Here is a 144,179-nt window from a genome sequence, read left to right as displayed (position 1 = left end):
CGTCCAGAAGTGCTGTACGCACAGTCAACAGTCCCTCCTCTGTTATTGGGGTTCAGTAACGTCAGCTGTTCCCCTGCTGTGTGTGTGGCAATCCCTCCTACCTCCTCCAACCTCCTCCAACCTCCTCCTCCTCCACCTGTCCCTGGGCTCCAACACCGCCAGTTGCCGTCCAGAAGTGCTGTACGCACAGTCAACAGTCCCTCCTCTGTTATTGGGGTTCAGTAACGTCAGCTGTTCCCCTGCTGTGTGTGTGGCAATCCCTCCTACCTCCTCCAACCTCCTCCTCCTCCACCTGTCCCTGGGCTCCAACACCGCCAGTTGCCGTCCAGAAGTGCTGTACGCACAGTCAACAGTCCCTCCTCTGTTATTGGGGTTCAGTAACGTCAGCTGTTCCCCTGCTGTGTGTGTGGCAATCCCTCCTACCTCCTCCAACCTCCTCCAACCTCCTCCTCCTCCACCTGTCCCTGGGCTCCAACACCGCCAGTTGCCGTCCAGAAGTGCTGTACGCACAGTCAACAGTCCCTCCTCTGTTATTGGGGTTCAGTAACGTCAGCTGTTCCCCTGCTGTGTGTGTGGCAATCCCTCCTACCTCCTCCAACCTCCTCCAACCTCCTCCTCCTCCACCTGTCCCTGGGCTCCAACACCGCCAGTTGCCGTCCAGAAGTGCTGTACGCACAGTCAACAGTCCCTCCTCTGTTATTGGGGTTCAGTAACGTCAGCTGTTCCCCTGCTGTGTGTGTGGCAATCCCTCCTACCTCCTCCAACCTCCTCCTCCTCCACCTGTCCCTGGGCTCCAACACCGCCAGTTGCCGTCCAGAAGTGCTGTACGCACAGTCAACAGTCCCTCCTCTGTTATTGGGGTTCAGTAACGTCAGCTGTTCCCCTGCTGTGTGTGTGGCAATCCCTCCTACCTCCTCCAACCTCCTCCAACCTCCTCCTCCTCCACCTGTCCCTGGGCTCCAACACCGCCAGTTGCCGTCCAGAAGTGCTGTACGCACAGTCAACAGTCCCTCCTCTGTTATTGGGGTTCAGTAACGTCAGCTGTTCCCCTGCTGTGTGTGTGGCAATCCCTCCTACCTCCTCCAACCTCCTCCAACCTCCTCCTCCTCCACCTGTCCCTGGGCTCCAACACCGCCAGTTGCCGTCCAGAAGTGCTGTACGCACAGTCAACAGTCCCTCCTCTGTTATTGGGGTTCAGTAACGTCAGCTGTTCCCCTGCTGTGTGTGTGGCAATCCCTCCTACCTCCTCCAACCTCCTCCAACCTCCTCCTCCTCCACCTGTCCCTGGGCTCCAACACCGCCAGTTGCCGTCCAGAAGTGCTGTACGCACAGTCAACAGTCCCTCCTCTGTTATTGGGGTTCAGTAACGTCAGCTGTTCCCCTGCTGTGTGTGTGGCAATCCCTCCTACCTCCTCCAACCTCCTCCTCCTCCACCTGTCCCTGGGCTCCAACACCGCCAGTTGCCGTCCAGAAGTGCTGTACGCACAGTCAACAGTCCCTCCTCTGTTATTGGGGTTCAGTAACGTCAGCTGTTCCCCTGCTGTGTGTGTGGCAATCCCTCCTACCTCCTCCAACCTCCTCCAAACTCCTCCTCCTCCACCTGTCCCTGGGCTCCAACACCGCCAGTTGCCGTCCAGAAGTGCTGTATGCACAGTCAACAGTCCCTCCTCTGTTATTGGGGTTCAGTAATGTCAGCTGTTCCCCTGCTGTGTGTGTGGCAATCCCTCCTACCTCCTCCAACCTCCTCCAACCTCCTCCTCCTCCACCTGTCCCTGGGCTCCAACACCGCCAGTTGCCGTCCAGAAGTGCTGTACGCACAGTCAACAGTCCCTCCTCTGTTATTGGGGTTCAGTAACGTCAGCTGTTCCCCTGCTGTGTGTGTGGCAATCCCTCCTACCTCCTCCAACCTCCTCCAACCTCCTCCTCCTCCACCTGTCCCTGGGCTCCAACACCGCCAGTTGCCGTCCAGAAGTGCTGTACGCACAGTCAACAGTCCCTCCTCTGTTATTGGGGTTCAGTAACGTCAGCTGTTCCCCTGCTGTGTGTGTGGCAATCCCTCCTACCTCCTCCAACCTCCTCCTCCTCCACCTGTCCCTGGGCTCCAACACCGCCAGTTGCCGTCCAGAAGTGCTGTACGCACAGTCAACAGTCCCTCCTCTGTTATTGGGGTTCAGTAACGTCAGCTGTTCCCCTGCTGTGTGTGTGGCAATCCCTCCTACCTCCTCCAACCTCCTCCAACCTCCTCCTCCTCCACCTGTCCCTGGGCTCCAACACCGCCAGTTGCCGTCCAGAAGTGCTGTACGCACAGTCAACAGTCCCTCCTCTGTTATTGGGGTTCAGTAACGTCAGCTGTTCCCCTGCTGTGTGTGTGGCAATCCCTCCTACCTCCTCCAACCTCCTCCAACCTCCTCCTCCTCCACCTGTCCCTGGGCTCCAACACCGCCAGTTGCCGTCCAGAAGTGCTGTACGCACAGTCAACAGTCCCTCCTCTGTTATTGGGGTTCAGTAACGTCAGCTGTTCCCCTGCTGTGTGTGTGGCAATCCCTCCTACCTCCTCCAACCTCCTCCTCCTCCACCTGTCCCTGGGCTCCAACACCGCCAGTTGCCGTCCAGAAGTGCTGTACGCACAGTCAACAGTCCCTCCTCTGTTATTGGGGTTCAGTAACGTCAGCTGTTCCCCTGCTGTGTGTGTGGCAATCCCTCCTACCTCCTCCAACCTCCTCCAACCTCCTCCTCCTCCACCTGTCCCTGGGCTCCAACACCACCAGTTGCCGTCCAGAAGTGCTGTACGCACAGTCAACAGTCCCTCCTCTGTTATTGGGGTTCAGTAACGTCAGCTGTTCCCCTGCTGTGTGTGTGGCAATCCCTCCAACCTCCTCCAACCTCCTCCTCCTCCACCTGTCCCTGGGCTCCAACACCGCCAGTTGCCGTCCAGAAGTGCTGTACGCACAGTCAACAGTCCCTCCTCTGTTATTGGGGTTCAGTAACATCAGCTGTTCCCCTGCTGTGTGTGTGGCAATCCTTCCTACCTCCTCCAACCTCCTCCAACCTCCTCCTCCTCCACCTGTCCCTGGGCTCCAACACCGCCAGTTGCCATCCAGAAGTGCTGTACGCACAGTCAGCAGTCCCTCCTCTGTTATTGGGGTTCAGTAACGTCAGCTGTTCCCCTGCTGTGTGTGTGGCAATCCCTCCTACCTCCTCCAACCTCCTCCTCCTCCACCTGTCCCTGGGCTCCAACACCGCCAGTTGCCGTCCAGAAGTGCTGTACGCACAGTCAACAGTCCCTCCTCTGTTATTGGGGTTCAGAACGTCAGCTGTTCCCCTGCTGTGTGTGTGGCAATCCCTCCTACCTCCTCCAACCTCCTCCAACCTCCTCCTCCTCCACCTGTCCCTGGGCTCCAACACCGCCAGTTGCCGTCCAGAAGTGCTGTACGCACAGTCAACAGTCCCTCCTCTGTTATTGGGGTTCAGTAACGTCAGCTGTTCCCCTGCTGTGTGTGTGGCAATCCCTCCTACCTCCTCCAACCTCCTCCAACCTCCTCCTCCTCCACCTGTCCCTGGGCTCCAACACTGCCAGTTGCCTCCAGAAGTGCTGTACGCACAGTCAACAGTCCCTCCTCTGTTATTGGGGTTCAGTAACGTCAGCTGTTCCCCTGCTGTGTGTGTGGCAATCCCTCCTACCTCCTCCAACCTCCTCCTCCTCCACCTGTCCCTGGGCTCCAACACCGCCAGTTGCTGTCCAGAAGTGCTGTACGCACAGTCAACAGTCCCTCCTCTGTTATTGGGGTTCAGTAACGTCAGCTGTTCCCCTGCTGTGTGTGTGGCAATCCCTCCTACCTCCTCCAACCTCCTCCAACCTCCTCCTCCTCCACCTGTCCCTGGGCTCCAACACCGCCAGTTGCCGTCCAGAAGTGCTGTACGCACAGTCAACAGTCCTTCCTCTGTTATTGGGGTTCAGTAACGTCAGCTGTTCCCCTGCTGTGTGTGTGGCAATCCCTCCTACCTCCTCCAACCTCCTCCAACCTCCTCCTCCTCCACCTGTCCCTGGGCTCCAACACCGCCAGTTGCCGTCCAGAAGTGCTGTACGCACAGTCAACAGTCCCTCCTCTGTTATTGGGGTTCAGTAACGTCAGCTGTTCCCCTGCTGTGTGTGTGGCAATCCCTCCTACCTCCTCCAACCTCCTCCAACCTCCTCCTTCTCCACCTGTCCCTGGGCTCCAACACCGCCAGTTGCCATCCAGAAGTGCTGTACGCACAGTCAACAGTCCCTCCTCTGTTATTGGGGTTCAGTAACGTCAGCTGTTCCCCTGCTGTGTGTGTGGCAATCCCTCCTACCTCCTCCAACCTCCTCCTCCTCCACCTGTCCCTGGGCTCCAACACCGCCAGTTGCCGTCCAGAAGTGCTGTACGCACAGTCAACAGTCCCTCCTCTGTTATTGGGGTTCAGTAATGTCAGCTGTTCCCCTGCTGTGTGTGTGGCAATCCCTCCTACCTCCTCCAACCTCCTCCAACCTCCTCCTCCTCCACCTGTCCCTGGGCTCCAACACCGCCAGTTGCCGTCCAGAAGTGCTGTACGCACAGTCAACAGTCCCTCCTCTGTTATTGGGGTTCAGTAACGTCAGCTGTTCCCCTGCTGTGTGTGTGGCAATCCCTCCTACCTCCTCCAACCTCCTCCAACCTCCTCTTCCTCCACCTGTCCCTGGGCTCCAACACCGCCAGTTGCCGTCCAGAAGTGCTGTACGCACAGTCAACAGTCCCTCCTCTGTTATTGGGGTTCAGTAACGTCAGCTGTTCCCCTGCTGTGTGTGTGGCAATCCCTCCTACCTCCTCCAACCTCCTCCTCCTCCACCTGTCCCTGGGCTCCAACACCGCCAGTTGCCGTCCAGAAGTGCTGTACGCACAGTCAACAGTCCCTCCTTTGTTATTGGGGTTCAGTAACGTCAGCTGTTCCCCTGCTGTGTGTGTGGCAATCCCTCCTACCTCCTCCAACCTCCTCCTCCTCCACCTGTCCCTGGGCTCCAACACCGCCAGTTGCCGTCCAGAAGTGCTGTACGCACAGTCAACAGTCCCTCCTCTGTTATTGGGGTTCAGTAACGTCAGCTGTTCCCCTGCTGTGTGTGTGGCAATCCCTCCTACCTCCTCCAACCTCCTCCAACCTCCTCCTCCTCCACCTGTCCCTGGGCTCCAACACCGCCAGTTGCCGTCCAGAAGTGCTGTACGCACAGTCAACAGTCCCTCCTCTGTTATTGGGGTTCAGTAACGTCAGCTGTTCCCCTGCTGTGTGTGTGGCAATCCCTCCTACCTCCTCCAACCTCCTCCTCCTCCACCTGTCCCTGGGCTCCAACACCGCCAGTTGCCGTCCAGAAGTGCTGTACGCACAGTCAACAGTCCCTCCTCTGTTATTGGGGTTCAGTAACGTCAGCTGTTCCCCTGCTGTGTGTGTGGCAATCCCTCCTACCTCCTCCAACCTCCTCCTCCTCCACCTGTCCCTGGGCTCCAACACCGCCAGTTGCCGTCCAGAAGTGCTGTACGCACAGTCAACAGTCCCTCCTTTGTTATTGGGGTTCAGTAACGTCAGCTGTTCCCCTGCTGTGTGTGTGGCAATCCCTCCTACCTCCTCCAACCTCCTCCTCCTCCACCTGTCCCTGGGCTCCAACACCGCCAGTTGCCGTCCAGAAGTGCTGTACGCACAGTCAACAGTCCCTCCTCTGTTATTGGGGTTCAGTAACGTCAGCTGTTCCCCTGCTGTGTGTGTGGCAATCCCTCCTACCTCCTCCAACCTCCTCCAACCTCCTCCTCCTCCACCTGTCCCTGGGCTCCAACACCGCCAGTTGCCGTCCAGAAGTGCTGTACGCACAGTCAACAGTCCCTCCTCTGTTATTGGGGTTCAGTAACGTCAGCTGTTCCCCTGCTGTGTGTGTGGCAATCCCTCCTACCTCCTCCAACCTCCTCCAACCTCCTCTTCCTCCACCTGTCCCTGGGCTCCAACACCGCCAGTTGCCGTCCAGAAGTGCTGTACGCACAGTCAACAGTCCCTCCTCTGTTATTGGGGTTCAGTAACGTCAGCTGTTCCCCTGCTGTGTGTGGCAATCCCTCCTACCTCCTCCAACCTCCTCCAACCTCCTCCTCCTCCACCTGTCCCTGGGCTCCAACACCGCCAGTTGCCGTCCAGAAGTGCTGTACGCACAGTCAACAGTCCCTCCTCTGTTATTGGGGTTCAGTAACGTCAGCTGTTCCCCTGCTGTGTGTGTGGCAATCCCTCCTACCTCCTCCAACCTCCTCCTCCTCCACCTGTCCCTGGGCTCCAACACCGCCAGTTGCCGTCCAGAAGTGCTGTACGCACAGTCAACAGTCCCTCCTCTGTTATTGGGGTTCAGTAACGTCAGCTGTTCCCCTGCTGTGTGTGTGGCAATCCCTCCTACCTCCTCCAACCTCCTCCAACCTCCTCCTCCTCCACCTGTCCCTGGGCTCCAACACCGCCAGTTGCCGTCCAGAAGTGCTGTACGCACAGTCAACAGTCCCTCCTCTGTTATTGGGGTTCAGTAACGTCAGCTGTTCCCCTGCTGTGTGTGTGGCAATCCCTCCTACCTCCTCCAACCTCCTCCACCTGTCCCTGGGCTCCAACACCGCCAGTTGCCGTCCAGAAGTGCTGTACGCACAGTCAACAGTCCCTCCTCTGTTATTGGGGTTCAGTAACGTCAGCTGTTCCCCTGCTGTGTGTGTGGCAATCCCTCCTACCTCCTCCAACCTCCTCCAACCTCCTCCTCCTCCACCTGTCCCTGGGCTCCAACGCCGCCAGTTGCCGTCCAGAAGTGCTGTACGCACAGTCAACAGTCCCTCCTCTGTTATTGGGGTTCAGTAACGTCAGCTGTTCCCCTGCTGTGTGTGTGGCAATCCCTCCTACCTCCTCCAACCTCCTCCTCCTCCACCTGTCCCTGGGCTCCAACACCGCCAGTTGCCGTCCAGAAGTGCTGTACGCACAGTCAACAGTCCCTCCTCTGTTATTGGGGTTCAGTAACGTCAGCTGTTCCCCTGCTGTGTGTGTGGCAATCCCTCCTACCTCCTCCAACCTCCTCCTCCTCCACCTGTCCCTGGGCTCCAACACCGCCAGTTGCCGTCCAGAAGTGCTGTACGCACAGTCAACAGTCCCTCCTCTGTTATTGGGGTTCAGTAACGTCAGCTGTTCCCCTGCTGTGTGTGTGGCAATCCCTCCTACCTCCTCCAACCTCCTCCTCCTCCACCTGTCCCTGGGCTCCAACACCGCCAGTTGCCGTCCAGAAGTGCTGTACGCACAGTCAACAGTCCCTCCTCTGTTATTGGGGTTCAGTAACGTCAGCTGTTCCCCTGCTGTGTGTGAGGCAATCCCTCCTACCTCCTCCAACCTCCTCCTCCTCCACCTGTCCCTGGGCTCCAACACCGCCAGTTGCCGTCCAGAAGTGCTGTACGCACAGTCAACAGTCCCTCCTCTGTTATTGGGGTTCAGTAACGTCAGCTGTTCCCCTGCTGTGTGTGTGGCAATCCCTCCTACCTCCTCCAACCTCCTCCAACCTCCTCCTCCTCCACCTGTCCCTGGGCTCCAACACCGCCAGTTGCCGTCCAGAAGTGCTGTACGCACAGTCAACAGTCCCTCCTCTGTTATTGGGGTTCAGTAACGTCAGCTGTTCCCCTGCTGTGTGTGTGGCAATCCCTCCTACCTCCTCCAACCTCCTCCTCCTCCACCTGTCCCTGGGCTCCAACACCGCCAGTTGCCGTCCAGAAGTGCTGTACGCACAGTCAACAGTCCCTCCTCTGTTATTGGGGTTCAGTAACGTCAGCTGTTCCCCTGCTGTGTGTGTGGCAATCCCTCCTACCTCCTCCAACCTCCTCCAACCTCCTCCTCCTCCACCTGTCCCTGGGCTCCAACGCCGCCAGTTGCCGTCCAGAAGTGCTGTACGCACAGTCAACAGTCCCTCCTCTGTTATTGGGGTTCAGTAACGTCAGCTGTTCCCCTGCTGTGTGTGTGGCAATCCCTCCTACCTCCTCCAACCTCCTCCTCCTCCACCTGTCCGTGGGCTCCAACACCGCCAGTTGCCGTCCAGAAGTGCTGTACGCACAGTCAACAGTCCCTCCTCTGTTATTGGGGTTCAGTAACGTCAGCTGTTCCCCTGCTGTGTGTGTGGCAATCCCTCCTACCTCCTCCAACCTCCTCCTCCTCCACCTGTCCCTGGGCTCCAACACCGCCAGTTGCCGTCCAGAAGTGCTGTACGCACAGTCAACAGTCCCTCCTCTGTTATTGGGGTTCAGTAACGTCAGCTGTTCCCCTGCTGTGTGTGTGGCAATCCCTCCTACCTCCTCCAACCTCCTCCTCCTCCACCTGTCCCTGGGCTCCAACACCGCCAGTTGCCGTCCAGAAGTGCTGTACGCACAGTCAACAGTCCCTCCTCTGTTATTGGGGTTCAGTAACGTCAGCTGTTCCCCTGCTGTGTGTGTGGCAATCCCTCCTACCTCCTCCAACCTCCTCCTCCTCCACCTGTCCCTGGGCTCCAACACCGCCAGTTGCCGTCCTGAAGTGCTGTACGCACAGTCAACAGTCCCTCCTCTGTTATTGGGGTTCAGTAACGTCAGCTGTTCCCCTGCTGTGTGTGTGGCAATCCCTCCTACCTCCTCCAACCTCCTCCTCCTCCACCTGTCCCTGGGCTCCAACACCGCCAGTTGCCATCCAGAAGTGCTGTACGCACAGTCAACAGTCCCTCCTCTGTTATTGGGGTTCAGTAACGTCAGCTGTTCCCCTGCTGTGTGTGTGGCAATCCCTCCTACCTCCTCCAACCTCCTCCTCCTCCACCTGTCCCTGGGCTCCAACACCGCCAGTTGCCGTCCAGAAGTGCTGTACGCACAGTCAACAGTCCCTCCTCTGTTATTGGGGTTCAGTAACGTCAGCTGTTCCCCTGCTGTGTGTGTGGCAATCCCTCCTACCTCCTCCAACCTCCTCCTCCTCCACCTGTCCCTGGGCTCCAACACCGCCAGTTGCCGTCCAGAAGTGCTGTACGCACAGTCAACAGTCCCTCCTCTGTTATTGGGGTTCAGTAACGTCAGCTGTTCCCCTGCTGTGTGTGTGGCAATCCCTCCTACCTCCTCCAACCTCCTCCAACCTCCTCCTCCTCCACCTGTCCCTGGGCTCCAACACCGCCAGTTGCCGTCCAGAAGTGCTGTACGCACAGTCAACAGTCCCTCCTCTGTTATTGGGGTTCAGTAACGTCAGCTGTTCCCCTGCTGTGTGTGTGGCAATCCCTCCTACCTCCTCCAACCTCCTCCAACCTCCTCCTCCTCCACCTGTCCCTGGGCTCCAACACCGCCAGTTGCCGTCCAGAAGTGCTGTACGCACAGTCAACAGTCCCTCCTCTGTTATTGGGGTTCAGTAACGTCAGCTGTTCCCCTGCTGTGTGTGTGGCAATCCCTCCTACCTCCTCCAACCTCCTCCTCCTCCACCTGTCCCTGGGCTCCAACACCGCCAGTTGCCGTCCAGAAGTGCTGTACGCACAGTCAACAGTCCCTCCTCTGTTATTGGGGTTCAGTAACGTCAGCTATTCCCCTGCTGTGTGTGTGGCAATCCCTCCTACCTCCTCCAACCTCCTCCAACCTCCTCCTCCTCCACCTGTCCCTGGGCTCCAACACCGCCAGTTGCCGTCCAGAAGTGCTGTACGCACAGTCAACAGTCCCTCCTCTGTTATTGGGGTTCAGTAACGTCAGCTGTTCCCCTGCTGTGTGTGTGGCAATCCCTCCTACCTCCTCCAACCTCCTCCTCCTCCACCTGTCCCTGGGCTCCAACACCGCCAGTTGCCGTCCAGAAGTGCTGTACGCACAGTCAACAGTCCCTCCTCTGTTATTGGGGTTCAGTAACGTCAGCTGTTCCCCTGCTGTGTGTGTGGCAATCCCTCCTACCTCCTCCAACCTCCTCCTCCTCCACCTGTCCCTGGGCTCCAACACCGCCAGTTGCCGTCCAGAAGTGCTGTACGCACAGTCAACAGTCCCTCCTCTGTTATTGGGGTTCAGTAACGTCAGCTGTTCCCCTGCTGTGTGTGTGGCAATCCCTCCTACCTCCTCCAACCTCCTCCTCCTCCACCTGTCCCTGGGCTCCAACACCGCCAGTTGCCGTCCAGAAGTGCTGTACGCACAGTCAACAGTCTCTCCTCTGTTATTGGGGTTCAGTAACGTCAGCTGTTCCCCTGCTGTGTGTGTGGCAATCCCTCCTACCTCCTCCAACCTCCTCCTCCTCCACCTGTCCCTGGGCTCCAACACCGCCAGTTGCCGTCCAGAAGTGCTGTACGCACAGTCAACAGTCCCTCCTCTGTTATTGGGGTTCAGTAACGTCAGCTGTTCCCCTGCTGTGTGTGTGGCAATCCCTCCTACCTCCTCCAACCTCCTCCAACCTCCTCCTCCTCCACCTGTCCCTGGGCTCCAACACCGCCAGTTGCCGTCCAGAAGTGCTGTACGCACAGTCAACAGTCCCTCCTCTGTTATTGGGGTTCAGTAACGTCAGCTGTTCCCCTGCTGTGTGTGTGGCAATCCCTCCTACCTCCTCCAACCTCCTCCAACCTCCTCCTCCTCCACCTGTCCCTGGGCTCCAACACCGCCAGTTGCCGTCCAGAAGTGCTGTACGCACAGTCAACAGTCCCTCCTCTGTTATTGGGGTTCAGTAACGTCAGCTGTTCCCCTGCTGTGTGTGTGGCAATCCCTCCTACCTCCTCCAACCTCCTCCAACCTCCTCCTCCTCCACCTGTCCCTGGGCTCCAACACCGCCAGTTGCCGTCCAGAAGTGCTGTACGCACAGTCAACAGTCCCTCCTCTGTTATTGGGGTTCAGTAACGTCAGCTGTTCCCCTGCTGTGTGTGTGGCAATCCCTCCTACCTCCTCCAACCTCCTCCTCCTCCACCTGTCCCTGGGCTCCAACACCGCCAGTTGCCGTCCAGAAGTGCTGTACGCACAGTCAACAGTCCCTCCTCTGTTATTGGGGTTCAGTAACGTCAGCTGTTCCCCTGCTGTGTGTGTGGCAATCCCTCCTACCTCCTCCAACCTCCTCCTCCTCCACCTGTCCCTGGGCTCCAACACCGCCAGTTGCCGTCCAGAAGTGCTGTACGCACAGTCAACAGTCCCTCCTCTGTTATTGGGGTTCAGTAACGTCAGCTGTTCCCCTGCTGTGTGTGTGGCAATCCCTCCTACCTCCTCCAACCTCCTCCTCCTCCACCTGTCCCTGGGCTCCAACACCGCCAGTTGCCGTCCAGAAGTGCTGTACGCACAGTCAACAGTCTCTCCTCTGTTATTGGGGTTCAGTAACGTCAGCTGTTCCCCTGCTGTGTGTGTGGCAATCCCTCCTACCTCCTCCAACCTCCTCCTCCTCCACCTGTCCCTGGGCTCCAACACCGCCAGTTGCCGTCCAGAAGTGCTGTACACACAGTCAACAGTCCCTCCTCTGTTATTGGGGTTCAGTAACGTCAGCTGTTCCCCTGCTGTGTGTGTGGCAATCCCTCCTACCTCCTCCAACCTCCTCCAACCTCCTCCTCCTCCACCTGTCCCTGGGCTCCAACACCGCCAGTTGCCGTCCAGAAGTGCTGTACGCACAGTCAACAGTCCCTCCTCTGTTATTGGGGTTCAGTAACGTCAGCTGTTCCCCTGCTGTGTGTGTGGCAATCCCTCCTACCTCCTCCAACCTCCTCCAACCTCCTCCTCCTCCACCTGTCCCTGGGCTCCAACACCGCCAGTTGCCATCCAGAAGTGCTGTACGCACAGTCAACAGTCCCTCCTCTGTTATTGGGGTTCAGTAACGTCAGCTGTTCCCCTGCTGTGTGTGTGGCAATCCCTCCTACCTCCTCCAACCTCCTCCTCCTCCACCTGTCCCTGGGCTCCAACACCGCCAGTTGCCGTCCAGAAGTGCTGTACGCACAGTCAACAGTCCCTCCTCTGTTATTGGGGTTCAGTAACGTCAGCTGTTCCCCTGCTGTGTGTGTGGCAATCCCTCCTACCTCCTCCAACCTCCTCCAACCTCCTCCTCCTCCACCTGTCCCTGGGCTCCAACACCGCCAGTTGCCGTCCAGAAGTGCTGTACGCACAGTCAACAGTCCCTCCTCTGTTATTGGGGTTCAGTAACGTCAGCTGTTCCCCTGCTGTGTGTGTGGCAATCCCTCCTACCTCCTCCAACCTCCTCCAACCTCCTCCTCCTCCACCTGTCCCTGGGCTCCAACACCGCCAGTTGCCGTCCAGAAGTGCTGTACGCACAGTCAACAGTCCCTCCTCTGTTATTGGGGTTCAGTAACGTCAGCTGTTCCCCTGCTGTGTGTGTGGCAATCCCTCCTACCTCCTCCAACCTCCTCCTCCTCCACCTGTCCCTGGGCTCCAACACCGCCAGTTGCCGTCCAGAAGTGCTGTACGCACAGTCAACAGTCCCTCCTCTGTTATTGGGGTTCAGTAACGTCAGCTGTTCCCCTGCTGTGTGTGTGGCAATCCCTCCTACCTCCTCCAACCTCCTCCTCCTCCACCTGTCCCTGGGCTCCAACACCGCCAGTTGCCGTCCAGAAGTGCTGTACGCACAGTCAACAGTCCCTCCTCTGTTATTGGGGTTCAGTAACGTCAGCTGTTCCCCTGCTGTGTGTGTGGCAATCCCTCCTACCTCCTCCAACCTCCTCCTCCTCCACCTGTCCCTGGGCTCCAACACCGCCAGTTGCCGTCCAGAAGTGCTGTACGCACAGTCAACAGTCTCTCCTCTGTTATTGGGGTTCAGTAACGTCAGCTGTTCCCCTGCTGTGTGTGTGGCAATCCCTCCTACCTCCTCCAACCTCCTCCTCCTCCACCTGTCCCTGGGCTCCAACACCGCCAGTTGCCGTCCAGAAGTGCTGTACACACAGTCAACAGTCCCTCCTCTGTTATTGGGGTTCAGTAACGTCAGCTGTTCCCCTGCTGTGTGTGTGGCAATCCCTCCTACCTCCTCCAACCTCCTCCAACCTCCTCCTCCTCCACCTGTCCCTGGGCTCCAACACCGCCAGTTGCCGTCCAGAAGTGCTGTACGCACAGTCAACAGTCCCTCCTCTGTTATTGGGGTTCAGTAACGTCAGCTGTTCCCCTGCTGTGTGTGTGGCAATCCCTCCTACCTCCTCCAACCTCCTCCAACCTCCTCCTCCTCCACCTGTCCCTGGGCTCCAACACCGCCAGTTGCCATCCAGAAGTGCTGTACGCACAGTCAACAGTCCCTCCTCTGTTATTGGGGTTCAGTAACGTCAGCTGTTCCCCTGCTGTGTGTGTGGCAATCCCTCCTACCTCCTCCAACCTCCTCCTCCTCCACCTGTCCCTGGGCTCCAACACCGCCAGTTGCCGTCCAGAAGTGCTGTACGCACAGTCAACAGTCCCTCCTCTGTTATTGGGGTTCAGTAACGTCAGCTGTTCCCCTGCTGTGTGTGTGGCAATCCCTCCTACCTCCTCCAACCTCCTCCAACCTCCTCCTCCTCCACCTGTCCCTGGGCTCCAACACCGCCAGTTGCCGTCCAGAAGTGCTGTACGCACAGTCAACAGTCCCTCCTCTGTTATTGGGGTTCAGTAACGTCAGCTGTTCCCCTGCTGTGTGTGTGGCAATCCCTCCTACCTCCTCCAACCTCCTCCAACCTCCTCCTCCTCCACCTGTCCCTGGGCTCCAACACCGCCAGTTGCCGTCCAGAAGTGCTGTACGCACAGTCAACAGTCCCTCCTCTGTTATTGGGGTTCAGTAACGTCAGCTGTTCCCCTGCTGTGTGTGTGGCAATCCCTCCTACCTCCTCCAACCTCCTCCTCCTCCACCTGTCCCTGGGCTCCAACACCGCCAGTTGCCGTCCAGAAGTGCTGTACGCACAGTCAACAGTCCCTCCTCTGTTATTGGGGTTCAGTAACGTCAGCTGTTCCCCTGCTGTGTGTGTGGCAATCCCTCCTACCTCCTCCAACCTCCTCCTCCTCCACCTGTCCCTGGGCTCCAACACCGCCAGTTGCCGTCCAGAAGTGCTGTACGCACAGTCAACAGTCCCTCCTCTGTTATTGGGGTTCAGTAACGTCAGCTGTTCCCCTGCTGTGTGTGTGGCAATCCCTCCTACCTCCTCCAACCTCCTCCAACCTCCTCTTCCTCCACCTGTCCCTGGGCTCCAACACCGCCAGTTGCCGTCCAGAAGTGCTGTACGCACAGTCAACAGTCCCTCCTCTGTTATTGGGGTTCAGTAACGTCAGCTGTTCCCCTGCTGTGTGTGTGGCAATCCCTCCTACCTCCTCCAACCTCCTCCAACCTCCTCCTCCTCCACCTGTCCCTGGGCTCCAACACCGCCAGTTGCCGTCCAGAAGTGCTGTACGCACAGTCAACAGTCCCTCCTCTGTTATTGGGGTTCAGTAACGTCAGCTGTTCCCCTGCTGTGTGTGTGGCAATCCCTCCTACCTCCTCCAACCTCCTCCTCCTCCACCTGTCCCTGGGCTCCAACACCGCCAGTTGCCGTCCAGAAGTGCTGTACGCACAGTCAACAGTCCCTCCTCTGTTATTGGGGTTCAGTAACGTCAGCTGTTCCCCTGCTGTGTGTGTGGCAATCCCTCCTACCTCCTCCAACCTCCTCCAACCTCCTCCTCCTCCACCTGTCCCTGGGCTCCAACACCGCCAGTTGCCGTCCAGAAGTGCTGTACGCACAGTCAACAGTCCCTCCTCTGTTATTGGGGTTCAGTAACGTCAGCTGTTCCCCTGCTGTGTGTGTTGCAATCCCTCCTACCTCCTCCAACCTCCTCCTCCTCCACCTGTCCCTGGGCTCCAACACCGCCAGTTGCCGTCCAGAAGTGCTGTACGCACAGTCAACAGTCCCTCCTCTGTTATTGGGGTTCAGTAACGTCAGCTGTTCCCCTGCTGTGTGTGTGGCAATCCCTCCTACCTCCTCCAACCTCCTCCAACCTCCTCCTCCTCCACCTGTCCCTGGGCTCCAACGCCGCCAGTTGCCGTCCAGAAGTGCTGTACGCACAGTCAACAGTCCCTCCTCTGTTATTGGGGTTCAGTAACGTCAGCTGTTCCCCTGCTGTGTGTGTGGCAATCCCTCCTACCTCCTCCAACCTCCTCCTCCTCCACCTGTCCCTGGGCTCCAACACCGCCAGTTGCCGTCCAGAAGTGCTGTACGCACAGTCAACAGTCCCTCCTCTGTTATTGGGGTTCAGTAACGTCAGCTGTTCCCCTGCTGTGTGTGTGGCAATCCCTCCTACCTCCTCCAACCTCCTCCTCCTCCACCTGTCCCTGGGCTCCAACACCGCCAGTTGCCGTCCAGAAGTGCTGTACGCACAGTCAACAGTCCCTCCTCTGTTATTGGGGTTCAGTAACGTCAGCTGTTCCCCTGCTGTGTGTGTGGCAATCCCTCCTACCTCCTCCAACCTCCTCCAACCTCCTCCTCCTCCACCTGTCCCTGGGCTCCAACACCGCCAGTTGCCGTCCAGAAGTGCTGTACGCACAGTCAACAGTCCCTCCTCTGTTATTGGGGTTCAGTAACGTCAGCTGTTCCCCTGCTGTGTGTGTGGCAATCCCTCCTACCTCCTCCAACCTCCTCCTCCTCCACCTGTCCCTGGGCTCCAACACCGCCAGTTGCCGTCCAGAAGTGCTGTACGCACAGTCAACAGTCCCTCCTCTGTTATTGGGGTTCAGTAACGTCAGCTGTTCCCCTGCTGTGTGTGTGGCAATCCCTCCTACCTCCTCCAACCTCCTCCAACCTCCTCCTCCTCCACCTGTCCCTGGGCTCCAACGCCGCCAGTTGCCGTCCAGAAGTGCTGTACGCACAGTCAACAGTCCCTCCTCTGTTATTGGGGTTCAGTAACGTCAGCTGTTCCCCTGCTGTGTGTGTGGCAATCCCTCCTACCTCCTCCAACCTCCTCCTCCTCCACCTGTCCGTGGGCTCCAACACCGCCAGTTGCCGTCCAGAAGTGCTGTACGCACAGTCAACAGTCCCTCCTCTGTTATTGGGGTTCAGTAACGTCAGCTGTTCCCCTGCTGTGTGTGTGGCAATCCCTCCTACCTCCTCCAACCTCCTCCTCCTCCACCTGTCCCTGGGCTCCAACACCGCCAGTTGCCGTCCAGAAGTGCTGTACGCACAGTCAACAGTCCCTCCTCTGTTATTGGGGTTCAGTAACGTCAGCTGTTCCCCTGCTGTGTGTGTGGCAATCCCTCCTACCTCCTCCAACCTCCTCCTCCTCCACCTGTCCCTGGGCTCCAACACCGCCAGTTGCCGTCCAGAAGTGCTGTACGCACAGTCAACAGTCCCTCCTCTGTTATTGGGGTTCAGTAACGTCAGCTGTTCCCCTGCTGTGTGTGTGGCAATCCCTCCTACCTCCTCCAACCTCCTCCTCCTCCACCTGTCCCTGGGCTCCAACACCGCCAGTTGCCGTCCAGAAGTGCTGTACGCACAGTCAACAGTCCCTCCTCTGTTATTGGGGTTCAGTAACGTCAGCTGTTCCCCTGCTGTGTGTGTGGCAATCCCTCCTACCTCCTCCAACCTCCTCCTCCTCCACCTGTCCCTGGGCTCCAACACCGCCAGTTGCCGTCCAGAAGTGCTGTACGCACAGTCAACAGTCCCTCCTCTGTTATTGGGGTTCAGTAACGTCAGCTGTTCCCCTGCTGTGTGTGTGGCAATCCCTCCTACCTCCTCCAACCTCCTCCTCCTCCACCTGTCCCTGGGCTCCAACACCGCCAGTTGCCGTCCAGAAGTGCTGTACGCACAGTCAACAGTCCCTCCTCTGTTATTGGGGTTCAGTAACGTCAGCTGTTCCCCTGCTGTGTGTGTGGCAATCCCTCCTACCTCCTCCAACCTCCTCCTCCTCCACCTGTCCCTGGGCTCCAACACCGCCAGTTGCCGTCCAGAAGTGCTGTACGCACAGTCAACAGTCCCTCCTCTGTTATTGGGGTTCAGTAACGTCAGCTGTTCCCCTGCTGTGTGTGTGGCAATCCCTCCTACCTCCTCCAACCTCCTCCAACCTCCTCCTCCTCCACCTGTCCCTGGGCTCCAACACCGCCAGTTGCCATCCAGAAGTGCTGTACGCACAGTCAACAGTCCCTCCTCTGTTATTGGGGTTCAGTAACGTCAGCTGTTCCCCTGCTGTGTGTGTGGCAATCCCTCCTACCTCCTCCAACCTCCTCCAACCTCCTCCTCCTCCACCTGTCCCTGGGCTCCAACACCGCCAGTTGCCGTCCAGAAGTGCTGTACGCACAGTCAACAGTCCCTCCTCTGTTATTGGGGTTCAGTAACGTCAGCTGTTCCCCTGCTGTGTGTGTGGCAATCCCTCCTACCTCCTCCAACCTCCTCCTCCTCCACCTGTCCCTGGGCTCCAACACCGCCAGTTGCCGTCCAGAAGTGCTGTACGCACAGTCAACAGTCCCTCCTCTGTTATTGGGGTTCAGTAACGTCAGCTGTTCCCCTGCTGTGTGTGTGGCAATCCCTCCTACCTCCTCCAACCTCCTCCAACCTCCTCCTCCTCCACCTGTCCCTGGGCTCCAACACCGCCAGTTGCCGTCCAGAAGTGCTGTACGCACAGTCAACAGTCCCTCCTCTGTTATTGGGGTTCAGTAACGTCAGCTGTTCCCCTGCTGTGTGTGTGGAAATCCCTCCTACCTCCTCCAACCTCCTCCTCCTCCACCTGTCCCTGGGCTCCAACACCGCCAGTTGCCGTCCAGAAGTGCTGTACGCACAGTCAACAGTCCCTCCTCTGTTATTGGGGTTCAGTAACGTCAGCTGTTCCCCTGCTGTGTGTGTGGCAATCCCTCCTACCTCCTCCAACCTCCTCCTCCTCCACCGGTCCCTGGGCTCCAACACCGCCAGTTGCCGTCCAGAAGTGCTGTACGCACAGTCAACAGTCCCTCCTCTGTTATTGGGGTTCAGTAACGTCAGCTGTTCCCCTGCTGTGTGTGTGGCAATCCCTCCTACCTCCTCCAACCTCCTCCTCCTCCACCTGTCCCTGGGCTCCAACACCGCCAGTTGCCGTCCAGAAGTGCTGTACGCACAGTCAACAGTCTCTCCTCTGTTATTGGGGTTCAGTAACGTCAGCTGTTCCCCTGCTGTGTGTGTGGCAATCCCTCCTACCTCCTCCAACCTCCTCCTCCTCCACCTGTCCCTGGGCTCCAACACCGCCAGTTGCCGTCCAGAAGTGCTGTACGCACAGTCAACAGTCCCTCCTCTGTTATTGGGGTTCAGTAACGTCAGCTGTTCCCCTGCTGTGTGTGTGGCAATCCCTCCTACCTCCTCCAACCTCCTCCAACCTCCTCCTCCTCCACCTGTCCCTGGGCTCCAACACCGCCAGTTGCCGTCCAGAAGTGCTGTACGCACAGTCAACAGTCCCTCCTCTGTTATTGGGGTTCAGTAACGTCAGCTGTTCCCCTGCTGTGTGTGTGGCAATCCCTCCTACCTCCTCCAACCTCCTCCAACCTCCTCCTCCTCCACCTGTCCCTGGGCTCCAACACCGCCAGTTGCCGTCCAGAAGTGCTGTACGCACAGTCAACAGTCCCTCCTCTGTTATTGGGGTTCAGTAACGTCAGCTGTTCCCCTGCTGTGTGTGTGGCAATCCCTCCTACCTCCTCCAACCTCCTCCAACCTCCTCCTCCTCCACCTGTCCCTGGGCTCCAACACCGCCAGTTGCCGTCCAGAAGTGCTGTACACACAGTCAACAGTCCCTCCTCTGTTATTGGGGTTCAGTAACGTCAGCTGTTCCCCTGCTGTGTGTGTGGCAATCCCTCCTACCTCCTCCAACCTCCTCCTCCTCCACCTGTCCCTGGGCTCCAACACCGCCAGTTGCCGTCCAGAAGTGCTGTACGCACAGTCAACAGTCCCTCCTCTGTTATTGGGGTTCAGTAACGTCAGCTGTTCCCCTGCTGTGTGTGTGGCAATCCCTCCTACCTCCTCCAACCTCCTCCTCCTCCACCTGTCCCTGGGCTCCAACACCGCCAGTTGCCGTCCAGAAGTGCTGTACGCACAGTCAACAGTCCCTCCTCTGTTATTGGGGTTCAGTAACGTCAGCTGTTCCCCTGCTGTGTGTGTGGCAATCCCTCCTACCTCCTCCAACCTCCTCCTCCTCCACCTGTCCCTGGGCTCCAACACCGCCAGTTGCCGTCCAGAAGTGCTGTACGCACAGTCAACAGTCCCTCCTCTGTTATTGGGGTTCAGTAACGTCAGCTGTTCCCCTGCTGTGTGTGTGGCAATCCCTCCTACCTCCTCCAACCTCCTCCTCCTCCACCTGTCCCTGGGCTCCAACACCGCCAGTTGCCGTCCAGAAGTGCTGTACGCACAGTCAACAGTCCCTCCTCTGTTATTGGGGTTCAGTAACGTCAGCTGTTCCCCTGCTGTGTGTGTGGCAATCCCTCCTACCTCCTCCAACCTCCTCCAACCTCCTCCTCCTCCACCTGTCCCTGGGCTCCAACACCGCCAGTTGCCGTCCAGAAGTGCTGTACGCACAGTCAACAGTCCCTCCTCTGTTATTGGGGTTCAGTAACGTCAGCTGTTCCCCTGCTGTGTGTGTGGCAATCCCTCCTACCTCCTCCAACCTCCTCCAACCTCCTCCTCCTCCACCTGTCCCTGGGCTCCAACACCGCCAGTTGCCGTCCAGAAGTGCTGTACGCACAGTCAACAGTCCCTCCTCTGTTATTGGGGTTCAGTAACGTCAGCTGTTCCCCTGCTGTGTGTGTGGCAATCCCTCCTACCTCCTCCAACCTCCTCCAACCTCCTCCTCCTCCACCTGTCCCTGGGCTCCAACACCGCCAGTTGCCGTCCAGAAGTGCTGTACGCACAGTCAACAGTCCCTCCTCTGTTATTGGGGTTCAGTAACGTCAGCTGTTCCCCTGCTGTGTGTGTGGCAATCCCTCCTACCTCCTCCAACCTCCTCCAACCTCCTCCTCCTCCACCTGTCCCTGGGCTCCAACACCGCCAGTTGCCGTCCAGAAGTGCTGTACGCACAGTCAACAGTCCCTCCTCTGTTATTGGGGTTCAGTAACGTCAGCTGTTCCCCTGCTGTGTGTGTGGCAATCCCTCCTACCTCCTCCAACCTCCTCCAACCTCCTCCTCCTCCACCTGTCCCTGGGCTCCAACACCGCCAGTTGCCGTCCAGAAGTGCTGTACGCACAGTCAACAGTCCCTCCTCTGTTATTGGGGTTCAGTAACGTCAGCTGTTCCCCTGCTGTGTGTGTGGCAATCCCTCCTACCTCCTCCAACCTCCTCCTCCTCCACCTGTCCCTGGGCTCCAACACCGCCAGTTGCCGTCCAGAAGTGCTGTACGCACAGTCAACAGTCCCTCCTCTGTTATTGGGGTTCAGTAACGTCAGCTGTTCCCCTGCTGTGTGTGTGGCAATCCCTCCTACCTCCTCCAACCTCCTCCTCCTCCACCTGTCCCTGGGCTCCAACACCGCCAGTTGCCGTCCAGAAGTGCTGTACGCACAGTCAACAGTCCCTCCTCTGTTATTGGGGTTCAGTAACGTCAGCTGTTCCCCTGCTGTGTGTGTGGCAATCCCTCCTACCTCCTCCAACCTCCTCCTCCTCCACCTGTCCCTGGGCTCCAACACCGCCAGTTGCCGTCCAGAAGTGCTGTACGCACAGTCAACAGTCCCTCCTCTGTTATTGGGGTTCAGTAACGTCAGCTGTTCCCCTGCTGTGTGTGTGGCAATCCCTCCTACCTCCTCCAACCTCCTCCAACCTCCTCCTCCTCCACCTGTCCCTGGGCTCCAACACCGCCAGTTGCCGTCCAGAAGTGCTGTACGCACAGTCAACAGTCCCTCCTCTGTTATTGGGGTTCAGTAACGTCAGCTGTTCCCCTGCTGTGTGTGTGGCAATCCCTCCTACCTCCTCCAACCTCCTCCAACCTCCTCCTCCTCCACCTGTCCCTGGGCTCCAACACCGCCAGTTGCCGTCCAGAAGTGCTGTACGCACAGTCAACAGTCCCTCCTCTGTTATTGGGGTTCAGTAACGTCAGCTGTTCCCCTGCTGTGTGTGTGGCAATCCCTCCTACCTCCTCCAACCTCCTCCAACCTCCTCCTCCTCCACCTGTCCCTGGGCTCCAACACCGCCAGTTGCCGTCCAGAAGTGCTGTACGCACAGTCAACAGTCCCTCCTCTGTTATTGGGGTTCAGTAACGTCAGCTGTTCCCCTGCTGTGTGTGTGGCAATCCCTCCTACCTCCTCCAACCTCCTCCTCCTCCACCTGTCCCTGGGCTCCAACACCGCCAGTTGCCGTCCAGAAGTGCTGTACGCACAGTCAACAGTCCCTCCTCTGTTATTGGGGTTCAGTAACGTCAGCTGTTCCCCTGCTGTGTGTGTGGCAATCCCTCCTACCTCCTCCAACCTCCTCCTCCTCCACCTGTCCCTGGGCTCCAACACCGCCAGTTGCCATCCAGAAGTGCTGTACGCACAGTCAACAGTCCCTCCTCTGTTATTGGGGTTCAGTAACGTCAGCTGTTCCCCTGCTGTGTGTGTGGCAATCCCTCCTACCTCCTCCAACCTCCTCCTCCTCCACCTGTCCCTGGGCTCCAACACCGCCAGTTGCCGTCCAGAAGTGCTGTACGCACAGTCAACAGTCCCTCCTCTGTTATTGGGGTTCAGTAACGTCAGCTGTTCCCCTGCTGTGTGTGTGGCAATCCCTCCTACCTCCTCCAACCTCCTCCTCCTCCACCTGTCCCTGGGCTCCAACACCGCCAGTTGCCGTCCAGAAGTGCTGTACGCACAGTCAACAGTCCCTCCTCTGTTATTGGGGTTCAGTAACGTCAGCTGTTCCCCTGCTGTGTGTGTGGCAATCCCTCCTGCCTCCTCCAACCTCCTCCAACCTCCTCCTCCTCCACCTGTCCCTGGGCTCCAACACCGCCAGTTGCCGTCCAGAAGTGCTGTACGCACAGTCAACAGTCCCTCCTCTGTTATTGGGGTTCAGTAACGTCAGCTGTTCCCCTGCTGTGTGTGTGGCAATCCCTCCTACCTCCTCCAACCTCCTCCAACCTCCTCCTCCTCCACCTGTCCCTGGGCTCCAACACCGCCAGTTGCCGTCCAGAAGTGCTGTACGCACAGTCAACAGTCCCTCCTCTGTTATTGGGGTTCAGTAACGTCAGCTGTTCCCCTGCTGTGTGTGTGGCAATCCCTCCTACCTCCTCCAACCTCCTCCAACCTCCTCCTCCTCCACCTGTCCCTGGGCTCCAACACCGCCAGTTGCCGTCCAGAAGTGCTGTACGCACAGTCAACAGTCCCTCCTCTGTTATTGGGGTTCAGTAACGTCAGCTGTTCCCCTGCTGTGTGTGTGGCAATCCCTCCTACCTCCTCCAACCTCCTCCAACCTCCTCCTCCTCCACCTGTCCCTGGGCTCCAACACCGCCAGTTGCCGTCCAGAAGTGCTGTACGCACAGTCAACAGTCCCTCCTCTGTTATTGGGGTTCAGTAACGTCAGCTGTTCCCCTGCTGTGTGTGTGGCAATCCCTCCTACCTCCTCCAACCTCCTCCAACCTCCTCCTCCTCCACCTGTCCCTGGGCTCCAACACCGCCAGTTGCCGTCCAGAAGTGCTGTACGCACAGTCAACAGTCCCTCCTCTGTTATTGGGGTTCAGTAACGTCAGCTGTTCCCCTGCTGTGTGTGTGGCAATCCCTCCTACCTCCTCCAACCTCCTCCTCCTCCACCTGTCCCTGGGCTCCAACACCGCCAGTTGCCGTCCAGAAGTGCTGTACGCACAGTCAACAGTCCCTCCTCTGTTATTGGGGTTCAGTAACGTCAGCTGTTCCCCTGCTGTGTGTGTGGCAATCCCTCCTACCTCCTCCAACCTCCTCCTCCTCCACCTGTCCCTGGGCTCCAACACCGCCAGTTGCCGTCCAGAAGTGCTGTACGCACAGTCAACAGTTCTTCCTCTGTTATTGGGGTTCAGTAACGTCAGCTGTTCCCCTGCTGTGTGTGTGGCAATCCCTCCTACCTCCTCCAACCTCCTCCTCCTCCACCTGTCCCTGGGCTCCAACACCGCCAGTTGCCGTCCAGAAGTGCTGTACACACAGTCAACAGTCCCTCCTCTGTTATTGGGGTTCAGTAACGTCAGCTGTTCCCCTGCTGTGTGTGTGGCAATCCCTCCTACCTCCTCCAACCTCCTCCTCCTCCACCTGTCCCTGGGCTCCAACACCGCCAGTTGCCGTCCAGAAGTGCTGTACGCACAGTCAACAGTCCCTCCTCTGTTATTGGGGTTCAGTAACATCAGCTGTTCCCCTGCTGTGTGTGTGGCAATCCCTCCTACCTCCTCCAACCTCCTCCAACCTCCTCCTCCTCCACCTGTCCCTGGGCTCCAACACCGCCAGTTGCCGTCCAGAAGTGCTGTACGCACAGTCAACAGTCCCTCCTCTGTTATTGGGGTTCAGTAACGTCAGCTGTTCCCCTGCTGTGTGTGTGGCAATCCCTCCTACCTCCTCCAACCTCCTCCAACCTCCTCCTCCTCCACCTGTCCCTGGGCTCCAACACCGCCAGTTGCCGTCCAGAAGTGCTGTACGCACAGTCAACAGTCCCTCCTCTGTTATTGGGGTTCAGTAACGTCAGCTGTTCCCCTGCTGTGTGTGTGGCAATCCCTCCTACCTCCTCCAACCTCCTCCAACCTTCTCCTCCTCCACCTGTCCCTGGGCTCCAACACCGCCAGTTGCCGTCCAGAAGTGCTGTACGCACAGTCAACAGTCCCTCCTCTGTTATTGGGGTTCAGTAACGTCAGCTGTTCCCCTGCTGTGTGTGTGGCAATCCCTCCTACCTCCTCCAACCTCCTCCAACCTCCTCCTCCTCCACCTGTCCCTGGGCTCCAACACCGCCAGTTGCCGTCCAGAAGTGCTGTACGCACAGAGCCAAACACCTCGCAAATGTGTTAGTGGGGTTCAGCACCGCCAGCTGTTCCCCTGCTGTGTATACGGCAACGTGTACTGCGACCGCCACGCAGGCACAACAAGTTAAATTTAAGGGAACCTGTCCCCCCCCCCCCCAGGCGTTTGTTACTGAAGGAGCCACCTTGTGCAGCAGTAATGATGCAAAGGGAAAAAGTGCCTCTTTTCGTGGTGCTCCTTGCAGATGCTGAACCTAACACTAATGAAATGTGTCCCCTCACAGCGTTCAACCGTCCGGTAGGTGGAACTTTCCTTTGTCATGTGACGCAGCACAGCCGTCATTTTTACCCCCTTGGCGCCGTGCGCCGCCTCCTCAGCGTTGTTTGAATCTGTCCCGGAGCCTGCGCTGTTAGGTTACCCCTTGGCCATGCACACATTTCGCGCTGCCTGTCTTCTGACATCATTTGCTGTCAGGCTGGCTGCGCCTGTGTGTGTGCGCTGTCCGAGATTCAGCCTCGCAGTGTCGTGTAATGTAATCCCACCGCGGGCCTGGGATCCGTGGCCATGCGCAGTGCATATCCTCGCCTCTCACTCCCCTCCCTACGGCTTCTAAAGACTGTTCGGTGTCAGCTGATCCCTAATAGCATGCCACGGCCGTGACACCGCACAGTCTGAAGAAGCCGTAGGGAGGGGAGTGATAGGTGAGGATATGCACTGCGCATGGCCACTGATCCCAGGCCCGCGGTGGGATTACATTACACGACACCGCGAGGCTGAATCTCGGACAGCGCACCCACACAGGCGCAGCCAGCCTGACAGCAAATGATGTCAGAAGACGGGCAGCGCGAAATGTGTGCATGGCCAAGGGGTAACCTAACAGCGCAGGCTCCGGGACAGATTCAAACAACGCTGAGGAGGCGGCGCACGGCGCCAAGGGGGTAAAAATGACGGCTGTGCTGCGTCACATGACAAAGGAAAGTTCCACCTACCGGACGGTTGAACGCTGTGAGGGGACACATTTCATAAGTGTTAGGTTCAGCATCTGCAAGGACCATAATTAAAAGAGCTAAGTTTACCTTTTCCAGCATTAGTGGTGTACACGATGGCTCTTCCAGCTACAAACGCCTGGGGGGGGGGTTAAAGGTTTCCTTTCAACTTGCTCCAGTGCAGGCTTCGGCCTACACTCCGCTCCCCCTGCTCCTCCTGCTGACCCTGGGCTCTAACACCGCCAGTTGGGGCCCAGATGTGCTAGCTGCACAGAGAAAAACACCAGCCAATGTGTCAGTGGGGTTCAGCACCGCCAGCTGTTCCCCTGCTGTGCAGCCGGCAACGTGTCCTGCAACTGCCACGCAGGCACAACAGACCCAAAAGCTGCCGCCAGTGCAGGCTTCGGCCTACACTCTGCTCCATCTCCTCCTCCTGCTGACCCCGGGCTCCAACACCGCCAGTTGGGGCCCGGTACTGCTAGCTGCACAGAGAAAAACACCAGCCAATGTGTGGGGTTCAGCACCGCCAGCTGTTCCCCTGCTGTGCAGCCGGCATCGTGTCCTGCAAAAGCCACGCAGACACAAGAACTGAAATTGAAGGGAACCTGTCCCCCCTCCCCCAGGCGTTTGTACGTTTTAAAGGCCACCTTGTACAGCGGTAATGCTGCATGTGTGCAAGGTGGCTCATAAACGTATTCTCCTCGCACATGTGGAACTGAAAACACGTCTAAAATGTGTCCTCTGTGTGACCATTTAACCGTCCCGGTGGTGTGACTTTCCTTTGTAATGACACGCTGCAACCCCCTTGGTAGCGCTGCCCGTCTTCTGGCATCATTGTTTGGCTGCCTGCGCCTCTGCGGCCGCCCTGACCCACACAACGCCCCTCGTTGTCTTATTTATTGGGACTGCGAGGGTGTGATTGATGGGCATGATCAGTGCATCAGTTCGCCTGTCCCTCATCTCCTTCCGCCTTCTGCGGACTGTGCGGCTTCATGGCCGTGGCATGCGATAAGGGATCAGATGACGCCGCACAGTCTGAAGCGGGTGTAAGGACCCGAGTGTGAGAGGCGAACATATGTGCTGCGCCAGGCCCTGAATCCCAGCCCCGCAGTGTTTTAACAATGTTAAGACACTGCGGGGCTGGGATTCATGGTCATCGCGAACCGCACCGGCCGACATTAAATGATGCCAGAACATGGGCAGCGCTAACAGCGCTAGGCCAGGGGATCACACGACAGCACAGACTCCTGTACAGCAAATAACAACGCTCAGGAGGCTGCACCCAGCACCAAGGTGGGATTCTTGACATCTGTGCTGCGTCTCATTACAAAGGGAACTCGCGCCTCCAACACAGTTTGACTGTTTAAAGGGCTAAATGTTATACGTGTTTCATTCAGCGTGTGCAAGGAGCGAAATTAAAAGAGCAACCTTTGACTTGTGCAGCACTACTGCTGCATAAGCTGTGGCTCTTCTACTTTGTAACCCCTGAGGGGGGGTTAAAGGTTACCTTTGAAATTGGTTCAATTAGGCTTCGGCCTACACTCTGCTCCCCCTGCAGAGCACTGGGCTCCAACACCGCCAGTTGGGGCCCGGTACTGCTAGCTGCACAGAGAAAAACACCAGCCAATGTGTCAGTGGGGTTCAGCACCGCCAGCTGTTCCCCTGCTGTGCAGCCGGCAACGTGTCCTGCAACTGCCACGCAGGCACAACAGACCCAAAAGCTGCCGCCAGTGCAGGCTTCGGCCTACACTCTGCTCCATCTCCTCCTCCTGCTGACCCCGGGCTCCAACACCGCCAGTTGGGGCCCGGTACTGCTAGCTGCACAGAGAAAAACACCAGCCAATGTGTCAGTGGGGTTCAGCACCGCCAGCTGTTCCCCTGCTGTGCAGCCGGCATCGTGTCCTGCAAAAGCCACGCAGACACTTGCTCTTGTACCTTCTGCTCCCCATCCTGGTTCCAGTACCGTCAGCTGGTTCCGGGCAGAGCCTTTGGCTTAGGTGCCTCCCTCTGGGTATCCGAGTTCCACCAATGTCAGGTGGTCCTTGGTAGTGCTTTCAGGCACGGGTACCTCCTGCTTAGTAACCGGGTTCCAGTAACGTCAGCTGGTCCTCGGTAGTTCCATTGGCTCTTGGACCTTCGGCTACCCATCCGGGTTCCAGCACCGTCAGCTGGTTCTCGGCAGTGTCTTTTGCTCTTGTACCTTCTGCTCCCCATCCTGGTTCCAGTACCGTCAGCTGGTTCCGGGCAGAGCCTTTGGCTTAGGTGCCTCCCTCTGGGTATCCGAGTTCCACCAACGTCAGGTGGTCCTTGGTAGTGCTTTCAGGCACGGGTACCTCCTGCTTAGTAACCGGGTTCCAGTAACGTCAGCTGGTCCTCGGTAGTTCCATTGGCTCTTGGACCTTCGGGTAGCCATCCGAGTTCCAGTTCCATCAGCTGGTTCTTGGCATTTTCTCAGCCTTCTTGTACCTTCTGCTACATTTCCAAGTTCAAGAGACTAAACACGATGACCCGGAAGACCACCCCTAACATGACGACGACACCAGAGACGACAACCACCGTGATGACGACGACCCTGGAGACGATGACCCCGAAGACCACCCCGATGACGACGACCCCGGAGACGACGACCCTGAAGACCACCCCGATGACGACGACCCCGGAGACGACGACCCTGGAGACGACGACGACCTGGAAGACCGAGAAGCAGAAGAACAAGAGGCTGCAGAACAAAGAGCAGAAGAACATTAAGCATAACACTAAATATCAGAGCAAAAAATATTATCTAAATTATAAGCAGAAGAAGACTAAGCAGTGTATGGGGGTGAGTCCGTTCCTCCTTGTGGTGCCCCTGGATAAAGCCTGATGCTGCAGGCCAAACTGAACGCGGACAAATGTAACTGTTTTGTGACAGGCAGAACGGAAGGTGTAATCTTCAAACTTTTATAGATAACAACTACGGGAATGCCTGTCACAAATAAGAATATGATGAAGAAGTAGAATATGATGAAGATAATAGTAAAATAAAAAGAATATGAACAATGTAACCAAAAAAATAATAGGTAGAAGATGAAGAAGAAGATGAATAAGGTGAAGAAGTTGATGTCAAAGAAGCTGATGATGAGGATAATGAAGAAGAAAGTGTGGGAGAAGTAAAAAAGAAGGTGAAGGGCGTGGAAGTAGTGAAACATCAATATCTGACAAAATAAAAAAAAATTAACATAGTCTAAATCTTTCTACCGCCGAACGTCATAAAAAAAAACAAAAACCTGCTATTCTATTACATTGGGCTAAACCTCTGTGCCTTTAATGTCTCCGCCACGTCCCCCAATACATCCTACATTATTCTTAGTTGTTTTCCTTCATGTAGAATGAACCTACAAGTTTATAAAGGGTTTATTTTAATTCCGATATTTTCGTCCCATTGACTTGCATTGGGATCGGGTATCGGTATCGGATTGGATCCGATATTTTGACGGTATCGGCCGATACTTTCCGATACCGATACTTTCCGATATCGGAAAGTATCGCTCAACACTATTTATAAGCCTTATTGGAATTTTGTCGCATTGAGGCTTTTTGTTGTTTGACAGAAGTTTTATTGCAACAACAACTTTGTCTTTCAGGATGTTCGGCTCTGTGTCATTTCCAGTTTCAGTTTCAATCTCTTCCCGTATCACAAAGTCGTTCTTGTAGAGGTGATCTTAGAGACACAAATCGACGGTGACATGTTGAACACTGAACAAGGGATAGAATAGTGACATAATAAAGTTCAAACTTACCAATGCCCTGGTGATGGTGTCACTGCCCCTACGCGCGTTTCGGCGGCGTGCCTTCATCAGGGGGAGTGGCATCATGACCAAATCATGCTCCTTTTAAATCAAGGCTGACCAATAATGATATTGCCTCGCCCTTAACCTCGTACGACATCATCAGATGGAATGCCGGTACTTGTAGTTTTAATCCAGAGTACTATCAAGATCAGGGGTGTCAAACTGCATTCCTCAAGGGCCTCAAACCATGCGTGTTTTCAAGATTTCCTTCTCATTGCACAAGGTGCTGGAATCATTCTGTGCAGGTGATTAAATGATCACCTGTGCAATACAAGGAAATCCTGAAAACATGACCTGTTTGCAGCCCTTGAGGAATGCAGTTTGACACCCCTGATCAAGATAGTGATCAATAATCACATGTTAACCGGCTATGTGGTGTCGCATGCGGCACCGGCTATCCCGGACTAGATGAGGCTGGCAAGTGCATCTTGGCAGGCGGTGACGTGCCGAGATCGGGCCGCAAGCCGCGCAAAATTCCTCGAGAAGAGGCCAGACCCAGCACCCCGCCCACCGCCAGTGATAGACACCGTTACTGGCAACACCTCCAGGATGCCAGAGCGCATGCGCCTGCCGGAACTAGGATAGTATCATTACAAACAGATATCCATTGTCTGGATAGCGGGTTACCTGTCAGCCGATGTCGTAAGTATATACAGTATATACAAGTGAAACAAAGCCTTATCATTAAATATAGATTATTGATGACCTGAAGTTCTCAATCATTTGACCCAAATGTGTTTGACTATAGTGGACCAAGCGGTGATATTACAGCATGTAGACATCCTTAAAGTATCAACATCACCACAGTGAATATAGGAAGCTATACCATGTGATACATATATATATATATATATATATATATATATAAGGGCATCTCAATAGAGACAGGCAAACAACCCTAATGTGATACTCTAGAATAATCTAAAAGTCATATCAACAAATACATGTGTGTGTAAAATTGAACCATATATCCCACCTAAAAGTAAGGACCAGATAGCGTATAAATTAACATATTGCAAAAATCTATATAAAAGTGGTATCCTAACAAGATATCACATATTAATATAACTACCACAAAGGAAGAGTGTTTTCCATTAAATTGATGGGCCATAAGAGCAATGAGTAAGTCAATGTTCCAATAAACAATAGGTACAAATTCACTAAATTTCCAGTCGGTCGTCCACCATAAGATGTAAGTCCATACTTATAATATAATAGACCAACATTGGTTCAGTCTTGAACAGAGAACGTCCATATTAACATACCGAATGATGATAAGTATCAGATGGAGATCTTGTCCCATTTGGTTAGGGTAATCTCAACTGCCTCTTCTTATTATACGGTCATAAATAATATCTTTTTCAATTATTGGTCTTCTCTTCACCACAAATCATGTAAATAGACCATTTATTGCATTCAAGCCAAAGAAGGGAAAAAGAAGAAGAAGGAAAGGGGGAAGGAACGAGGTATGATCAATCCGTCAGCCTCCAAGGTCATACTAAAGAGCATAGAAAACAGCATATATTAGTACCAAATAAAACAACATAAAAACAACATTAACAAGATATATACAATGATGCCGAAAATATATTCTTGCACGGGGTCAGGATCTAAATGAAACAAGCAAAGCTCAATCAATGACTCGTTAAGTCCATCCGGTTTTAGGGTACGTAGTGTCCAAATCCATTTGGCCTCCCTTTGTGCCAAGCTACGACTAAAGTTGCCCCCACGGAGGTTGGATTGGATATGGTCAATACCCTTAGCTCTAAGGCCTGATGGGTTGCAAGAATGGTATTGCTTAAAATGCCTTGGGATTGATTTTAATTATTCTAGATCATCTTCCTTTGCAGCTGCCATAATATCATGCACATGCTACCGCACCCTGACCTTCAGGGCCCGCGTTGTGAGTCCTATATAAATCAGGGAGCAGGGGCACGTCGCATGGTAAACAACTGTCTGTGTTGAGCAATTAATGGCATGCGTAATAACTAATTTTTTCCCGCTAGATGACACAAATTCCTTAGATTTTTCTTTATTTGGACATGCGACGCATTTTTCGCATGGTGCACATCCCCAAATGTCGGTAGGTCTTTTGCTCTTACCTGTGAATGTTATGCTGTAAGAATCAGGATGCACTCAGATGTCACCCGAGTGCAGTCCTATTTAAGGAAGTGTGATGATTCAAAGAGGGAAAACGGAGAGTGGACCCTTTAGACCGCGACGACGAACCCCTCACGGACGAGCTGACCAGATAGACCACCCCCTATACAGAGAAAGTTAGGGGCAGGCCCGTGAGGGACTATGGCCACGGAAGCTGGAGGACCAGGACGGGAGAAGACCAAGAAGAGGAGGAAATAGTAGGACCACAGGATAGGTGAGTACTGCAGAGAAACAGGACTGATGGGTAAAACAGGACTGATGGGTAAAACAGGACTGATGGGTAAACTGCAGCAGTACAGGGACTGCCGGAGGAACTGAGGAAAAGTAGAGGCTAGCAGGATACAGGAAAGACAGGATAAACCCAAAGTCAGAGGGAAAATGAACTTCACAGAGACTAAGAGCGGCCAGGAACACCTGAAGGAACAAATGATAACCAGGCACAGAGGGACGGCAGGAAGCAGTTTAAATACCTAAAGGCTGGGTAGCACTTCCGGGTAACAGACCTCCAGAACCATAGAGAGGACACTAAGGAGGACCGACTTCCAGGTACTAGTCCTCCAGGACCATAGAGGAGACGAAGAGGAGCGCCAACAGAAGATCAGAAGTGCACACGCGCAGCACTGAACCTGGTATGCGCGCGCGCACGAGAAGCAGAGGCCGGGAGCGAGCAAGGAGGCGGCAGCAGCGGTATGATAGTACCCCCGTCTTTACATCCCTCCCTCCTCTTTAGGCCAGAAAGAAACTTAGCTAAAATTCAGGGAGCCTGAATATTCTCCTGAGGCTCCCAGGATCTCTCCTCAGGACCGAAACCCTTCCAGTCGACCAAAAACAAAGTTCTACCTCTAATTTTTTTCATGGCCAAAATGTCCTTAACCTCAAAAACATTGTCTGCGGAAACAGGCGAAGGTGAAGAAAGAGTCGAGGTATGAAACCGATTAAAAACTACAGGCTTAAGGAGAGATACATGAAAGGAATTAGGGATACGAAGAGAGGCAGGTAACTTAAGTTTGTAAGAAACGTTGTTAATACGTGCCAAAACCTCGAAAGGACCAATATAACGGGGACCCAGTTTATGTGAAGGGATTTTAAGGCGAATAAATCTAGAAGAAAGCCAGACCTTATCCCAAGGATGGAACACAGGAGAATCGAGACGCCTTTTATCTGCATGCCTCTTCATCCTATGCTGAGCTAGTTCGAGAGCAGACTTGGTCTCCTGCCAAACTCTGGAGAATTCTCTAGACAGAAGATCTGCCGCTGGCACAGTAGAGACAGGAAGAACTGGTAGAGGAAGACCAGGGTGTTGTCTGTAGATGACAAAAAAATGGAGATTTGGTAGAAGCTTCGCTGGTGTGGTTATTATAAGAAAACTCGGCCCATGGTAGTAAGTCAGACCAATCATTTTGATGAGTGTTGGAGAAATGCCGGAGATAAGTAACCAGGATCTGATTGGTACGCTCCAGTTGGCCGTTGTCCACAACCACGAGGATGACGGTACAACCACAGGAACGAGGCAGATCAGTTAAGAAATCCATTGCGATATGTTGCCACGGAGCAGTAGGCACTGGGAGAGGAAGAAGAAGCCCGGAAGGAAGCCGCCTGGGTACTTTGTTCTTGGCACAGGAAGGACAAGAGACCACAAAAGCTTGGACATCCTTCAAAAGAGTCGGCCACCAGTAGTAACGAGATATTAGATCAAGAGTTTTCTTGAAACCGACATGTCCTGCTAGCTTGGAAGCATGTCCCCAGAGTAACACACGTCTCCTGTTCCTCTCAGAAACGAAAGTCTTACCCGGAGGTAAAGAGCTCATAGATACTGGAGCAAGCGTGATGATTTTAGCGGGGTCAATGATGTGCGAGGTCTCCTCCTCATTGTCCACCGACAAGAAGGACCTAGATAGAGCGTCAGCTTTGAAGTTCTTTTCTCCAGGCAGGAAGCGAAGTTCAAAGTCAAATTGGGCAAAGAACAAGGCCCACCTGGCCTGTCGGGGATTTAGTCGGTGCGCTGAACGGATGTATGCCAAATTCTTATGATCCGTAAAGATGACAAAGGGATGTAAGGCTCCTTCCAACAGATATCTCCACTCCTCTAAAGCCAATTTAATGGCCAAAAGTTCTCTATCGCCAATGGAATAATTTCTTTCAGAAGAAGAGAAAGTCTTGGAGAAGAAACCACAGAGCACAAGACGACCAGTAGAAGACATCTGACAAAGCACAGCTCCGGCACCGACAGCAGAGGCGTCAACCTCTAGGAAGAAGGGTTTATTAGCTTCAGGGCGATGGAGTAAAGGAGCAGAGGCGAATGCTTCTTTGAGAGAATGAAAAGCCTTTTCAGCCTCTGCTGGCCAAAGATGAGGATTGGCACCCTTCTTTATCAAAGAAGAGATGGAAGCCGACAAGGAGAAGAAATGAGGAATAAATTGCAGATAGTAATTCGCGAATCCTAGAAAACGCTGAATCGCCTTAACCCCAAGCGAACGTGGCCAGTTGAGTACGGCAGAAACTTTAGCCGGATCCATACACAGACCAGAATCAGAGATGATGAAGCCCAGGAACGGTAGGGACGACTGTTTGAAGGCACACTTCTCAAGTTTAGCATACAGAGGATTCTCCCTCAGACGGAGAACTTGCCGCACATGTCTCCTATGAGAAAGCAGATCCGGTGAAAACACAAGGATGTGGTCCAAGTATACCACTACACAGGTGTAAAGTAGGTCCCGAAAAACATCATTCACCAACTCTTGAAAAACTGCAGGAGCATTACATAAGCCGAAAGGCATCACCCAATACTCATAATGACCGTCTCTGGTGTTAAACGCAGTCTTCTATTCATCTCCCGAACGAATTCAGATCAAGTTGTAGGCTCCTCTGAGATCCAGTTTAGTGAAGATTCGTGGTCCACGCAGACGATCAAAAAGTTCTGGGATGAGAGGAAGTGGATACTTGTTTTTAATGGTGATGTTATTGAGGCCACGGTAATCAATGCAGGGACCAAGGAAACCGTCCTTCTTCTTGACGAAGAAAAAAACAGCGGCTGCAGGAGAGGAGGACTTCCGAATAAAGCCTCTGGCCAGATTCTCTTGAACGTATTCAGACATGGCTTGAGTCTCGGAGGGTGACAGAGGATAAATACGACCTCTAGGAGGAGTAGAGCCAGATACAAGATCTATCGGACAGTCGTATGGGCGATGCGGAGGTAAGACCTCTGCTTCCTTTTTGTTGAAAACGTCCAAAAAAGAGTGATAAGCTGCGGGTAGATTCGGTAGTTCCAGAGCCGAGGGAGGGAGACTAGCAGGCTTGATGGGAAGCAGGCATCTGTTTTGACAAAACTGTCCCCAGGATAGGACGTCCCCAGTACGCCAATTCAGAGTAGGTTCATGGTTTCTTAGCCAGGGGAGTCCTAAAAGAAATGCATGGGATAAAGATGGTAAAACATAAAATGCCAACTTTTCTCAATGTAAAGCTCCAATTTGAATCTCAATCTCCTCTGTGACAGAAGAAATGACCTCCCGCAAAGGCTGACCGTCGACAGAAGCTATTTGCCTAGGAACCTCCAAGGATCTGACAGGAATCCCAAGCCTCTCGACCAGCTCAAGTTGAACAAAATTCCCAGCCGCACCAGAATCTACATAAGCCTCAAGAGAGAAGCGACTGGAACCCATGTGTAAAATGACAGGCAAAATCAAAGGTGGAGAGGAATCATGGCTACCTAGGGAGGCCTCTCTTACCAGACCTAGGCGGAGGCGTTTCCCGGCTTCTGGGGACAAGAACGCAGAAGATGAGAAGTGCTGCCACAATAAAAGCATAAGCCCTGTACGAGTCTCTCCTTTCGACGTTGTTCGGCAGGCTTGAGGCGATCAACCTGCATAGGCTCAGGGGAAGAAGAGGAAGAAGCTGCAGTGGTTTGGGAAAGAGAAGTACCACGTGTAATGGAGGATAAACAAGGAGGTCTCCTCTCTCTGACAACCTCACGAGAACGCTCCAGGAACCGCAAATCAATGCGAGTCGCCAAAGAGATAAGGTCATCTAAAGCAGAAGGAGTATCCCGCCCTGCCAGCTCATCCTTAATGCGGGAAGACAAACCTCGCCAAAATGCTCCCACCAAAGCCTCATTATTCCAACCTAAATCAGAGGACAGCGTCCGGAAACGGATGGCATATTGAGCTACAGAAAGAGTCCCCTGACTAAGGTTGAAAAGGGACTCAGTAGTCGATACCAGACGACCAGGTTCATCAAACACCGTGCGGAAGGTGTCTAAAAAAAAAAGCAAGTTGAGAAACCACTGGATCATCTCGCTCCCAAAGAGGGTTCACCCAAGCCAATGCCTCGCCCTCCAAATGGGACATCACAAAAGCCACCTTAGCTCGGTCAGTTGGGTACAGTAGCGGGGATAATTCAAAGTGTAGTTGACACTGGTTGAGAAACCCGCGACATAATTTAGGATCCCCACCATATCGAGGTGGCCTGACAAGACGGGGCGAGGGCTGTGGAGCAGACACCTGTACAGGAGCAGAAGCGGCAGTCTGAAGAGAGAGAAGTCGATTATCGACTGAGGCCAGAAAATTCAAAATATGGGACTGAGTGTCCCTTTGTTGACTTAACTCTTGCTGAAGAGACGCCAACTGAGTAGCGTTACCAGGGTCGGTAGACTGTAACGTCGCAAGACGAGACTCCATGTTCTTGAGAAAGGACAAGATTCTAGTCTGGTTCTCCCACAAAAAAAGTAACTCCTTTTGAGTGACAGAGACACCAGCGGGGTCCATGGCCTGGTTATACTGTTATGCTGTAAGAATCAGGCTGCACTCAGATGTCACCCGAATGCAGTCCTATTTAAGTGTGACGATTCAAAGAGGGAAAACGGAGAGTGGACCCTCTAGACCGCGACGACGAACCCCTCACGGACGAGCTGACCAGATAGACCGCCCCTATACAGGGAGAGTTAGGGGCAGGCCCGTGGGGGACTATCGCCACGGAAGCTGGAGGACCAGGATGGGAGAAGACCAAGAAGAGGCGGAGATAGTAGGACCACAGGATAGGTGAGTACTGCAGAGAAACAGGACTGATGGGTAAAACAGGACTGATGGGTAAAACAGGACTGATGGGTAAACTGCAGCAGTTCAGGGACTGGCGGAGGAACTGAGGAAATGCAGAGGCTAGCAGGATACAGGAAAGACAGGATAAACCCAAAGTCAGAGGGAAAACGAACTTCACAGAGACTAAGAGCGGCCTGGAACACCTGAAGGAACAAATGATAACCAGGCACAGAGGAACGGCAGGAAGCAGTCTAAAGACCTAAAGGCAGGGTAGCACTTCCGGGTAACAGACCTCCAGAACCATAGAGAGGACAATAAGGAGGACCGACTTCCAGGTACTAGTCCTCCAGGACCATAGAGGAGACGAAGAGGAGCGCCAACAGAAGTGCACACGCGCAGCACTGAACCTGGTATGTACGCGCACGAGAAGCAGAGGCCGGGAGCGAGTGAGGAGGCGGCAGCAGCGGTATGATAGTGAAAACATGCGACTGGTTTATTGGTGTATAGCAACTCCTCACTAAGTGATCTCACAGGTTCTCACATCGTCTGGCTGTTATTGCAGATTTAGATGGCAAGTATTGTTTTAATGTTTTATCTGCCAACAAAATTGGACAATGTCTCTACATTATCTCATGCATTTTCTGCCATTGGGAATGGTACTGTATCACCATCCTTAAAGAATCCATTTTCTGTTTCATTAGTTTAGAGTACATTGAATCATGACGGTTGGCATTCCTTGCTCTATTGTAGGCGTATTTAATAGGACGCCTACTGTAGCCGCGTTCGTAGAACCTTTTCTTCATTTCAGTCGCCTGCGTCTTAAAATCAAGGTTCGTTGAACAGATTTGTCGGATTCTCAGGAACTGACTAACAGGAATGGATTTAACGACATGCGTTGGGTGAGGTTGCGTGCAAGATGGCATTCACGGCCGCTTCTTTTCGGAATATGTCCTTCTGTAACAAACCGGAAATGTCTTTTTTTATCATGACATCCAAGAACTCAATCTGGCTGACATGATATTTGTATGTCAATCTAATATTACGGTCATTGTTATTCAGGCCATGAATAGCTGGTGGCGCATGCGCCACAACATGGCCGGTTATCAGGTGATTATTGATAGTACTCTGGATTAAAACTACAAGTACCGGCATTCCATCTGCTGATGTCGTACGAGGTTAAGGGCAGGGTAATATAACTATTGGCCAGCCTTGATTTAAAAGGAGCATGATTTGGTCATGAAGCCACTCTCCCTGACGAAGGCACGCCGCCGAAATGCACATAGGGGCAGTGGCACCATCACCAGGGCATTGGTAAGTGCCCTTTTGCCTCTTTTTGGAATTGTTATAGCGATAGGGGAACACTGTGAGGTATGAGTATTGTTACATTATTATATCCCTAATACTACCAGCTCTGTGGTGGTGCCACTATATATCTGTTTGGCTAATTTGCAAGCATCTTTTGGATACCTTTTTTACTTTATATGTATGTTTTTTAAATATCAATAAAGATTGTTATAATGATTGTTCAAAATACGCTGTTTCCTATATGATTTTTGGTAAATAACATTGGTATTTGTATAGTGTTTTCTTTCAGTAAATACAATGTTTTCAGCAAAGTCTAGTGTGTATTCTGTGGTCAGTCAGTAAACAGTCTAATGTAAATTATGCCTCCAGTCAGCCAGCAATATATTGCTAAATATGCTGCTGATCAGTACAGAGTATAAAGTAAATGATGCTGCCGGTCAGTCTACGCTAATGTGTAAATTATGCTGCTAGTTAGTCCCGAGTCTTGTTTAAATTATGCCTCCAGTGAGTCCACAATAAAAAGTAAATTATGCCTCCAGTCAGTCCACAGTAAAGAGTAAATTATGCCTCCAGTCAGTCAACAGTCAGGTGTAAATGAGGAGGGTGGCCAGAAAAAGACTAACTACTTTCAGTATTTTTTTTTGTTATATCTGACATGCACTTTAATTGTTGGGCATCAATGTCCTGAAACACCCAATGATTGCTCAAAAGTCCCCCAAACAATGAGCAGCTCAGTAGAAAGAAATGCACAGCTCCTGCCACAAAGAGCTGAGTATGAAATTAATATAAAATGTAGGTTCAGCAGCCAGCTGATCTGTGTTCTCATGTTTCCTGAGCTGTGCACTGTTCATGGATCTGTTGATCGATTAGTGGGGGCTCAGGACCCAGAAGCCCACAAATCTTCTGGCAGATGAATTCCCTGCCAAGTTTGAAAAAAAAAAGCCATAAAGTTTAGTTACTCTGTAAGTGTAAGTGCTGTGGTCAGACAGTCTACAATAAAGGCTGAGATTATTCAGTCCACAGTCTAGAGTAAATGCTGTGGTTGGTCAGTCTACAGTCTAGAATAAAGGCTGAGATTATTCAGTCCACAGTCTAGAGTAAATTCTGTGGTCGGTCAGTCTACAGTCTAGAATAAAGGCTGAGCTTATTCAGTCCACAGTCTAGAGTAAATTCTGTGGTTGGTCAGTCTATAGTCTAAAATAAAGGCTGAGATTATTCAGTGTACAGTCTACAGTAAATGATGTGGTCACTCAGTCTATAGTCTATTATAAAGGCTGAGGTTATTCAGTCCATAGTCTAGAGTAAATGCTGTGGTTGGTCAGTCTATAGTCTATTATAAAGGCTGAGGTAATTCAGTCCATAGTCTAGAGTAAATTCTGTGGTTGGTCAGTCTATAGTCTATTATAAAGGCTGAGGTAATTCAGTCCATAGTCTAGAGTAAATTCTGTGGTTGGTCAGTCTATTGCCTATTATAAAGGCTGAGGTTATTCAGTCCATAGTCTAGAGTAAATTCTGTGGTTGGTCAGTCTATAGCCTATTATAAAGGCTGAGGTTATTCAGTCCACACTCTAGAGTAAATTCTGTGGTCAGTCAGTCTATAGTCTAGTCCTAACGCTGCCTCTAGTTGCTTCACCAAATAATATAACATTTCTTTGCTTATTTTCATTTGACAACCAGAAAACATATGGCTCTCGAATTATAGAGGTGGAAGCCAAAGGTGTCCAAATGTTTGTCTTTTTCGAACTGAATAAGCAAATGAAAGATTCCTGCTGCAGACCAGACCGTGTTATACCAAGTGATTCTGGGAAAACAGTATTTTATACAATTACAGAGAAGAAACCTGAGTAACCATTAAACCTTATTGTATAAAGACGGGAGACGAGCAGGACCGCCATGACAAAGGATTACATTGTATTGTTGTGCTTCCTCTGCTTTGATCTGATTCTCCTTTTCTAGCTCTGCCTGAGGATTAAGGGGTAGCTCTTTATTTTTTCTCTTCTTCCATGTGCTCCACGTAATTGACTGTTTCTCTTTCCTGTTTTGCAGCATAAGTAGAAATAGACATTTAGAGTTTCCTGAGAAAGATGAATAATGAAAAATCAACCATCCATTTTTTAATTAAAGGAAAGTAAGCAACAGACCAGAGAGCATGTTTTTCTTATTGAAAGATCGAAAGTGATAGATAAAAATAGAAGACACTTGGATATTCTTACAGTTTTATGCTTCATTAAGTCATGAAGATTTATGCTTCATTAAGAGAAATGAAAAAGCAATAGGAAACTATATTTTGATGTACGAATTGTTTTTTTTTTCCAGTGGGTTGCATTGAAGGAAGGGGGTCTGATATCAAAGATCAAAAGGAGCTCTTCATGGCATGCTTTCCCCCTCTACAACCCAAGCTTTGGAGAAAATACACACCATCAACTACCCAACATATTAGTGCTGTGGCTATTGATTGGCTGTAGTCGGTAGGCACCGTCCCTGCAGGAACAGAAGGCAAGGATGGGTAGCTGGGAACAATGGAATGGATACGGCAGGTTATCCATGGGTACAGATATTATTTATTTTGTTGTAGGTATTGTAATCTTTGTATAATTATTATAAAAGCACCTTATATTTCAGAGGGTTCATGTGCAAAAAAAAATCAAACATTACACTAATACATAATGTACACAAGTGAAGTTAGGGCACTTTGTACAAGAGCTGACAGTCTACATGGGATTTGTACAAATGCATAAATAGTTTTTGTACAGTTACCCAGTGTTCTGCTAAACTAAATAAAACATCAATATATACATTGTCATGATGGCAGGTGGTGCACATTGTTCATGGACCCACTCTGCAAAGGACCTGACTGACCCTAGAGAGGTATAACTAAGCAGCTACCTCGATGTTCACTGGAGCCTCTAGTGATGAGGTCAGGCATGAGCGGCAGTTAGCTGCCAGGTGCCACTTTAGGGCAGCATGCGATAGTAGCAGCTGACCACACGGGTCTGAGATGTTAACTCAGATAGCGAGTCTAAGACAGGACAGGACATCCACTAGAACAGGTTCAGACTGTGCGGACAAAGCAGAAAAAAGCTTCCTCAATATTGTAAGAACTGTTGAACCCCTCCAACAACAACATACCACCAATAGAGAACAACCGAAGGATCAGTCAGCTAATATATTTAAAATATAACAACTTTTATTGAGACAATATACAAATAAATCACAAAAAAAATACAAAAAACAGGACTATGAGAGTATGTGTTACACCCACAGGGTGTGGGGAAATATAGTGGACTCACTAGACCACTGATGGTGCAGTGGTAGCTGTATACCCGGTACACAAGAGACAGGAGAATGTGCTTCCAAAAAGCAAAGGTATTTATTTAAATTAAGCTTAAACAAACAGAAAGAGGTGCCTGAGAGAAGAACCCTCTGGGCCACAACACTGAACCACATAGTGGAGCACCGGGCAAGGTGTACCCCTATACAGGAATTCCCCCCGTCACAACACCAGATGGCCTAAATGCCGCAGTACCCGGACCAGAGGGATGACCCGTACAGACCATATTACGGTGGAATTCAGGCTCTGGAAGCTCTGTGTAGTTACGGAAAGGCTGATCCAGCCGTCAGCAATATCTAGATGGTTCCGTGAGGAGCAGCTTAGTCAGCCTGGAGTGGAAACCGGAGTCCAGAAGGATCCAGACTAGGGTACTGCTAGCGGAGGATTCTGAGGAGACAGAGGGATTAGAAAACCAAAAGTAATAAACTACACTTGCAGAGCAGAGCACAGCAGAGTGTGGCCAGAGCAGAAGGCCACAAACAATAGAATGAACACATTGCCCAGGCACCTCCCATAATAGGAGGATGCCTTTTATGCACAGAGCATCATAGCACAGAGAGCCTTAATAGAGAACAGGTGCTCTGTTGTTTTAAGTATGTGCAGGAAGTGGGGTGCACCTCCTAAGAGCATTTCCAGGAGACCTGCCAAGAGGATGCAGGTTCTTAGCAGAGATAGGAGCCGCTGATCGTCTGGAGCCACGAACAGGGTGAGTAGTACCAGTGGAGCTGCGTGAAAGGTGCTGGTCTCCCTTCGCAGTGGAGACCGGACCTGCAGCTGAGGGCATGACAGTATGTTTGGAACCAGTCATCCAAGACCAATTACAGCAGCAATTCCATGCTATATAACAACAAAGATAACAACATGGGTAGCTTAGAATACAACCATGGAGTGACCCAATATGATGGACATTAAGGTATCAAAATATAACAATAGCTGTGATATATATAGGGCCTACAATACAGCAGTTTATAACATATTCAAAATAACAACCTTAAGCCCTCTATCACTAGTAAGATATGGTACTTTGCCAAAGGTAATCAGAGTAAGTCCACCATACATTACTTAGTTAAACAAGCAGGCATATATATTGCCATGATCATAGCCTACATGTAATTTCCATAATAATTACCTGTGTCCATGGTAAGAGGGTCAATTGCTCCTGTACCCGCACCTGGACGTGCGTTTGACCGCCGCTTGCAGTTTCGTCAGGAGGCCTTGTTTTTTGTGATTTATTTGTACATTGTCTCAACAAAAGTTGTTATATTTTAAATATATTAGTTGACTGATCCTTCGGTTGTTCTCTATTGGTGGTGTGCTGACAGGACGGCCACTGGGACAGTTTCAGATTGTGCAGCCAGGTTGGCCACTGGGACAGGTTCAGACTTTGCAGACAGGACAGCCACTGGGACAGGTTCAGACTGTGTAGATAGGACAGTCACTGGGACAGGATCAGATTGTGCAGACAGGACGGCCACTGGGACAGGATCAGATTGTGCAGACAGGATGGCCACTTGGGACCCAGATCTGGTACCACCGATGAGGCCATGGGGCACAGGTAACGTGGGCACAGTTTTCAGGAATAAGATACTGCCAGCACAGTCACATGAATGCGGGAAAACTATACTAGGCTAACAAGAATCCTGTGCTGTGGAAACCTATATGGAAAGTTTTAGGAGAAACTCAAAAGATTTCACAAGTTTGCCATATTTAATCAAAACAGAGAGTCGAACGATCGGAGACAAAATCAGACAACCAGTGTCTGTTAGCGTACGGGCTCCTCTGATTTCAGATGCCCAGTCACAACTTTTTATTACAACCATAAAAGATAAGGAGAAGTTGGAATGGCTTCTAAGGGTACCGTCTCACAGTGGCACTTTGGTCGCTATGACGGCATGATCCGTGACGTTCCAGCGATATACTTACGATCTCGCTGTGTCTGACACGCTACTGCGATCAGGGACCCCGCTGAGAATCGTACGTCGTAGCAGATCGTTTGAAACTTTATTTCGTCGTCAAGTGTCCCGCTGTGGCGGCATGATCGCATCGTGTAACAAAGGTGTGCACGATATGACATGCCCGTACGACTGTCCCGTACGACTTCTACATCGCAAATACGTCATGAAATTATCGCTCCAGCGCCGTGCATTGCGAAGGGTGACCGCAGTCTACGACGCTGGAGCGATAATGGAGCGACGCTGGAGCGTCACGGATCGTGCCTTCGTAGCGACCAAAGTGCCACTGTGAGATGGTACCTTTACATTGCATTACCTAAGACAGAAGATGTTTAAGTTGGGAATAACAAAATCATAAATTAAGGATTCTGTCAAATTCTTTCAAACTAGTTCTACCCAGCTCACTATACTTTCAGAAACAAAGGAATGTTTAAGGGTATGTGTCCACGTTCAGGATTGCATCAGGATTTAGTCAGGATTTTTCATCAGTATTTGTAAGCCAAAACCAGGAGTGGGTGATAAATACAGAAGTGGTGCATATGTTTCTATTATACTTTTCCTCTAATTGTTCCACTCCTGGTTTTGGCTTACAAATACTGATGAAAAATCCTGACCAAATCCTGATGCAATCCTGAACGTGGACACATACCCTAACACACAGACACATCTATATAAGATACAATACCCTGTGTTATTGCTTTTATGAATAACACTTATAAAGCTAATACTAAAATATAAAATTATCAAAGATATATAGGTAGATTTAGTTGTCTAAATAATAATCCAAGTAAAGTATAAATATTTATGATAACACCAGGATATGGGAATAACTTTAACAGACTAGGATCGAGGACCAGGCAACATACAGTTGCACACAACAACACACCTAATACTAAACTATAAGGGTTGCTCAGGCACCTCCCTATAGGGGAGGGTGCTTTTTATACAAGATACCTCCCAGCTATTGGCTGGGTGACACATTGCAGGTGATTACATTAACTAAATGCACACACTGCCCCTTTAAGAGTAGGGGAGCACATGCGCTCACGCACTAGGTGCGCCTCCTGAACAGAGTATGATGAGGAGTTGAGAATGCAGGGAGCATGCCTAAGACCGCACCGGGAAAGTGAATGCGCCAGCGTCCCTGCATGGAGGGAGAAGGGAGTACCATGCAGAGGCTCCGGACATAGTTTTACATATATGCAAAAAATATGAAGTGCATTAGCGTGTAAGGAGTGTGGGGGAATTTACTGAAGAAGGGATAAGGGTTTATAGGATATTTCTAAATACTGTAGTTATAACAAGACAGGAGTAATGTCTTGTACATAGGATATGACTGCACAAAAAAATTAATTTTAAGGCATGCTTAAAGCTATGGACATTGGGAAAATAATATTAATTACACAGATTTAAGGGTACAGATGATGGCAGTGATGGGTCAGCTCAGCACCAGTGTCTCACTAACTCTGGGAATAAGCTGCTGCAAGAGATTACTCTCCTAAGCTGAATACTCTGAGGAGGAGACCGGTGCTGACAAGTGATGAACGAATAGTGAAATATTTGGACTCGGGAAAATCAACACAAATAGCTTGTAATATCCGTGTATTCATACCGAATAACGAATCCAATGCAAGTCAATAGGAAAGCCGAATATTTCTCTGGTGGACCCAACAAACAGGTCTGTGGGCATGGGAAAAAAGCTGAAATGGATGGGAAAGAGCTAAAACTAAATGGGATCAGCATGGAGAAGATGTCTGCATGCCTTTCTGACTCAAATTTGGTTTCTGGGAATAATGTTGTTAGAGTTTTGCCTAAGTTTTACGGATTTATAAGAAGACCTACCAAACCATACCTAATTTTATTTTCTTTTAAAGGAAAAAATGCTAAGAAACATTTTTTTCCTTCATAATTACATGTATATAATGCAAAAAAAGACAAAAATGATACCTCCCCTTTAGCATATTGTTCACACTGAGCGTTTTGAATTTACTGTTTCCTTTAACATTTGTGAGGGCTCTCAATCCTACAATTGGGAGGTCCCTCCCTCATTCCAAATTGTTAGCTAGATAATGGAATACATATTCCCCATCCCTTTACAATGCCAGCTAAAACATGGACATTTGAATTTTGGGTATCGCCCGCCGCCACCATGTCAACTGCCATGTCTTTATGCAGCCCTCGCTTCACATTTTCAGAGGGCCACTAGGTAATGTGAAACCTGAGTTTGGGTAGGGTCCTCAGGTGGCCCTGTATCAAACAATTGGGAGAGCTCTCACTCCTATATTTGGGAGGTCATCCCTCATTCCCCTCCCTTCCCTGTTTGTTAGATTGTGGAACACATATTCCCCATCACTTCACAATACCAGCTAAAACATGCCTATTTGAATTTTGGGCTTCGCCCGCCACCACCACCATGTCCACCACCATGTCATTATGCAGCCCTCGCTTCACATTTTCAGAGGGCCAACAGGTGCTGTGAAACATGAGTTTTGTGAGCTCCACAGTTCATTTTGGCCACCGGATCCCAGTGGAGCCACTGTCATAGCGTGTGAAGCTGCTGTAAGGTGAATATAATACAGGAGTTGGGGAGCTGTATGCTCAATGTCAGTAAATTGGATTCTACCAGACACCAAAAGCATTAGAATTAAATTCTAAACACAGTATATGCAAACGAGGGATGGAATTGTGGTCAGTCTGTCAGGTTTGAAACCCATGTCAGGAACATGTACAAGCCTCATTTTACTTGGACGAAGCCTCCTCAAGGGAAAGAGACAGGTGTGCCATTGACCAATCTGTACAAGCCTGCTCACTTCTTCTGGAAACTACCCAACCAGGCAGAATGTATCTTTTGCATGGTTTTGAGCAACAATGGAGTAATTACAGGATATGTCCCAGAGATTGACGAAGTCTGTGGAGTGCATTACTCAGGTGACAGTCATTGCTACAGAGCTGACATAAAGGCCTTAGCATGGCAGTGACCATGTTCCAATATGTGTAAAGCTGCAGCCTGAATAGTTCTGTGGAGCGTAGTAACCCAGTCTCTTAGACGTGCTTAAAATGTACTGAAACTGAGCAATACCCCACAAACCACTTTTTTTAGGACACAAATTTTTGAAAATTTAAGGGAAGTGACAGTTTAATAAAGAGATACAAGTCTCATTTAGGAGCCTGGAGAAGCCAGGAATGGTCTTTGTCCAGCACCCGACAATGTAAAGTGGTAACAAATATGTATGTCCTATCTAACTAACAATTTGTGAACAGACATAAATGCTGGCAAGGGACAGCTGAACACTGCGCTGGGATAATGAACTGGCCGTGGTTGCTGACTGTTGTGTCGGTGCAACTACATGTTGTGGGCAGGAGGCATCAGCACCTGCTTCATGGACAGCAGATTGGGAAGACTGTAACACAGGGGAAGGGCCAGTGGTTTCACCCTCAGACACAGATTTTGTACCCAGGCATCCCACCCTCCTACTGGCGTGCTGCATATGTGAGCAGTATATGGCCTATGCTGACAGAGGTATTATGTTGAATTTCCCTTTATAAAGGGATGTGTGGGTAAGATTTTCAAACTAGCAGCATATATAGAGCAGGTTTCATTACTTATATTACTATTCTGTGTAAAGCTGAAACCTTAAGAATTGTGTGGAGCATATTAATGCATTGATGTTACAAAATGTCCAAGTGCAGACCCAAAAATCAATATCAGATACACGCTTAAAGAGACTGTGAGAAGAGCAACCCAATAAAAAAACTCTAATAGTAGAATATATAGAGATTGAGAGTAGAAATTTGACAATTGCACAATGTACAACTGTGATAGAAATATATATATCATGTAGATCTCACTTGCATGTATACTCCTCTATAATCAATTATATACTTATATGCTCACAGCTAATATATACATTATAATCAATGGTTTAAAATGGCTGACAAACTGATATAACCCAGACAGATCATATGGGGTTTTCCATCCCAAAAAAGCAGAAGAGTGTCAGATGTTTGGTGACTGCTGATCAGATGTCTCCACTTTGTCCTAGACACAGAACTCGAGTTTAGTTGCTTAATCAGCAGTCATATGAGCATTAATCACAATATTCCATATATGTTTAGATAACCAATGACAGAGGAGCTAGACAATATGGTAATTAACTAACCACCCCTGACAACCCCTAACCACTCCTTTCTATGTGAAAATATAAAACTATGTATGTACAATAAAGTTTCAGTATTGATGGAATGTTGTTCTGTCACAGTTGTGTACAGTCCATTCTTGATGAGCGCTCAAAATACTCAGTCTAATTGGGAGCGGCCGCAGCACACACAGGGATATATTTATCCAACCCTAATATTTCCATAACACAACGTTTTCCAAAAATTACCCCAAGGGTTCTGTATCATGCATGCTGAAAGAGACCTTGATGGGGACCTCACAATACATTTTGACATTTTGCAATTATTAGAATAGCTAAAGATAGGGAGTACAAGTGTCACCATTGCACAATGTGCAAAATACTAAAAAAAATTATCCAAGGGGTCTGTGTCATACATGCTGAAAGAGGCAATGATGGGGAATCTCACAATATATTTTACAGTTATTAAAATAGGTAGAGATAGGGAGTACAAGATTTACCACTGCATAATGTGCAAAGTTTTCAAAAAATTACTCAAGGGGTCTGTATCATACACACCGAAAGAGACCATAATGGGGACCTCACAATACTTTCTGCAGTTATTACAATATGCAGAGATAGGGAGTACAAATTTCACTATTGCACGATGTGGAAAATTTTCCAATAATTACCCAAGGGGTCTGTATCATACACGCGGAAAGAGACCGTGATGAGGACCTCACAATACATTTTGCAGTTATTACAGTACATAGAGATAGGTAGTACAAGTTTCACCATTGCATGATATGCAAAGTTTTCAAAAAGTAAAAAACATTACCCACATGGGGTATACATAGATGACAACTAAGTACTAGTGATGAGCGAGTATACTCGATGCTCTGGTTTTCCTGAGCACGCTCAGGTGGTCTCCAAGTATTTGTGAGTGCTCGGAGATTTAGCTTTTGTTTACACAGCTGCATGATTTACGGCTGCTGGACAGCCTGAATACATGTGGAGGTTGCCAGGTTGCTAGGGAATCCCCACATGTATTCAAGCTGTCTAGCAGCTGTAAATCATGCAGCTGCAGTGATGAAAACTAAATCTCCGAGCACTCACAAATACTCGGAGACCACCCAAGCATGCTCAGGAAAACCCGAGCAACGAGTATACTCGCTCATCACTACTAAGTACATGTTGCAGAAGCAGGAGGAGGAGGTCATTTCCTGAACAAAATGTGTTTGGATGGTAAGGCATAGATGTTAAGACAACTTCCACAAAAAGTTTGGGCTGCATTCAAGTTACACTGCTGTCATCCGTAGGGCTTACAAAGTCAAAAGAAATCCAGCTCTTGATCAATATTAATAGAGTCAGCTTGTGTGCATTTTCCATTGACAGATGTGTGCGCCTTTCCGTTATGATTGCACAGGCCAAACTAAAGACCCTCTCAGACAACACGCTTGCGGCAGGGTATGGCAGCACCTCCAAGGTGAACAAGGAGAGGTCGGGCCAATTGTGCAGCTTGGACAACCAATAGTTAAAGGGCACTAAAGAATCAGGAAGGACGCTGGTATAGTCACTTAAGTAGTCCTTCACCATCTTGGTCACCTTCTCCCTCCTCGTCATAGTTACATCGACAGATGGCCCTTGCTGATGTGACGGTTTCATGAAAATGGTTTAGTTGGTGGACATCCCCCCCTGAGATGCAACTAGTGCACGTGGCCCTCCCCTGTAATCCTTGTGAGTGAAAAGAGCTTGTACCTCTGCCAGCAGAGTTGTCTGAGGATAATCTTTTCAGCAAATCTACCACAATGGCCCTCTGGCATGCATACACTGAAAATGGCACGTCTGCCTCCAACATGAGACAAGGAAATATTTCTCCTTGTTCCATTGGTCAAGAAAGGTGCACAGCCAGTATTTCATGTTGGACAAAATGTGTTTCATGCTAGGGTCTTGGGAAAGGCATCTGGACATGAACAGTGCTATGTGCGGCAGACTACAAAGAGTCAAACATTTAGTGTCCTCACCAGGATGGACACTAACCATCATCTCTTCCTCATGATGCATCTCCTCCTCCTCCTCTTCAGGCCATCCATTCTAGACAGGCATAAAGCTGGGATTGGGAGTCCCCTCTGTAGCACTAGCCAAAATCTCTTGTTCCTCCTCATCCTCCTCCTCCTGTTCCTCATCATCACCCATTATGGCCTTAGAATACAGTGTGAAGCTGGGTTGTGTGGTATCAGCCACTGTAAAAATCTTGCTCCTTAGCTAACTGCTTGGAATTCAAAGCTTTCTCTTTGAGATTCTGCAGAAAACGTTTTAATAGACAGAGCAAGACAGAGCAGCGGGATATTTACTCTGATAACAGCATTATCAGTGCTCAACATCCTTGCGCAGTACTCAAAGTTTTGAAGATCCTCACATATGTCAGCAATCCACACCCACTGTGTTATTCTGATGAGCATTGAGAAGCTGGAATTCAAATACTGCCCTCTGCTGTTCACTAAGCCTTGCCAACATATGAAAGGTCAAATTCCAGCATGTGAGCAGGTCACAAATAAGTCGGTGACGTGACAAATTAAAGTGCTGCTGCAGTGAAGCAAGACCGGCGTAAGCCTGAGATGAAATGTGCGCTGACCTTGGCAAGTATGTTCGGCAAGTCAGGGTATGCTTTAAAAACCACTGTACAACCAAGTTTAGCACATGGGCCATGCACAGAACGTGTGCCGTCATACCAAGCTTTAAAGCCGCCACCAAGTCACGCCCATTATCGCACACAACCAGACCTGGTTGAAAGCTCAGTGGAGAGAGCCACTGATCGGTCTGTTTTCTTATCCCTTTCATCAGCTCTGCTGTATTGTGAGCTTTATCGCCTAAACAGATGAGTTTCAGCAAAGCTTGCTGCCACTTCACCAAGGAAGTACTGCAGACCTCCCAGCTGGGGAGAGAAGGGGAGGCTAGTTCAGCTGAGGATGATGATGATGAGGAGGAGAAACAGGAACTGGAATATGAGGAGACTGAAACCCTGACAGAAGTTGGACCTGCTATTCTTGATGTGGGAAAGATGTGTGATGTCCCAGCATCTGACTCTGTCCCAGACTCCACCAGGTTCACCCAGTGTGCCATCAGGGAAATATAGAGTCCCTGAACACAAGAGCTTGTCCATGTGTCTGTGGTTAGATGGACCTTGATGTTACTGCGTTGGCCAGAGCACGGCGAATATTGTGTAACACGTGCTTATGTAACGCAGGGACGGCACACCAGGAAAATTAGTGGCAGCTGAGAATCTAGTACCTTGGGGCTGCCACTGCCAGGGTTGTTGGGGAAAAACTCAGTTCCCACAAGCCAACATGGCAACATTTCTAAGTTTAGAAATCTGGCAATGTGGGAGTTTACCGTTTGGTCCTGTGTTTGGGTAGATATTTCTGCTGCCTGTGAAACGTCTGGGACAGAGACAACAGAACGCTGTGCTGGGACAATGAACTGGACGTGGTTGTTGACTGTTGAGTCTGTGCAACCGCAGGTTGTGGGCAAGAGGCATCAGAGCCTGCTTTCTGGACAGCATATTTTGAAGGCTGTAACACAAGGGAAGGGGTAGTGGTTTCACCTTTAGACACAAATTTTGAACCCAGGCGTTCCACTCATCTACTGGGGTGCATGGTTTCCATGTGCTTTTGCATGCTGGTGGTGCTCAGGTTGGCAGTGTTCTTGATTCTTTTTAGCTTATGTTGGGGTCATATGTCTCCTGGGACTCTTGATGGGGTGAGGTTGAGGATTCAGAGTCCCAGCCTCTTGTCTACTGAGACTGGACCGTGTGGAAGACTTCATGGTGCTGCTTGTCAACACACTGGAGCTTTTGTCTGCCATCCAACCCAAAACATTCTCGCATTGTCTGAGTTTCTGTAGCTCAGCAGGTTTTACGCCAGTCGCACAGATGCTAGATAAATATTAGCAATTTAAGCAATAGGCAAGGAATATTATTTAGTAATTAGCTTTTAAAAGGATGTTACTATATCCTGGTGCTCAGAAATATTATTTAGCAGTAAAAAAAAAATAAAATAATAAATTTATATGCTGGTATGCAGGAATATTATGTATCTCCAAAAAAATTGGTTTAGTATATGCTGGTACTAACATATTATTTGGCTCTAAAAAGAGCTGCTTTGTATTTTGCAGTGGATGAAACCCTGCCTATCTCTCCCTAATCCCACAGTCTGTTCCTAATCCTAAACTATACAACACAATGCAAAATAGCAGAGATATGCAGCATGTACTTGCAATGATGATGTGATGACACCCAGGTGCCTTCCCTTCACTCTCCCCCATATTAAAAATCTCCCCATGCTATCTGCACCCAACAAAGAACTAGTCTTCACCTTCATGAGCTCTTAAAAGAGATTTTTGGAATCGCAAACTCTCACTATACGCTGCTTTCACTCTCCCTACGCTTACGGGATTTCCAGCTGCAATGTGCGCAACACGGCGCCGGCAGAGATTAAATATCCCCTAGGATGCTGGAAGGCCAGCCAATCACAGTAATGACACACCAAAGATGGTGCTAGCATTACTGTGATTGGCAAGCCAGCCCAGCATGTTCATTGGCTACAAAAAAACGCTAAACATGCTGGGCGGGTCACTCAAACATACCGAGGCGAATAGAAAATTACTCGCCGAGTAACAAATTACCCAAATAGAGTACTATTCATGCAAGTAACGAATAGTGCCGAATGTATTCACTCATCTCTAGTGCTGGCCCATCACTGCCACCATCTGTACTCCAAATGAGTACGTTCCGATATCAATGCAGCTGATGGCAAATAGACTGGGGAAAAACTTAGATTTGGAAGCCACTTACTAGGATATTTTTTCTCTAGTAGAATGAAAACAAATCAATAAAGTGATTTGCAAAGTCTCACAACATTTCTTGCTGGACAAAAGTATTTTAAAAAAAATATGAAATGCAGTTACTTTTAGAGTTCATTGCCATATTTACAAGATGCAGGAGTGTGAGGTTATAATATTTTTGGCAGTTAGAATGAATTTGGCACTATAATAATTAAAAGGCAGCCACATTTGTGTGGGTATGAGACATTTAATGAAGATAGAGAATACTTCTTAAGGCTCTTCAACTTGGAAAGATTGATATGAAGACATAAGATGAATGTATCATCCACATTACTGCCAAGAAAGAGGAAGTGTTTAATTAGGCATATAAGAAATCTATAAGGGGAAATGTCTTCGCTTGCAAAATGTTAATTCACACATGTTGTCACCGCCTTATGTCCAATATGGGAGTGCGACACTACAAATACGACACATTATATGCATTTCAGTAGAACATTTGTTGGGAAACAAGGACATGATTTATTGGAGATAACTTCATCTGCCATGAGGAAACTGGGATGGAAGCGAAAATTATTTACAAGGGAAAATGTAGTGAAAACATTTTGCTTTCCTCGCCAGTCACTTTGAAAAGGTCAAAGCTATTCATCACTGTTTTTCAATATACTGAATAGATATTGAATTAATATTCTACTGCAGCACTTCATTCACTGACACATGTAAGAAGGGGAGAATATGAAATTAAATTAGCACAAGCTACCCCAGAAAGCAATACAACACTTTCTGCGAATAGCGCTATTATTATTCTATCTGAAATCAAGGTGCATAAATGATTTTGACCAGAGTCTTCTTGAAGAGCTTCTCGTGCACATTTTCTTTTCTCAAAAAGCAGGAACCTTGTAATGATTTACTTAATATACCCTGTACAATAATTTCCAGACTGCTGCTCAAGTCTAACTCTGTAAATTTAGACCCAGATACAGATAACCCATTTAAGACCGGTTATTTAATTTACTAAGGAGTGAGGGGGCTTTGCAGATGCCATATACAATTATTAGGTAATATAATAATGTAGTGACAGTTGGTTAGATAGTTAGTTGTTAGTGGTCATAACTAGTGATGAGCGAATGTGCTCGTTACTTGAGATTTACGAGCATGCTTAGGTGTTCTCCGAGTATTTTGGGCGTGCTCGGAGGTTATGTTTGAGTAGCCACAGCTGCATGATTTCTGGCTGCTAGAAAGCCTGAATATATGCAGGGATTGCCTGTTTGTTAGAAAATCCCCACATGTATTTAGTCTGTCTAGCCGCCCCAAATCATGCAGCTGTGGTGACTCAAACATAATCTCCGAGCACGCCCAAAATACTCGGAGAACACCCAAGCATGCTCAGAAATTTCAAGTAACGAGCACACTCGCTCATCACTAGTCATAACCATGGATAGCTAAGCTACTGCAATTCCCTGCACATGGGGTCGACATAGGAAATCAGGAGAACTATACTACATTACTAATTGGAGGTATTTGCTATTATTATTATTGTACCTACAACACATTGGGATAGGATCTTGGAGATAGGTACCCCTTTGACCACGGCAAACAAAATTGTTTATATTGACAACATTTTCAATATGCATACATATATATGCATACAATTAGTGGCCAACATATGAGTCAAAACAGGACCTTGGTCGGCAGCATCACCACACTTCTACCGCCGCCGGCTCCCTGAGGAAGGGACTCTGATCCACCACAGCTGCAAGCCCCAGTAAGCCTGCATCCGGACTATAAAATGCACCCCCAATTTTAATAGCTTGAAAAAATTTGCATGGTTAGCTAGTGCTTTTATTGATACCATTTTGGTTTAGACATATTGATCACTTATTATTGCATTTTTTGCAGTGTTGCACCAACCTAAAACCCACACTTTTGGTGTCTTGATATTTTTTCTCACTACAGCATTTATCAGTTAGGTTAATTAAATTTATATTTTGCTAGACCAGAAATCTACAGATGCTGTGATTCATTTTTTTTTTTTGCTTACATTTAATTATACTTAATTGGGTAAAGGTTTTTTTTGTTGCTTTTTTATTTATTTTTTTTAAAGTTTTTTTTTTACTTTTCACCTTTTTTTTTTCGGGCCCTTAGGGATATTTGAAATTGTAATCATTTGCTTGTATAATATATAACAATAGTATCTTCTGGCTGTCACAAAAGAAATCATATGCTCATCATGGGGCCTTTGGATCACAACCATCTGGATCTTGGATCACAACCCATTGGCACCCCTTGATCAAGTTGCAAGAGGGGCATGCGGCACCCAGTCTTCATACTCCAGTTGTGACCAGTTGGCTCCACATAGTGTTTCTGTTGTGTCTAGAAGTCATTTTCTCATTGTAAGTCTACAAGACTCAGAATTATTTTCTAATAGACTTATATTAAAAAGTAAGTAATGGTCCACTCCATAAGCCAGAAAGAAAGAGCTGATGCTAGAAGGAGCCCCTAAATCAGAGTTGGGTTTGTACCTTAAAGGTAAGCTGACAGCTGATACATGATACCCAAGCCATGATTTTTTTATTTCAGCCATGTATTTTTAACTGTGGAACATTGTAGTGTTTTAGAAAAAAATATAGTTTAAAACCCACCGGCGACCAAGCCACATGAGAGACTAGCAAACATACACTCACTGGCCACTTTATTAGGTACACCTGTCCAACTTCTTGTTAACACTTAATTTCTAATCAGCCAATCACATGGCGGCAACTCAGTGCATTAAGGCATGTAGACATGGTCAAGACAATCTCCTGCAGTTCAAACCGAGCATCAGTATGGGGAAGAAAGGTGATTTGAGTGCCTTTGAACGTGGCATGGTTGTTGGTGCCAGAAGGGCTGGTCTGAGTATTTCAGAAACTGCTGATCTACTGGGATTTTCACGCACAACCATCTCTAGGGTTTACAGAGAATGGCCCGAAAAAGAAAAAAAATCCAGTGAGCGGCAGTTCTGTGGGCGGAAATGCCTTGTTGATGCCAGAGGTCAGAGGAGAATGGGCAGACTGGTTCGAGCTGATAGAAAGGCAACAGTGACTCAAATCGCACCCGTTACAACCAAGGTAGGCCTAAGAGCATCTCTGAACGCACAGTGCGTCGAACTTTGAGGCAGATGGGCTACAGCAGCAGAAGACCACACCGGGTACCACTCCTTTCAGCTAAGAACAGGAAACTGAGGCTACAATTTGCACAAGCTCATCGAAATTGGACAGTAGAAGATTGGAAAAACGTTGCTTGGTCTGATGAGTCTCGATTTCTGCTGCGACATTCGGATGGTAGGGTCAGAATTTGGCGTAAACAACATGAAAGCATGGATCCATCCTGCCTTGTATGGAGCATCTTTGGGATGTGCAGCCGACAAATCTGCGGCAACTGTGTGATGCCATCATGTCAATATGGACCAAAATCTCTGAGGAATGCTTCCAGCACCTTGTTGAATCTATGCCACGAAGAATTGAGGCAGTTCTGAAGGCAAAAGGGGTCCAACCCGTTACTAGCATGGTGTACCTAATAAAGTGGCCGGTGAGTGTAGACAACAATGCAGAGAGTCAAACACCATCAAACATCTGTGCCCAACCAGGCAACTATATAAAATGTTCAGTGCAACAACATATGTAACCATATAAAGAGCAGATTTGCACAACAAAGAACAATATAATGATTTAAAATATGTATAGCTTTATTAACTCATAAATAAAACATTACTTTAACACATAAGAGGGGAACAATTCAATGATGAAAACTACCAGTGGTGGAACCACAGGTCTGGGTAATTAAACCCAAGGGTAATATATCATACATCCACCCCAAATCATGTAATTGCTATCAATAAATATGAGTGATAATATATAAGATAAGTAGGAAATAAGTGAAATGGATACAGGTGCACAATATGATAAGTGTTAACAATGCAAAGATTATGTGCACATTAATATGAGTAGGATTCATTAGAAATACATAAAAAAATTAAATATATTGTAGAATAATTCAAGTGAAAGTGACAACAATAAGAATACATAAATACACTACATTTATAGAAAAATATATTTGTCCATAAAAATACAACAATATATGAGACAAACATTATTAATAAGATTATAAATAACATGTATATAGGAAAATATTCTTTCATATCCAGGGAAATAGGCAGCATAGCGGAGATTCAAAAGCTGGCAACTAGAGGGGTGTAGAAAAAATTAAATAATTAAAAAAACATATAAACAATATAAAAACACAGACACAACGACAACCAGTTAAAAACTTAAAATTTTTTTTAGAAAAATGGCGGCAGGTCTATCTAAGGAAGGGAGCAAAGCTTGTTTCATTTAAACCCTGTGGTTGTAGGGTACGCAATTCCCAAATCCAACGAGATTCCTTTTTGGCCAATAAGTGACTAATGTCACCACCCCAAAGGTCCAAGCGAACACAATCTATACCCTTAACCCGAAGGGCAGTGGGATCACATGAGTGAAATTTCTTGAAATGCCTGGGTATACTTTTTAACAATTCAATATGGTCCTCCTCTTTGGCTGCTGTAATGTCTCTTACATGCTCTCTTATTCTCACTTTGAGAGCATGTGTCTTTAGGCCAATATAGATCTTGACACATGAACAGTAGGCATAATACACTATCGCTGATGTAGAGCACATAGTGCTGTGAGTGATTTTGAAGATCCTTCCATCAGATGAGGAAAAGCTGTCAGAACTATCCACGTTGGGGCATGCCACACATTTGCCACAGGGTTTACATCCCCAAACAGATCGTTGGTCACGTGGTTCAGTAGTAAAAAGTAGGGGAAGTGGCTTCGGTGTGTGTCATAGCTCCTAACCAAAATATCCCACAAATTCTGTGATCATCTAGCTGTAATTGATGGTGTGGATGATAATTATTGTTTGAGCACTGAATCAGCCAACAAAACAGGCCAATGTTTTCCTACGATCTCATATTTATCCCATTGTGAATTATAGGTAGTGACCAATCTCACCTGCTTGGATATCTATTTTTCATTATTTTTCGAGGAATACAACAAACTGTGGAGATCCGTGTTTTTTTCTCTATTATAGGCTCTTTTGATGGATCTTCTACTATAACCCCTTTCTAGAAAATGGGTCTTTATGTTCAATGCTCTTGCCTCAAAATCCGTCATACTTAAACAAATTCTCCTGAGATGAAGAAACTGGCCAGTAGGAACAGCATTCACCACATGGGAGGGGGGGTGAGAGGAACAGGCATGAAGAACTGAGTTTACCGTAGTGTCCTTACGGAAGGCATCGGAAAGCAAAAGACCGTCTGAACTTCTCTTGACCAAAACATCCAAAAATTCGATTTGATGATAACTAAAATTGTAAGATAGATGTATATTAAGATCATTCTTATTGAGATCCTGAAAAAAAGACTCAAGTTCATCACAGGTACCTTGCCAGATCAGGAAGATGTCATCAATGTAGTGGGTCCAAAACACCACCCGCTCCATGGACACTCCCCAATTTGACGAGAACAGGTCCCTCTCCCACAGCCCCAGGAACAGATTAGCATAGGAGGGTGCACAAGCCGCTCCCATCGCTGTCCTCTGGAGCTGTAGGTAGAAGGACCCATTAAACAAAAAGAAGTTGTGGATAAGTAAAAACCTCAACAAGGACAACAGAAACTCAGATTCAACAGTGGAGAAATTTGTCATGGTGAAGAAGTAAGAAGTAGCCCTCAAGCAGTCTTTACTGTTAATCAATTAATCAATCAATTGTATATAATAAGTATGTAGAGAAAGATGAAAGGGTAGAACAGAGATAACGATTGTAAAACTATTTACCTCGGACCTGCGGTGCTACAGCCCTTACGCGCGTTTCGGCTAACGTGCCTTCTTTCGGGGGAGTGGCATCGTCAGGTCCTAACAGTGCTAATATACCCAGGCCAGCCAATCAAATGCAAAGAGAAAAAAAGACTAGCGAGCGGGGAGAAGCAACCATGAACCCACCTACCCAATTAGTCTCCCTGATCCCAGGCAGATATCAAACTTTGTTTTTTTCTCAGAGATGCCACAGCATTTCAGATTTAAATATATGTGGCCGAAATCATGCAGCGAACGTCTGATATATGGGTTGCTAATTATAGCAGTATACTAAAAAAAAAGGAATCTTGTTGGATTCATACTTTGCAAACACTACCCCCTAGGGATTGACACACAGGGAATATGATTGACTATTGAATAAGATAAGTTATTAATTTAAATATTAGAACAGGTATGATTTGGCTTTATATGGATGGATAATGATATTTAGTATAAATTAAAGTATCTGTGATGTGTTACAGCCACTTCTATTATTTTCTTTCCACATAATTGTTGAGTTATTTAATATTGTCCAGTCAGTGGCAATCAGGTAGCATGTCCGAGAATCAGCTGTGTATTCAGTGTCCTACCACCTTTTGTCTCCCTAATATTTTTTTTCTCTTTTTTTATTTTTATTTTTCACCATATATATATTTTTTATTTCAGAGGAAGAAAATTAGAGCACCACAAAGAAAGAGTCCGGGTGCAGAGCCCCCCAGGCAAATACCAAACCTCAATTATAAAAATCCAGAAAAATTGGAGGCAGCACACCGTTTGTAGTGAAAAGGAGCTATTTAATCCCTGTTGCGACCGAAACGTCACCTTCTGGACTGATTAAATAGCTATTTTCTATTTCAGCTAGCTAGAGTTGATTTTTTTTCAACCCCTATTTATGTCACTCTTGTATCATAGTCAGTCTTGTATTCCTTTCTGTCACACATCTATTTACCAATTGCTAACTAACACTGATACTTCAATCATTATTTTGTTATGCTCCCCTATGATATGGTCCTGTGAGTGCACCCCTTCATTTTAACATTAAAATAAGCTTATGAGGAGTACAACATTCTAAAATCCCTTATGATGTGATCGCTTTTCCACCCAGCGTTATGTAAGCTTTCCCATCCCCTTTTTACATTTTTAATCCTCTGATGTGATCCTTTGTTCTGTCCATTGTGATGCAATTTCCCATACATTATCACATCCTGACCCACCACTATGCGCCACCCACTATGATGTGAGCATTCCAGCTATCTTTATAATTTAAACAGCCTTCGACACCTCACCTTGCAGGTCTCTTCACCAGAGTACATGGCTCCATTAAGTTGTAGCATCACTTCCATTCCTTTTGGGGTGCTGTCATGGGTGAAAGGAAACGACAAAAAGTAGTTACCGGTAATTGGATTATGGAGAACAGCACTCTTTCATTCCTACGTCACACTTTAAAACCAATGGGTCACAGAGCATTCTTTACTTGGGTTTTTTTTCACATGGTGTTGCAAAAAATAAAAAATCCTTAAGTTTATTTGCTTTATGACGATATGTAAGTGTGTCCTCTAATGCTTTATAAACAACTGATATGAAAAGAGTAGATCCTCCTTTTTATTCTGTAGGTGTCTTGTCCTTGAGGGGCAGATCTTCTATCTCTCTGGAGTGCTGTCATAGGTTCTGGGATATCCAATTATGGGTAAGTAATTATCCTATTTTCTAATCAACTCATATTGTGCTAATTGATTGACTCCACTTGCAACTAATGTGTTGCAAAGAAATTATCGTGTTGAACACAGTTATCGTAGATAGATACCACCTTGATGATACCCGTGTTATGTGCCATTGTAATTTAGTGTCATTTCAATGTACAATATCTAAGGAAAGACCTTTGTATGCTGAAAAAGTTGGAATTGAGAGTAAGTACCATGCAGTGATCCTTCAAGTTACATTTTTTAGAAAAATGTTGCCTCATAAATGGTGCAATTGCCTCATTAACATCCCTTAATAGTTTCATGAAGACAACTCCAGTTTATATGAAAAATTAGACCATATGGATAATGATGGGTGAACCCCTGGATGTTTAGGTCTGACGGGTTTGACCGAACATTTAAAAAAAGTTTTGTTTGGGTACCAGAATGGTACCTGAACCCAAATCTGAACCCGGACCCCATTCAGATGACCCCGACCATCCGTTGTTTGCCATGTTGTGATCTGGATGGCAGTGCAGCAAACACTGCCTCTGATTGGCAGTAAGATCATTACCACTGATCAGAGAGCTGCGGTTCTCAATCTGTCAGATGACAGAGTGAGACAGTAACTGTGACCGGTGGTAAAAAGTTTACCGCCAGTAACAGAGGCGTTGGTGAGTATTACTTTCATCAGCTTCCGCCTGCTGTTGCTCATAACTAAAGATGAGCGAATGTGTTCAGAAACCTTTTGTCAATTTCAAGTTTGGCATAAATGTAGCACATTCAGATTTGTGTTTGGTTTCACCAGCATTTTTACTCAAAGACGGCAAAATTCAGTCACAGTTTGGTAAATCATCACGTTTCCACTAATGCTTTTGTTATTACTTTGGCTAAGATAGTGGTGCTGTAGTAGAGGGGAGGACAGTTGACCTGTTTGAAGAGGGAAGGGCTTTGGAGAGATTAGAGGAGTGGTGCAATTTTTTTTCTCCTTAACTTCATGTGTGTTTGTTCCGACAGCCAATTAGGGCACAGAAACCATCCACAACGTCATGACAGAAGGTCTTCTGTGATTGGCTGCCAAAGTGACATGTCCCTGGCCATATAAAAAGCGGATATCTTGTTTTGCTAGCGCCGTTTTCTCAGCGTCACAGTGCAAAGAAACCACTCCTGATAGTGCTGCAAGTGAACTTGACAGTTAGCTAGATAGGCTCCTGTCCTGTGTAAAATCGATCCTTCAGCATCGAACTAGAGTAGATTGTGCAAAAATTGTGCGCCACTCTCCAAAGGCCCCATTTGCTAATCCAAATTGTTTGTGATAAAATGTGTTTCAGTGACAAATCAGAATGCCAAATTTCCACTTAAAAATCATCAGGCCTAATTTCATTTTTGTTTTTGTTTCACACATTTTTTAGACCCGTCCGTGCACCAGCAGAACAGAGTACAAGTCTGACACGTTGTGAACGACTGGAGAGGATGGTGCGGCATGAGCTCAATATTAATACCATCAGGGGGGTTTGAATCCTTTTGCATTTTGGTCTTCAAAAATAGAAGAGTGGCTGGTACTTATCTGTCATGCCTTAGAGGTTCTGTCATACCCAGCAGAAAGCTTTCTCTCCGAATGTGTCTTCAGCGCTGCTGATGGTTTTCTGACAGATAAGTGCATCCTGTTGTCCCCTTGAGAAAGGATACACTGCCGAAACGCGCGTCGGGGAGGACGCTCACGGATATATTCCTGGCTTTATTGGTAATAATAGCAGCTGTTGTAGCTGCCTCTTTATGTTTTATATCATGTGTGCCAGGTTACCAATGCGATGGGCCATATGGGTAATGTGCAATGGATGTGATTATTTGCCATAATTATACTGGACCCTTAAGCCTATGTTGCTAGTATAATCTTTGTTCTGTGAGAATCCTAATCTTGGCATGTGCTAGTGGGTGTAAACCCCCCCTTTTGCTTTGTTATCTATACCTGGTTATCCAATAAACTTAATGTTGATTATCTAAATTGGAAGATGTGTGTCGCTGTTTTTCTTCGTTGTCTATGGCTATTGCGACTTTGTTCCATTTACGTCCATAGTTATATAATATCGCAGTATACTAATATTAGATCTAATAATACTATTACTGTGATGTCTCTTTTGTTCATGAGGTGTTTTGTCCCCTGAAAGTGTAGACCACCTAACTTTAATCAAATTGAACAAGTCATGGATCTCCAATGACTTCAGTACCCCAGTTGAAGACTGGGCAGACTAGGTGATGGTGTCTTCTTAGTGTCATGCATTGATCTTACATAGTAACATAGTAACATAATATTTAAGGCTGAAAGAAGACTTTAAGTCCATCTAGTTCAACCCATAGCCTAACATGTTGATAAAGAGGAAGGCAAAAAAAAAACATGCGGCAAACACTAAGCTCCACATTGGGGACAAAAGTTCCTTCCCGACTCCACATACGGCAATCAGACTGGTTCCCTAGATCAGTGCCCTATCAAGGAATCTAGTGTATATATAACCTGTTACATTATTGTTTTCAAGAAAGGTATCCAGTCCCCTCTTAAATTTTAGTAGTGACCCACTCATTACAACATCATACGGCAGAGAGTTCCATAGTCTCACTGCTCTTACTGTAAAGAATCCGCATCTGTGATTACTATTAAACCTTCTTTCCTCCAGATGTAGAGGATGCCCCCTTGTCCCCTCCTCAGGTCTGAGAGTAAAAAGATAATTAGAAAGGCCTTTGTACTGTCCCCTCATGTATTTATACATTGTAATAAGATCACTCCTTAGCCTTTCTTTTTCCAAACTAAATAGCCCCAAGTGTAATAACCTATCTTGGTATTGCAGACCCCCCAGTCCTCTAATAACCCTGGTCGCTCTTGTCTGCACCTGCTCTAGTTCAGCTATGTCTTTCTTATACACCGGAGACCAGAACTGTGCACAGTATTCTAAGTGTGGTCGAACTAGTGACTTGTATAGAGGTAAAATTATGTTCTTCTCATGACTCTTTTAATGCATCCCATTATTTTATTTGCCTTTGTAACAGCTGCCTGACACTGGGCACTAAATGTGAGTTTGTCATCCACCCATACTCCCAGGTCTTTTCAGTGACAGTTTTGCCCAGTGTTTTACAATTAAGCACATAGTTATACATCTTATTTCTTCTGCCCAAGTGCATGACCTTACATTTATCCCCATTAAAGCTCATTTGCCAGTTATCAGCCCAAGCTTCTAGTTTACAAATATCCTCCTGTAATATAAAATTGTCCTCCTCTGTATTGATTACCCTGCAGAGTTTAGTGTCATCTACAAATAGTGAAATTCTACTCTGAATGCCCCCTACAAGATCATTAATAAATATGTTAAAAAGAAGAGGGCCCAATATTGACCCCTGTGGTACCCCACTGCAAACCGCAATCCAGTCTGAGTGTGCTCCATTAATTACCACCCTTTGTTTCCTATCCCTGAGCCAGCTCTCAACCTACTTACACATATTTTCCCCAGTACTCATTGTTCTCATTTTATGTATCAACCTTTTGTGTGGCACCGTATCAAAAGCTTTTGAAAAGTTATTGCAGTCCATGCCATCTTTGTTGTGTCTTCTGTGCCTACTGTTGCTACTGCTGCTGATGTTACAAACAATTTTTTGAAATGTGGAGACTCCAAGTTGAGTCTTCATCTAGTGGGTTGCCTGTGGTAGAAGGTGTGTCAGAGGCCTATTATAATGCATTAAAAATAATATGTTGGGTCCATTCTATTTTTGATAGCCAGCATGGCAAAACTGACAGCTGCGTGCTGGTATTTTTAGGCTACGATGGGCCTTACCAGCCCTCAGCTGTCAGCTTTGTCATGATTGTTTATCAAGAATAGAGGAGTCCCCACGTTGTTTTTTAAAAAATTATTTAAATAAATCATTTTAAAAAACTATCACGGTACTTGCAGTCATCTCATTGAGGTCACAACAGTTCATCATCCTGGCTCACAGTGAAATGTGGGAGCACAGCTTCAATGACCTGTGGTGAACTCTATGATGTCAAATGCTAATCACTGAAGCTGTGCTCGCAGCACCTCATTCTCGTATGGTTTTCAGCTTGTACAGTCTACAATCTGCATGTAGATGTTCTGAGAGAAGCTCCTCAGCTAAAAAAAATGTATTATTAAATGAAGCAATCAAAAAATGATATTTTATCAAAAGCCAATCTTACTACCTTGTGGATCCATAGGATTGATAATACGTCTCTTGGTCAGTCCCTTTAAACAGTTAAAAGCATGCAGGGTGCAAGCAAGTTATTCACAGAAGAAAAACAACAATGGATCTTATTTTGGCATGCTTAATCCAAGGGGACTTGGTGAAATACTGAATTATTACTGGTACATGGGGGATGAGTTATAATTATTGCTGACCACAGACCAGAATGGAGAAAATGTCAGGCATTTAATCTGCTTTGTTTGATAGTTATCACAGGCATGATGATCATTCATACTGTACATCATGTTATTCATGAAGTTTGTGATCGCTGGGGAGCCCTTTTAAATGTGATTAATTCATAATGAACATCTGCTGTTTACTTATTTCTATAAAGAGATATGAATAGATCATTGATCTGTCGTCCCCGGGGGTTTGTTTTCAATGTTGTAAAGTTTAATTGACTGCTTGAACGGTGTGATGTATTGTGGTTTGTATTTATACAGTGTGTTCATCTAGCTATGATGTGCAAAAATGCAGAGGAGTTTTACAGATTATTGTTAAACATTTCCTTCACAGTCACATGATTGTCTTTTATCACTAAGTTTCCTATTTGGTTGATGGAGCAAGATGACAAATGTAACTATGGTGAAATAAAATTCAGTGTTGAACCACCTTAATGTGCATTTTTTCTAGTAGTCATCATTAAAAATGTATATGATTCCTAAATAAATTTGAAAAACACAATTAGCTAAACTAATAACACAAAAATACTTATACTATTCATGTCAGTTATGAAACACATTGAATAAACAAGTAAGTAATGATGGGTGAACGTTAAAACTCTGGGTCTGTACCGCACATGGATCCCGAACACTGACTTCTACAGGAAGTCCATGTTACGTTTTGAGTTTGACAGCCCAAACATCGGGTGTTGCCCATGCTGTCATCTGTGTGACAGAGCGAGAAACACTGGCTCTGAACGGCAGCAAGTTTGTTACTGTTCATTTATTACTGTAAAATAAAAAATAATGAAACATCATATTCCTCACCTGTTTTACGAGAAGATAATCCATATCTTTCCCATGATGATCAAGATGCTTTGGAGAGCAGTCATATCAGTGATGCGACTGTTCCCCACGCCAGCCGGAACACACTGAGCAGAGAGTGAGAAGTCTGCCTGTGACCGGCGGTAACCTCAATGATGTCACCGCTGGTCACAGGCAGTCAGCGCTTCTCACGCTCTGCTCAGTGTGAGCCGGCTGGCAAGGAGAGCGGTCACATCACTGATGTAACTACTCTCCAATCCATCTGGATTGTCATGGGACATGGCCATTAATTGATTATCGTGAGACAGATGAGGAATATGTTTTTCATTATTTTTTATTTGACAGTAATAAATGGGTAAAAGAGGTTGTGGAGTTTTATTTCAAATAAAGGAGTCTGTGTGTTTATTTCAAATAAAGGACTTTATTCTTGCTTTGTCTTTATTACAATATGACTATGGGGTTAGTAAAGGAGGTGTCTTAGGCCGGTTTCACATTTGCGTTTGTTGGAGCTGTGGAGGGCTGCGGACTTCCTCCGTGAAGCCGCGCCCTCGGCCGCACCTCCGCCGCTAGCTCTGCCTACTTCTGCATGTGGCCTGCATGTGGCCTGCGTGCCTATCTTTAACATTAGGTACGCAGGTCGTGCCACTTTATGCGGATGCTTCTGCATGCGTCGTTTTGACGATGCGGCGACCAGTGTAGAACGCAGCTTGTAGCAATTTTTTTTCTGCATCGTCAAAACGACGCATGCGGAAACATCTGCATACAGCCGCACGACCTGCATACCTAATGTTAAAGATAGGTACGCAGGCCGCATGCAGGAGTAGGCGGAGCTAGCGGCAGAGTTGCGGCCGAGGGCAGGGCTTCACGGAGGAAGTCCGCAGCCCTCCGCAGCTCCTACAAATGCAAATGTGAAACTAGCCTTATAGACACCTCTCTATTACTAACCTGTAGGCTTGATGTTAGCTGACATTACAAAGTTGACATCAACCCCACAACTATTACCCCACTTGCCACCACACCAGTAAAGTGGGAAGAGGGAGGCTAATATTGGACATATCTAGGTTTTTTTTTTAGGAAACTCTGCAAGACCAAATTAAGAATATGTGCCAGACAAGGGAAGTGTGTCAACTAGTGTTGAGCGATACCGTCCGATACTTGAAAGTATCGGTATCGGAAAGTATCGGCCAATACCGGCAAAGTATCGGATCTAATCCGATACCGATACCCGATACCAATACAAGTCAATGGGACTCAAGTATCGGACGGTATCCTGATGGTTCCCAGGGTCTGAAGGAGAGGAAACTCTCCTTCAGGCCCTGGGATCCATATTAATGTGTAAAATAAAGAATTAAAATAAAAAAATATTGCTATACCCACCTCTCCGACGCAGCCTAGACCTCACTGAGGGAACCGGCAGCGTTGTTTGCTTAAAATGCGCGCTTTTACTTCCTTCCATGACGTCACGGCTTGTGATTGGTCGCGTGCCGCCCATGTGGCCGCGACGCGACCAATCACAGCAAGCCGTGACGTAATTTTCAGGTCCTCGATGCCTAATTCTAGGCATTCATGATTTTAAAATTACGTTCCGGCTTGTGATTGGTCGCGTCGCGGTCACATGGGCGACGCGACCAATCACAAGCCGTGACGTCACGGGAGGCAGGAGACGCGCGCATTTTTAAAATTACGTCATGGCTTGTGATTGGTTGCGTGCCGCCCATGTGACCGCGACGCGACCAATCACAGCAAGCCGTGACGTAATTTCAGGTCCTGAATGCAGAAATAGGCATCAGGACCTGAAATTACGTCACGGCTTGCTGTGATTGGTCGCGTCGCGGTCACATGGGCGGCATGCAACCAATCACAAGCCGTGACATAATTTTAAAAATGCGCGCGTCTCCTGCCTCCCGTGACGTCACGGCTTGTGATTGGTCGCATCGCCCATGTGACCGCGACGCGACCAATCACAAGCCGGAACGTAATTTTAAAATCATGAATGCCTAGAATTAGGCATTGAGGACCTGAAAATTACGTCACGGCTTGCTGTGATTGGTCGCGTCGCGGCCACATGGGCGGCACGTGACCAATCACAAGCCGTGATGTCACGGAAGGAAGTAAAAGCGCGCATTTTAAGCAAACAACGTTGCCGGTTCCCTCGGTGAGGTCCAGGCTGCGTCGGAGAGGTGAGTATAGCAATATTTTTTATTTTAATTCTTTATTTTACACATTAATGTTGTTTCGATACCGATACCCGATACCACAAAAGTATCGGATCTCGGTATCGGAATTCCGATACCCGCAAGTATCGGCCGATACCCGATACTTGCGGTATCGGAATGCTCAACACTAGTGTCAACCAAGCTAAGCCAAGAACTGCTACCAGATTTTGCCCATTATTGCACACTATTAGGCCCGGCTTGAGGTGCAGCAGCCCCAACCCGTGATCTGTCTGCTCTTTGATCCCAGTCCACAGCACCTGTGCAGAGTGAGGTCTGTTCCCAAACAGATCAGTTTCACAGAACTGCCTGCTGTCATTTCCACTTGGCTGAGCTCAAGTTGGTGGTGCAGGTATTACTGTGAGTGGTTGATGAGGTGGTGGTGGAAGCAGCAACCTGGCCAAAAGAACATCCAGCAATCCTCGCACATCTGCTAGAATGCCTTCTGCCACAGGGCCAACCACCACTACATTTATCCAGTGGGTAGCTAGGAAGATGTAATATCCTTGGCCATGCTTATTGGTCCAAATATCAGTCGTTATGTGGACCTTGCAACTGATGGTGTTGCACAGTGAATATCTGAATTTTTCTCCCACATTTGTGTGCAGGGAAAGGACAGCCCACTTGGAGAAGTAGTAGTAACTTGAAAAAACTTACTGTGGGTCAGCCACCACCATCAGATTTTGAAACTGCCTTTCTCCTTCCAAATATACCAGGATGGATGAGTCAAGCAGTATACCTGACACTGCAAGTGCATTGTGCACCAGGCTGGGCAGGCACAATACACAAGGCTGGATCTTCACTGTGTACTAGGCTGTACCAGCAATATTAATCAGGCTGTAAAGAGTAGATAGGGGCTGTTTGCACTAGGCTGTACTACACTCTTTTCACCTGTCTGACAATGCTTAAAATGGTGTGGCTACATGCGATCCTGCCTTTATACAAGCTGTCACACTTGCTGTATCCCAATCACAGCCATGCCAATACTAGACAGGGCTGTGATTGAGCAGGAAGCGCACACACTCATAAATCTTTGTGATTGGCTGCAATGTAGCCTGTAACCAAGCTTTATTAGGCACAGCCAATGCACAACTGGTTTAAAGTCAATGTTTGGTGTTCGGTACCGCACACAGCCCAGGGTGTCCAGTACAGACCTCTAACTTTAGCATTCTGGTTCGCCAATCTGTGCATTTATCGAATAAATAAAAAATAAATGAAAAAAATGCATGAGGTCCTCCATAATTTTCATAAATAGCAGAGTGAAAGCTGACTTCTGGGGGCTGATGTTAATATTCTGTGAATGGGCCAATAGCCGTAAAGGTTCCCAGGCTATTTGCTTAGCTTTAACTGCTCATTAGAGGGGAGATCCCCCAAAAAATGTTTTGGTGTCCCCTTTATATTCAATAACCAGCAAAGCCTAAACAGACAGCTGAGGGCTGATATTAATAGGCTAGGAAAGAGCCATGGATATTGACTAACTCCCAAACTAAAAACATCATCTCTCAGCCGCCCCAGAAATGGCACATCCATTAGATATGTCTATGTACAGGTGCTTTTCACAAAATTAGAATATCCTCAAAAAGTTAATTTAGTTCAGATCTTGAAAACAAAACATGAAACTCATATATTATATACAGTCATTGCAAACAGGGTGATCTATTTCAGGTGTTTATTTCTGTTAATGCTGATGATTATGGCTTACAGTCAATGAAAACCCAAAAATCATTATCTCAGTAAATTAGAATAATTAACAAAAAAACACCTGAAAAGGCTTCCTAAGTGTTTAAGAAGTTCCCTTAGTAGGCTGTCATGGTTCTCAATGGCAAGAGAACATAGTAAAGCATACAAAAAGGACTAGCTCTTGGAAGATGGGAACTCGAGCTGACTGTGAGCTAAACCTACCGCACAACTAACAGTGGCCGGGTAGCGTGCCTACGTTTTATCCCTAGACGCCCAGCGCCAGCCGGAGAACTGACTGACCCTAGCAGAGGAAAATACAGACCTGGCTTACCTCTAGAGAAATTTTCCCCAAAAGGCAGACAGTAGCCCCCACATATATTGTCGGTGATTTCAGAGGAAATTGACATACGAAGTATGAAGATAGGTTTAGCAAATTGAGGTCCGCTTACTAGATAGTAGGAAGACAGAAAAGGGAACTTCACAGTCAGCTCAAAACCCTTTCAAAACACCATCCTGAAATTACTTTAAGACTCTAATATCAACTCATGACACCAGAGTGGCAATTTCAGCTCACAAGAGCTTCCAGCCTCAGAAATAATCAATCACAGAGAACTGGAACAAAAATGCAAAACAAACTTAGGACTACAAGTCCAACTTAGCTGATAGTAGTCTAGGAGCAGGAACATGCAACAGAAAGGCTTCTGGTAACATTGTTGGCCGGCATAGAAATGACTGAGGAGCAAGGTTAAATAGAAAACTCCCACATCCTGATGGAAACAGGTGAACAGAGGAGATGAAGCACACAAGTGCAGTACCACCAGAAACCACCGGGGGAGCCCAGAAACCAAATTCACAACAGTACCCCCCCCTCAAGGAGGGGGCACCGAACCCTCACCAGAACCACCAGGGCGATCAGGATGAGCCCTATGAAAGGCACGGACCAAATCGGAGGCATGAACATCAGAGGCTGTCACCCAAGAGTTATCCTCCTGACCGTAGCCCTTCCACTTGACCAGATACTGAAGTCTCCATCTGGAAACACGGGAGTCCAAGATCTTCTCGACAACGTACTCCAACTCACCCTCAACCAACACCGGAGCAGGAGGCTCAACGGAAGGCACAACCGGTACCTCATACCTGCGCAACAATGACCGATGGAAGACATTATGAATAGAAAAAGATGCAGGGAGGTCCAAACGAAAGGACACAGGGTTAAGAATCTCCAATATCTTGTACGGGCCGATGAACCGAGGCTTAAACTTAGGAGAAGAAACCTTCATAGGGACAAAACGAGAAGATAACCACACTAAGTCCCCAACACAAAGACGAGGACCAACACGACGACGGCGGTTGGCAAAATGCTGAGTCTTCTCCTGGGACAACTTCAAATTGTCCACCACATGCCCCCAAATCTGATGCAACCTCTCCACCACAGCATCCACTCCAGGACAATCCGAAGACTCCACCTGACTGGAAGAGAAACGAGGATGAAACCCCGAATTACAGAAGAAAGGAGAAACCAAGGTGGCAGAACTAGCCCGATTATTGAGGGCAAACTCCGCCAAGGGCAAAAAGGCAACCCAATCATCCTGATCCGCAGACACAAAACACCTCAAATAAGTCTCCAAGGTCTGATTAGTTCGCTCGGTCAGGCCATTAGTCTGAGGGTGGAAAGCAGACGAAAAAGACAAATCAATGCCCATCCTAGCACAGAACGCTCGCCAAAATCTAGACACGAATTGGGTTCCCCTGTCAGAAACGATATTCTCCGGAATACCATGCAAGCGCACCACATTTTGAAAAAACAGAGGAACCAGCTCGGATGAAGAAGGCAATTTAGGCAAGGGAACCAAATGGACCATCTTAGAGAAACGGTCACACACCACCCAGATGACAGACATCTTCTGAGAAACAGGGAGATCAGAAATAAAATCCATGGAGATGTGAGTCCAAGGCCTCTTCGGAATAGGCAAGGATAACAACAATCCACTAGCCCGAGAACAACAAGGCTTGGCCCGAGCACAAACATCACAAGACTGCACAAAACCTCGCACATCTCGCGACAGGGAAGGCCACCAGAAGGACCTAGCCACCAAATCCCTGGTACCAAAGATTCCAGGATGACCTGCTAATGCAGAAGAATGGACCTCCGAGATGACTCTACTGGTCCAATCATCAGGAACAAACAATCTACCAGGCGGGCAACGATCAGGTCTATCCGCCTGAAACTCCTGCAAGACCCGTCGCAAATCTGGGGAAACAGCAGATAATATCACTCCATCCTTAAGGATACCTGTAGGTTCAGAATTACCAGGGGAATCAGGCTCAAAACTCCTAGAAAGGGCATCCGCCTTCACATTTTTAGAACCCGGTAGGTAAGAAACCACAAAATTAAACCGAGAGAAAAATAACGACCAGCGCGCCTGTCTAGGATTCAGGCGCCTGGCGGACTCAAGATAAATCAAATTCTTGTGGTCGGTCAATACCACCACCTGATGTCTAGCCCCCTCAAGCCAATGACGCCACTCCTCAAAAGCCCACTTCATAGCCAAGAGCTCCCGATTACCAATATCATAATTTCGCTCAGCGGGCGAAAACTTATGAGAAAAGAACGCACAAGGTCTCATCACGGAGCAGTCGGAACTTTTCTGCGACAAAACCGCCCCAGCTCCGATTTCTGAAGCGTCGACCTCAACCTGAAAAGGAAGAGTAACATCAGGCTGACGCAATACAGGGGCGGAAGAAAAGCGGCGCTTAAGCTCCCGAAAGGCCTCCACAGCAGCAGGGGACCACTCAGCAACATCAGCACCCTTCTTAGTCAAATCAGTCAACGGTTTAGCGACATCAGAAAAACCAGTTATAAATCGACGATAAAAATTAGCAAAGCCCAAAAACTTCTGAAGGCTCTTAAGAGAAGAGGGTTGCGTCCAATCACAAATAGCCTGAACCTTGACAGGGTCCATCTCAATGGAAGAGGGGGAAAAAATGTACCCCAAAAACGAAATCTTTTGAACCCCAAAAACGCACTTAGAACCCTTTACACACAAGGAATTAGAGCGCAAAACCTGAAAAACCCTCCTGACCTGTTGGACATGAGAGTCCCAGTCATCCGAAAAAATCAAAATATCATCCAGATACACAATCAAAAATTTATCCAAATATTCACGGAAAATGTCATGCATAAAGGACTGAAAGACTGAAGGGCATTTGAAAGACCAAAAGGCATTACTAAATACTCAAAATGGCCCTCAGGCGTATTAAATGCGGTTTTCCACTCATCCCCCTGCTTAATTCGCACTAAATTATACGCCCCACGAAGATCAATCTTAGAGAACCACTTGGCCCCCTTTATTCGAGCAAACAAATCAGTAAGCAGTGGCAAAGGATACTGATATTTAACCGTGATTTTATTCAAAAGCCGATAATCAATACACGGCCTCAAAGAGCCATCTTTTTTAGATACAAAGAAAAAACCGGCTCCTAAGGGAGATGACGAAGGACGAATATGTCCCTTTTCCAAGGACTCCTTAATATATTCCCGCATAGCAGCATGTTCAGGCACAGATAGATTAAATAAACGACCCTTTGGAAACTTACTGCCCGGAATCAGATCTATAGTACAATCGCACTCTCTGTGCGGAGGTAGTGAACCAATTTTAGGCTCCTCAAAAACGTCACGATAATCAGATAAAAATTCCGGAATCTCAGAGGGAATAGATGACGAAATGGAAACCAAAGGTACGTCCCCATGAGTCCCCTGACATCCCCAGCTTAACACAGACATTGCTTTCCAGTCGAGGACTGGGTTATGAGATTGCAGCCATGGCAATCCAAGCACCAACACATCATGTAGATTATACAACACAAGGAAGCGAATAATCTCCTGGTGATCCGGATTAATACGCATATTTACTTGTGTCCAGTATTGTGGTTTATTACTAGCCAATGGCGTGGAGTCAATACCCCTCAGAGGTATAGGAACTTCCAGAGGCTCTAAATCAAACCCACAGCGTTTGGCAAAGGACCAATCCATAAGACTCAAAGCGGCGCCAGAGTCGACATAGGCGTCCGCGGTAATAGACGATAAAGAGCAAATCAGGGTCACAGATAGAATAAACTTAGACTGTAAAGTGCCAATTGAAACAGACTTATCAACCTTCTTAGTACGTTTAGAGCATGCTGATATAACATGAGTTGAATCACCACAATAGAAGCATAACCCATTTTTTCACCTAAAATTCTGTCGTTCGCTTCTGGACAGAATTCTATCACATTGCATAATCTCTGGCGCCTTCTCAGTAGACACTGCCAAATGGTGCACAGGTTTGCGCTCCCGCAAACGCCGATCAATCTGAATAGCCATTGTCATGGACTCATTCAGACCTGTAGGCACAGGGAACCCCACCATAACATCCTTAATGGCATCAGAGAGACCCTCTCTGAAATTCGCCGCCAGGGCGCAGTCATTCCACTGAGTAAGCACAGACCACTTACGAAATTTTTGGCAGTATATTTCAGCCTCATCCTGCCCTTGAGACAGGGCCATTAAGGCTTTTTCAGCCTGAATCTCCAAATGAGGTTCCTCATAAAGCAACCCCAAAGCCAGGAAAAACGCATCCACATTGAGCAACGCAGGATCCCCTGGTGCCAAAGCAAATGCCCAGTCCTGAGGGTCGCCCCGGAGCAAGGAAATTACAATCCTGACCTGCTGTGCAGGATCTCCAGCGGAGCGAGATCTCAGAGACAAAAATAATTTACAATTATGTTTGAAATTCTGGAAGCGATATCTATCCCCGGAGAAAAATTCAGGTAAAGGAATTCTAGGTTCAGATATAGGAGCATGAATAACAAAATCCTGTAAACTTTGAACCTTCACAGCGAGATTATCCAAACCTGTAGCTAAACTCTGAGGATCCATATTAATCAGGTGAAATCAGAACCATTCAAGGATTAGAAGGAGAGAGAGACGAAGGCTGCAGTAAGCAGAGATGCAAGTGAATCAACTAATGAGCAAACTCAGGAAAAAAAAAAATTCTCTGCAGGGTTCTTTTCTCTCCTTTCTTCTGCCAATTATTTTAACCCTTGGCCGGCCAAACTGTCATGGTTCTCAATGGCAAGAGAACATAGTAAAGCATACAAAAAGGACTAGCTCTTGGAAGATGGGAACTCGAGCTGACTGTGAGCTAAACCTACCGCACAACTAACAGTGGCCGGGTAGCGTGCCTACGTTTTATCCCTAGACGCCCAGCACCAGCCGGAGAACTGACTGACCCTAGCAGAGGAAAATACAGACCTGGCTTACCTCTAGAGAAATTTTCCCCAAAAGGCAGACAGTAGCCCCCACATATATTGTCGGTGATTTCAGAGGAAATTGACATACGAAGTATGAAGATAGGTTTAGCAAATTGAGGTCCGCTTACTAGATAGTAGGAAGACAGAAAAGGGAACTTCACAGTCAGCTGAAAACCCTTTCAAAACACCATCCTGAAATTACTTTAAGACTCTAATATCAACTCATGACACCAGAGTGGCAATTTCAGCTCACAAGAGCTTCCAGCCTCAGAAATAATCAATCACAGAGAACTGGAACAAAAATGCAAAACAAACTTAGGACTACAAGTCCAACTTAGCTGATAGTAGTCTAGGAGCAGGAACATGCAACAGAAAGGCTTCTGGTAACATTGTTGGCCGGCATAGAAATGACTGAGGAGCAAGGTTAAATAGAAAACTCCCACATCCTGATGGAAACAGGTGAACAGAGGAGATGAAGCACACAAGTGCAGTACCACCAGAAACCACCGGGGGAGCCCAGAAACCAAATTCACAACAGTAGGCTCAGTAGGCTCCACAATTACTGGAAAGACTGCTGGCTTGACAGATGTACAGAAGGCAGTCATTGACACACTCCACAAGGAGGGTAAGCCACAAAAGGTGATTGCTAAAGAAGCTGGCTTTTCAAAGAGTGCTGTGTCCAAGCATATTAAAGGAAAGTTGAGTGGAAGGAAAAAGTGTGGTAGAAAAATGTGCACAAGCAACTGGGATAATCGCAGCCTTGAAAGGATTGTTAAGAAAAGGCCATTCAAAAATTTGGAGTAGATTCACAAGGAGTGGACTGCTGCTGGAGTCATTTCTTCAAGAGCCACCACACATAGACATATCCAGGATATGAGCTGCATGTGTTGCATTCCTTGTGTCAAGCCACTCATGACCAGAAGCGTCTTACCTTGGCCAAAGAGAAAAAACTGCACTGTTGTTCAGTGGTCCAAGGTGTTGTTTTCAGGTTAAAGTTAATTTTTCATTTCATTTCATTTGGAATTCAAGGTCCCAGAGTCTGGAGGAAGAGTGGAGAGGCCACAATCCAAGCTGCTTGAGGTCTAGTGTGAAGTTTCCACAATCAGTGATGGTTTGGGGAGCCATGTCATCTGCTGGTGTAGGTCCAATGTCTTTTATCAAGACCAAAGTCAGCACAGCCGTCTACCAGGAAATTTTAGAAGGCTTCATGTTTCCCTCTGCTGACAAGTTTTTTGTAGATGGAAATTTCATTCTCCAGCAGGACTTGGCACCTGTCCACACTGCCAAAAGTACCAATACCTGGTTTAAAACAACAATATCACTGTGCTTTATTGGCCAGCAAACTTGCCTGACCTTAACCTCTTAGAGAATCTATGGGGTATTGTCAAAAGGAAGATGAGAGACACCAGACCCAATAATGCAGACGAGCTAAAGGCTGCTATCAAAGCAACCTGGGCTTTCATAACACCTCAGCAGTGCCACAGGCTGATCACCTCCATGTCACGCCGCATTGATGCAAAAGGAGCCCCAACCAAGTATTGAGTGCATTTACTGAACACACATTTCAGTAGGCCAACATTTTCGATTTTAAAATAATTTTTCAAGCTGGTGTTATAAAGTATTCTAATTTAATGAGATAATGACTTTTGGGTTTTCATTGGCTGTAAGCCATAATCATCAACATTAACAGAAATAAACACTTGAAATAGATCACAATAGAGGGAAAATAGTGGGGGAAAACATCAGCTCACCATCTGTTGCAGCATCTTGAAGTATCATCGCCCGGAGCCATCTCAGTCTTGGACGTCGGTGAAATAGAAAACGGTAGTGGGAGAAACCTCCAACGATGAAATCAAGAAAAAAAGTTATCTTTAAAAAAAAAAATTGTGGAAACACTTTTATGCGGTACAGTAGTACATTAAAAAAATAAATGAATCCTGTTCACCACAACCTGGAATGAACAACCAACATGTTTTAGCTAAGAGCCTTAATCGTATTAATGATTAAGGCTCAGCTGAAACATGTTGGTGGTTCATCCCAGGTTGTGGTGACCAGGATTAATTTATTTTTTTAATGTACTACTGTACAAAATAAAAGTTTTTCCATAATTTTTTTTACTGAAAATATAACTTTCCTTCTTGATTTCATCGTTGGAGCTTTCATCCCCCACCTTTTTCTTGAAATAGATCACTCTGTTTGTAATGACTCTATATAATATATGTTTCTCTTTTTGTACTGAAGAGCAGAAATAAATAAACTTTTTGATGATATTATAATTTTGTGAGAAGCACCTGAATCTAATGTTTTCATATCTTGTCCAAGGCTATGCATTATTTAACGCATTTTGGCAGCAGAGAGATCCTTTTTATTTCCCATATTGCTTGAAACCTGTGGCCTGCTTAATAATGTGGAATGTCCTTCTTAAATAGTTTTCCTTTAATTGGGCTCAACTGGCAAATTATCTATGACAGGTGACTGAGGTTGATTTCAGTGATCCAAAGACACTGAGACACAAACTATTTTTTGTCTCTGAATTGATGTATACCAGAAAAATAAAATAATTTAATGCACAGTATACATGCGATCATGCTGCAGTGTAGGCGCCACCACCTGTTATGATCCTTAGTGGTTGAGGATCACAAATTACTCCAGCTAAGTAACAAACATAGGACAAGCTCTAGGGAGGGGGCAAACTGGACTGACCGCAAATCTGAACCTATCCAAACACACTAGAAGTAGCCGGTGAACGTGCCTAAAAATCCTAGATGTCTCGAGCCAGCCTGAGGAACTAACTACCCCTAGAGAGAAAGAAAGACCTCTCTTGCCTCCAGAGAAATAATCCCCAAAGATATAGAAGCCCCCAACAAATAATAACGGTGAGGTAAGAGGAAGGCACATACACAGGGGTGAAATCAGATTTAGCAAATGAGGCCCACTAATACTAGATAGCAGAAAATAGAAAAGGGAATCCATGCGGTCAGTAAAAAACCCTTACAAAATATCCACTCTGAGATTTCAAGAACCCTCACACCAACTAACGGTGTGGGGGGAGAACTCAGTCCCCTAGAACAACCAGCAAGCGAGGAAATCACATTTTAGCGAGCTGGACTAAAAACATAATGAACACTGATAATCAAAAAATGATCAAACAAAAACTTAGCTTGTCTTGGAGAGACTGGGAGCAAGGTAGACACAAGGAATCTGAAGAGCACTGAATATATTGATAGCAGGCAAGGAACTGAGTATCCAGGTGAGCTAAATCGGAAACCAACCAAGGATAACGAACCAGCTGATGCTGCCAACCTGCAGAAAGACAACACTACACAGTACCGCTTGTGACCACTAGAGGGAGCCCAAAAATAGAGTTCACAACAGTACCCCCCCCTTGAGGAGGGGTCACCGAACCCTCATCAAGACCCCCAGGGCGATCAGGATGAGCCGCGTGGAAGGCACGAACCAAATCGGCCGCATGAACATCAGAGGCGACAACCCAGGAATTATCCTCCTGACCATAGCCCTTCCACTTAACCAAATACTGAAGCCTCCGTCTAGAGATACGAGAATCCAAAATCTTCTCCACCACGTACTCCAATTCGCCCTCGACCAGCACCGGAGCAGGAGGCTCAACAGAAGGAACCACAGGTACCACATACCTCCGCAACAAAGACCTATGGAACACATTATGAATGGCAAACGATGCTGGGAGATCCAAACGAAAAGACACCGGGTTAAGGATTTCCAAGATCTTATAAGGACCGATGAAGCGAGGCTTGAATTTAGCAGAGGAGACCTTCATAGGAACATACCGAGAAGACAGCCACACCAAATCCCCAACACGAAGTCGGGGACCCACACCGCGGCGGCGGTTGGCAAAGCGCTGAGCCTTCTCCTGTGACAACCTCAAATTGTCCACCACATGGTTCCAAATCTGCTGCAACCTATCCACCACAGAATCCACCCCAGGACAGTCAGAAGACTCAACCTGACCCGAGGAAAAACGAGGATGGAAACCAGAATTGCAGAAAAAAGGCGAAACCAAAGTAGCAGAACTAGCCCGATTATTAAGGGCAAACTCGGCCAATGGCTAAAAAGTCACCCAATCATCCTGATCAGCAGAAACAAAACATCTCAATAAGTTTCCAACGTCTGATTAGTTCGCTCGGTTTGGCCATTAGTCTGAGGATGGAAGGCCGACGAAAAAGACAAATCAATGCCCATCTTAGCACAAAAAGTCCGCCAAAACCTGGACACAAACTGGGATCCTCTATCAGACACAATATTTTCAGGAATGCCGTGCAAGCGAACCACATTCTGAAAAAATAGAGGAACCAAATCGGAGGAAGAAGGCAACTTAGGCAAGGGCACCAAATGGACAATCTTGGAAAAACGATCACACACCACCCAGATGACAGACATTTTCTGAGATACTGGAAGATCCGAAATAAAATCCATGGAAATGTGCGTCCAAGGCCTTTTCGGAACAGGCAAAGGCAAAAGCAAACCGCTGGCACGAGAACAGCAAGGCTTAGCCCGAGCACAAATCCCACAAGACTGCACAAAGGAACGCACATCCCGTGACAAGGAAGGCCACCAGAAGGACCTAGCCACCAAATCTCTGGTACCAAAAATCCCAGGATGACCCGCCAACACCGAAGAATGAACCTCGGAAATGACTCTGCTGGTCCATCTATCCGGGACAAACAGTCTCTCTGGTGGACAACGGTCAGGTCTATCCGCCTGAAATTTCTGCAGCACTCGTCGCAAATCTGGGGAGATGGCAGACAAAATCACTCCCTCTCTGAGAATACCAGCCGGCTCAGAAACTCCCGGAGAGTCAGGCACAAAACTCCTAGAAAGTGCATCAGCTTTCACGTTCTTCGAACCAGGCAGGTATGAGACCACGAAGTTGAAACGGGAGAAAAACAACGACCAACGAGCCTGTCTAGGATTCAGGCGCTTGGCAGATTCAAGGTAAATCAGATTTTTGTGATCAGTCAAGACCACCACACGATGTTTAGCTCCTTCGAGCCAATGTCGCCACTCCTCAAATGCCCACTTCATAGCCAACAACTCCCGATTACCAACATCATAATTCCGCTCGGCAGGCGAAAACTTTCTTGAAAAGAAAGCACATGGCTTCATCACAGAGCCATCAGAGCTTCTCTGCGACAAAACAGCCCCTGCTCCAATCTCAGAAGCATCAACCTCGACCTGGAAGGGGAGAGAGACATCTGGCTGACATAAGACTGGAGCTGAAGAAAAACTTCAGCTCCCGAAAGGCCTCCACGGTCGCAGGAGACCAATTAGTCACATCAGAACCCTTCTTGCTCAAATCCGTCAAAGGTTTAACCACGCTAGAAAAATTAGCGATGAAACGACGGTAAAAATTAGCAAAACCCAAGAACTTCTGAAGACTCTTAACAGACGTGGGCTGAGTCCAGTCATGAATAGCCTGGACCTTGACTGGGTCCATCTCCACAGTAGAAGGAGAAAAAATAAAACCCAAAAAGGAGACCTTCTGTACTCCGAAGAGGCATTTTGAGCCCTTCACAAATAAAGCATTAGCACGCAGGACCTGAAACACCATCCTGACGTGCTTCACATGGGACTCCCAATCATCAGAAAAGACCAAAATGTCATCCAGATAAACAATCATAAATTTATCCAGATATTCTTGGAAGATGTCATGCATGAAGGACTGAAACACAGAAGGAGCATTAGAGAGTCCAAAAGGCATCACTAAGTACTCAAAATGGCCTTCGGGCGTATTAAATGCTGTTTTCCATTCATCTCCCTGCTTAATGCGCACAAGGTTATACGCACCACGGAGATCTATCTTGGTGAACCAACTGGCACCGTTAATCCGAGCAAACAAATCAGACAATAGTGGCAAAGGATACTGAAATTTGACTGTGATTTTATTCAGAAGACGATAATCTATACAAGGTCTCAAAGAACCGTCCTTCTTGGCCACAAAAAAAAATCCTGCACCAAGAGGGGAAGAGGATGGGCGAATATGTCCCTTCTCCAAAGACTCCTTTATGTAACTCCACATCGCGGCATGCTCTGGTATAGACAAATCAAAAAGTCGTCCCTTAGGGAATTTACTACCAGGAATTAAATTTATTGCACAGTCACAATCCCTATGAGGGGGCAGGGCACTGGACCTGGGCTCATCAAATACATCCTGGTAGTCAGACAAAAACTGAGGGACCTCAGAAGGAGTGGAAGAAGCAATAGACACCAACGGAGTATTGCCATGAATTCCCTGACAACCCCAACTTGACACAGACATAGCTTTCCAATCTAAAACTGGATTATGAGCTTGCAGCCATGGCAGACCCAAAACGACAACATCATGCAAATTATGCAGAACGAGAAAGCGGATCAACTCCTGATGTACGGGAGTCATGCACATGGTCATTTGCGTCCAATACTGAGGCTTATTCTCAGCCAATGGCGTAGCATCAATTCCCCTCAGAGGAATAGGAAATTCCAAAGGCTCCAGGACAAAACCACAGCGCCTGGCAAACGACAAATCCATCAGATTCAGGGCAGCACCCGAATCCACAAAAGCCATAACCGGGTAGGACGACAAAGAACGAATCAAAGTAACAGACAAAATAAATTTAGGCTGTATAGTACCAATGGTGACAGGTTTAGCGATTTTTTTTAAGCGTTTAGAGCATGCTGAGATAACATGAGTAGAATCACCACAGTAAAAGCACAACCCATTTTGACGTCTATGACTTTGTCGCTCAATTCTGGTCAGAGTTCGGTCACATTGCATAGACTCAGGTCTCTGTTCAGAAAATACTGCCAAAGGATGAGCAGATTTGCGCTCCCGCAAACGCCGATCAACCTGAATGGCTAAAGCCATAGAATCACTCAGACTTGTAGGGGTGGGAAACCCCACCATAACATTCTTAACGGCCTCAGAAAGACCTTCTCTAAAATTTGCAGCCAGGGCACACTCATTCCATTGAGTAAGCACCGACCATTTCCGAAATTTTTGACAATACACCTCTGCTTCATCCTGACCTTGAGAGATAGCCAGCAACGCTTTTTCTGCCTGATTCTCAAGATTAGGCTCCTCATAAAGCAGTCCAAGAGCCAGATAAAATGCATCTACATTAAGCAATGCAGGATCTCCTGGCGCCAGAGAGAAAGCCCAATCTTGAGGGTCGCCACGCAACAAGGAGATAACAATTTTAACTTGCTGAGCGGAATCACCAGAGGAATGAGGTCTCAGAGATAGAAATAACTTACAATTATTCTTAAAATTTAGAAACCTAGATCTATCTCCAGAAAACAACTCAGGAATGGGTATCTTTGGTTCTGACATAGGGCTATGAATAACAAAATCCTGAATACTTTGCACCCGTGCAGTAAGATGATCCACACTAGAAGTCAGAGTCTGAACATTCATGTCTGCAGCTGAGCTCAAAACCACCCAGAGTTCAAGGGGATGAAAGAAGCTAAACAGACTGCAGCAAAGGAAAAGCGGGAGGCACATACACAGGGGTGAAAGCAGATTCAGCAAATGAGGCCCACTAATACTAGATAGCAGAAAATAGAAAAGGGAATCTATGCGGTTAGTAAAAAACCCTTACAAAATATCCACTCTGAGATTTCAAGAACCCCCACACCAACTAACGGTGTGGGGGGAGAAACTCAGTCCCCTAGAACAACCAGCAAGCGAGGAAATCACATTTTAGCGAGCTGGACTAAAATCATAATGAACACTGATAATCAAAAAATGATCAAACAAAAACTTAGCTTGTCTTGGAGAGACTGGGAGCAAGGTAGACACAAGGAATCTGAAGAGCACTGAATACATTGATAGCAGGCAAGGAACTGAGTATCCAGGTGAGCTAAATAGGAAACCAACCAAGGATAACGAACCAGCTGATGCTGCCAACCTGCAGAAAGACAACACTACACAATACCGCTTGTGACCTCTAGAGGGAGCCCAAAAATAGAGTTTACAACAACCACCTGCCTGCTGAAGGTGATTTTTTTCCAATATATATAATATTCAGCATGTAAACTAGGTGGAAGGCACTGAGCGATCAGTGACCTTTCAGAAGCCATAAGTATGAATACTTAAGCAAAGCACCACATGAAGACCCCAAAACAGGCCACCCCAGAGCACGAGAGTCTCATTAATTGAAAACTGCAAATAAATATTAACAACCACAAGATGGATTTCATCAACCAAGGTATCATTTTAATGGTATCATTTTAATCAGTATGATGGCGCCAACCAGACACTGTCTGTAGTTTACTGAACACAATCCTGCTGACTGGCTCACATTAAGTAATCTTAGAGTTTTATAAAAAAAAAATCCCTAGTAGAGTGATTAGGGTAAAATTCAAATTTGCCTGTTTGCGTGGATTTTTCCTGAGAAATTTGATTTGGGGAGAAGTTATTACCCATGAATTTAATGTGTCTTATTATACTATGGGGTCTCTTCAGACAACACAGCCTTATAAACGTAAAAAAAACCTAAAAACCCTTATACTCACCTCACGGTACACCTTTGCAACCCTATGCTCTTAATCGAAACCCGGTCGATCCACATTGCATCTTCAGGTTACCACCATGAGCCCTGAATTCCTACTTCTGCACAAGCGTATGTAAGGTCACAATGATATGACATCATGGACATCATGACATGTGCCGTAGCATTGTGTGCCCATGAACTGAAGTTTCCCTGTCCTCATCAGAGCCAGAAGTCTTGACATAGCGTGAAGAGGCTCAATGCTCAGGGCAATTATAAGAAGATGTAACAAGGACTGGATGGGTGACGGTGTAGAGTGGAGGAGCCAAAGAGGTGAGCAGTAAGTATTTTTTAACCTTTTGCTGGTCCTTTATGGTTCATCAAAATGGTAGCTAACCACCACTATTTTATTGAATTCGCACGGAAGCAATTTATGAAAAAAAATGCATTTTGGTGAGCATGGATTTTTATAACATTCAGGTAAAATTAAATTCCAGTTACACAAATTTGCTCATCTATACTCCCCAGCCTTCCCCTTGACATTATAAAACTCCTTAAATATTGCCAAAAAGATGATGATGTACATGCCAGTATCTTACTGCATTCAAAAGAATAGAACAACTCACAAAGTAATAATCACCAATGAATATTCTGTGCGAGTGTGAAGGTCAAACCCAGTGGATAGCGGAGTTTGTATTCTGGCCCGGAGATAAAGGTTACACATAACATCTATATTAGCTCATAACAAGTCTTTGATAAGGGAACCTGGCGTGGAATATCTGAAATAGTTACACAAAACAGTGTACGCCATGGCATGTATTAGTTCTGATAAACTTTGCTCCCTCTCTATATTACAACGTTCCTTCAAGCTGATGACAATCTACCTACGTTTCTTAGGAAATAAATAAACCTTGCAGCTTATATTAGATAGGGCTTTGATATTCTTAATAATCTCATGCATAAATAGAAAGAAAATAGAATAATTGATAATTTGTGCATGTATCTATCTCACCTTGTTATCTGGAGGCTTGGTCAGTCAACCTTGAAATGAAATGTATGGTATTTCAATTTATTTAAATTCATGTAATGTCACTTTCCTCTTCATTGTTTTTTGCGAGTGGCTTCCATTTATTCGTAAATTATTATTTGTCACTAGGGTTGAGCGAAACGGGTCGATCATTTTCAAAAGTCGCCGACTTTTGGCTAAGTCGGCGTCTCATGAAACCCGATCCGACCCCTGTGCTTGTCGGCCATGCGGTACGCGACTTTCGCGCCAAAGTCGCGTTTCAATGACGCGAAAAGCGCCATTTCTCAGCCAATGAAGGTGAACGCAGAGTGTGGGCAGCGTGATGACATAGATCCTGGTCCCCACCATCTTAGAGAAGGGCATTGCAGTGATTGGCTTGCTGTCTGCGGCGTCACAGGGGCTATAAAGGGGCGTTCCCGCCGACCGCCATCTTACTGCTGCTGATCTGAGCTTAGGGAGAGGTTGCTGCCGCTTCGTCAGAAGCAGGGAGAGCGTTAGGCAGGGTCCACTAACCACCAAACCGCTTGTGCTGCAGCGATTTCCACTGTCCAACACCACCTTCGGTGTGCAGGGACTGTGGAAGCTATTTTTTTTTTTTTTTCCCCTCAGCGCTGTAGCTCATTGGGCTGCCCTAGAAGGCTCCGTGATAGCTGTATTGCTGTGTGTACGCCACTGTGGAAACCAACTGCTTTTTTCAAAGCACATATCCTCTTGTTCCTTCCTTTCTGCACAGCTATCTTTTTTGTTTGTCCACACTTTTTATTTAATTTGTGCATCAGTCCACTCCTATTGCTGCCTGCCATACCTGGCTTACATTACTGCAGGGAGATAGTAATTGTAGGACAGTTTTTTTTTTTTTTTTTTTTTTTTTTTGTGGGAGATTAAGATTGGCATTTCTGCTACAGTGCCATCCCTGTGTGTGCCATCTCTCACTGAGTGGGCCATAGAAAGCCTATTTATTTTTTCCGTGATTTGTGTTCTAAAATCTACCTCAACACAAAAACACTACATCAATCAGTGGGAGAAAAATATTGGCCTCAGTCAGGGCTTGTGTGCCACTGCTGTGTGTGCTATCTCTCATTCAGTGGGCTATAGCAAGCCTATTTTTTTTTTTTTTTTTTAATATTATTTGGTTTCTAAAGTCTCCCTGAAAAAAAAAAAAAACCTAAAAAAACAGTGGGAGAGTAATATTGCCCTTTCAGCTTGTGTGCCAGTCTTGACTCCTGGGTGTGCCACCTCTCTCCCTCTCATTCAGTGGGCCATAGAAAGCCTATTTATTTTTTTTTTTTAATATTATTTGGTTTCTAATTCTCCCTGAAAAAAAAAAAAAAACCTAAAAAAACAGTGGGAGAATAATATTGCCCTTTCAGCTTGTGTGCCAGTCTTGACTCCTGGGTGTGCCACCTCTCTCCCTCTCATTCAGTGGGCCATAGAAAGCCTATTTATTTTTTTTTTTAAATATTATTGGGTTTCTAAAGTCTCCCTGAAAAAACAAAAAATACATAAAAAAACAGTGGGAGAGTAATATTGCCCTTTCAGCTTGTGTGCCAGTCTTGACTCCTGGGTGTGCCACCTCTCTCCCTTTCATTCAGTGGGCCATAGAAAGCCTATTTATTTTTTTTTTTAAATATTATTGGGTTTCTAAAGTCTCCCTGAAAAAAAAAAAAAAACCTAAAAAAACAGTGGGAGAGTAATATTGCCCTTTCAGCTTGTGTGCCAGTCTTGACTCCTGGGTGTGCCACCTCTCTCCCTCTCATTCAGTGGGCCATAGAAAGCCTATTTATTTTTTTTTTAAAATATTATTGGGTTTCTAAAGTCTCCCTGAAAAAACAAAAAATACATAAAAAAACAGTGGGAGAGTAATATTGCCCTCTCAGCTTGTGTGCCAGTCTTGACTCCTGGGTGTGCCACCTCTCTCTCTCTAATTGTGGGCCATAGAAAGCCTTTTTTTTTTTTTTTTTTAATATTATTTGGTTTCTAAAGTCTCCCTGAGAAAAAAAAAAAATAAATTAGGTGGGAGATTAATATTGACATTAGTGCTTGAGTGACAGTCCTGCGTGTGTGTCATCTCTGTGATTTTGTGCCACAGAAAACAGAGTGTGTAACATTGTGCCTGATTTTCCTTGTGGTCTCACCAACCTGTTAAGGGATATTGAAATCATACTGAAGTTATAGCTCACCGTGTAAGTTGTTTGACAGCAACAAATAAAGTTACTTTGGTTAAGATTTTAAAACAATGAGGAAGTCTGGTGCAAGAGGTCGTCGTGGGCGTTCATTGTCAGCTGGTAATGATGGTAGTGGTAGAGGAGCATCAGGTGGTCGTGGGGATAAAAATATTCCACCTAAGTCTGGAGCTGTGGAGCCAGTTTCGTCGTCAGGCTACACAAGGCCTCGAACGCTCTCTTTTCTGGGAGTAGGAAAACCGCTTTTAAAGGCGGAGCAGCAACAGCAAGTTTTGGCTTACATTGCAGACTCAGCCTCTAGCTCTTTTGCCTCCTCTTCCGAAACTGGTAAATGTAAAAGCAGCGCGTCGCTTGTGGATGTTCACGGTCAGGGACAAGTCGCTTCCTTGTCCTCCTCAGCAAAAACTACAACAAGAGAGAAGGATGCAGCAGGCGACACAACGGGTCACTCCATGGAGCTCTTTACACATACCGTCCCTGGCTTAGAAAGTGAAACATTTAACAGGCCATGCCCATTACAAGTATATTCTGACATGGAGTGCACTGATGCACAGCCACAGCCAGAGTACTATGCTGCTCCTTTGACTCAGACCACCACATTGCCCTCTCAGGGTACAGATCCACAATCAGACCCTGATGAGACTATGTTGCCCCGCCACGAACGCTATACCACCGACCGACACAGTGACACAGACGAAGTTGCACACGAGCTCGAAGAGGAGGTAATAGATGACCCAGTTATTGACCCCGATTGGCAGCCATTGGGGGAACAGGGTGCAGGCGGCAGTAGTTCAGAAGCGGAGGTGGAGGAGGGGCCGCAGCAGGCATCAACATCGCAACAGGTTACATCTGCCGGGCCCGTATCTGGCCCAAAACGCGTGTCAAAGCCAAAACCTGTTGGAGCACAGCGTTGCCATCCGGTTAAAGCTCAGTCTGCAATCCCTGAAAAGGGATCCGAGTCTAGGAAGAGTGCAGTCTGGCATTTTTTTAAACAACATCCAACTGATCAGCGCAAAGTCATCTGTCAAAAATGTTCAACTAGCTTAAGCAGAGGTCAGAATCTGAAAAGTCTAAATACTAGTTGCATGCATAGACACTTAACCACCATGCATTTTCAAGCCTGGACTAACTACCAAACGTCCCTCAAGGTTGTAGCACCCTCGGCCAATGAAGCTAGTCAGCAACGCAACATCCCTTCCGTCACTGTAAGGCCACCATTTTCCGCACCACAGGCAGTATCTGTGCAGGTTTCTTTGCCAGCCAAAAGCAGTCAGGGTCAGGGAATCACCAGTTTTGTAGGAGGAAATATTGCATCTAGGGCACCGGCGGAAACAATACCGTCTCCAACCGTCTCTCAGTCTGCCATGTACACCGGCACACCCGAAAGTTCCACGATCTCCAGCTCTCCAGTCCAGCTCACCCTACATGAGACTCTGGTTAGAAAAAGGAAGTACTTATCCTCGCATCCGCGTACACAGGGTTTTAACGCCCACATAGCTAGACTAATCTCGTTAGAGATGATGCCCTACCGGTTAGTTGAAAGCGAAGCTTTCAAAGCCCTGATGGAGTACGCTGAACCACGATACGAGCTACCCAGTCGACACTTTTTTTCCAGAAAAGCCATCCCAGCCCTGCACCAGCATGTTAAACAGCGCATCGTCCATGCACTCAGGCAATCTGTGAGTACAAAGGTGCACCTGACTACAGATGCATGGACCAGTAGGCATGGCCAGGGACGTTATGTGTCCATCACGGCACACTGGGTGAATGTGGTGGATGCAGGGTCCACAGGCGACATCAATTTAGGGACAGTTGTGCCTAGCCCACGGTCTAGGAAACAGTTGGCTGTAGGCGTTCGCACCCCCTCCTCCTCCTCCTCCTCGTCCTCCTGCAGAAGCTACAGCTCTTCCACAGAACGCAGTCTGCCAACCACTCCATCGGCAGATGACACTGTTGCACACCAGTTGTCCCATTATGGGCCAGCTACTGCCAAGCGTCAGCAGGCTGTATTGGCTATGAAGTGCTTGGGCGACAATAGACACACCGCGGAAGTTCTGTCCGAGTTCTTGCAACAAGAAACGCAGTCGTGGCTGGGCACAGTAGATCTTGAGGCAGGCAAGGTAGTGAGTGATAACGGAAGGAATTTCATGGCTGCCATCTCCCTTTCCCAACTGAAACACATTCCTTGCCTGGCTCACACCTTAAACCTGGTGGTGCAGTGCTTATTGAAAACTTATCCTGGGTTCTCCGACCTGCTCCTCAAAGTGCGTGCACTTTGCTCACATATCCGACGTTCGCCTGTACACGCCAGCCGTATGCAGACCTATCAGCGGTCTTTGAACCTTCCCCAGCATCGCCTAATCATAGACGTTGCAACAAGGTGGAACTCAACACTGCACATGCTTCAGAGACTGTGCGAACAGAGGCGTGCTGTTATTTATTTGTGGGAGGATACACGGGCAGGCAGTAGGATGGCAGACATGGAGTTGTCAGGTGTGCAGTGGTCTAAGATACAAGACATGTGTCAAGTCCTTCAGTGCTTTGAGGAATGCACACGGCTGGTTAGTGCAGACAACGCCGTAATAAGCATGAGCATCCCCCTAATGCGTCTGCTGATGCAAAGTTTGACGCACATAAAGGAGCAGGCGTCTGCACCAGAGGAAGAGGAAAGCCTTGATGACAGTCAGCCATTGTCTGGTCAGGGCAGTGTACAGGACGAGGTAGCGGGCGAAGAGGAGGTGGAGGACGAGGAGGATGATGGGGATGAGTATATTTTTAATGCCGAACCTTTCCCGGGGGCACAGGAATTTGGTTGCGTGTCACGGCCGGGTTCTGGTTTTTTGAGGGACACAAGTGACGTAGATTTGCCTGCAACTGCCCCTCAACCAATCACAACCGGAGATTTGACAACTGGAACTTTGGCCCACATGGCGGATTATGCCTTACGTATCCTAAAAAGGGACACACGCATTACGAAAATGATGAACGATGACGATTACTGGTTGGCCTGCCTCCTTGATCCACGCTATAAAGGCAAATTGCAAAATATTATGCCACATGAGAACTTGGAACTAATATTAGCAACCAAACAATCAACTCTTGTTGACCGTTTGCTTCAGGCATTCCCAGCACACAGCGCACGTGATCGTTCTCACACGAGCTCCAGGGGGCAGCAGACTAGGAGTGTTAGGGGTGCACACATCAGAAGTGGCATTGGACAGAGGGGTTTTCTGACCAGGTTGTGGAGTGATTTTGCTATGACCGCAGACAGGACAGGTACTGCTGCATCAATTGAAAGTGACAGGAGACAACATTTGTCCAGTATGGTTACTAACTATTTTTCATCCCTTATCGATGTTCTCCCTCAACCGTCATTCCCATTTGATTACTGGGCCTCCAAATTAGACACCTGGCCAGAATTGGCAGAATATGCATTGCAGGAGCTTGCTTGCCCGGCAGCAAGTGTCCTATCAGAAAGAGTATTCAGTGCTGCAGGTTCAATATTAACCGAAAAAAGGACTCGTCTGGCTACCCAAAATGTTGACGATCTAACATTCATTAAAATGAACCACAACTGGATTTCGAAATCTTTTGCCCCACCTTGCCCGGCCGACACCTAGCTTTCCTATGAAAAGCTCTTGCCTGTGAATTACTTTTCTAATGTCTAATTTGCTGCAGCTGATTGTACAGCATACGACATGTTTACACCTCCCTAAATGGCAAAACTCCCCACACGGGGCCGTGGTATCGCGACTTGGCGCAAGCACCCGTGAGACTGCTGTTTGTCTGAAGAGGTGGGTGTGCTCGCTTTTGGTTGACGGCATTGCTACTGGGTCCCTCATAGTACAATGTAGTGTCTCTGGCGGTGGTGGTGCGCACCCAACGTCAGACACACCGTTGTAACATGAGGGGCCCTGGGGCGGTCCCGCCGGCCTCAAGAGAGTTCCCCCCTACCCCAGCTCAAAATGTGCTCTACCACGTGCAAAATTATGTCGCACAGCTCCACCAATCTTTAGTCTATTCGCTGACATCATTCAATGTCTGGCACTGACAATACAAATTTGTAGACATCTATGATGCAACTTAAAGTAGTCTGTGTCTGTGTCCTATATTGGCACCATTAAATAGTTACTGCCAAATTACTATGTCAGAAACTCAGTAGATGAGCCCACCCCTGTACCTAAGTATGCCACCTTTTTTTTTTGTTTTGGTTGTTTTGCGAGACATTAACATCTATTTATATTTTGGGAGTACTGGGACAGACACTCCTTGCACTACTCCTCCACTCACCACCAAGCTGCCTGTGTATCCATGTAACCGCTGTAAAACTGCCATGAGCCTATTGTTTGTTATTTTAGGCCTTTGATAGCCTGTCTGCGGCCCCTACTTGCAATACTCCTCCACTGACCACCAAGCTGCCTGCCCGTGTATCCATGTAACCGCTGTGAAACTGCCATGAGCCTATTGTTTGTTATGTTAGGCCTTTGATAGCCTGTCTGCGGTCCCTACTTTAAATACTCCTCCACTGACCAGACCACTGCTGCCCGTGTACCCCTGGAACCAATTATAAAGTGCCTACAGCCAGCCCATTTTCTTATGTTAGGCCTTTGAAGCCTGTCTGCGGTCCCTACTTTAAATACTCCTCCACTGACCACCAAGCTGCCTGCCCGTGTATCCATGTAACCGCTGTAAAACTGCCATGAGCCTATTGTTTGTTATTTTAGGCCTTTGATAGCCTGTCTGCGGCCCCTACTTGCAATACTCCTCCACTGACCACAATGCTGCCTGGAGTGCCTGCCTGTGTATCCATGTAACCGATGTAAAACTGCCATGACTGCCTACTGTTTGTTATTTTAGGCCTTTGATAGCCTGTCTGCAGCCCCTACTTGCAATACTCCTCCACTGACCACCAAGCTGCCTGCCCGTGTATCCATGTAACCGCTGTGAAACTGCCATGAGCCTATTGTTTGTTATGTTAGGCCTTTGATAGCCTGTCTGCGGTCCCTACTTTAAATACTCCTCCACTGACCAGACCACTGCTGCCCGTGTACCCCTGGAACCAATTATAAAGTGCCTACAGCCAGCCCATTTTCTTATGTTAGGCCTTTGAAGCCTGTCTGCGGTCCCTACTTTAAATACTCCTCCACTGACCACCAAGCTGCCTGCCCGTGTATCCATGTAACCGCTGTAAAACTGCCATGAGCCTATTGTTTGTTATTTTAGGCCTTTGATAGCCTGTCTGCGGCCCCTACTTGCAATACTCCTCCACTGACCACAATGCTGCCTGGAGTGCCTGCCTGTGTATCCATGTAACCGATGTAAAACTGCCATGACTGCCTACTGTTTGTTATTTTAGGCCTTTGATAGCCTGTCTGCAGCCCCTACTTGCAATACTCCTCCACTGACCACACCAATGCTGCCCGTGTACCCCTGGAACCTATTTAAAAGTTCATAGAGCCTAGTTATATATTTTATTTACTATTAATAAGGCCATGATGGACTACGCTGTACCACGCTACAAGCTAACCAGTCGACACTTCTTTTGCGAGAAAAGCCATCCCAACCCTCCACCAGCATGTAGAAGACCGCATTGTCCATGCACTCTGGCAATCTGTGAGTACAAAGGTGCACCTGACAACAGACGCATGGACCTGTAGGCATGGCCACGGAAGATTACGTGTCCATTACGGCGCAATGGGTTAATGTGGTGGATGCATGGTCCACAGGGGACAGCCTACTAAGTCTGTCTGCAGTCCCTAATTCAAATTGTCCTCCACTGTCTAAATCGGAACTTCCACCTTCTGGCTTTCGGCCTATAGTATCAGAAATTAAACTGCATTTGGCCTTCAACTTTGGTTAGGGCCTACTAACGGCTTCTGCCCCTCCCTGGTGTTGCCCTCAACTAAATAAAGCTGAGCTTCAACCTTCCGGCTCTCATTATGTGGTTTAAAAAAAAAAAATGGTGGTTAGGGCCTACTAACGGCTTCTGCCCCTCCCTGGTGTTGCCCTCAACTAAATAAAGCTGAGCTTCAACCTTCTGCTCCAAATTACCATTTTAAAAAATGCAATAGGCTTTTCAGGCCTACTAAAGGTGTCTGTCTGTGTGCCCCTCCCTGGTGTTGTCCTCAACTAAATAAAGCTGAGCTTCAACCTTCCGGCTCTCATTATGTGGTTTTAAAAAAAAAAATGGTGGTTAGGGCCTACTAACGGCTTCTGCCCCTCCCTGGTGTTGTCCTCAACTAAATAAAGCTGAGCTTCAACCTTCCGGCTCTCATTATGTGGTTTTAAAAAAAAAAATGGTGGTTAGGGCCTACTAACGGCTTCTGCCCCTCCCTGGTGTTGTCCTCAACTAAATAAAGCTGAGCTTCAACCTTCCGGCTCTCATTATGTGGTTTTAAAAAAAAAATGGTGGTTAGGGCCTACTAACGGCTTCTGCCCCTCCCTGGTGTTGCCCTCAACTAAATAAAGCTGAGCTTCAACCTTCTGCTCCAAATTACCATTTTGAAAAATGCAATAGGCTTTTCAGGCCTACAAAAGGTGTCTGTCTGTGTGCCCCTCCCTGGTGTTGTCCTCAACTAAATAAAGCTGAGCTTCAACCTTCCGGCTCTCATTATGTGGTTTTAAAAAAAAAAATGGTGGTTAGGGCCTACTAACGGCTTCTGCCCCTCCCTGGTGTTGCCCTCAAGTAAATAAAGCTGAGCTTCAACCTTCTGCTCCAAATTACCATTTTAAAAAATGCAATAGGCTTTTCAGGCCTACTAAAGGTGTCTGTCTGTGTGCCCCTCCCTGGTGTTGTCCTCAACTAAATAAAGCTGAGCTTCAACCTTCCGGCTCTCATTATGTGGTTTAAAAAAAAAAAATGGTGGTTAGGGCCTACTAACGGCTTCTGCCCCTCCCTGGTGTTGCCCTCAACTAAATAAAGCTGAGCTTCAACCTTCTGCTCCAAATTACCATTTTAAAAAATGCAATAGGCTTTTCCGGCCTACTAAAGGTGTCTGCCCCTCCCTGGTGTTGTCCTCAACTGAACAAAGCTGAGCTTCAACCTTCCGGCTCTCATTATGTGGTTTTAAAAAAAAAATGGTGGTTAGGGCCTACTAACGGCTTCTGCCCCTCCCTGGTGTTGCCCTCAACTAAATAAAGCTGAGCTTCAACCTTCTGCTCCAAATTACCATTTTAAAAAATGCAATAGGCTTTTCAGGCCTACTAAAGGTGTCTGTCTGTGTGCCCCTCCCTGGTGTTGTCCTCAACTAAATAAAGCTGAGCTTCAACCTTCCGGCTCTCATTATGTGGTTTAAAAAAAAAAAATGGTGGTTAGGGCCTACTAACGGCTTCTGCCCCTCCCTGGTGTTGCCCTCAACTAAATAAAGCTGAGCTTCAACCTTCTGCTCCAAATTACCATTTTAAAAAATGCAATAGGCTTTTCCGGCCTACTAAAGGTGTCTGCCCCTCCCTGGTGTTGTCCTCAACTGAACAAAGCTGAGCTTCAACCTTCCGGCTCTCATTATGTGGTTTTAAAAAAAAAATGGTGGTTAGGGCCTACTAACGGCTTCTGCCCCTCCCTGGTGTTGCCCTCAACTAAATAAAGCTGAGCTTCAACCTTCTGCTCCAAATTACCATTTTGAAAAATGCAATAGGCTTTTCAGGCCTACTAAAGGTGTCTGTCTGTGTGCCCCTCCCTGGTGTTGTCCTCAACTAAATAAAGCTGAGCTTCAACCTTCCGGCTCTCATTATGTGGTTTAAAAAAAAAAAATGGTGGTTAGGGCCTACTAACGGCTTCTGCCCCTCCCTGGTGTTGCCCTCAAGTAAATAAAGCTGAGCTTCAACCTTCTGCTCCAAATTACCATTTTAAAAAATGCAATAGGCTTTTCCGGCCTACTAAAGGTGTCTGCCCCTCCCTGGTGTTGTCCTCAACTGAACAAAGCTGAGCTTCCACATTCTGGCTTTCGCCCTATACTATCAGATATTAAACTGCATTTGGCCTACTAGTGTGGTTAGGCCCTTGAAACAGTGTCTGCTGCTCTTGGGTTTGCTACTCCACTGAACAAAGCAATGCCGCCTGTTTAGTCCTGTTACCAATTTTGAACTGCATGTAGCCTACTTTATTCTTTGGCCCTATATCTGTTTCCTCCTCATCCTGCCCATTGCCCAGCCACTGCTAAATGAGTCTGCTGGTACATTGACCTAGACCACTACATTCCCCTTGTACTCTACACAGCCAGAATCTGTCCCTGCTGAAAGTAAGGTTCCCCTTCCCGCATGTTATACCACCTTACACAGGGACAAAGAGGAAGGTGCAGATGAAAGTGCAGGTTCCTTCATCAGGTGGGGGGGCATACTCGTTGGCGACGTCACTGGCACAGGGCCCCTCAGAGTACGCAAAAGTGTCGCTGCTGGTGGGAGGCGCCCCCGCCATGCAAACACACCGCCGTACTTTGAGGGGCCCTGTGCCAGTGGCAATGCGAACGAGTGGGCCCCCCCCCTGCTTGCTCAGGATCACAGCACTTGCAACTTTTAAATACTTACCTTTCCCTGCAACACCGCCGTGACGTAGTCCGCATTTCCTGGGCCCACGAAAAACTTGAGCCAGCCCTACTCCCCCCACAACTTTCACCCAATTCCCTATGCCCAACTATTATTATACAGTTAATTAAGATTGGCAAGCTTCAGAAACAAGAATGGATGTTTTTGGCATTAAAATGGGCACTGTAGGTGTTTTCCTGGCCTCCACTCACTGCCGACTATGCTTCCCCATTGACTTGCATTGGGTTTCGTGTTTCGGTCGATCCCCGACTTTTAGCGATAATCGGCCGACTGCACTCGACTCGACTCTGGACAAAATCGGGTTTCCCAAAACCCTACTCGATCTTAAAAAAATGAAAGTCGCTCAACCCTATTTGTCACATTGATTCTTCAATGTTTCTGGTCTTAATTGCAACATCTATACAGTACTCCTGGTAAGATTAGGTAGGATTCTAGCATCACATAATTGTTAAAAGTTTATATAAAAAATGATATAAGCGAATAAAATGATATATACTAATAATAAAATATGTAGAATTACAGATGACCACGTTATTACCAAAATGACTGGTAATTATTGCACCTGTCATTCTAGTGATAGAAGTAAGGGAAGTTATGAAATATAGAAAAACAAGTAGGACTGGGCACTTATCATCAGAGGATCCACTATTGATACATATCAAAATTACACTAATTGTTGACATGGATGGGTTATGGTTGATTGCATCCGTGTCTCAAAATCTCAATATTGAAGTCAGGACATCATGTATATAGATTGGCAATTCGATTTGGAGAAGATTGAGTTTGAGTTGAATTTCATGAATGTCGTGATTTCAAGCAGATTCAAACACTTTGAAATGTGTGGTTCCCACACTACTGAAGCATCAGAGAGCAGGCTAATGTATATTTCTGTGGCCATGTGGGCCTCACCATAACACCCTGCAGCTATGATATCTAGCAGATTATCAAGCATTGTACAGTGGTGGTCAGTACCTGGACCATCACTGGTCACCAGTTCTCAGTGGAGCACAGTTTTTATGGCAGAGCAGTTTTCAATCCCAGAGTAGCAGAGTATGTGTAATCTCTTATGGTCAGGGCCGGTTTTAGACAAAGTGGGGCCCAAATGATAACATTGCACTGTGGCCCCCATATTTAGGGGACTTATATCGGCCAACAGGTCTGCCACTATTAGCTGTACGCAGGGGCATTGCTAGGGTCAGAAAAGATCGGGGGCCCAAGACAAAGAGTTTCCCCCAACCCCCTCTTAATTTTTTTTTTTTTTTAACTCTTCAGATAAAACAGTGCTAACTCTCTGAGAACAGATAATGTAGTAGATGTCACCTGCAGTCCTATGTAACACCACAGATAGACATAGCGTTTCAGACTAAGACTATATTCACATGCAGCATTTTTTTCAGTAGCCAAAACCTTTTCTATTAGCAGTAAAAATGTTGCGTTCAAAACCCCTGTTTTTCAGCTTGTTTTGTGGTGTTCACACTTTTTTCAGCTTTTTTTGGAGTGAGGATGTTTGTTTTGTCTACAGTATGTTTAAGGCCACGTTCACACGTTGAGTGTTTGGTCAGTATTTCAAATCAGCATATGTGAGCCAAAACCAGGAGGGTGAGAAATACAGAAGTAGTGACGTGTTTCTCAGGCTGTGTGCACACACTGCGGATTTTGCTGTGGATCTGCAGCAGTTTTCCATGAGTTGTACAGCACCATGTAAAAGTATGGAAACAAAATCCGCAGTACACATGCTGCGGAAAATACCGCGCGGAAGCGCTGCATTGTATTTTCTGCAGCATGTCAATTCTTTGTGCGGATTCCGCAACGTTTTACACCTGCTCAATAATAGGAATCCGAAAAGGTAAAAACGCTGTTGAAAACCGCACAAAAAACTGCGGTAATTCCACGATTAATCTGCGGTAAATCTGCAGGTAAAACTGAGGGGATTTAAAAAGCGCTACAGTTCTGATATCCAGTCAGAAAAAAAAACAAGCGCATGCAGGAGATTTCGGAAATCTCCTATGTTTTGCTGGCACTTTGAAAAGCAGCTTTTCGCCATGTTCATATGCAGAATTTTTGCAGCGTTTTTTTCTGCAAATAAGAAGTTTACAGCATTTTACAGCACAAGCAAAAACTGCGATTTTCAGAAATCTCCTGCACACCCTTTTATTTTCCCCTGACTGGATTTCACAACGGCAGCGTTTTTTTTAAATCTGCAGCATATCACTCCTTTCAGCAATTTTTTTCACCCGTAGAAAGCAATGAAAAAGTTTAAAAAATGCTGCAAATGTTGCAACATTGTTTTTCGCTGCGTTTTTTGTGAATAACACTAACTTTATTAAACATGTACTGTAGACAAAATGCATACTGTAAAAAACAAATGGCAAAAGCTCTAAGGGTGTGTGTCCACAATCAGTAAACGCTGGGGGTCGGCTGCTGTGTACTTGTACAGCGTCCAACCCGCAGCAGCCACATGTTGCAGTATAGTGGATGGGATTTCAAGAAATTCCATCTCTACTATGCGCGCACCGACACCCGTACCTCACCCGCAGAGACGGACATGCGGCGCATCTGTCCAAGCTGCAGCTTGTCAATTTATATGGCGTAGACACGAGTCTCCACCAGAGAAATCTCACCCCTGCAATGTATAGGACGCGGTGATTCCGCACAGATCAATGAACACACGCGGAATCACCTGTGTTCAAAAGATGGCAGCACTTTGGACGCAGCACATGTCCGCTGCATCCGAAGTGCTGCCAATTCCAGATCCTCCGCACTTACCCTAAAAAATGGGTGCTTTGAAAGCAGTGTTTTTACTGCCAAGAGCGGAGGCTGTGGCTCAGGGCCGGCTCCAGGTTTTTGAGGGCCTCGGGCGAAAGAGTCTCAGTGGGCCCCCCCCCTTTAACACATTCCACGATTCATGATGCCCAGATACAGCAGAGAAATATAGGTAGAGTACAATGCCAGATTTCACTTCTTACATGAGTGATAGCTATTGTAAATTCTGCAGTGTATATATACAGGACAGGAGGAGTGGTACTGTGTGGTGTATATATACAGGGGAGAGGTACTGTGCGGAATATATATAGAGGGGAGTGGTACTGTGCGGTGTATATATACAGGGGAGAGGTACTGTGCGGTGTATATATACAGGGGAGAGGTACTGTGCAGTGTATATATACAGGGGAAAGGTACTGTGCGGTGTATATATACAGGGGAGAGGTACTGTGCGGTGTATATATACAGGGGAGAGGTACTGTGCGGTGTATATATACAGGGGAGAGGTACTGTGCGGTGTATATATACAGGGGAGAGGTACTGTGCAGTGTATATATACAGGGGAGAGGTACTGTGCGGTGTATATATACAGGGGAGAGGTACTGTGCAGTGTATATATACAGGGGAGAGGTACTGTGTGGTGTATATATACAGGGGAGAGGTACTGTGCGGTGTATATACTTCAACAGCTGCCCAGCCCAGGCCCCCAGCACCTGTCCTGTATATATATTATATACACTGTATCTATACAGGCTGTGCTGGGGGCCTGGGCTGGGCGGCTGCTGTAGTATATATATATATATATATATATATATATATATATATATATATATATATATATGTCAGCTGCAGCCGCCCAGCCCATGGCCGCCCCCCCAGGTCACCCAGACTGTCAGAATATACAGCGATATAGCATGGCACTCACTCAGGTGCCGGTAGCAGCTCCTCCAGTCCGGAATCTGCCTGTGCCTGATTAGTTCAGCACTGCACAGTGCACACAGCCAGGAGAGCAGAGGAGGAGAACTCTCCGCCCACAATGTCACGCTGGCTGTGTCCTTAACCCCTATGTGCCTGACCCTGCACTGACTGAGAAGATGCTTGTGCCAGGCAGGGCAAATTGAAAGGGTAGAAAGGGTTAAAGTGGCCAGATGGATGTATGACTCCGTGAGTGGGCCCCCCTGTCTTGTCAGGGCCCCGGCACTTGCCCGGGTGCGCCGGGTGCTGACGCCGGCCCTGCTTTGGCTGCAAAAAAAAATGCAACAAAAACGCTGATTCCTATGCACACACCTGTACTATATATGTGTATGATGTACCCTTATTATTTCACGTGGGAATGTATTTATTTCTATATAATAAATGCCCTGATTCAGCAGACAATATTCCTGTCTTGTGTCATCCAGACAGTAGTGACAGCAGTTCACCCTGTAAGATTACAAGCAGTGACTGTGGTCAGAGCCTATGCTGATCCCTGCTGTATGTGACTGTGAAATCTGATCCTACAGCAAACAGCACAGAGCTCCAGGACCACATGGGTAAATCACAGCACTGAGGGGGTCTCAAGGGGGTTTGGGAGAGACACTCTGGGACTGCTGCTTCACTGCTGTACACCCTCTGGGCACTTCATACAGGGGCTGCAGAGGTAGGGGGCCCCCTTTCTAAGTGGGTGCCCCAGGCGTCTGCCTGGTCTGCCTGTGCCAAACGCTGGCCCTGCCTATGGTTAATGGTAGAGATGAGTGGATCGATTTGCAGGACTCCAGTCCACGATCCAGGCTTGTGGAACCTGGCAGCAGGATGGGAGACCCGCAAATTACTTACCTCTGAACGACGCTCCATAGGATGCATTAGAGATTCTTTGGACTTCATGGCAACATCAAGGATTAAGTCAGAACTGCTGGGATTATTTTTTAATAAAAAAATAGGTAAACCAGGGAATATGTAGGGGAGTCTTTATTTAAATAAACTCCTTTTTTCCTGTGCATGTTACTTTTTATTTTTAAATATGGGGTTAGTAATGGGGGTGTCTGATAGACGTCTCTCCATTACTAACCCCTGGGCTTGATGCCAGCTGATATTACACAGCTGACATCTACCCCCAAAACTAGTATCCCGATTTCCACTTCACCAGGGCAGTAGGGAAGAGCCAAGGCTAAGATCCAGAATGGGCGCTTTTAATGAATGCACCATTTCTGGGGCAGCAGAGGGCTGGTCTTATTCGGCTGGGAAGGAGACAATATCCATGGACCTTCCTAGCCTACTATTATCAGCCCCCAGCTGCCTGCTTTACATTAGCTGGTTATTAAAAATAGGGAGAACCCTCCATCGATATTTGGGAGTCAGCTCCATTTTTAATGGCCAGCAAAGGCAAATCAGGGGGCTGACATTAATAGGCTGAGAAAGTCCATGGATATTGGTCTCTTCTCAGCATAATAAGACCAGCTTACAGCTGTTTGCTTTCCCTTGGCTGGATACTATAAATATGGGGGGCCCCACATTTTTTTTTATTTATCTATTTTTTTCACACTGTCCCTATGCTAATCAGAGCATAATAGCTGTGCCACTTTTAATACGGCACTTATGCAGGCTGGGTAACTTGTTGCGCCAGCTAATGCAGCCATGCCAATACTTGGCATGGCTGTGATGGCTTTGGAAGTGCTCGCAGCCTACAAGCTTGTTGATTGATTGCAGAGCAGCCTTTTAACAAGCTTTGTTTGGCACCAAACCCAGACAGTAAACCCGACATCCTGTGAAAAGTCTGTGTTCGGGGTTTAGTACCGGACAACAAGTTCAAGTTCGCTCATCCCTATAGAAAAGATGATTGGAAAACCGGTGATATAAGAGTTTTAAGGAGAGCCAAGGTGTGGTGAGTATGGGTGTGGGGTTAAACCCTTCTTGGTAGATTCAAGTTCTACTGAACTTATTTGATGTGAATATATTTTTGTTGCTGAATTTGAGTGAATCTGACCATTTCAAATTTCAAAAACAAAATCCAAGAATAAAATAAAATGAGCATATACCCTATAGTAAGTAAATAAGTAAATGGACATAGTACATGTAAATAACATGGAGTACTTAGTTATTAATATTTTGAAAAAAACAAGAGTAAAAGCCATCCCACTGCAACAATTACCTAGTCAGGATGATCCACGATTATCCTGTTTCTAGTGTTCACACCTTACCATGTGTCAACTGACCTAAGGACAGAGCAGGACACTGGCCCAATTGTGCAAGGCACCTGTCTATGGGAATCTATATAGAAGAAATACATTGCTCACAAAAGGTGGGCCATGCTTCTGTTTGTATAAAGTACAAAAACCGAAATAAAAAACAAAGAAATAAGCCACAGTATAAGATATTGTTTCTGAGCTAGTCAAGCTCCTGTCCTGTTTTGCCTTATTCACATTGAAGTCGGTTGACATATGATGAGGTTTTAATATTAGAGCCAAGTCGGTTGACATATGATGAGGTTTTAATATTACAGAGAGGACTGTCCCGACTGAGTACACCATGATGCAATAGGATAGCTAACTATAAGTATTTGACCACCTACTAACCAGTAAGAATTCTGGCTCTCACAGACCTGCTAGTTTTTCTTTAAGTTTTTCACATTCAATCAATCGCAGTCCAACCTCTTCCCCATGGCCAAGACTAATGAGCTATCCAAGGACACCAGGAACAAAATTGTAGACATGCACAAGGCTAGAATGGGCTACACGACAATAGGTGAGCAGGTTGGTGAGAAAGCAACAACTGTTGCCACAAGTGTTAAAAAATGGAAGAAACACAAGAAGACTGTCAATCTTCCTGAATCTGGTAATCAATGCAAGATCTCACCTCGTGGGGTAACGATAATTCTTAGAAAAGTCAGGAATCAGCCCAGAACTACATGTGAGGACCAGGTAAAGTATAATGCAGCTCCCATAGTCATCCATAAAGTATAATGCACAGCCCATAGTCATCCATAAAGCATAATGCACCCCCATAGTCATCTATGAAGTACAATGCACAGTCCATAATCATCCATAAAGCATAATACACCCCATAGTCATCCATAAAGTATAATCCACCCCCATAGTCATTCACAAAATATAATGCACCTCATAGTCATCCATGTACTAGTATAGCCACTGATTTAAAAATAAATAAATAAATACTCACCTTCCCTTCGCTCCCTCGCTGTGTGGCATCCTTTTGAGAAACCGGCAGCTGACAGGAGCATATGACTTCACCACCATACATCCTGTCACATGCAGCCAACATCAGCAGCTGGTGTCTGGCCAGCAGCCTGTATTATAGCGCACGGACCACATGGGTTCGAGGATGCACATCCAGATGAAGTTTCTGCTGGTGTTGGCGGCCTCTCATCTGCCGGGCCCGTTGCAGCAGCGACAGTGGTCGTTACTCCCATGGAAAAAAGAGCTTAGTGATCTAGAGTCAGTCTGGTGGAGGTGTAAATTATGAGAAGTGAGTCATAAATCCAGGTGTTAAATTGAGTCCCATGCTCAAAGACTTGAACTTCCTTATCAGTTTGAATTCCCTTATCTTCCTCTTTCTGTCATCCTTAAAATGAAAATCATGGATTTCTTCTCATGTACATCTTCCAATGTGGTGTACATGATACAATGTACAAGGTGCCCTTGAGGGTGAAGCTACACAGGCACACAATTAACCCCTTAAAGACCGTCAATGCTCATTAAATCGGCTAAGGGGCCTTACTCCCTCATCGCAGTTCTAAAATGTAGATAATGTAGCTAAATCACTTTAGAACAAGATCAGGGCCATTTTTTCCAGTCCCCAATCACGTGATCACCGTTATTCAATAAATATCGGCTATCACATAAAAAATAGTGTGATCCACTATTGAAATCATTTATGTTTCTTTTGACATGATATAGCATGTCAAAGAAGAGAGAAATGGTACCTTTGCCCTGTGTCAAGAATCCCACCGCGCTGCCACCAATATGTCACAGTTCACGGGGAGGATACCTTTATCATCCCCACCACTCACACCAATTTGTCATGATCCGGGGTTGTTTGGTTGCCCCTGGTTCTTTCTGAAGGGGATTTATCTATATCCCACTTCCCAATTCCGGTTTGGAACTTGCAGCTCTCTGGCACTCCCCTTACCCTCAGGTCAGTCAGGGTACTGCACCTAGTGTAGTTAGTCGTCAGAAAGGCTGCCTGCTTTGTTCTGTCTATTGGGCACACTGCAGTGAGGGCGATATAACTACTCCCACTTAGGAGGGAGCAATAATTATCAATGCCACCGGTCGCTACAAAGCCTCCCAATCGCATAGGACAAATTCTGGTGCCACCAACTCCGATTTCTTAATTATCAACAGGTCCAGAGCCAACCCAGATTAGTAGCATAGTTCCCTTCAGAGGACATGACTGTACATTATAGAGCAAGGAGAGACAATCTAGTAATTTTATATTTTACTCCAAAAAAGGTAGGCAGTGTTTCCAGAGGTATAAAAATATATTATAAAGAAGACAAATATCGTATGTACAATACAATTACAAAATAAATGGGATTAACGTTGAAAAATCACGTACATTTCATTAAGTCATATCATCTGATGGCTGACCGTGTGCTGTGGAGATGGGATCACATCTAGATGCATAGCACACATCTGTATAGCAGCTAGACCCTGGACAAAGACACGTGAAGACAGCTGCTTCACTCACTTATTTCCTAGCCTAAAAACAAAGCCCTCCCCATGTGGTGACAACACTTAGAGGCTGGATTCTCCCCTGCCTTGGCATTATGAAAAATCATCATCCCACATATCTTGGTGTAGGAACCTCATAGAAAGATGACACCCATGTCATTATGCTCAGCATTCCATAGGGATTTGTTTAAGTATAGACATGTGGTGGCTGGGTGACCCAGTTCCGTAGTAATCCGTTTCTCAATGGTGCTGGTTCTGGAACCTAGGAAACTCACTGGCTGATAGTTCTACCAAAGCCGATGTCAAAAATGTATTTGTCCCACTTCTATCATTAATTGGTGCTATAAAATTTACATTAGCAAAGACAAAGAAACCTGTTTTTTTTCCCCATGTGCTTCTACTTGTACTTTCACTTTAAAGCCATATAAATTCTTGAGGGGGGGATGAGGGGTTTTGGATTTCCCACACAGACAGAAAAGAAGGGGAAGAGGGGGGTCAGAAAGGCCCACAGCGTGTATCTGAAAAGCCAATGTACTTTTAGGTAGATACTCAAACATGGGATATTCACATTATCGTGACACCTCCCCTTTTGGACCACGCTATGGAGGCAGAACCTCATGGTATTCCTCCTTGCACACCTTAGCAGGTTCGCCCTGGCAGGACAACCCATCTGCATTGCCATGCTCCATGCCCGTTTTGTGTTTGACTGTAAAGTCATACTGCTGGAGGGCAAGGCTCCAGTGTAGCAAACTTCCATGGGTTCCACACATGGCTTGTAGCCAGCGCAGAGGGTTGTGGTCCATGACCACAGTAAAGGAGCGACCGTACAGGTAGGGCTGCAAACATTGCAGGTCCCAGACTATGGCCAGGCATTCCTTCTCAATGGTGGAATAGGCCACTTCCCAGAAGCTTCCGGCTCAGGTACAACACAGGGTGCTCTCGGTTCCCTGAGTTGACCTGGCTGAGCATAGCACCGAGGCCAAACTCACTGGCATCGGTCTGCACCAGGAACGGTCGACTACTTGTAACATGGGAGAGTTGCATAGGGCTGTTTTCAATGCCTGGAAGGCCCCTTCACAGCCGTCAGTCCAGTCGACTATTTGGGGTAGCTTGTTCCGGGTGAGGTCCATCAAGGGATTTGTCAGGCTACTATAGTTCTGTACGAAGTGCCTATAGTACCCTGCAGTGCCCAGGAAGGACATCACCTGTTTCTTGGTCCTGGGGGTGGGACAGGATGCAATCGCTTCCACTTTCCCAGGCTCTGGCATTATGGACTTCCCACCTACCCGGTGCCCCAGGTAGTGGACCTTTCCCATGCCCATCTGGCACTTTCCCGGCTTGATGGTCAGACCGGCAGGGTGAATTCACCTGAGCACCTCCTCAAGATGCTGCAGGTGTTCGTCCCAGGAGGAACTGAAGATGGCAATGTCATCCAAGTACGCCACCGCATACTTCTCCAGTCCCCGAAGCAGGTGGTTGACCATCCACTGGAAAGTGGCAGGGGCATTCTTCATGCATACTTTTAGGTGGAAACTCAAACATGGCATATTGACATTATCGGGACACCCTGGCTGGCCTGCTCCATCCCCCGGCCCTCTTCCTCCTGTTCATGAAAAAAAATGGTGGATGCATGGGCAGTGCACCTGCCGAGATCTGATGGCCAGCACCCAGTAACAGTTGGAATTTTTCTTATTGGTTCCTGACTTTTCATCATTATGATAGACCCTATCACAGTGATCAAAAGCCCAATAATTAGTAAATCATCCCCCCTGTGTCAGATTAAATTTTTTACATTTCATAATTTTTATTTCTTTCATTCTTTTTCATTAGGGTTAGGCTTAGGGTTTAGGTTGAGCTCAGGGTTATTCTTAGGGTTAGGGTTAGGCTGAGGTTTAGGCTTAGGGATACTTTCACCTATTTGTTTTCCAAAATTCAAATATTGCTCCTTCCATTCCGAGCCTTGCCGTTTGTCCAAACAGAACTTTTTGACTACATATGGGGTATTGCTGGGCTCAAAAGAAAGTGGGTAACTATGGGGTCTACTTTTTGGTGGTACTGCTTGCAAAAGTGAAAAAATTGGGGCTGAAGCTAAATTTTAGAGGTACAATTTCATTTTATTTTTATTCAATCCACTTTGTATTAATTCCTGTGTAGGAAAGGAATGGTTAAAAAAATTCTAGATGACAGTTTTGAAGTATTTGAGGGGTGCCATTTTTAAGATGCTATCACTTTTGGGGAGTTTACAATATATAGGTTCCTCAAGGTCCTTTGAAATATAAATAGGTCTCTAAAGAAAAAGGTTTTGTAAATTTGTCGAAAAAAAAATTGCTGCTAAAAATGTAACCCCTCTAGCCTCTTAACAAAATAAAATCACATTTGAAAAATGATGTAGATGTAAAGTAGACATATGGGGAATGTTATTTATTAATCTGGTTTAAGGATATAAAGATTGAAAGCTTGAAAATCGTGATTTTTTTCAAAATTTTTGCCAAATTAAGATATTTTCATAAATAAAAGTACCGTATATACTCGAGTATAAGCCGACCCGAGTATAAGCCGACCCCCCTAATTTTGCCACAAAAAACTGGGAAAACTTATTGACTCGAGTATAAGCCTAGGGGGGAAAATGCAACAGCTACCGGTGAATGCCAAAAGTAATAATAGATACCAATAAAAGTAAAATTAATTGAGACATCAGTAGGTTAAGTGTCTTTGAATATCAATATTGAATCAGGAACCCCATATAATGCTCCATACTGTTCATTATGGCCCCATAAGATGTTCCATATTAAAATATGCCCCATATAATCCTGCACAAAGGTTAATAAAGGCCCCATAAGATGCTCCATAGACACATTTGCCCAATATAATGCTGCACAAATGCTGATTATGGCCCTATAAGATGCTCCATACAGACACTTGCCCCATATGCCGTAGTGCCCTACAAACGTTAATTATGGCCCCATACAGACACTTGCCCCATATAGTGCTGCACAAACATTATGCCCCTATATAGTGCTGCAGAAACGTTATGGCCCCATATAGTGCTGCAGAAACGTTATGGCCCCATATAGTGCTGCAGGAATGTTATGGCCCCATATAGTGCTGCAGGAATGTTATGGCCCCATATAGTGCTGCAGGAACATTATGGCCCCCATATAGTGCTGCAGGAATGTTATGGCCCCATATAGTGCTGCAGGAATGTTATGGCCCCATATAGTGCTGCAGGAATGTAATGGCCCCATAGAGTGCTGCAGGAATGTTATGGCCCCATATAGTGCTGCAGGAATGTTATGGCCCCATATAGTGCTGCAGGAATGTTATGGCCCCATAGAGTGCTGCAGGAATGTTATGGCCCCATAGAGTGCTGCAGGAATGTTATGGCCCCATATAGTGCTGCAGGAATGTTATGGCCCCATATAGTGCTGCAGGAATGTTATGGCCCCATATAGTGCTGCAGGAATGTTATGGCCCCCATATAGTGCTCCAGGAACGTTATGGCCCCTGTTATGGTCCCAATGGCAGGGGACCTCAGAGATTACCGCAAAGTCTGCAAAACATAAATACTCGCTCATAGGGAAGTGGTAACTAGGCTGACCATATACCTGATCCTAGCGCAAACACTAACAGCAGCCGGGGAACGTGCCTACATTGATCCTAGACGTCTCGCGCCAGCCGGAGAACTAACTAACCATATCAGGGAAAATAAGACCTCTCTTGCCTCCAGAGAAAAGACCCCAAAGTAATACAAGCCCCCAACAAATAATAACGGTGAGGTAAGAAGAAAAGACAAACGTAAGAATGAACTAGATTTAGCAAAGAGAGGCCCACTGACTAATAGCAGAATATAGTAAGAAGACTTATATGGTCAGCAAAAAACCCTGCAAAATATCCACGCTGAATATCCAAGAACCCCCAAACCGACTGACGGTGTGGGGGAGAATATCAGCCCCCTAGAGCTTCCAGCGATATCAGGAATCACATTTTGTACAAGCTGGACAAAAAAATAAGAATAATGCAAATGATCAAAAGTACGAAAGCAGGACTTAGCTTATCTTGCAAAGAACCAGGACCTGAAGACAGGAGCAAACAGAAGTGAACTGATTACAACGATGCCAGGCACTGGACTGAGAATCCAGGAAGTTTAAATAGCAACACCCATGGTCTAACGAAGCAGGTGAGTACCAAGCTGGTAAAAGACAATCCAAGTGCCAAATAACTAGTGACCACAGGAGGGAGCCAAAAGGTATAGTTCACAACAGTACCCCCCCTTTAAGGAGGGGTCACCGAACCCTCACCAAGACCACCAGGGCCACCAGGATGAGCAGCGTGGAGGGAAAGAACCAAATCGGCCGCATGAACATCAGAGGCGGCCACCCAGGAATTATCCTCCTGACCATAGCCCTTCCATTTGACCAAATACTGAAGCCTCCGTCTAGAGAGACAAGAATCCAAGATCTTCTCCACTACGTACTCCAACTCGCCCTCAACCAACACCGGAGCAGGAGGCTCAACAGCAGGAACCACAGGCACAATGTTCCGCCGCAACAAAGACCTATGGAACACGTTGTGAATGGCAAACGACACCGGAAGATCCAAATGAAAAGAAACCGGGTTAAGAACTTCCAAAATTTTATAAGGACCAATAAAGCGAGGCTTAAACTTAGGAGAGGAAACCTTCAGAGGGACATACCGAGAAGACAACCAAACCAAATCCCCAACACGAAGTCGGGGGCCCACACCGCGGCGGCGGTTGGCAAAACGCTGAGCCTTCTCCTGTGACAACTTCAAGTTGTCCACCACATGATTCCAAATCCGCTGCAACCTATCCACCACGGAATCCACCCCAGGACAGTCAGAAGACTCAACATGACCCGAGGAGAAACGAGGATGAAAACCAGAGTTGCAGAAGAATGGCGAAACCAAAGTAGCGGAACTAGCCCGATTATTAAGGGCAAACTCCATTAATGGCAAGAAGGTCACCCAATCATCCTGGTCCACAGAAACAAAACATCTAAAATAAGCCTCCAGTGTCTGATTAGTTCGCTCCGTTTGACCATTAGTCTGAGGATGGAAGGCAGATGAAAACGACAAATCAATGCCCATTTTAGCACAAAAAGATCGCCAGAATCTGGACACAAACTGGGATCCTCTGTCGGACACGATATTCTCCGGAATGCCGTGTAACCGAACCACATTCTGAAAAAACAAAGGAACCAGATCGGAAGAGGAAGGCAACTTAGGCAAGGTGTTATGGTTCTCAATGGCAAGAGAACATAGCCCAGCAAACATACGAACTAGCTCTTGGAAGGATGGAAACTAAACTGACCATGAACTAAACCTGCCGCACAACTAACAGTAGCCGGGTAGCGTAGCCTGCGTTTTATCCCTAGACGCCCAGCGCCGGCCGGAGGACTAACTAATCCTGGCAGAGGAAAATATAGTCCTGGCTCACCTCTAGAGAAATTTCCCCGAAAGGCAGACAGAGGCCCCCACAAATATTGGCGGTGATTTTAGATGAAATGACAAACGTAGTATGAAAATAGGTTTAGCAAAATTGAGGTCCGCTTACTAGATAGCAGGAAGACAGAAAGGGCACTTTCATGGTCAGCTGAAAACCCTATCAAAATACCATCCTGAAATTACTTTAAGACTCTAGTATTAACTCATAACATCAGAGTGGCAATTTCAGATCACAAGAGCTTTCCAGACACAGAAACGAAACTACAGCTGTGAACTGGAACAAAATGCAAAAACAAACAAGGACTAAGTCCAACTTAGCTGGGAGTTGTCTAGCAGCAGGAACATGCACAGAAAGGCTTCTGATTACAATGTTGACCGGCATGGAAGTGACAGAGGAGCAAGGCTAAATAGCGACTCCCACATCCTGATGGAAACAGGTGAACAGAGAGGATGATGCACACCAGTTCAATTCCACCAGTAGCCACCGGGGGAGCCCAAAATCCAATTTCACAACAGTACCCCCCCCTCAAGGAGGGGGCACCGAACCCTCACCAGAACCACCAGGGCGATCAGGATGAGCCCTATGAAAGGCACGGACCAAATCGGAGGCATGAACATCAGAGGCAGTCACCCAAGAATTATCCTCCTGACCGTATCCCTTCCATTTGACCAGATACTGGAGTCTCCGTCTGGAAACACGGGAGTCCAAGATTTTTTCCACAACGTACTCCAACTCGCCCTCAACCAACACCGGAGCAGGAGGCTCAATGGAAGGCACAACCGGTACCTCATACCTGCGCAATATTGACCGATGAAAAACATTATGAATAGAAAAAGATGCAGGGAGGTCCAAACGGAAGGACACAGGGTTAAGAATCTCCAATATCTTGTACGGGCCGATGAACCGAGGCTTAAACTTGGGAGAAGAAACCCTCATAGGGACAAAACGAGAAGACAACCACACCAAGTCCCCAACACAAAGCCAAGGACCAACCCGACGCCGGCGGTTGGCAAAAAGCTGAGTCTTCTCCTGGGACAACTTCAAATTGTCCACTACCTGCCCCCAAATCTGATGCAACCTCTCCACCACAGCATCCACTCCAGGACAATCCGAAGATCCCACCTGACCAGAAGAAAATCGAGGATGAAACCCCGAATTACAGAAAAAGGGAGACACCAAGGTGGCAGAACTGGCCCGATTATTGAGGGCAAACTCCGCTAAAGGCAAAAAAGCAACCCAATCATCCTGATCTGCAGACACAAAACACCTCAAATATGTCTCCAAGGTCTGATTCGTCCGCTCGGTCTGGCCATTAGTCTGAGGATGGAAAGCAGACGAGAAAGACAAATCTATGCCCATCCTAGCACAGAATGCTCGCCAAAATCTAGACACGAATTGGGTACCTCTGTCAGAAACGATATTCTCCGGAATACCATGCAAACGGACCACATTTTGAAAAAACAGAGGAACCAACTCGGAAGAAGAAGGCAACTTAGGCAGGGGAACCAAATGGACCATCTTAGAGAAACGATCACACACCACCCAGATGACAGACATCTTCTGAGAAACAGGAAGATCCGAAATAAAATCCATCGAGATGTGCGTCCAGGGCCTCTTCGGGATAGGCAAGGGCAACAACAATCCACTAGCCCGAGAACAACAAGGCTTGGCCCGAGCACAAACGTCACAAGACTGCACGAAGCCTCGCACATCTCGAGACAGGGAAGGCCACCAGAAGGACCTTGCCACCAAATCCCTGGTACCAAAGATTCCAGGATGACCTGCCAACGCAGAAGAATGAACCTCAGAAATGACTTTACTGGTCCAATCATCAGGAACAAACAGTCTACCAGGTGGGCAACGATCAGGTCTATCCGCCTGAAACTCCTGCAAGGCCCACCGCAGGTCTGGAGAAACGGCAGACAATATCACTCCATCCTTAAGGATACCTGTAGGTTCAGAATTACCAGGGGAGTCAGGCTCAAAACTCCTAGAAAGGGCATCCGCCTTAACATTCTTAGAACCCGGCAGGTAGGACACCACAAAATTAAACCGAGAGAAAAACAACGACCAGCGCGCCTGTCTAGGATTCAGGCGTCTGGCGGACTCAAGATAAATTAGATTTTTGTGGTCAGTCAATACCACCACCTGATGTCTAGCCCCCTCAAGCCAATGACGCCACTCCTCAAAAGCCCACTTCATGGCCAAAAGCTCCCGATTCCCAACATCATAATTCCGCTCGGCGGGCGAAAATTTACGCGAGAAAAAAGCACAAGGTCTCATCACGGAGCAATCGGAACTTCTCTGCGACAAAACCGCCCCAGCTCCGATTTCAGAAGCGTCGACCTCAACCTGAAAAGGAAGAGCAACATCAGGCTGACGCAACACAGGGGCGGAAGAAAAGCGGCGCTTAAGCTCCCGAAAGGCCTCCACAGCAGCAGTGGACCAATCAGCAACATCAGCACCCTTCTTAGTCAAATCAGTCAATGGTTTAACAACATCAGAAAAACCAGCAATAAATCGACGATAAAAGTTAGCAAAGCCCAAAAATTTCTGAAGACTCTTAAGAGAAGAGGGTTGCGTCCAATCACAAATAGCCTGAACCTTGACAGGATCCATCTCGATGGAAGAGGGGGAAAAAATATATCCCAAAAAGGAAATCTTTTGAACCCCAAAAACGCACTTAGAACCCTTCACACACAAGGAATTAGACCGCAAAACCTGAAAAACCCTCCTGACCTGCTGGACATGAGAGTCCCAGTCATCCGAAAAAATCAAAATATCATCCAGATACACAATCATAAATTTATCCAAATAATCACGGAAAATGTCATGCATAAAGGACTGAAAGACTGAAGGGGCATTTGAAAGACCAAAAGGCATCACCAAATACTCAAAGTGGCCCTTGGGCGTATTAAATGCGGTTTTCCACTCATCCCCCTGCTTAATTCGCACCAAATTATACGCCCCACGAAGATCTATCTTAGAGAACCACTTGGCCCCCTTTATGCGAGCAAACAAATCAGTCAGCAGTGGCAACGGATATTGATATTTAACCGTGATTTTATTCAAAAGCCGATAATCAATGCACGGCCTCAAAGAGCCATCTTTCTTAGCCACAAAGAAAAAACCGGCTCCTAAGGGAGATGACGAAGGACGAATATGTCCCTTTTCCAAGGACTCCTTTATATATTCTCGCATAGCAGCATGTTCAGGCACAGACAGATTAAATAAACGACCCTTAGGGTATTTACTACCCGGAATCAAATCTATGGCACAATCGCACTCCCGGTGCGGAGGTAATGAACCAAGCTTAGGTTCTTCAAAAACGTCACGATATTCAGTCAAGAATTCAGGAATCTCAGAGGGAATAGATGATGAAATGGAAACCACAGGTACGTCCCCATGCGTCCCCTTACATCCCCAGCTTAACACAGACATAGCTTTCCAGTCAAGGACTGGGTTATGAGATTGCAGCCATGGCAATCCAAGCACCAACACATCATGTAGGTTATACAGCACAAGAAAGCGAATAATCTCCTGGTGATCCGGATTAATCCGCATAGTTACTTGTGTCCAGTATTGTGGTTTATTGCTAGCCAATGGGGTGGAGTCAATCCCCTTCAGGGGTATAGGAGTTTCAAGAGGCTCCAAATCATACCCACAGCGTTTGGCAAAGGACCAATCCATAAGACTCAAAGCGGCGCCAGAGTCGACATAGGCATCCGTGGTAATAGATGATAAAGAACAAATCAGGGTCACAGATAGAATAAACTTAGACTGTAAAGTGCCAATTGAAACAGACTTATCAAGCTTCTTAGTACGCTTAGAGCATGCTGATATAACATGAGTTGAATCACCGCAATAGAAGCACAACCCATTTTTTCGTCTAAAATTCTGCCGTTCACTTCTGGACAGAATTCTATCACATTGCATATTCTCTGGCGTCTTCTCAGTAGACACCGCCAAATGGTGCACAGGTTTGCGCTCCCGCAGACGCCTATCGATCTGGATAGCCATTGTCATGGACTCATTCAGACCCGCAGGCACAGGGAACCCCACCATAACATCCTTAATGGCATCAGAGAGACCCTCTCTGAAATTCGCCGCCAGGGCGCACTCATTCCACTGAGTAAGCACAGCCCATTTACGGAATTTCTGGCAGTATATTTCAGCTTCGTCTTGCCCCTGAGATAGGGACATCAAGGCCTTTTCCGCCTGAAGTTCTAACTGAGGTTCCTCATAAAGCAACCCCAAGGCCAGAAAAAACGCATCCACATTGAGCAACGCAGGATCCCCTGGAGCCAATGCAAAAGCCCAATCCTGAGGGTCGCCCCGGAGCAAAGAAATCACAATCCTGACCTGCTGAGCAGGATCTCCAGCAGAGCGAGATTTCAGGGACAAAAACAACTTGCAATTATTTTTGAAATTTTGAAAGCAAGATCTATTCCCCGAGAAAAATTCAGGCAAAGGAATTCTAGGTTCAGATATAGGAACATGAACAACAAAATCTTGTAAGTTTTGAACTTTCGTGGTGAGATTATTCAAACCTGCAGCTAAACTCTGAATATCCATTTTAAACAGGTGAACACAGAGCCATTCCAGGATTAGAAGGAGAGAGAGAGAGAAAGGCTGCAATATAGGCAGACTTGCAAGAGATTCAATTACAAGCACACTCAGAACTGAGAAAAAAAAAAAAATCTTCAGCAGACTTCTCTTTTCTCTCCTTTCTCTGTCAATTAATTTAACCCTTTAGGGCCGGTCAAACTGTTATGGTTCTCAATGGCAAGAGAACATAGCCCAGCAAACATACGAACTAGCTCTTGGAAGGATGGAAACTAAACTGACCATGAACTAAACCTGCCGCACAACTAACAGTAGCCGGGTAGCGTAGCCTGCGTTTTATCCCTAGACGCCCAGCGCCGGCCGGAGGACTAACTAATCCTGGCAGAGGAAAATATAGTCCTGGCTCACCTCTAGAGAAATTTCCCCGAAAGGCAGACAGAGGCCCCCACAAATATTGGCGGTGATTTTAGATGAAATGACAAACGTAGTATGAAAATAGGTTTAGCAAAATTGAGGTCCGCTTACTAGATAGCAGGAAGACAGAAAGGGCACTTTCATGGTCAGCTGAAAACCCTATCAAAATACCATCCTGAAATTACTTTAAGACTCTAGTATTAACTCATAACATCAGAGTGGCAATTTCAGATCACAAGAGCTTTCCAGACACAGAAACGAAACTACAGCTGTGAACTGGAACAAAATGCAAAAACAAACAAGGACTAAGTCCAACTTAGCTGGGAGTTGTCTAGCAGCAGGAACATGCACAGAAAGGCTTCTGATTACAATGTTGACCGGCATGGAAGTGACAGAGGAGCAAGGCTAAATAGCGACTCCCACATCCTGATGGAAACAGGTGAACAGAGAGGATGATGCACACCAGTTCAATTCCACCAGTGGCCACCGGGGGAGCCCAAAATCCAATTTCACAACAGCAAGGGTACTAAATGGACCATCTTGGAAAAACGATCACACACCACCCAAATGACAGACATTCCTTGAGACACCGGAAGATCAGAAATGAAATCCATAGAAATGTGTGTCCAAGGCCTCTTCGGGACGGGCAAGGGCAGAAGCAACCCGCTAGCACGAGAACAACAAGGCTTAGCCTGAGCACAAGTCCCACAGGACTGCACAAATGACCGCACATCCCGTGACAAGGAAGGCCACCAAAAGGACCTAGCCACCAAATCTCGGGTACCAAAAATTCCCGGATGCCCTGCCAACACCGAGGAATGAACCTCGGAAATGACTTTGCTGGTCCATTTATCAGGAACAAACAGTCTGTCGGGTGGACAAGAGTCAGGTCTACCAGCCTGAAATCTCTGCAACACACGTCGCAAATCAGGAGATATGGCCGACAAGATTACTCCCTCTTTAATAATACCAGCCGGCTCCGAGACTCCAGGAGAGTCAGGCACAAAGCTCCTAGAAAGAGCATCAGCCTTAACATTCTTCGAACCAGGCAGGTACGAGACCACAAAGTCAAAACGAGAGAAAAACAATGACCAACGAGCCTGTCTAGGATTCAGGCGCTTAGCAGACTCGAGATACATCAGATTTTTGTGATCAGTCAAGACCACCACACGATGCTTAGCACCCTCGAGCCAATGACGCCACTCCTCAAATGCCCACTTCATGGCCAACAACTCCCGATTACCAACATCATAGTTCCGCTCAGCAGGCGAAACCTTCCTAGAGAAAAAAGCACATGGTCTCATCACAGAGCAACCAGAGCCTCTCTGCGACAAAACAGCCCCAGCACCAATCTGAGAAGCATCCACTTCAACCTGAAAGGGAAGTGAGACATCAGGCTGGCACAAAACAGGCGCCGAAGTAAACCGGCGCTTCAGCTCCTGGAAGGCCTCCATGGCTGCAGGAGCCCAATTAGCCACATCAGAACCTTTCTTGGTCATATCCGTCAAAGGTTTAACAACGCTAGAAAAATTAGCGATAATGCGACGGTAGAAATTAGCAAACCCCAAGAACTTCTGAAGACTCTTAACAGAAGTGGGCTGAGTCCAATCATGAATAGCTCGGACCTTGACTGGGTCCATCTCCACAGCAGAAGGGGAGAAAATAAAACCCAAAAAGGAAACCTTCTGCACTCCAAAGAGACACTTTGAGCACTTCACAAACAAAGCGTTATCACGCAAAACCTGAAACACCATCCTGACCTGCTTTACATGAGAATCCCAATCATCCGAGAAAACTAGAATATCATCCAGATACACAATCAAAAATTTATCCAGATACTTCCGGAATATATCATGCATAAAGGACTGAAACACTGAAGGGGCATTAGAGAGCCCAAAGGGCATCACCAAGTATTCAAAATGACCTTCGGGCGTATTGAATGCAGTTTTCCATTCATCTCCCTGCCTAATGCGCACAAGGTTGTATGCCCCACGAAGATCTATCTTGGTGAACCACTTGGCACCCTTAATCCGAGCAAACAAGTCTGACAATAGTGGCAAAGGATACTGAAACTTAACAGTGATTTTATTCAGAAGCCGATAGTCTATACAAGGTCTCAAAGACCCGTCTTTCTTGGCCACAAAAAAGAATCCCGCACCGAGAGGGGAAGAGGATGCACGAATATGCCCCTTCTCCAAAGATTCCTTGACATAAGAACGCATCGCGGCATGATCGGGTACAGACAAATTAAATAATCATCCCTTAGGAAATTTACTGCCAGGAATCAAATCTATAGCGCAGTCACAGTCCCTATGAGGAGGAAGAGCACTGGACCTGGACTCACTGAATACATCCTGATAGTCACACAAATACTCAGGAACTTCTGAAGGAATAGAAGTAGCAATAGACACCGGCGGAGAATCGCAATGAATTCCCTGACAACCCCAACTTGACACAGACATAGCCTTCCAATCCAAAACAGGATTATGGGTCTGTAACCATGGCAGACCTAAAACGACCAAATCATTCATTTTATGAAGAACAAGAAAACGAATCACCTCCCGATGTTCAGGAGTCATGCACATGGTCACTTGTGTCCAATACTGCGGTTTATTTTCCGCCAGTGGCGTAGCATCAATTCCTCTGAGAGGAATCGGAACTTTTAAAGGCTCCAGGACAAAACCGCAGCGTTTGGCAAACGACAAGTCCATAAGACTCAGGGCAGCACCTGAATCCACAAATGCCATAACAGGGTAGGAAGACAATGAACAAATTAAAGTCACAGACAAAATAAATTTAGGCTGCAAATTACCAATGGTGACAGGACTGACAACCTTGGTTAGGCGTTTAGAGCATGCTGATATAACATGTGTAGAATCACCACAGTAAAAACACAGCCCATTCTGACGTCTATGATTTTGTCGTTCGGTTCTAGTCAGGATTCTATCACATTGCATTGAGACAGGTGTCTGTTCAGACAACACCGCCAGAGGTTTAGCGGATTTGCGCTCCCGCAAACGCCGATCAATCTGAATAGCCAGCGCCATAGAATCATTCAGACTTGTAGGAATTGTAAAACCCACCATCACATTCTTAATGGCTTCAGAAAGGCCATTTCTGAAATTTGCGGCCAGAGCACATTCATTCCATCGAGTAAGCACGGACCATTTCCGAAATTTTTGGCAGTACACCTCAGCTTCATCCTGGCCCTGAGAGATGGCCAGTAGAGCTTTTTCTGCCTGAATTTCAAGATTAGGCTCCTCATAAAGCAATCCGAGCGCCAGAAAAAACGCATCAACATCCGCCAATGCCGGATCTCCTGGCGCTAATGAGAAAGCCCAATCCTGAGGGTCGCCACGCAAGAAGGAGATAACAATTTTTACTTGCTGAGCTGAATCTCCAGACGAACGAGGTTTCAAAGATAGAAACAATTTACAATTATTCCTAAAATTCCTAAATTTAAATCGATCTCCAGAGAACAGCTCAGGAATAGGTATCTTAGGCTCTGACATAGGACTGCTAACAACAAAATCCTGAATGCCCTGCACACATGCAGCAAGCTGATCCACACTAGTAATCAAGGTCTGAACATTCATGTCTGCAGCAAAGTTTCAAGCCACTGAGAGATAAAGGGGAGGAAGAAAAAAAAAAACTCAGAACTTCTTTTCTTTTAATCCCACTTCAGCAATGCATTAACTAATTATGGCCTGGCATACTGTTATGGTCCCAATGGCAGGGGACCTCAGAGATTACCGCAAAGTCTGCAAAACATAAATACTCGCTCATAGGGAAGTGGTAACTAGGCTGACCATATACCTGATCCTAGCGCAAACACTAACAGCAGCCGGGGAACGTGCCTACGTTGATCCTAGACGTCTCGCGCCAGCCGGAGAACTAACTAACCCTATCAGGGAAAATAAGACCTCTCTTGCCTCCAGAGAAAAGACCCCAAAGTAATACAAGCCCCCAACAAATAATAACGGTGAGGTAAGAAGAAAAGACAAACGTAAGAATGAACTAGATTTAGCAAAGAGAGGCCCACTGACTAATAGCAGAATATAGTAAGAAGACTTATATGGTCAGCAAAAAACCCTGCAAAATATCCACGCTGAATATCCAAGAACCCCCAAACCGACTGACGGTGTGGGGGGAGAATATCAGCCCCTTAGAGCTTCCAGCGATATCAGGAATCACATTTTGTACAAGCTGGACAAAAAAATAAGAATAATGCAAATGATCAAAAGTACGAAAGCAGGACTTAGCATATCTTGCAAAGAACCAGGACCTGAAGACAGGAGCAAACAGAAGTGAACTGATTACAACGATGCCAGGCACTGGACTGAGAATCCAGGAAGTTTAAATAGCAACACCCATGGTCTAACGAAGCAGGTGAGTACCAACCTGGTAAAAGACAATCCAAGTGCCAAATAACTAGTGACCACAAGAGGGAGCCAAAAGGTATAGTTCACAACAGGCCCCATATAGTGCTGCAGGAATGTTATGGCCCCATATAGTGCTGCAGGAACGTTATGGCCCCCATATAGTGCTGCAGGAACGTTATGGCCCCATAGATGCTCCATACAGACACTTGCCCCATTTGCTGCGATAAAAAAAATAAATCACATACTCACCTCTCCGTCGCTCAGGCCCCCGGCACTTTCAATAGTCACCTGCTCCTCGTTCCGGCGCCGATCTGTCTCCAGCACTGACGTTCAGCAGAGTGCGCGCACTGACCACGTCACCGCGCCCTCTGGCCTCAGCATCACTGCTGGAGACAGATCGGCGCCCGGAACGAGGAGCAGGTGACTATCGAGCAGCGCTGCGCTCCCCTCCCCGTATACTCACCTGGTCCTACCGCTGTGTAGATCCTGCTTCCCCGACGCCGCAGCGCTTCATCCTGTACTCAGCGGTCCCTATGGGAGGTGGAGCCGCATATTCATTTACTGTAATGAGCGGGACCATGTGACCACTGAGTACAGGAAGAAGCTGAAGCTGCTGCTGCCGGCGCCGGGGAAGCAGGGACCGCGCCTGGACTAGGTGAGTATTTTTAGACAGCCCCCGCTCCCCCTCCCCTGCCGACCCCCGGTATGACTCGAGTATAAGCCGAGAGGGGCAATTTCAGCCCAAAAAAGTGGGCTGAAAATCTCGTCTTATACTCGAGTATATACGGTAAGTCATGTCAAAGAAGTTTTACCACTATCAGGAAGTACAATATGTCATGAAAAAACAGTCTCAGAATCGGTGGGATACACTGAAGCATTCCAGAGTTATTGCCACATAAAATGACACTGGTCAGAATTATAAAGTTTGGTCTGGTCATCAAGTCACTAAGGGGTTAAGAATGAACTGGACAAGTCTGTTTGAAAACATTTTTCTGGACCTGAATACGGTATGGTGGATTTAAAAGTCTTAATACTGAAAGTTCATTTTAAAGAATACCGACAGAGGAAAGTCTCGGAATTCCGACACCGAGTTCCTATATTTTTGTGATATCGGAAATCGGAATCGGAAGTTCCTATAAGTTCCCAGGCATGTGCGGTGCGTATGGTTCCCAGGGTCTGGAGGAGAGGAGACTCTCCTTCAGGCCCTGGGATCCATATTCATGTAAAAAATAAAGAATAAAAATTAAAAATATGGATATACTCACCCCTCCGACGGACCCGGACCTCAGCCGTGCAACCAGCAGCCTCCGTTCCTAAGAATGCAGTGAGTGTAGGACCTGTGATAACGTCGCGGCTTGTGATTGGTCGCGTGAGCGGTCACATGAGCAGTCACGCGACCAATCACAAGCCGCGACGTCATCGAAGGTCCTTCACTCTGCATTCTTAGGAACGGAGGCAGACGCTTGCAGTGGTGACAGCCAGGGGCCGTCCGAGGGTGAGTATATTCATATTTTTTATTTGTATTCTTTATTTTTTACATGAATATGGATCCCTGGGCCTGAAGGAGAGTTTCATCCATCCAGGATCACTTCCGATATTTGTGTCCCATTGACTTGTATTGGTATCGGGTAGCGGTATCGGCGATATCCAATATTTTTTGGATATCGGCCTATCCAATCCGATACTGATACTTTCAAATATCGGAAGGTATCCCTCAACACTACTCGGAATTCAAACTGATAAGGATTTTCAACTCTTTGACAATGGGACTCCCTTTAGCACCACGATTTATGACTCACTACAAGGACACAGTTCACACCTCCAACAGATAGACTACAGATCACTAAGCTATCGCTATCACCACCTCTCCATTTGTAACAAACACCTTAATTCGATTTCCTTGGCTTATATTTAGGAAGCATCACCCCATCCACCCTATGCACAAATTTAATATTGTAATATCTCATAAATGTTGTGTTCTTGTCTCAGTAACTCATTTGTAAACCTGCCTGAAGAAGGAATCATAGAATGTTTGAGTTGGAAGGGACCTCCAGGGTCATCACATCTAACCCCCTGCTCAATGTAGAATTCACTAAACTATCTCAGACAGATGTCTGTTCAGCCTTGAAAACTTCCATTGAAGGAGAATTCACCACCTCGTGTGGCAGCCTGTTCCACTCATTGATCACCCTCACTGTCAAAAAGTTTTTTCTAATACTAATCTGTATCTTCTCCCTTTCAGTTTTACTCCATTGCTTCTCATGTTTCCATGTGCAAATGAGAGTAAAGATGATCCCTCTACACTGTGACATCCCTTCAGATATTTGAAGACAGCTATTAAGTCTCCTCTTAGCCTTCTTTTTTGCAAGCTAAACATTCCCAGATCCTTTAACCGCTCCTTGTAGGACATATTTTGCAGTCCGCTCACCATCTTGGTAGCTCTTCTCTGAACTTGCTCTAGTTTTTCAATGTCTTTTTTAAAATGTGGTGCCCAGAACCGGACACAGTATTTCAGATGAGGCTTGACCAAGGAGGAGTAGAATAGGATAATTAGTTCACGTGATCTAGACTGTATGCTTCTCTTAATATATCCTAGAACTGTGTTTGCCTTTTTGCTGCTGCATCACACTGTTGACTCATCCGCAGTCTGTTAGCTATTAGTATACCCAAGTCTTTTTCACACATGCTGTTGCTTAGTTCTATTCCTCCCATTTAAGGAGCAAGGAGCCTCTGTGCTCTGAAAGCTTGTGAGATGGCCACAGAGAGAACGTGCTCTTACACTAACTTTTGCTCAGGTTTACTCTCTGGTTTAACTTTAAATTTCAGTAGATTCTCTCCTCTCTAGTTGTATTATCTAATATAAAATGCAATATCTTATTTTGACACCCCCTCTATAGAGTGGAGATGAAGTGGTTTCAAGGATATTTGTCTATTTGAACAATAGATGTTAATTATGATAATAAAAAATATAATAAAAACCATTCAAATAAAAAAATACAATTTAAAAATACCAAATTACCTATAGTGCACGGAACATACTACAGAAGTCCTGGCTGTAGTCGTGTTGAATGCTATGATTCCCACTATCAGTTGGCCAACTAATAAATATTTGATGTGGGCAATTTCAGTCTACTGATTAGATTTATTAATAATGGATGTAATGTTATTGTGGATGATTAGAGTTGTTTCGTTTTAATGGAATTCTCAAATCATTTCTAACACCTCAGTATAAATTCTTTATGACATCCAGCTATGCACGCATATTCGTAAACCTTGCTGAGAGAGCAATGTAATTACAATGGCTTGAGCTCACCTATTGTGTATACTTGCCTCCTTATAGACTCACCTGCCGGTCAGTATCTCTGTATTAATAAATAAAGTGCAATACTTGATAGGTCCTGTCTGGCTCTAGATCGTAAATAAAATATCAACTTGACCATTGCGGATCAAGGGTCGGTGGGTTTAACTGTTTATGAATCATATATAAAAAACAATGTAATACACTTCGGGAATCAAACCCTTGTGATTTATTTTTTCCAAAGACTCAGACAGATGACACAGTGCGCTGTGCTACAGACACAGAGCAAAATATGCCCTTTGTACATCTACAATTTACAATATTATTTACACAGGTAACTACATTCTGGCAGGAAACTATTCATTCTCATTATCTGTTTGTGTTTATTAGTCGATAAATCTACTGATATTCTCTCATCCATGGGTCATTTGTCACTCATTTGTCACAAAGACGTTTTAGGCTTTATCATCGTTTTTTGCTATTTCTGCTCATTTACCCATTTAATTTATTTTGTTGTTAGGACCTTACAATGACATTTGCTAACATTATCTCTACATGTTTAACACTTTCTTTCCCCAGAACATAATAGTACATTCTATTTCGGCTTCCGTTAGATCAAGAGGGCGCAGGAGGTGAGGTTACTTTATTCATAGCAGGTGCCAGATGTGTTATACAGCCAGCACCTGACTCCAAGGCCGGAGTCACACTACCGCACAACACGGACGAGTGCTATACAATAAAACATCACATAGCACTCAGCCCAGGGTTACTCTTCTATGGGGCTGCTCAGACCTGAGATTATTTTCTCATGCCGCGATTGGCAGCAAGAGTCGGCGCACTCACACCCATATAAGTCTATGGGTACGAGGGACACAACGCACAGCACTAGGATATCATCTAAGTGCGGTGCGATATACGCCGACGCCGGCAGCAGAGGAGATGGAGAAAATGATTTCTCCACCTCCTTCACAGCTGTACTCCGATGCTTTCTGTGCGAGACGATCGGATCACAGTAGAATGACACTCGGCTCCCACTCGCAGCAGAGCAGGAACCGATGGTCATTAGCATATTGCATTCAATGCTCTCACATCGGATGCCATATTCTGGTGTGACTCCAGCCAAACAGCAGCAACCAGAGCTATCTCTGATTGCTGCTGTGCCGCCACTTACAGGGAACCTGTAATGTAAAATAACGGTATTATCCTTCAGATAGAAGGTTAATCTTCCAGTTAATAGCATTCTGACACTGTGGAGCACCCTCATTGAGAGACAGGCTGCTGGGAGGAAATTAAATTTATTCCCCTTGGTAGAGTTTGGTTTCCAGTCATAAGGGTGGCACCAGCACGGTTTTAGTAACCATTCTGTGTATAGACAGCGACGGCTGTAATTGTGCGATCACTCCGGCACTGAATGACAGGCGGCTCTAATGCTGAACCAGCTGACAGTCAGTGCCGGGGACGCAGTTACAGCCAACACTCTCTATATACAAAGAGTTAATTAACCGCACTGGTGCAACCTTCAAGAATGGAAACCAATCTGTACCAAGGGGAATAAAGTTCATTTTCCCCATCAGCGAGGTTCTCAGTGCTGGTGCCGCATGGTGTCAGAGCGCTATTAATCTATAGATTTACCTCATATCTACAGGTTAATAGCGTTATTTTTCATGAAAGCTTCCCTTTAAATGCCACTTTCTATGTCTGACAATGGCACTTATGTCACATGATACCAAGTGGGGCATGGGTCATCATTAGAATTTGTGTAAATCGATTCACAAGACCCCGTCCGTCGGACATGACAGTGATACCTGGCTGCTGGATGAGAGCCGCAAAAGCCTTCTATTAGCTGACAGCATTTCCAGCTCTTATTTTGATTGGCCGGCCTTTTGCGATGTCACTTTATTACATCACTACGATGATGTCATGTCAGGCTGGCTAATCAAAAGGAGTGCTGTAGATTTCATCATGTAAGAAGCACTTCTCCAGCTCAGGTCCTGTGGCCACAGATTGCTGCCATGGACATGTGAACCAATTAGCGCAAACCCTAGTAGCTATGCCTGCTTTATGTCCATGACAGCACCGTCTTGGTGCTCGTGTAAAAATCCTGCAAAAAAAAAATAATTATAAATCTCAAAAAATGGCAACATAAACCGATATTTATTGCAAAGTTCAGAATTTTTTTGAACCATTGACTTGTGTGTGCAGCATATTTCTGCAAGGCAGGCTGTCAATGAAAGTATCAGGGAGTGACCACAGTGCGCTCACTGTATAGTGACCGGTCACAGTAACTACTCCCAGAACCACCCCTGTGAATGAAAGTGAGCGGCTATAGAAAGGATATAAGTTAATTTTCTCTCTTTAGTTGCTGCCCCAATAAGGCAGTTAGAAAGGATTTTAACACTATTTGTATGCCGATTATCACTATGTCTGCAGGTAAACAGCATTTTCCGACACAACAGGTTTGCTTTAAGAAATGCAGACAACCTATTTTCATATTTGCAATAAAGGGAGTCTGTCATGATAAAGTGACTGTTCAAGCCTAAACCAAGTGTTCATTATCGGTGAGTGAATCTGATGAAACTCAACTTCAGCAGTTCACGTGAATATAGCCACAAAATTCTGAGTATAATAAAACTTATTTTTCTTATATTTCAGGTCGGATCAGGGGCTTATAAACAGCATTATAGAATGCTGTAGATAAGCCCTGAAAGGCGATGGCCGAATCTTATATCGGCCCAACCTGGTGACAGGTTCACTTTAAGTTCCATTACTTGTAACACGCTATTAAAGGGAAGGTACAGCATTTGTAGATCATTAATAAATCAATGTAATGTAGCATGACATGCTGTTATAACCAAGTTTTGAATGCATTTGAAAAATATTTCGTGTGTGTAATATGAGTTTAAAGAAGGCACTGGTGGCTGACATCTTGTTTTCACAGTAGCAGCCCGACACTTTCAGTGTCATAATTTTGCACCTCATGGTCATAGGAGATAACAGACGGACGCCGACCCTATCTATTGTAATGGAACTGTCACTGCTGTGAACTGGGCACGCCTCTGTGGACTGCACAATTCACAGTAGTGGGAGTGTTCTGCTGTCATATTCATGGAGCCCTCGGATCTGCTAACATAAGCAGTACTGCTTCCAGCAGAACAGATCCTAGATTGATGGCTGAGGGGAGTAAAATGCAGGAGAAAAGTATGGGCAGAATAGCAGAGACTTCAAAAAGGAACAGTGTACCATTAGCATTATTGTAGCAGGAGCTGCCAGCTACTCAGCAGGAGCTGCGACATCCCTCAGTAAAGATAAGGGTGGGTGGGTCTGCATTGAACTTGTGGAGGGGGTGAGAGAATCATGTAATCTGAGTGAGAGAGACTGATGGAAGAGAGAGAGAGACAGTAACTGCTGGTGATAGCAGATCACAGGGCAGTCACACACAAAATTGCGCTGCCCTGTGATGCTTCTCTTCATTCTGCCCCAGGGATACTAGAACGTCCAAAAGGGGAGGGAAATGATGATGTCAGCAGTTACTGACCCAATTTTCCAGATAACAGTAAAGCTGGTCTCACTATAGCTGCTTGAGGTCTAAAATGGAAAATGCTCCCCTAGCGGTAATTATACATATTTGTAAAAAATATATAATATTTTTCATATAGAAATGTTTGCAAACAGTTCAAACATTGCATTTTAATTACTGTTTTAAGCTTAATTTCACAAAAAAACAAACTACAAGAAAACTAGTGGCACCTTTCCTTTTAAAGACAGTTCATCTGCCTCATTTATTTCTGCTTTGTTTCCTTTCTTCTTTTGTGATGAGACAAGGTGATAGATAGATAGATAGATAGATAGATAGATAGATAGATAGATAGATAGATAGATAGATAGATAGATAGATAGAATTTGGCAGCACTACCAAAAAAATGGGTGCAATAAAACCTGAAACGTTGCTGCTAATGCATCAGTAAAGCCACAGTTTTTCACTTTGATTTTTGGAGTGCTGCCTGTTTTTTTCTGATTTTCTAGATATATAGATAGATATGGGATAGATAGATAGATAGATAGATAGATAGATAGATAGATAGACAGACAGACAGATAATAGGTGATAGATAGATAGATAGATAGATAGATAGATAGATAGATAGATAGATAGATAATAGATAGATAGATAGATAGATAGATAATAGTTAGATAGATAGATAGATAGATAGATAGATAATAGGTGATAAATAGATAGATAGCTAGATAGATAGATAGATAGATAGATAGATAGATAGATAAATAGGTAATAGATAGATAGATAGATAGATAGATAGATAGATAGATAGATAGATAGGTACAGTAGAAATGCTTACTGATGTACCTACACTGTCTTCCTTTTAGCACGCTGTATTTTTCATCTACTCTAATCTGAATCTACTCTTAATATATTCAAGGTCACACGTGTCATTAAATGTTCTTAACTTAAACAAATTATTTTGGTGAAGAGCGATCGGTGTGCGCACATCTTCCGTTTACATGTCTTTGTTTGCAATTTCTGCTGGAAAATCAGACTGTAACCTCTAAGTAAGTGTATGTATTTAAAGAGAGTTATCATGCTTCAGTGTCTATATGATTACTTGTACAGCACCTTTTCTGTGACATTCAAATCAGTGCGCCTTCGTAGTCACTAAAATTGATTTAGTGACATTTTCGCCATTTCTCATGCAAAAGATTGGAAGAAAATGAGACGAAGAAAAGATCTGGAATTATGGACCAGCATACAATGCTCACTTCTCTTATGTTCGAGAAATGGGACTTGTCTCAATGGAATTATTTAATTTAATACAATTTATGTCATTTAAAACGTAGAAGATTTGCCACAAACATAGACACAATTGGATGTCAGATTTTATGTATCCGTAGAAGCCTAAGGTCAGCAGTTTCTTTTGTTTTAGATAAACTGCCTGATACTAATGAATGCACTCACTTCATCCCGGCACCATCTTCCTCTACTGTCAACCACCGCTCCTCTATAAAGGGGCGATGCTGACAGAGGGGGTGAGGGAGAAGAATGAATTCTCCTTTCCCATGAATTCTTCTATGTTTCGAGATATTTCCCCTGCAGCTGAGCACAGTGGTGTATATTAGATCCTGCTGACCAGCCAATAGCTTGTGCCGGTCAACAGACCAATGATTGACTACAACGACCAGTAGAGGTGCACCGCAGCCTGTCTACATTTTTAAATGACACCTGTCCGCTGCCAGTAATTACATTGTTCATGCTTCTCCTAGCGCCATATATTCTGTTTGATCCTCTATATACTGAAATGGGCATGATTTGTTACTCAGCTGATTAACCCTTTCTATGCATTACTGGAGTTGACTCTGGACTGTTGATTTCCTCATTTTACCTTATGTCATTTCCTGAGCCTCTGACTTTTTCCCTCGTAATCTTCTGATCAAAGTTTTTCACTGTCTCCACTTCTTAATTCTGACCCAGATTACTGACGATCCAGTCCTAATCAGCCAACAATTTATCCATGGATCAGACCTGATGAGTGAGATGACAGGTTACCATAGAAGTTGAGGATTTAAGATCCTATCACTCATGAAAATGCTATTATCCTGCATATGTAGAGTTAATCTGCATATAGATAGTGGCACAATGCTGCCTTACTGAAAATGTGGCAACCCGGAGAAAATGACCTCCCAGGAAGCTGCCGGCTTTCAGCCATGGGATATGTACAGTGTGGCTACAGTCACCACTCACAATACTTTGCACGCCCCGGCAATTTCATTCACAGCTCGCTCTTTACAGCTGCGATGCAGAGCAGCCTGCTGGGGTGGGCTTATAGCCACCATTCACAGTATAATGAGCAGTGACTATAATCACTCAATGCACAACCCATTGACTGAAAACCGGCAGTTCCTAGATGGAAATAAGAAAATTTTATCCCAGTAGCCACACTTTTAGTAAGGCTAAGTTCACATTAGCATTCGGGGACTTTCCGGAGGGCTGCGTAAGTCCTTCGTTAAGCCCTGCCTACTTCCGCATACTTCTGCATGCGTCCTGCATACCTATCTTTAACTTTTGGTATGCAGGACATGTGGATGTATGCGGATGCATTGCTTTGACGCGCCTGCCGACCTCATGGGAATGCAACAAGTTGCGTTTTGTGCAGATGGCGGGCATGACACATCCGCATACATTCGCATGTCCTGCATTCCAAATGTTAAAGACTGGTGGGCAGGACGCATGCAGAAGTATGCGGAAGTAGGCGGAGCTTGACGAAGGACGTACGCAGCCCTCCGCAAAGTCCCCGAATGCTAATGTGAACCTAAACTAAGTCAGTTGCGCAGCATTGTACCACTATTTACCTGCAGATTAACCCTATATCTGCAAGTAAATAGAATTTTCCACGGTCACCGGACCACTTTAATTACAACCATACGCAAGTCATATGCAAATCACAACATACAGTTGCATTACATCTAAGAATTACATCTGATCAGTCCAGTTCCCATGAGTGTTCATGCAGTCTGGACTGTAATCTTGAACTTTGTAACATGATTGAAATCCGAAAAAAAGGGTAAGTCATCATGGAAATTCTCTTGAAGCGCATCGTGTGTGCTAGTAAATCTTGCTGCACACTGAAGTGAAGTGTACTTGTGACACCCCAGGGTCCTGGTTGTCACAGCGGCATTGCTTTCCTCACGAGGAGAGTGATGTCATGCTTGGAAGCGAAGGAAGATCTCTTTCATCAGGTAACCACAAAGCACACATGTTCACACTCCAGGCCAGAAGGGGGAGCTCTCATCCAGCTTGTGGGTGGCTCCCCTTTATAAATATTCTGGTCTGGAAGGAAAGAGAGTTGCAGTTAGTTAGTGCCTGACAGCAGACTGGAGCAGTCTGAGGCAGAGAGACGTGTGAGGGGCCGTGCAGCCTGAGGTGCTGCAGCTCCAAGATTGAGAGAATACAGAAGGAAGAACAGCATGTAGTCAGCATGCAGGATAGTGAAGCACATCCAGCTTGACTGCACATGTAAGGAAAACTGTACTTTGCTGCCGATGTGCATAATTTCAGGGGCATTTCAGTGTCATCAGACTTACTTTTAGACATCAATCATACCACAATAGCAATAATAATAGCCCAGACTACGTGACTAGTCACAAGAACGGGACTGCTCAGAAAACTAGTGTAGAGATAACTTCCATACATACCACCATCGTAAATGAATACAATCTATAAACACATCTACAATATCCAAGTATTGCCATACTTTACCTAGAAACGTTGCATATAACATCCAGATAAATAACAAGTACTTTTTAAATCAAGTTCCAAACACCAACGTAATATTGTTAGACACAGTGGTCCTATTGCAGTGCCATCTGGAACACAACATGAATCTTTTAGATTTTTCGTGTTTTACACTTTTAGTCTTCTAAATTCACTTAAAATAAATACTGAAATCCACTGTGTAGAGATGAGCCGATCTTTTGAAATCTGAGTTTGCCAACTTTGTCGAATTTTCCCCAAAAATTTGAATTGTGTTGAATAAATTCGCATGCATCTCAGTACTGTAAAGAGGTGTCAGGGGAGAGAGAAAAATAGACCACAAGAATAATAAAAAGAGCCTTATGGGGGAACTCCCTCAACTATGCAAAACGATTGCGTCTTTTCTGGGGTGAATGAGAGCTGATGTTTTTAGCCTGGGGGGCCAATATCAATAGCCCCTTCCTAGGCTATTAATATCAGCCGCAGCTGTCTGTTTAGCCTTTGCTGGTTATTAATTATAAGGGGATCCTACGTCATTTTTTTTAGGGTCCCCCATTTTAATAGCCAGTAAAGGTTAAGTATACAGTTGTGAGCTGATATTAATAGCCTGGGAAGCTTCATGGGTATTACCTCTTTCCCAGGCTATAAACATCTGCCCCCAGCCATCAGATTTCCCCCTGCTGGTTGCAAAAATTGCACGGGAGCCCACACCATTTGTTTACAAAAATTAATCTTTTATTAATTAAATATATACACAGTAAGCTGCACACACACCATGCTATTTGTATTTCTAACAGACATCTGTATATCTACCTATTCTATTTGTATTTAGTGTATGTAATACATCTCTTCTATCCTCTCGGCTCCTGAAGTGATTTTACAGTACATGGCAGATGAATTGCCAGCTTTTCTTCTATCTAGCTATGCAATATAAATACATATATATGTGTGTGTGTCACTGACATCTATATATTTATAGGCACCATATAAACAAGAGAAAAGAGAAGATGTGGCACTCACCAAATCGTGTTTTCAATAAAAGTCCTTTATTACACCATCATATGGATTAAGGACATAATTCCATAGGCTCTGGGTACGTGCGAGGGTGCATGGCGAACGAGGACGACGGCCGTTTCACGCCGACTGCGCTTCAATGGGTCCAGGGGTCCAGCGCAGTCGGCGCAAAATGGCCATCGTCCTTGTTCACCATGCACCCTCGCACGTACCCATGGTAGTGTGACGTCTGTCTAAGTGTTGTTACTTTACAAGAGTTAGTGAATGAAGGGAAGGGAATGAGAAAGGGTTGTCCACCCCTTTAAATGAAATAGAGAAAATATAGAAAAAACATCTGAAAGTGATGGAAGAAATGCTGGGATATTTTTTTTTATGCTCCGTGCATTTTCTGTGTACCGCATATTGTCCTTTTTAAGATATCAAGGTCTTTCTCTACTTCAACGTTTCCTTTAACAATCTGTCAAAGTCATCAGGAGAATGCTGCTCATGTTGACTATAGCACCACAGAATGGGGAACCGTCAATGTCCATTTTTGTATATTCAGAGGGATTCACGTCACGGTGGGCTTAGTTCGGACACATTCAGCCAGCCGTATCAAGAAGGTTTATAACCTATAATAGAAAGAATAAACCCGCTAAATAAACACAAACCAGTTTAAAGTGTGCAAATGAAGCATTATAGCTGAATACAGCACTGAATCAATGAATAACCTATAAATCAGTATTGACATAACTGTATATATATTATATATATGTTATATTAATAAATATATAAAATGACTGACTCCGATGTATAAAAAAACACATAACTTAGAAGACAAGAGATTTATTAAAATTAAAAAAAAATGGAAACAGAAGAGCACAAAATAAATAATCAGATCACGACAACATATAAATAATGATATTCAGGTACACCAAATAACAAAATTGTAATAACAGAACGTAAGAAATATGTCACATCATAAGTAGTGTACCATACAGCCTAAATAAATTTGACTGTAAAAATGAATAAACAATAGAGAAATATATTTGTTCCCTATGGTAACACTCAAAAGAAGTAACCAAAGTGTAGCCAACAATATAATAACATAATTACAATAAGTTATAAAACTTGAATCAACTCTTTCTGATAAGGAATTAGAGAAAGAACTGTAAGAAATCCACAGGAACATTTATAAAACCAAAGCTTTCCAATTCAGGGCTAGAAGCAAGATGTATGCACTCTATAGAGATATACTAGAACTTGTTCTGTTCAGTAATTAGTTAGGGCATATGGAGTGAATTCGGACAATGAAGCTTATTTACACAACTAATTTGGCCATATTAGTACCAACTTGCAAACATGTAAATAAAGCAAATCTAGAATATGAGTTCAACTTAAGAAAATTACAGCATAGCAAGTACAGCGCCCCAGAGTCCTGGTCGTTGCAGTACTGATGCTCCGCCGCTAAGGGGGGCTATGGTACGTCTGATGGCACTGAAGGAGTTCACCTGACCAGGTATCACAGACACCAATACACTTCACGGTCTGGCCTCCAGGGGGAGCTAAGGGTGCTATGTATTAGGCCACTCCTCACAATCTGGTAAAACTGGGGGTTAGATAGGAAGTTAGACAGAAGCTGACTGGGTTGGAACCAGGCAACATCCTGTGGCAGAGGGTGTTGCAGGGGAAGATTCAGGGGGGTCCCTGTCAGGGGTGGGATCCTTACAGAGGCCTAGCGAACAGAAAGAACGTTATGGGACCGCGCCTGCACTTCATCGTGGCGGTACCCCAAGAAAGGACAAGAAGCGAGGTTTATTGTGCTGAGTGAGAAACGAGATCAACGCAACAAGGAGAAATACCAGTAGGAGTCGTGCTGTAAGACGAGGCAACATCCTACTGAGGCGCGTAGCTGGTGGCCGGAAACGCCGAGGAAGTATTGAGCTCCAGGCCTTACTTCAAACCTACGGCAGGACAGTCAGTTATAGGCGGGCTGTCTCACTCAAATCACCTAAGAAGACATAGGGGGCAACATTTGGAGAGGGGCGACTCTAGGGTCCCGGAAGAGCTCCGAGCCTACCCATCATACGGGTGCATCCTAGCCATATCATCTGGGGGGACGAAGAAGAACATCAAAATTGAGTTGTGAGGGAACTTCAGAAACAGACACAACAGTTGTGGGGACTCTCCCGTAAGCACAGCAGGGAAGGACCACAATACACAAGCGCTAGAAGGTAGGCACAGATTTCCACCTGCAAAGGGAACTCTGGAGGTGCCATCGGACCGGCCGGACTCAGGTAGCCCGGTTAACCGTATTCCGGACTGAGGATCCTGAAGCCTTCAGTAAAGAGGTAAAAAGACTGCAACCTGGTGTCCTCGTTATTCACCGCGACCTGCACCACACCACAACATCATCACATCCTCAACTTTCACTGGATGCCCCTCAGCCCTGCGGCAGTGGGGGCGCTCCAACTTGGCATCACGAACAGGATCTACTTAAGCCTGAAGAATCAGGTCATGTGTGCCTTGGAATTGTGATTTGTTGTGCTTGAACTGTGACTTATTGCAAAGACTGTGCATTGCCGATTCCCGCCAAAACTGCCACCATTACAGCGCCACAAGGAGCGCAGGAGAAGAAGAAGGGCGTGGAAGTGGGCGTGAACAAGCTGAAGAGCGCAAAAGACAATGGCCGCCCAGTCTAAATATTTTGGCCCCTTGAGGACGTGTCCGTCAGCAGCCGAGATCCACCTCCTGATCCTCAATGGTGGGCAGAGACAAAGAAAACGAAACCGCCCATGAAGGAGAGAGCGGGAAAAGGACGAGGAGGAAGAAGTCAACCACTTGGAGGACGCCATGGCCAGCCGCCCGGAGCCAGAGCGTGGTGTCAGAGCCGAGGACTCCCCCAGCTACCCGGAGAGGCACTGCAGCCAGACCTCCACAGTTGACGCTGACCTCCTGCAGACCGGAGCGGACAAGCTGATCCACCAACTCCTGCAGACGCAGCTGAGCACTGAGGCCGGGTGGAAGAAGATCATCATCGGGAGCCTCGCCAGATGTCTGTCGGCAGCCTCGTCTGGTCCGGAGCAAGAAGGAAGTTCCAGCGCTCCAAAGCCAGAAAGCAAGGCCCTGCCGGAAAGCGGGATGCTGCAAGCAGGGATGACAACGTCGCAGCAAAAGGCCCCGCAACCAGCGTTCCAGACCCCAGCGGAGACGGAGCAGACCGGCACCGGAGGGACCGCATCTGAAGCAGGTATGAAGGACGACCCTGCCCTGACGACCGACACCACTCCAGCGACTGCTAGTGTTACAGCTGCTGACTCCGTTCCAGTGACTGATCTTGCAGCAGCCGCTACCTCTGCTGCAGCAAATGCCCACACTCAAGCTGCGCAGACCTCCATCATTGCGCATGATTTAACCGTACATGAAAGATGGATTAACAATGTTTGTCCAGCACTGGGTGTAACCCTGGACCCCACTTTTCCCAGCCCAAGAGGGATTAAGTGCCAGGTGCAGCCCTGGAAGCCGTCCAACTAAACCTCGGAAACCTGAACATGTAAATAGTTAACTGTTTCTTTGCCTGCTTTTTGCTGCTTTAAACCCGACTAGGGTTATTCTTAAAGGGATCCCTTAGTTTACCCGGGATCCCTATTTTTGCCTTTTTGCTTTTGTTTCTCGTTCATCATTGTTGAAAAGAACTGCTGGATGATGAACACTGCATGATTACAAACTTATTGTAAATAGTTTGCACCTTCTTAAAGGTGCCCTCTACTGGTTTTACAAAGAAAAGGACTCTTTGCGAAGAAACTGTTCTTGGAAACAGCACCGGAGTCCTTGCTGTATACGAACTTGCAGCTTGAGAAGTTGCACTACCTCCGAGAGACTTGGTCCCTTCTTAAAGGGGACATTCACCAATAGCACTTAAAGTCGGATAATGCTTACATGTCAAAGTTATATGTAGATAGCTAGTTAATTGTGAGAAATGTTTAATAATGTGTTAAGAGAATGGGGACAGGAAGTGAACCCGTACGGGGTTAGTCGGTGAGTCCTCCTAGGAGCCATACAGAGATGGCTCAGTGATCTTGAACTGAGAGAAGGTTCATAAGTTCTATACTGTGTATAGTAGCAGAAAGGCAGTAGGCCCAGGTGAGAAGGGGCGGTCCTGCAACAGAGCGAGAGGCAGTAGGCCTGGGGCAGATAGACAGGCGGTCCTGCAGATGTAAAGGTGGAAAATGAAGAAAAGTTGATTAGCCTTATAGTGTTTTATAAGAAGATCTTTAGTGGATTCAGCGTATACGTCCTTAAAGGCAATGTTAAATTATTGTTCAGAAATTGCACTAAGGAGAATACCCGGTAGGGTACGAGAAGTTATTTATAGTATGTTATTTAAAATATTTAACCATGTTTGTAACGTTCAAGTGTCCTCACCTCCCATAAAGGGAAGCTCTGTTCAAATTTACTTGTTATTGCATTTCAAAAATTGTATGTCTTTTTGCTGACATGTATTGTTGTTTTCTTCCCAGTCCAGGAGTACTGGATTTAACCGGGGGGGGAGTGCAGGGCCCCAGAGTCCTGGTCGTTGCAGTACTGATGCTCCGCCGCTAAGGGGGGCTATGGTACGTCTGATGGCACTGAAGGAGTTCACCTGACCAGGTATCACAGACACCAATACACTTCACGGTCTGGCCTCCAGGGGGAGCTAAGGGTGCTATGTATTAGGCCACTCCTCACAATCTGGTAAAACTGGGGGTTAGATAGGAAGTTAGACAGAAGCTGACTGGGTTGGAACCAGGCAACATCCTGTGGCAGAGGGTGTTGCAGGGGAAGATTCAGGGGGGTCCCTGTCAGGGGTGGGATCCTGACAGAGGCCTAGCGAACAGAAAGAATGTTACGGGACCGCGCCTGCACTTCATCGTGGCGGTACCCCAAGAAAGGACAAGAAGCGAGGTTTATTGTGCTGAGTGAGAAACGAGATTAACGCAACAAGGAGAAATACCAGTAGGAGTCGTGCTGTAAGACGAGGCAACATCCTACTGAGGCGCGTAACCGGTGGCCGGAAACGCCGAGGAAGTATTGAGCTCCAGGCCTTACTTCAAACCTATGGCAGGACAGTCAGTTATAGGCGGGCTGTCTCACTCAAATCACCTAAGAAGACATAGGGGGCAACATTTGGAGAGGGGTGACTCTAGGGTCCCGGAAGAGCTCCGAGCCTACCCATCATACGGGTGCGTCCTAGCCATATCATCTGGGGGGACGAAGAAGAACATCATATTCGAGTTGTGAGGGAACTTCAGAAACAGACACAACAGTTGTGGGGACTCTCCCGTAAGCACAGCAGGGAAGAACCACAACACACAAGCGCTAGAAGGTAGGCACAGATTTCCACCTGCAAAGGGAACTCTGGAGGTGCCATCAGACTGGCTGGACTCAGGTAGCCCGGTTAACCATATTCCGGACTGAGGATCCTGAAGCCTTCAGTAAAGAGGTAAAGAGACTGCAACCTGGTGTCCTCGTTATTCACCGCGACCTGCACCACACCACAACATCATCACATCCTCAACTTTCACTGGACGCCCCTCAGCAGGGTCACGGACTGGGCCTAGCCACCGTGACAACCCCAGAACCGAGACACAGAGGCCCGGTACTGGGTGCCCCTCGGCCCTGCGGCAGTGGGGGCGCTCCACAAGCACAATCGGTGACAAAAAAAATTGGATGGAAAAAGAGAAGCTCCCAAGCACACTAAATCTTAATCTGTTTTATGATTCAATAAAGAAATTTAAATTACACGAAGAAAAAAGCAGGAAGTTCACAGAGACAGATGGTGTTAGACTTTTACAGCTGCCCTATGAATATAAAAACAGAACAGCCATGTTATAAGATATAGTTGTTCAGAAATTCATCATTCTGGTTCATGGGAGGCCTAAATAAAGCATCCACTTCCTGGGATCAAGGAATTGGAATAACTTCTCTATTTTGGCTTTCAAAAGGTTCAGAAAGATAGTCACCACTGCTAATCTACTGTTCCACTCACAGGTAATAGCACACCTGAACTGAAACATTAAGGAAGACCTGGACCTTGGGTTTGGCTGCAGCCTAGAACTATAATCTCCAGTGGGTTCCAAAGGATCTTCACCTGTGGTTTCACAAGCATGATGATCGGCATCAAGTCTGCCACCCCTCTTCACAATCCATAGCCATGTTTTGCAGCTCTGAAGCAGGGGTCCACCTACAGTATATTTACACTTCTGCTGTAAACGTGCTGGACCAGCATGATGCTCAACAAGTCCTCCTTCATTTAATGGCTAGACAATATGGACGAGCTATCATTGCCCATTTCTTTATAACCACTGGTATGGGATAAAAGTTTTGGAGCTAGTCAGTCTGGTCTAGCCTACAACACATTGCAACTAGAGATAAACAGATCTTTTGAAATTTGAATTCGTCAACTTGGAAAGCTTGTAATTTCTGGAAAAACCCTGCTGTCCATAAGAACTTAAGCTTTTGAAATTAGAGAATGGGGACTCTGCTGGCCATAAGAGCTTACACTCTACAAAAGAGAGAGAGAATTATCTAGTGATTCTAGAGATGGAAAATGACTCTGCCATAAAAATTGTGCTCCACTGGGAACCGCTGACCTCTCTTGGCCTGACCACCACTGAACAAGGTATGATAATCCACTAGATGTCATGGCTGCAGGGTATAATGGGGAAGCCTGTGTTTTAGCACAAAATGATATTAGCCCACTTTCTGATCCTTCAGCAAAGTGGGAAATTGTGCCAGGCATTTTTTTGTGTGTGTTTTTGAGTACCTTGAATCAAATCTCAAAATGTTAAAATTTACGTGAAACCGCAAATTTCTCTCAAACTCGATTCACCGCAGATCAGTCCACTCATTTCTAATTGCAACCTGTAATCCCAGGTTTGGCAATGTTCTATATGGACAACCCGTCACTTGTCCCACCACCGGGGACAACAAGCAGAATTCCACAGAGTTCTTGGTTATCACTATCGTACTACTTTGGCTGTTAGGTTTTTTGGTGACGTTACTTTTATGTGCTGCACCATCGCGGAGAGATTGGGCATGACGAAAAACTGTTTATGGAGAATTTGAGAATTTACTAAAATGCTAAATCAGCGACGGGAACGATCTATAACGCAGCTCTAACTTGTTAAAATATTACAGCAGCTTATGAGCAAAAGGACAAAGAATTAGATTAGATGCCAACCTGCGTGGAAAGATTAAATTCACCCTCCATATAAAATGCCGTGTTCAGGTTGAAAGAAGAAAGCCAGTGATTATTTTGTGCCTGGCTGCATCCTGATGCAAATGCAATTAGAACAACAAGGTCTGCTTCTATTATTCCATGTGTCTCAGTCAAGACCCATTTGCCATGTCAATGTGTGACGTTTCAGATAGAGTGAATATTTAATCAAACATCTTGAGAGAAATGGCTTGTGAAGGCATGCAGGAGCAGAATAAGCCACATTAAGTCAATTTTATTTCAATCACCTTTAAGAAACATTTAGGAATGTATATTAGGAATCTTTAAAGCATATCTTCAGTTATAAATGCATTTTAATATGTGCAAGTACTTAATACTAAAAGGATTTTTGCAATGTGCTTTGATTTGGGACTAGCTCTTCCTTTTGTTAATAATTCTATGTTTGACTCCCCAGTGCAATTTGACCATAATTTGCACACAATTTCTACCCACTCTCTTCTAAGACCATAGAAGATAGACCCAACCACAAGGCTTTCTTTATTCACGATGAGTTGAATATTTGACACCATTACTTATGCCATAGAATATACTGGAAAATAGGAAAAAAATATTCCAAGTGCGGTAAAATGACAGAAAAGACCACAATTCCACCATTGCTTTTTAGGTTTTCGTTTTCTTTTTATGTTTATTATGGTGTGAAAAACATCTGACAGTATGATTCCCCAAGTTACAATGATTTTTTACTTGAATATTTCTTTTTTTATTATTTAAATGGCTTGTCAACTATTCGAGCAACTCCCATTTCGATGAGTTTTTTCCCCACCAAGTAAAACGATAACAGCCACACTCACCTCCGGTGTGGGCACCATTCCAGCGATGTCAGCACTGGCTCTCTCGTGGCTCGTGTGACATAGCTATGGCACATAAGCCCTGCAGTCTGTCAGTGGTCACTTCAATCTCCATTCCTTCAGACAAATCGGACATCTGGAGGAAGTGAGAGGGTAGCTGCATCTCTCACTTCCTGTGGTTGTCAGATTTGTCTGAAGGAGAGGGCAGTGATTGGCTGTAAGAGTCGTGTGTCATAACTATGTCATGCGAGCCCTAGGAAAGCCAGTGCTGACATCACTGAAACAGTTCTCGCATTGGTGGTGAGTATAGCTGCTAATATTTTACTTGGGGGAACATAGTGATTGATAAATTGTTCACCGAGTAGTGGATAATACCTTTAAGTACCATGAATAAAATAATTTCAACATGCAGATAGCCACGTAGGTTTAAACTTTGCATCTTTATTTTAGTGATAACAATTTGAGTACAGCAGTCAGCTTCTGCCAGATATTGGGTAGGCTCAACTATACACATTACAGATTCGGGGGCCATTTCACTAATAAAGGGGTAACTGAAGCTAGGTGCATAAGTTACATGGAGAGCCCACTAGGACCATAGGGGTTACTCGGTACCGGGTCCAGTTGTCATTAAAGGGGTGGTCATGGTGGCAGCGACCTGGTACGTGGCCCTGGGCGTCCAATAAAAGGGGTTGTAGTGACTGGGAAATAAAGTTTATAAAGTTTGCTCATGATGCCACCTGTGGTATTCAGCCACAGGTGACCAACGCTGCTTAAAGGGGTCCTCTGGGGAATGATGACACTGCAGCAAGGAGGGTATGGCTTCCCACAGGTGAAGTTGAGGTCCCCAGGGCTCCCAGTATAGTAGGGACAGATGGTAGATAATGTAGAAAAAACTAGAGGACACGAGGTTGCAGTCTCTTTACCTCTTTACTGGTGTAGGGCAACTACAGTCCAGGGTACCGGATCACAAGTACTGATATGGTCCGGCCAGCTTGGAAGCAATTTGGATATCCCCCTAGGCAGGTGGCTTAGGAAGCCATCCACTCAGCTCTGTGTTGTAGTTCCTTGCTGCCTTAGGCCTCACACAAGGTCCTCACTTTCTCTCTGTCCCCCTGGTTGGTAGGACACTACTCGCATGGCAGGTAACTCGAGTCTTTATACAGGTGTCTCTTAGATGACTCCAGGCTCTATGTGTTACTGTGCCTTCGGGTGTAAATGGTGGACAGGCGACCTGCAATCTCCAGTTCGCCGGTTTCTGCTGTGGGTCATGCAGTTACCCCCCACAACCTCGGTCTTCTGGCCACCGGAATTCTGCGCTTCAGCATGGAGGAAGCTCAGTTGCAGCTTCCCTCCAGCTCTTTACTTCTCCTGTGCTTCACTTCCCCTTTCAGTCTCCTACAGACTGCTCTGTTCTCTCTCCTTCCAGGAGCTGCAGATCCACAGGTCTGCATGGCCCCAGCTTTCCACTGTCAGACTCTCTCTGTCTGCTTCCTCTCTCCTCACTCTCCTCTCAGACTGAACTCCTTCCCTGTCTCTGACAGACTGCCTTAACTCCTCCCCCAGGTAAGAATATATATCTAGGGGAGTTCCCCTGAAACTGGGTTCAGAGCTCCCCCTTCTGGCCTGGAGTCAGAACAGTGTTGTATGTGCTGGTTACCTGTTAAAAGGGATCCTTCCTCGCTTCCAAGCATGGCTTCACTCTCCCCGTGAGGAAAGCAATGCCACTGTAACAACCGGTTACCTGGGGTGTTACATACACTAGCCCACAACCAGGAGATACAATGGATGGGAGCTTATTGTTAATCTATTTCGACTATTGAACTGGATGCTTACGTACCGTATGTTTGATGACCTTGCTGTCTTTAATATTGTGCCTACCCCACATTTTTTATCGGCTACCATAAACAATGGCCATCTGTGATATTGGTTAACTGTCTAGATTTGGCTACTTTTACTTTAACTCGAGCATAGGAAAATAAGTTGACTTTGGTGACAGTTTGATGGCCCCCTCCATAAGTCTTCATGAGTGCCGTTCAGGCTGGAGACTTTTGTTCCTCTGACTCTCACTAGATCCTGGGGTGGCACACCTTATTAGCAAGTGCTCACTCATCACCAATGCTAGTTAACTATGGTGCGGATATTATTTAAGTATAATGCCCTCCGGAGCTTGTCTTTGAAGGCAGACCTGTACTGCTAGGAAATCTCCTTGCTTTTATGCTATTTGAGATGTCACACGGGGCAAGAGAGTGCATGCTAACCTGATCCCATGATGACCCAACTTTTTCACATGTGATTCCATGCACAGCTAACATTTGGGACACACTTGGAAAACTGTAGAAGTAATATCAGCAGTATTTAAGGCTCTTGACCTGTTACCAACCAGCATCTTGCATCAAGCCTTTCCTGACACACAGGCTCCACAAAAGACTCCACAAAACTGAAGTTATTCTGCCAACACTCACAGCATGCCTCTGGCAAAAGAAAGTTGAAAAAAGTCTAACAGTGGGGATCTGGAATGACCAGGAAAAAATGCAGTGGTGCAAGGCTGGGATATTCTGATAGTGTCCTGAACAGAGATAGAAGGAGACACCCATAAATATTTTTTTGTATGTCCAACACCATAACCCAAGAATCTTGCAGAATCACTTGATACTTCACGAGACTATGCTGCAGTACTGAAGTGCTACTCTATTAGGAGCTCAAAGGTTGGGGTCTCGACCATCTAATTAATCATCCACTCCCCCCACCCGCTTTCAGGACAGATGCCAATACTATTATCTGTCCTGACATGGTTAATGCTAAAAGTGATATTTTTGTCAGTTGTTAGTTTTCTTCTGTACTTTGACCTCAGTATGACTGCTAAACTTTCTACGTCATAATGTTTCATAACCAGCAGAAGTCATACCCGACAAAAGTAGTAATCAACAAAAGTTGACAAAAGTATTTGTAATGTTGGGTTTCTGGGTTCAAATTCTACCAAGGACAAAATCTGCATGGATTTTGAATGTTCTCCATGCTTTTGGTTTTTCTCCAAAGGCAAATTTTTGCAGTGTCTTATATATGGACTTGGGGCAATCGGGAAAGTGATGTCTTTAAAATGGTGCAGGCAGAAAAACAGAGAAAAACACACCAGAAGACACAAACCAGGAATGTATAGCACGTGAACTGAAGATATATACATAGTCTGTGTTTACTAGCAGTGTTTGGATGTGAAGTAGTACAGAGATAAGTTCACAATGTTTCAGTGGGTGAAGGATAAATAAAAAATGTATAACCGCAGGCAACAGAAATGATGAGGAAAATGTATTTATGGAGAAGATATACTCTATTGCAATGCAATAGTAATGTGAACAGTCTCTAGAATGGAGCTCATGATGCTTACAGCAGATGATGGCTTAATCATGATGTCTAAACCTGGAAGGAAATGCTGATTACAGAAGCAAACATGAGTTTAAGGAAATGATTCCAGTGAAGCTCACTGGTGGGGCAAAATACAAGGCAGGAGATAACAGAAACAATACCCAGTCACACATGTATGTCAAACTCAGCCTTAAAATCCCTTAAGGTACCGTCACACTCAGCGACGCTGCGGCGATCTAGACAACGAGCCGACCTAAACTAGATCGCTGGAGCATCGCTGTTTAGGTCGCTGTAGAGACATCAAACACAGCAACTCCAGAACGATGCAGGAGCGATCCAGTGACGTAACGGCGACTCACTTATCGTTCTCGCTGGTTGATAGCTCCATGTCTGGCATTGCTGGCGTCGTTGCTTTTGATGTCAAACATGACGATACATGCCGTCCTAGTGACGAAATAAAGTTCTGGACTTCTAGCTCTGACCAGCGATGGCACAACGGGATCCTGATCACTGCTGCGTGTCAAACACAGCGAGATCGCTATCCAGGACGCTGCAACATCACGGATTGTTGTCGTTCTCGTTGCAAAGTTGCTGAGTGTGACGGTACCTTTAGGAACTGACAAAAACGTGTAAAATCAAACAGGGAAAACAGCAAGAGGTAGCAGCCATAGGGAGCAAGGCCCAGCCCACTAGAGCAGACAAGTGAGAAAAGCTAGGTTTTTATCTGTACAGACAGGACATATTGTTAAAAAGATCCAACAGGTTATGGATAAATCAACCTACAAAGAAAAAGCCTAGCTGCAAATAATTAGCCCCATGGTCAAATGCAAAATGAGGTGTTGTCAGCTGGAACCCATAATATAATATAAGTTTGGTCCTGCCTGGGGTGCTTTAGTGAACAACTCTAACCTTGCCTTTGAGACACAATTACTTCGTAGGGCTTTTATCACTGAGCTACTAGTGAAAGAACTGTGTCATAGCTGGACTTGTCATTGTTTTGCAAATTTTGTATACATGTAGCATCAGATTTGCAGGTAATGTTTACCAGACACACAAGCTCCAGTGTACAAATTACTCTATTTCCTTTTTGCATATGAATAAATGTTTAATAGCCAGAGTCAATATATCTGAGTCAGGAAAGAATTAGTCATAAGCTGCAAACAAACACTGATATAAAACATTTTCAGAAGTCAGCCATTCTTCACTGTAAAGTTTCCCTTGTTATAGTGAAATCTATGGTAAGGTCCATTTTCTTCATTTCAATAGAAGGCATTCAGGCTTGTTAGAATTCAGTAACGTAAGCTATTCCAACACTTCCTGCATTATTTTTCCTCTTGCTTCCCACTGCATGATATGTGGTAATATATGAATGGATTGGTGCATGGATTGATGGATGGATATGCCATATATGCAGGGGAAGACATATTTATGGTTAACAGCGGATTAAATGTGGAAGAACCTCGGTTGATATTTCTAATTTACAATAGGGCATGTGGTAAAGGATTGTCTTCATAGAATAGCCCATTCAACCTCTTACGAATAAAGATGGGGGGACACCTGGATGTTCAGGTCCAGCGGGTTCGGCCGAACAGTTAGAAAAAGTTTGGGTTTGGGTACAGCGTCGGACTGGGGTGTCTGGGGCCCACCAGAGGAATGGACTCTAGGGGCCCACCCTACAGCTGTATGCAAATATCTGTCATTATAGTGGAGCATCGGCTGTAAAACACCGGCGGCTGCTGAAAATCTACTGTGCGCCCCAATAACTGGGATGTATAATTACGGTAGTTTACATTAATGGGGTTCTTGGTTAAAACAAGTTATCACCGATCCATGGGCTCCACAGGATTGGTGATCGCTTAGATCCGACCATTAGAAACTGCACCGATCGGAAGAATGGGGAAGTTTTATCCCTGACAGGACACTTTTATCACTATTTTAAAATGCAGCGGCAGGTGGGATTTCTGACCGCAGCTCCATTCATTCTCTTTGGGGCTTCCAGAAAAAAACAAGTGCAGCCACTAAGGGAATTAATGGATCAGTGATCTAGTCGGACATGCCACTCCAGTCTAATGGGGATAAAAAGTTCCACATTTTGCGGAGTGGGTCCAAGCAGTCAGACCCCCACCAATCAATATGTTATCACTTATCCTGTGGAGAGGTGATTACTTTTTTCCACAGGAAACCCCTGTAAGTGCATCTCCGCCGCTGTGTACAAAGCATTACAACTCTAATGGAAATAAAGAATCTTCTCCTAATTAATATCAGAGAGAACAAATGACCGCCATACACAACACAATCCACTATACCAAGACCAATAATACCACATACAGGAAGAAATACCACCACACCATGGCCAGACCACATAGTGACCGAATAATACTACATACTAGGGACAAATACCACCGCACCATGTCAAGACCACATATTATCACCACTTGGTGACCAAATAGCACATACAAGGGACAAATACCACAACACCATTTCCAGACCACATATTACCACCACTTGGTGACCAAATAGCACATACAAGGGACAAATACCACAACACCATTTCCAGACCACATATTACCACCACATAGTGACTGAATACTACAATACTGATCAGAAATAAAAAAAAAAACAAAAAAACACAATACTATCATCATAAGGCTGCCGTCACACTAGCAGTATTTGGTCAGTATTTTACATCAGTATTTGTAAGCCAAAACCAGGAGTGGAACAATCAGAGGCAAAGTATAATAGAAACATATGCAGCACTTCTGTATTTATCACCCACTCCTGGTTTTGGCTTACAAATACTGATGTAAATTACAGAACAAATACTGAATGTGTGACGGCAGCCTAAGTGACATTATACACAGGAGATCTGTACTTAGTATGCAGTGTCTGTGTAGAGGTAATACAGAGATCACTGGTGGTATTATACACAGGAGCTCTGTATATAATGTACAGGTAATACAGTGATCACTGGTGACATTGTACACAGGACCTCTGTATATAGTATACAGTGTATAGTGTCAGTGTATAGGTAACACTGACTCACCAGTGACGTCTCTAGGTGAAGTCCTTCATCTTTCATCCAGCCAGGACTCGTTTCTGCAGGAAATAACACAGTTATCTCGAGCTCTGCTTGCAGAACACATTACTTAATTTTTCACAACTTCTACATTACACCACATGTAGGAAAAAAGGCGATATAGTGTCACTCTGCACACTAACAGGACCGCCCCCCCATTTAAAACAGTATCCTCAAAAAATAAAATAAATACATCTCTGCAGTAATAATATCCCTTAATTAGCCCCTATGGTAATAATATTCCCCACCCTGGCCCCGTTTATCTCATTCCTGGCTCCAGCCATATGTTCTCGCATCCTGCCCTCATGAGTATCCATTCTACCCCATATGATCTCCCCATCCTGCCCCATTCTGTCTCCTTTGTATCCATCCTGCCCCATGATCCAATCCTGCCCCATGTCTTTCATTCTGCCCCGTGTCTCCAATCATGCCCCGTGTCTACATTCTGCCCATGCCTCCAGTCCTGCCCCCAGTGTGTCCAGCAATCTGCCCCAGTATGTCCAGCATTGCCCCCAGACAGTGTGTCCAGCAATCTTCCCCAGTATGTCAAGCATATTGCCCCAGTGTGTCCCGCATTTCCCCCAGTGTGTCCAGAAATCTGCCCCAGTGTGTCCAGCATATTACCCCAGAGTGTCCAGCATTGCCCCCAGACAGTGTGTCCAGCAATCTGCCCCAGTGTGTCCAGCATATTACCCCCAGTGTGTCCAGCAATCTGCCCCAGTATGTCCAGCACTGCCCCCAGTGTGTCCTGTCCAGCAATCTGCCCCAGTGTCCAGTGTGTCCAGCAATCTTCCCCAGTATGTCAAGCATATTACCCCCAGGTTGTCCAGCAATCTGCCCCAGTATGTCCAGCAATCTGCCCCAGTGTCCAGCACTGCCCCCAGTGTGTCCAGCACTGCCCCCAGTGTGTCCAGCAATCAGCCCCAGTGTCCAGCATTGCCCCCAGTGTGTCCAGCAATCTGCCCCAGTGTCCAGCATTGCCCCCAGTGTGTCCAGCAATCTGTCCCAGTGTCCAGCATTGCCCCCAGTGTGTCCAGCAATCTGCCCCAGTGTCCAGCATTGCCCCCAGTGTGTCCAGCAATCTGCCCCAGTGTCCAGCAATCTGCCCCAGTGTCCAGCACTTCCCCCAGTGTGACCAGCAATCTGCCCCAGTGTCCAGCATTGCCCCAGTATGTCCAGCACTGCCCCCAGTGTGTCCAGCAATCTGCCCCAGTGTGTCCAGCAATCTGCCCCAGTGTCCATCATTGCCCCCAGTGTGTCCAGCAATCTGCCCCAGTGTCCAGCATTGCCCCCAGTGTGTCCAGCAATC

At 46.6% G+C, this 144,179-nt stretch overlaps 1 long non-coding RNA gene across 1 annotated transcript; it reads right to left on the bottom strand.

Moving 5' to 3' along the window:
- Window positions 1-38,851: 38,851 nt before the first annotated feature.
- On the bottom strand, window positions 38,852-125,638 carry LOC143781509 (uncharacterized). The gene is made up of 3 exons (XR_013216745.1): window positions 125,507-125,638; window positions 58,495-58,564; window positions 38,852-39,176 (listed from the first exon to the last, which is right to left on the bottom strand). It is a non-coding gene; the product is annotated as an uncharacterized LOC143781509 (long non-coding RNA).
- Window positions 125,639-144,179: the final 18,541 nt, after the last annotated feature.

The sequence above is a fragment of the Ranitomeya variabilis genome, chromosome 6 (assembly GCF_051348905.1).
Source record: "Ranitomeya variabilis isolate aRanVar5 chromosome 6, aRanVar5.hap1, whole genome shotgun sequence".
Taxonomy (NCBI): Eukaryota; Metazoa; Chordata; class Amphibia; order Anura; family Dendrobatidae; genus Ranitomeya; species Ranitomeya variabilis.
Note: the sequence above shows the minus strand (reverse complement) of the source record. Positions and strands in the feature narration are given on the sequence as shown.